The sequence below is a fragment of the Oryctolagus cuniculus genome, chromosome 5, assembly GCF_051225735.1.
Source record: "Oryctolagus cuniculus isolate XC-2025 breed Fujian yellow rabbit chromosome 5, ASM5122573v1, whole genome shotgun sequence".
Taxonomy (NCBI): Eukaryota; Metazoa; Chordata; class Mammalia; order Lagomorpha; family Leporidae; genus Oryctolagus; species Oryctolagus cuniculus.
This window is the reverse complement of record NC_142871.1, coordinates 136,451,557-136,580,108: the sequence shown is the minus strand read 5'-3', so window position 1 is coordinate 136,580,108 and position 128,552 is coordinate 136,451,557. Positions and strand designations below refer to the sequence as shown.

General features: G+C 38.4%; 1 protein-coding gene, 1 long non-coding RNA gene and 1 pseudogene across 3 annotated transcripts; all 3 read right to left on the bottom strand.

Moving 5' to 3' along the window:
• Positions 1 to 32,880: 32,880 nt before the first annotated feature.
• On the bottom strand, positions 32,881 to 50,230 carry LOC127488065 (butyrophilin subfamily 1 member A1-like). The gene is made up of 7 exons (XM_089333547.1): positions 50,164 to 50,230; positions 49,859 to 49,879; positions 46,074 to 46,094; positions 45,001 to 45,027; positions 35,055 to 35,081; positions 34,115 to 34,141; positions 32,881 to 33,935 (listed from the first exon to the last, which is right to left on the bottom strand). Exons 1-7 carry the CDS (start codon positions 50,228 to 50,230, stop codon positions 33,421 to 33,423), a joined length of 705 nt encoding a protein of 234 aa, XP_089189673.1. The 3' UTR covers positions 32,881 to 33,420.
• A 1,434-nt stretch (positions 50,231 to 51,664) lies between these two features.
• On the bottom strand, positions 51,665 to 96,769 carry LOC149126694 (uncharacterized). Of its 2 annotated transcripts, XR_016233460.1 has the most exons (4): positions 96,513 to 96,769; positions 83,694 to 83,801; positions 65,244 to 65,273; positions 51,665 to 51,774 (listed from the first exon to the last, which is right to left on the bottom strand). It is a non-coding gene; the product is annotated as an uncharacterized LOC149126694 (long non-coding RNA). The 2 variants fall into 2 exon arrangements; XR_016233461.1 differs by lacking the exons at positions 51,665 to 51,774; positions 65,244 to 65,273 and adding an exon at positions 72,953 to 73,277.
• On the bottom strand, positions 86,517 to 90,693 carry LOC103345331 (cyclin-G1 pseudogene; annotated as a pseudogene).
• Positions 96,770 to 128,552: the final 31,783 nt, after the last annotated feature.

Sequence of the window (128,552 nt, the reverse complement as noted above, 5' to 3'; positions counted from 1 at the left end):
TGCTTCCTTGGATTTGATTCTGTACTTGAAAATCTTGGCTGGAATTTGTTTCCCTACATTGCACCTCTTTGTTTGACATGTGAATGTTCTGCACAGTCAACTCCTCTCAAGTCAGAAGTCTGGGTAACTTAGTGAAGTATATTCGTTTTGTTTTGTTTTGTTTTGTTTTGTTTTGTTTGTTTTGTTTTGTTTTGTTTTTGGACAGGCAGAGTAGACAGTGAGAGAGAGAGACAGAGAGAAAGGTCTTCCTTTGCCATTGGTTCACCCTCCAATGACCGCTATGGCCGGCGCGCTGCGGCCAGCGCACCACGCTGATCCGAAGGCAGGAGCCAGGTACTTATCCTGGTCTCCCATGGGGTGCAGGGCCCAAGTACATGGGCCATCCTCTACAGCACTCCCTGGCCACAACAGAGAGCTGGCCTGGAAGAGGGGCAACTGGGACAGAATCCGGCGCCCCAATCGGGACTAGAACCTGGGGTGCCGGTGCCGCTGGCGGAGGATTAGCCTATTGAACCGCAGCACCAGCCGAAGTATATTCTTAAGCATATGAATTATTCTCATAATACAGACTTTAGAGAATTTGAATATTTGAGTACAGAACACTTTTGAGATGAGAAATGCAGAATTGTATTAATTGGAAACTACTCTTTTAGATTAATGGGTAAGATTAGGAACAGAATTTAAAGGCTGTGCATGCACAAGAGACATCAGGAAGGGAATTTCTTCCAAAAACTCCCCAGCTTTGCAGGATTTCAGGAAACTGAAGGGGACTGTGGCCATGCTTCTGTGACTGCATAGATAAAAGGACATCCCAGCACTGCTTTTCATAACCATTGTATCCTATAAGCCTAAGAATTTCTAATAGCTCTCATCCTACTGGTCAAATTGCTATTTCTGTAGTTGAGGTAAAAAAAATGCCAAATAGGGAAAGTTAAGCTAAAAAATAATACCCATCTCCTTTGCCAAAATTCCATTGAAAGAAGTAGGAATCTCTATCAAGTAAACCTGATATAATCCTAGGCTGTTAAGATGACAGTTAAGACTGGCTACTGCTGACGAGAGCTGTAGATGATAGTTAATGATATTTGATCAGTGATGGAGGTCACAAAAAAGTCAGTATTGATTAAGGCATTTCCAGGATCCACTCAGAGATCTTTCGTTTTAAATCCTTTCCTCTTGGGGCTGGCGCCATGGCTTACTGGGTTAATCCTCCACCTGCAGCGCCAGCATCCCATATGGGCACCAGATTTAGTCCCAGTTGCTCGTCTTCCAGTCCAGCTCTCTGCTGTGACTTGGAAAGGCAGTGGAGGACGTCCCAAGTGCTTGGGCCTTTCTCCTGCATGGGAGACCTGGAAGAAACTCCTGGCTCCTGGCTTTGGATCTGCGCAGCTCTGGCCTTGCGGCCATTTGGGGAGTGAACCAGCAGATAGAAGACCTCTCTCTCTTTCTGTCTCTCTCTTTCTCTCTCTTTCTCTCTCTCTCTCTCTCTCTCTCTCTCTCTCTCTCTGCCTCTCCTTCTCTCTCCTTGTAACTCTGACTTACAAATAAATAAATAAATCTTAAAAAAGAATTATTGCAGCAATAATTCTGTCATGAATGAAGACTTAGCAAAGACCTGGGCTATAAATGGATTAATCTTTGTTATTTAGTCCACAGAGTTCCTTCAGGTAGAGATATTAGCCTTATTACTGGAAAAGCAATTTCATCAAGCACTTTTTTTGTTTCAATATTTAAAACTGCAAGAACTTTTTAGATTTCATAGAAATGAAAATGAAATATTAGGGAGTGGGCATTTGGCACAGTAATCAAGATGATACTTGGGATGCCTGCATCCCATATCACAGAGCCTGAGTTCGAGTCTTGGCTCTGTTTGCAAATCCAGTTTCCTGAGAATGAGCATCCTGGGAAGCATTAGGTGATGGCTCAAGTAAGTGAATCCTTGCCACACATGTGGGAGACTTGGATTGAGGTCTGGGCTCCTGGCTTTGACCTGGCCAGCCTTGACTGTTGTGGGTATTTAAGGAGTGAATCAGCCAATAGAAGATCTCTCTATATCTCCGTTTCTCCATTGTTCAAATACAATAAAAATAATAAGTACATAAACAAATAATTTTAAATAAATTTTTAAATAAAATATGGGTACATTTGAGAGGCAAAAATCACAACACAGATAGTACACATGAATGATAAGAAAAAAGGGCATTTGAAATTAATCACAATCAAAAATACAAGGAATCTTCAAAAGGTTTATGAAAATGCATATTATGAAAAAACCATGCAAGTGTTTCAAAATCATTTTGTTCCCAAATGCATATATCTTTCTATCCCATTTTCCATAAGCATTTTAAAGTACCAACAAACAGATAAGAGAGAATTTCAGACCACCAAGAAAACATTTGGGATAGCCAATGCAATGTTGGAAGAATATTTGTGTACAGATTATATAAAGAGGTTGTTAGTAACTGGATCTATACTCAGATCAGTGAGGATTTGTGATAATTAGACACAAACCTTTTAGGACATGGCAGTGTCCATGCCCTCTCTAAAAGACAAAATGGTGGCAAGTTTAAAGTATAAGTGGTGAAAAATAATGCAGTTATAATGATTTCTACAATTTACTTGCATACACTTTCATCAATGCAAGAACTCAGAAATGTCCCTTTTACCAGAGCCTGCTCTTACCTCTCTTGCATGATGTTTCTCCCAATAGGGCAGGGCCTTAACTTTAGGGGCACTCATTGTCCTTTGAATGCATTCTTCTTTTTTCTTCATTATTTTTTAAGATTTATTTTATTTATTTGAAAGAGTTACAGAGAGGTAAATCCAGAGAGAGAGAGAGAGAGAGAGAGAGAGGTCTTCCATCTGCTGGTTCATTCCCAAAATGACCACAACAGCCAGAGTTGAGCTGATCTGAAGCCAGGAGCCAGGAGCTTCTTCCAGGTCTCCCACAAGCATGCAGGAGCCCAAAGAGTTGGGCCATCTTCTATTACTTTCCCAGGCCATAACAGAAAGAAGGATTGGAAGTGGAGCAGCCAGGACTCAAACCAGTGCCCATATGGGATGCAGGCACTGCAGGCCTCAGCTTTAACCTGCTGCATCAGAGCGCTGGCCCGTGAATCCATTCTTAATGCATATTAGTTTAGTCAACTCAAAACTCCAGTGCAGGTGAGTATTCATATTTTGTGGTGCTATTTTCTCTTTACATTTTTTTAGCATTTATTTAATTTTTTTTACCCAGAGACCTTTTATTTAAGGCATACAAACTTAAGGCATTTCATAAATAAAACTAAGATCTTTTCCTGCCTTTTCTGCCATGTGATATTTCATGCACTCTTTTCTATTTCTTATTTTTTTTCTTCCTTTATATGTAAACATGTCACTTGGTATGCCCCATAAAAAAAAAACAAAAGAAAATTAAGCAAAATTTAATTTCTTCCTTCTAATCTGCGTTGTCTTACAGATTTCACCATATCATTCTTACATTTGCAACCATAGTTAAATTGAAATGTCTTAATTGAAAAAATTATATATTAATGTTGTAGCACATAATATATTGATGTATATTTGTATATTCCTGTGTACATTGTGGAGTGGTTAAATCAGGCTAATCAACATACTCATAACCTCACATACTTAATCACTATTTTGTGTTAAGAACAACTAAAACCTACCCGCTTAGCAATTTTCAAGAATCTATTACATTGTTATAAACTGTAACCACCATGTTGTATAATGGATCTGGTACAATCATTCTCTTTGTATAGCTAAAATTTAGTATCTGTGAGTCCACATCACCTCAAACCGTAACCTGCAGCTTTTGGTAGGCACCATTCTACTCTCTGCTTCTATGAGTTCATCATCTTTAGATTCCACATACAAATCACATAACAAGTGTTATCATGCAATGTTTATGTTTCTGTGCCTGCCTTATGTCACTTATCGTAATGTCCTCCAGGTTCATCCATGTTGTATAAATGATAGGATTTCCTTCTTCATAAAGCTTTAATAGCATTAACAGGTTTTGCAACTATTCAGCTTTTCCAGCCTCATGCTTCATTTCTTTTTCTTTAAAAAAAAAGACAATCAATACTTCTTAAAATTTAAAAATTTTTGTGTGTAGAATTTATACGTAAGATACATTTAAGGCATTGTTCTCATACTTTAGATAATGGATTCAGTCTTAGAAGGAGGCCTGATGTTAGATATGATATCCTATAGTTCATATACACACTTCATTGTGTATGGTAGATCTGTATCATATTCTAGGATGGAGTCAAAACGGCAGGAGTATTTCTGAAGGCAATTTATCATTCTCTTACAGAGTTTAGCATATATTAAATGACCCAACAATTTCACTCCTAGATGGTAACGCAAGAGAAATAAAAATAAGTGCACATTAAAAGATTTACACATGAATGTTTAATGAGTTTTATTTATAACACTTGCAAACTGCAGCATCATTAAGGAAACCCATAATCAAATGCTCATATGTCCAAGCAATGAAATGTGATATTTAATACTACAGTTTCTTTTTTCCATCTGACATCCAAATCCATTGTTCTTTGTCATGCTTTTTGATACTGAAGCTGACTGTAATATTTCTTCTTTTCCAGCAGGCAACAATGTTAAGCTTTGTAAATGGAAAATTCCTTTAGGAACACTAATGCACAACAGACGAAAAACCTTCTCTTTTGTTTCTGACAGGCTTTCCTCCACTTCCTGCTCTGGCACACAGGACTCCTAGCTGACTACAGGGGGACTTCCCGTGAAGTCTGCCAGCTCCCCAGTTATCTCCACAGAGTACTTAAAGCAAGTCACACATGATTTCCTAGGAGTTTCAGCAGCATCAAGTTTCTTGTTCTTCCTTAGCCACACAGTGAGCTTCTGTCTCCAGTCAGCCTCCATCACACCGTCTCTGCATAAGTATGGAGACAATTTCTCTCAGCCTTGGCGCAACACTGCTAATTCCTTCCTTCCTTAGAGACCTCTGCCTGAGTCCTAGAGGCAGTGGCTGCTATCTGTATTTTTTATGGAGTCCTCTTAATACTTGGTAGGTAAGTACTTGTTACCACAGTGTGATATTTCATTTACATACAGTGTACTGATCACAAGGGGCAAAATATTTCCTCTTTCTTGACATACTTTAAGATTGGAGGTTTTGGGCATCTGTTGTTTGTTCTACAGTGTAGGTAGATTGTGAATTATAGTCTTCAGATTGCACCAGGAACTTATTCCTTCACTTTAACTCTGATTGAATACTCATTATCCAAACCCCTCCACCCCCCCCACACACCTCTCACAATATCTGGTAATCTTAATTCTGTGTTCAGATTTAGTTTTTGCAAAGCTTCCCCATATAAGGGAGAACATGCAGTATTTGTCTTTCTTTATCTTATTTAACTTAATATGAAGTCCTCCAGTCCCTTCTATTTGCCACAAATCACAGGATTCCAAGCTTTTTATGAATGAATGATATTCCATTGTGTATATGTACCACATTTTTCTTTATCCATTAAAATGATGATAGACACCTTGGTTAACTCTATATCTTGGTTACTGTGAACAGTACTGCAATAAACATTACTGTAACAGGTATCTTTTTACTATGATTTCATGCCATTAGGATATATTTCCATTAGTGGGACTGATGAATCATATGGCAGTTCAATTCCTAGTTTTAAAGATATCTCCACATTGTTTTTCATAGTGGTTATACAAATTTGCATTCATGAAAACAACATATGAGAGTTCTGTTTTCTCCTCATTCTTGAAAGAATTTATTAGTTTTGGTTTTTTGATAATAGTCCTTCTAATTGGTGAAGTGATATTGTGGTTTTGTTTTGTATTACCCTGCTGACTAATGATACTGCATTTTTTTAATTTTTTATTTAATGAACATAAATTTACAAAGTATTTTTTCACATAGTGTTGGTCACTTGTAGTTCTTCTTTTTTTTAAAGATATTTATTTATTTATTTATTTGAGAGACAGAGTTTTGGAGAGAGAGAGAAAAGTCTTACATCTATTCATCACTCCCCAAATGTCTGCAACAAAATGGGGCCTATCCAAAGCCAGATACCTGCAGATTTTTCCGAGTCTCTCACATGGATACAGGGGCCCAAAGATTTGGGCCATCTTCCACTGCTTTCCCAGGCCATAGCAAAGAGCTGAATAAGAAGAAGAACAGCCGGGACGTGAAGCAGAGCACATATGAGATACCAGCACTGCAGGCAGAAACTTAGCCTGATATGACACAGCACCAGTTGCTGTATTTCTTCGTTTGAGGACATTTTACCCATTTATTATCTGGATGGGGTGTTTTTTTGTAGGTGAGATTTTCAAATCCCTTACATATACTGATAGTAATCTTCTGTAAGAAAGTTTCAAATATTTTCCCATTCTGTCAGATATAGCTTCACTCTATTGTTTCCTTTGCAATGTAGAAGCTTCTGAGTTTGCTGTAATCTCACTTGCCTAGTTGTGTCATTTGTTGCTTGATCTTTTGTGCATTTTACACACAAACTTCTAAATGTAATCACATAAATTAGTCTGCCTTAAATGTGTTCAGAACACTTATATAAAGCTACAGTTTGGCAAAATCATCCAGCACAAAGCCTATTTTACAATAAAATATGAAATATGTCATATGATATATTGACTATGGTGTTGAAAGTGAAAGAACTATTATATGGTATTTTGTAGGCATGAAAAATATTGAAAACACAAAACACGACATCTAAAAAATGCAATAACCCAGAATACTGTAGATTCTTATTTGCTCTCATGTTTTTGTGGTGGACTGGGAACTGTGGTTCACTTCAAATCCCAATATAGCAAAAGTGTGCTGTACCACACATTTCTACCCCAGAAAAAGATAGAAATTAAAATACATTTTCTACTGGATTTCTATTTTTTTTCACCATTATACAGTAGAAATATGTGAGATCAATCACTGTAAGTTGGGGAACATCTGTGTTTTGATTTTGTGTCTTGACACTGTGATATTTTTAATTAATTCTAACAGTTTTTTTTTTAATGGAGCTTTACTGTGTTCTGCTATAAGGTAGAAAAAAAGACCAAAACATAGGAAGTAAAACCATAACAAATTTAGGAGAAATGATAAATAAATAGTTCCTTGACATTAGACTTTGCGAAACTTTTAGGGCATGACATTAAAAGCTAAGGCAATAAAAACAGAAATACATAAAAAGGGCTACAGGAAACTACAAAGCTTATTCAAGGCAAAGGAAACAATCAACTAAATGAAAAGATAGCCTATGGAATGGAAGACAATCTTTGTAATCTACTTATCTAATAAAGGGTTAATAAAAATTTCAGGTAAAAACAATTAAAAAGTTTTGAACTGACATATTTTTAAAGAACACACACAAATGAAAAACAAAAACATCAGAAAATGCTTGACATCAGTGGTCATTAGGAAGATGAAAATCAAAGCCACAATGAAATATCACCTCACACTTGTTACAATAGCTATTATCAAAAAGACAGGAGCTAACAAGTGTTGGTGAGGGTGTGGAGAAAGACAAATCCTACACATGGTTGGTAGGAACATAATTGAAGAAACCATGTGGAAAATAGTAGGTAAGTTCTCAAAAAATTAAAAATAGAACAACCATATGACCTAGCAATCTCTCTTTGGAGTAAACAGCCAAAGAAAATTAAATCAGCTTCTTACAGAGATTTGTGCTTGCACATTCATTGAGCATTATTCACAGCAGATTTGTCACACACAAATATTTATGTCTATATATGCATTTACATGTTTGTACATATATATAATACACATGCATATTAGGTACTTCAAAAATGTACAGAAATGTGCAATATGCATTATTTTGCACCTAATTAAACTCTTTTAATTCCTTTTCCACAAGTTTTGAAGTACGCATATTCTATGTGCATATATATTTTATATATAATGTTGTACACTTTAAATATATAAATAATAAGTTTTTAAAAGAGTGATTCCATATGCATAAAATTATAAAATAGATCAAATTATCATTGTTTATCATAACTATAGCTGACTAGCTTCAGAAATGGGTATATTGATTCAAAGGGAGGGACGGTATGGTGGGGGAAGCCATTGTAACCCATGAGTCGTACTTTGGAAATTTATATTCATTAAATAAAAGATAAAAAAAAGGGACATGAGAGAACTCTGAGAGGATGAAGGTATGTATCTTGGCTAGGAAAGTATTTATTCAGGATGAATCGTAGCCAAAATTACTTGGGCTGTACACTTAAAATAGAAGCATTCTTTAGAGCTGAAGTTGTACTCCATAAAATTGATATTAAAAAAAAAAAAAAACAGAATAAAAGATGTTGGTTCCAGGTTGACCTTGGTGGTCAAGCTTGGCCTAAAAGCAGTGTCTAGGCCAAATACTACGTTGGATGTCATTAAAGACCAATATCTGCTAATAATAATTGATAGAATTAAAAAGGAGAGAACGATCCAACATGGGAAGCGGCATATACAGCAGACTCATAGACTGGAAAATGCCCTACACAGCACTCTGGCCTCAAAATCAGCTCTTAAGGCATTTGCATCTGAACAAAAGCCGAGGAGAGTATTTTAGCTATAGAAAGCCAAGACACTGGCAAAATGACCTAAATGAAAGATCTCTGTGAGTGAGATCCCAGTGGAAAGAACGGGCCATCAATGAAGGAAGTACCTTTATCTGAGTGGAGGAGAGAACTTCCACTTTGATTATGGCCTTGTCAAAATAAGGTGGGAGTTTGTGAACTCAACAGGCTTCCATAGCCTTGGCATTTCATGACAAGAGCCTTGGGTGATTACTGACGTCGTAAGAGTGTCAACTGTTACATCAACAATGGGAGTCACTGTGTACTTGCTCCCATGTAGAACCTCTGTCCTTAATGTGTTGTACTATGAAGATTAATGGTAAAACTAGTCTTAAAACAGCACTTTATACTTTGTATGTTGGTGTGGGTGCAAGCTATTGAAATCTTTACTTAGCATATAGTTGATCTTCTGTATATAAAGATAATTTTAAATGAATCTTAATGAAGAATGGGACGGGAGAGGGAGTAGGAGATGGGATGATTTATAGATGGGAGGGTAGTTATGGAGAGAAAAACTACTATAATCCAAAACTTGTACTTTCAAATGTTATATTTATTAAATAAAAGTTTTCTAAAAAAATAAACAAAAAATAAAGTGCAAAATCCAAACTTACAAAAATATGAAAGAAAAATTAATCATTCTTTATTCCTACCTTTGACAAATAGTCAAGAAATTTCACTCTTAATAGACCATATACAGTTTCTTGTATAATCTTATAGTGATAATCTGATTATGCTACATGAGTCTGTATGTCTATATTTTATAAATATGTAATTTTTTCATATGCTACAAGCAACACACACTTCTTTACACTGCACCAGGCTTTAGGGGAGAGCATTTATGAGAGAAATTAAATGATGGGAAGAACCATAAAAAGTATAAAAGTTGATTTGCTCTGGTGCAAGCCTCAGTCCTCAGTGACTTGCAGGGTACATGATGTCTGTAGTATTGGGATAGCATCAGGGTGAGAGTTACTTGCAAGCTGTGCTGATTCAGGCAGTGGACACATGGACAAATATCCTGAGTCTGTGGAACAAAGCCTAAAAAATGTCTCAGGGACCTATCAAATGAGTCTCAGGAAAAGTGTAAACATGAGATTTATCTGTCATGTTATAGAATAGGACATGCCCATCCTTAGATTCTAAAAAAATACACACCCTGGCAGTGTGCTCTTTTAGGGTTAGCAGTGTTTCTGGAGAGGTGAGTGCCCAGTATTCACCCTTATAAAACCTGATGGCCCAGAATCCATCCTCAGGTTTTGTGCAAATCTTCCCCTTCCTCATTACATTATACCTGCAAATTCCTAGGACCCAGGCAGTCTTGTCCCTAACCTCCACCTCCCAGTAGGTAGAGAGTTATTGGCCCTGCAGGGAAGGGCATAGAATCTCTGTGGGTTGTTAGCTAGATCCTGAAGTTCCTCTCCCCATGTTACACATCTGTTCTCTTCAGACAGACGAGGGCAGGATGCACTGTGTCTAGATACAGGACCACATTCACTGCAAAGAAAATCATTCTTTGAACTTCTAAATGGTTTGAGTAATGCAGAAAGCAAGGTGTCTATATTAGCCTGAGCTATCTAGAGGACTGTGGGAGGAGCATATACTCACACTCTCACATGGGGTGCATCATCTGTCCTTCTCATCATCTCCTCCTGAAACTGAACCTGAGCGGAAGGATTAGAGACTCAGACCATCAGGGAATGAATCACAGCCTGGAAAAATTCTTCCCTCTGGTCTGAAAAGAACATTAATATTTGTTGCCAGTCCTTTGGTTTGAATTTCCTAGCACAAGAGATAATTTCTTTTTCTCTACTATTTTGTTGTGGTTTTTTTTTAACTTTTATTTAATGCATATAAATTTCCAAAGTACGACTTATGGATTACAATGGCTTCCCCCCCATACCGTCCCTCCCACCCACAACCCTCCCCTTTCCCACTCCCTCTCCCCTTCCATTCACATCAAGATTCATTTTTGATTATCTTAATATACAGAAGATCAGCTTAGTATACATCAAGTATGGATTTCAACAGTTTGCTCCCACACAGAAACATAAAGTGAAAAATAATAGATGATTTTTTTTAAATGATGATGAAATCAGATCAGACCTATTGTCATGTTTAATCCCAGTGAGAGTCAAGTTGGGAATTGATAATTTCTTTTTTTTTTTAACAGAGGATCAGTTTAGTATGCATTAAGTAAGGATTTCAACAGTTTGCACCCCCATAGAAACACAAAGTGAAATATATTGTTTGAGTACTCGTTATAGCATTAAATCTCAATGTACAGCACATTAAGGATAGAGATCCTACATGAGGAGTAAGTGCACAGTGACTCCTGTTTTTGACTTTACAAATTGACACTCCTGTCTATGGCATCAGTAATCTCCCTATGCTCCAGTCATGAGTTTCCAAGGCTATGGAAGCCCTCTGAGTTCTCCGACTCTTATCTTGTTTAGACAAGGTCATAGTCAAAGTGGAGGTTCTCTCCTCCCTTCAGAGAAAGGTACCTCCTTCTTTGATGACCTGTTCTTTCCACTGGGATCTCACTCGCAGAGATCTTTTTCCAGAGTGTCTTGGCTTTCCCTGCCTGAAATACTCTCATGAGCTTTTCAGCCAGATCCAAATGCCTTTAGGGCTGATTCTGAGGCCAGAGTGCTATTTAGGACATCTGCCATTCTATGAGTCTGCTGAGTATCTCACTTCCCATGTTGGATCACTCTCCCCTTTATTTACTCCATCGGTTAGCGTTAGCAGGTACTAGACTTGTCTATGTGCTCCCTTTGACTCCCAGTCCCTCCACCATGACCAACTGTGAACTGAAACTGATCACCTGGAACAGTGAGATGGCATTGGTACATGCCACCTCGATGGGATTGAATTGGAATCCCCTGGTATGCTTCCAACTCCACCACTTGGGGCAAGTCAGCCTGAGCATGTCCCAAATTATACATCTCTTCCCTCTCTCATTCCCACCACCATGTTCAACAGGGATCACATTTCAGTTAATTTTCAACACTTAAGAATAACTGTGCATCAATTACAGATCTAAACCAGTCATATTAAGTAGAACAGATAAAAAAACTACTAAGAGGGATAATGTATTAAGTTGTTCATTAACAGTCAGGGCTATGCTGATCAAGCCACCGTTTCCCATAGTGTCCACCTCACTCCAACAGGTTTCCCTCTTGGTGTTCAGTCAGTCATCACCGATCAGGGAGAACATATGGTATTTGTCCCTTTGGGACTGGCTTACTTCACTCAGCATGATGTGTTCCAGATTCCTCCATTTTGTTGCAAATGACTGGATTTCGTTGTTTCTTACTGCGGTATAGTATTCTAAAGAGTACATATCCCATAATTTCTTTATCCAGTCTATCGTTGATGGGCATTTAGGTTGGTTCCAGGTCTTAGCTATTGTGAATTGAGCTGCAATAAACATTAGGGTGCAGACCGCTTTTTTGTTTGCCAATTTAAATTCCTTTGGGTAAATTCCAAGGAGTGGGATGGCTGGGTCGAACGGTAGGGTTATCTTCAGGTTTCTGAGGAATCTCCAGACTGACTTCCATAGTGGCTTGACCAGTTTGCATTCCCACCAACAGTGGGTTAGTGTCCCTTTTTCCCCACATCCTCGCCAGCATCTGTTGTTGGTAGATTTCTGAATGTGAGCCATTCTAACCGGGGTGAGGTGAAACCTCATTGTGGTTTGATTTGCATTTCCATGATTGCTAGTGACCTTGAACATTTTTTCATGTGCCTGTTGGCCATTTGGATTTCCTCTTTTGAAAAATGTCTATTGAGGTCCTTGGCCCATCTCTTAAGTGGGTTGTTGGTTTTGTTTTTGTGGAGTTTCTTGATCTCTTTGTAGATTCTGGTTATTAACCCTTTATCTGTTGCATAGTTTGCAAATATTTTTTCCCATTCTGTCGGTTGTCTTTTCACTCTCCTGACTGTTTCTTTTGCAGTACAGAAACTTCTCAATTTGAGGCAATCCCAATAGTTGATTTTGGCTTTGACTGCCTGTGCCTCCCGGGTCTTTTCCAGAAATTCTTTGCCTGTGCCAATTACTTGCAGGGTTTCTCCAATGTTCTCTAATTATTTGATGGTGCCGGGTCGTAGATTTAGGTCTTTAATCCATGTTGAGTGGATTTTTGTGTAAGGTGTAAGGTAGGGGTCTTGCTTCATGATTCTGCACGTGGAAATCCAATTTTCCCAGCACCATTTATTGAATAGACTGTCCTTGCTCCAGGAATTAGTTTTAGATCCTTGATCAAATATAAGTTGGCTGTAGATGTTTGGGTTGATTTCTGGTGTTTCAATTCTGTTCCATTGGTCTATCCATCTGTTTCTGTACCAGTACCATGCTTTTTTAATTACAACTGCCCTGTAGTATGTCCTGAAATCTGGTATTGTGATGCCTCCGGCTTTGTTTTTGTTGTACAAGATTGCTTTAGCTATTCGAGGTCTCTTGTGCCTCCATATAAATTTCAGCACCATTTTTTCCAGATCTGAGAAGAAGGTCTTTGGTATCTTGATTGGTATTGCATTGAATCTGTAAATTGCTTTTGGGAGAATGGACATTTTGATGATATTGATTCTTCCAATTCATGAGCATGGAAGATTTTTCCATTTCTTGGTATCCTCTTCTATTTCTTTCTTGAAGGTTTTGTAATTTTCATCGTAGAGATCTTTAACGTCTTTGGTTAAGTTTATTCCAAGGTATTTGATTGTTTTTGTAGCTATTGTGAATGGGATTGATCCTAGACGTTCTTCCTCAGCCATGGCATTGTCTGTGTATACAAAGGCTGTTGATTTTTGTGCATTGATTTTATACCCTGCTACTTTGCCAAACTCTTCTATGAGTTCCAATAGTCTCTTAGTAGAGTTCTTTGGGTCCCCTAAATACAGAATCATGTCATCTGCAAAGAGGGATAGTTTGAGTTCTTCCTTCCCAATTTGTATCCCTTTAATTTCTTTTTGTTGCCTAATAGCTCTGGCTAGAACCTCCAGAACTATATTGAATAGCAGTGGTGAGAGTGGGCATCCCTGTCTGGTTCCAGATCTCAGTGGAAATGCTTCCAACTTTTGCCCATTCAATAGGATGTTGGCTGTGGGTTTTTCATAGATTGCTTTGATTGTATTGAGGAATGTTCCTTCCAAACCCAGTTTGCTTAGAGTTTTCATCATGAACGGGTGTTGTATTTTATCAAATGCTTTCTCGGCGTCAATTGAGATAATCATATGGTTTTTCTTCTGCAGTCTGTTAATGTGGTGTATCACATTGATTGTCTTGCGCACATTAAACCATCCCTGCATACCAGGGATAAATCCCACTTGGTCTTGGTGGATGATCTTTCTGATGTGTTGTTGCATTCTATTGGCGAGAATTTTATTGAGGATTTTTGCATCTATGTTCATCAGGGATATTGGTCTGTAATTCTCTTTCAGTGCTGCATCTTTCTCTGGCTTAGGAATTAAGGTGATGCTGGCTTCATAGAAAGAATTTGGGAGGACTCCCTCTTCTTCGATTGTTCTGAATAGTTTGAGAAGAATTGGAGTTAGTTCTTCTTTAAACGTCTGGTAGAATTCAGCAGTGAATCCATCTGGTTCTGGGCTTTTCTTTGTTGGGAGGGCCTTTATTACTGTTTCAATTTCTGTCTCAGTTATGGGTCTGTTTAGGTTTTCGATGTCTTCCTGGTTCAATTTAGGTAGGTTGCATGTGTCCAGGAATCTATCCATTTCTGATAGGTTTCCCTGTTTGCTGGCATACAAGTCCTTGTAGTAATTTCTGATGATTCTTTTTATTTCTGTGGTGTCTGTTGTTACATTTCCTTTTTCATGTCTGATTTTATTGATTTGGGTCTTTTCTCTTCTTTTTTTAGTTAGTTGGGCCAATGGGGTGTCAATTTTGTTTATTTTTTCAAAAAACCAGCTCTTCGCTTGGCTGATTTTTTGTAATGTTTTTCTTGATTCAATCCTGAAATCAACATGATTGAATCAAGAAAAACATTACAAAAAAATCAGCCAAACGAAGAGCTGTTTTTTTTTTTTTTTTTTTGTCTTGCTAAAACTCCAGATGTACTCTGTATGCACCTTTCACTTGGTCTAAATGTTCCGCTGCTTTTTCTATTGCCCATTCCCATAGAAAAAAAATCTTTAGGGCTAGCGTTGTGACACAGAAAGTTAAGCTCCAGATTGCCACACTGCCATCCCGTATATGAATGCTGGTTCTAGACCCAGGTGCTCTGCTTTTGCTCTACTCACTGCTAATGCACCTGTGAGGATAGTAGAAGATGGCTAAAGGACTGGGGCCCCTGACACCTATGTGGGAGACCAGACGGGAGTTCCTGGATCCTGGTATCCATCTGGCCCAGCTCTAGCTCTTATGGGCAGATGGAAGATTCTGTTTCCCTCTCCATTTCAAATAAATAAAATGAGTATGTATTTTAAAAAAGAATTAATTCCTCTAGCTTAGACTTCCTGTAGACTGCAGATAGATATTCACAAAAATACAGTTATTCTCCTCATGTCCCACAACACCTCTCTCATTACATTTAGGTCACCAAAAATATGCATATCAATGATCTGTAAAAATTCTGATAAAATATTCCTTGGGAGTTATTTCCCTCATGCTTTTTATCATTGTAATACTTTAACAATATGCCCCAGAACCTCAAGGCTAAAAGTAAAGGCCCATAAAGTAGAAGCAAAATATAAAAAAAAAACCCTCTCTGGTTCTCAGAGTTATCATTTTGATGAGTTGCCCAGGAGAAATACTCACCAGTATATTAGTATTATAATTTGTAGGAGTACAGAATAACAAATTAAGGTAAACTACTGAGATGTGGGAGTTGAATTTAAAAAACAGAATTAATTACTATTTTATGCAGAAAATGTGACAGTAAAATGAAATGCTGCAACACATACTTAAAATATGTGGTCTTATTTAGACAAGGTCATAGTCAAAGTGGAAGTTCTCTCCTCCCTTCAGAGAAAGGTACCTCCTTCTTTGAAGACCTGTTCTTTCTACTGGGATCTCCCTCGCAAAGATCTTTCATTTGACTATGACCTTGTCTAAATAAGATCAAAATCAGCGAACTCAAAAGGCTTCCATAGCCTTGGCAACTCAGGACTAGAGCCTAGGGAGATTACTGACGCCATAAACAAGAGTGTCAAATTGTTCAGTCAACAACAGGAGTCACTAGTACTTACTCCTCATGTAGGATTTCTGTCCTTAATGTGTTGTTCAATGTGAATCAATCCTAGAACTAATACTGAAACAGTATTTTACACTTTATGTTCTGTGTGGGTGCAAACTGATGAAATCTTTACTTAATATATACTAAATCGATCTTCTGTATATAAAGAGATTTGAAAATGAATCTTGATGTGAATGGAATGGGAGATGGAACGGGAGATGGGAGGGGTACGAGTGGGAGGGAAGTTATGGGGGGGGAGCCATTGTAATCCATAAACTGTACTTTGGAAATTTATATTTACTAAATAAAAGTTTTAAAAAATTGCATTTAAAAAATATGTGGTCTTGGATCACTGAATTTGTAGACTTCCATAATGAGCAGAGATAGAATTCTAGCTAAAACTGTTGCCTATGTTGGTCACTGGCAAGCATACCATGTATTCTAGGCAGACTAGTGATGTAAGGAAAACATTTGAAAATAGAGTAGTCACTAAATCTTTTGGTAACATCTTATTTCAAAAACTTTATTATTATATTCCTCACTTTGTCAAGCATAAATGAAAATAGATTAAATACTTTTCAACGTAGAGGCCTCAAATGAACTGCACCTCTCCCAGTGTTCTTTATCTGGCTCTCTCTGAGTCAGGTTTCAGGTTTTAGGATTTGTCAATACACATGAACAATTAGGACAAGCACTGACATGTGAGTGGGAAGCTGGTTAAAAATCTGAGAGTGGCATTTGAGTTAGAATTTGTTTGAGGCCGGCGCTGCAGCTCAATAGGCTAATCCTCCGCCTAGCGGCGCCGGCACACAAGGTTCTAGTCCCAGTCGGGGCGCCGGATTCTGTCCCGTTTGCCCCTCTTCCAGGCCAGCTCTCTGCTATGGCCCGGGAGTGCAGTGGAGGATGGCCCAAGTGCCTGGGCCCTGCACCCTTGGGAGACCAGGATAAGCACCTGGCTCCTGCCTTAGGATCAGTGCAGTGCGCCGGCTGCCGCGCGCTGGCCGTGACAGCCATTGGAGGGTGAACCAACGGCAAAGGAAAACCTTTCTCTCTGTCTCTCTCACTGTCCACTCTTCCTGTCAAAAAAAAAAAAAAAAAGAATTTGTTTGAACCTGGAATTGATTGGGAGGCCAAAGATTTAAAGAAACAGAAGATTCTCTTAAGACAAAAGAAAAAGTTGTATGATAAATGATGTGTGTAATATGTGGATGAATGGAGGTTTGTAAATGTTGAAATCCTGTCTCTGACAATAATTGTCAGCAAAAAATTAAGCTGCAAATATTTCTGTTTTAAAATGCAAGTTATAAAACTAGTTAAATCTAAAAACAGGTTATAATGCTCATGGGCACATTTTACCTAGGTTACATTTTACTTCTAAGAAATATATTTTAAGCACAAATTGGAGTTTGAATGCCAGTTTGGAGGAGAGGGTTTTGTGAATTCTTTCATACTGCAGGTGAAAAATTTGCCTTCTGGAGAACCAAACTAATTTCTAATCTAGTCTCTAAAACTAAAATACTAAAACTAAAAATAGGAAGAAAATCTCATATTAAATCTTTAAAAACATTTTTCCTGGGAATTGATTGGGATCTGAGGCCTTTCTTCCAGAAAACAAGGACTTCTCAGGCTTATATTAGGTTCTGAACCTTAATACCATGTATTTGCACTTATCACGAAAGATTTTTTTAGCAAGTGAGTTAGTAACATTGAAATTTGTTGGTCCAGTTGGAGTTCTCCCACCTTGAAAAATGAAATATTTTCATGGAACTGTTTTCTGGTAATCTTCCCCATAGCCTGTAACCCTCTCCCCTCCTTAGAATTGAAGCTAGAATTTTCCCTTTTGATTAATGAACCAAACAAGAACATATTTGTAAATTGATGGTTACTCACCAGCATAAACTTGATATACTTGAAAACATTATAAACCTAATTATAGTCATATTATAATATATCTCTTTTAATTATCTTTTGAACCTATCTTCACTTTTTTTTAAAGATTTATTTATTTATTTGAAAGTCAGAGTTACGCAGAGAGAGGAGAGGCAGAGAGAGAGAGAGAGAGAGAGAGAGGTCTTCCATCCGATGGTTCACTCCCCAAATGGCCGCAATGGCCGGAGCTGCGCCGATCCAAAGCCAGAAGCTAGGAGTTTCTTCCGGGTCTCCCACGTGGGTTCAGGTGCCTAAGGACTCGGGCCATCTTCCACTGCTTTCCTGGGCCATAGCAGAGAGCTGGACAGGAAGTGGAGCATCCGGGTCTGAAACCAGTGCCTATTTGGGGTGGATGCCAGTGCTTCAGGCCAGGGTGTTAACCCACTGCGCCACAGTGCCGGCCCCTTCCCATGGTTTTTGAACCATGTTTTATTACAAGTTATATATTTTCTCCTCTTTCTTTCAGAGCTGCTTATGTTGGAGCTACTTTATTTGATGTAATTCACAGGATCTGTATTGTGTTGTTTTGGTAAGGCTTATTTTAATTGTGGCTCTGTGTTTTGTTATAGTGAACCAAGAACTGCTATTTATTGTTTTGAGTCAGTTCTGAAGTCCTATGGTCACTAACTTTGGGCACTATTTTCTATGAGTGATGATACAAATTGAAACTCAAGGAGACCTCATCACATCCCACGTGGTGAATGCGATGATGGAGGGAATGCCTTGCCTGTAGGTACCATCACCACTGACTGAAAAGCTAGGAAGAAACAGAATGTTCTTCTTTTGCATGAATGAGAAAAGCTTAGTGTGCTGTGTTTCCTTGTTAGCCTCGGCTGATGAAGTGAGTAGACAGTATTAATTCAGATTTAAGAAATTATCTAAAGCTGGGTTTATGCGGACTCACAGTCTAAGTGCAATATTACCTACATTGCAGAGCTCTTCCAGTTCCACATGGGTATGTAGGCTCCTGCCTGATTCCTTCCTCATTAGTTATGAAAAATTATAAACAGTGTTTTATTGCACTGATTTTGTAAACATTTACAGTGTAATGCAGTTGATTTTCTGAGGCAAACCAAAAGTAAATTTCTCAAGGTTTTTGCTGCCTTGATGTGTAATATTTGATGGAAGATCTTTTATGTATATGTAGTAGATAAAAATAAACAAGGCTCAAATTCTGTTTTTAAAGCTTTTATTTATTGAATACAATTTTCATAAGTACAACTTTAGGAATATAGTGGTTTCTCCCCCATACCCATCCTCCCTCCCCACTCCCGTCCCACCTCCTGTCCCCTCTCCCATCCCATTCTTCTTTCAGATTCACTTTTAATTAACTTTATGTACAGAAGACGAACTCTGTACTAAGTAAAGATTTCAATGGTTTGAACACTTATGCACACACAATGTAAAAAGTACTGTTTGAGAACAAGTTTTGCAGTTAGTTCTCATAGTACAACTAAGGACAGAGGTCCTATATGTGGATTAAGTGTACAGTAACTTCTGCTGTTCATTTAACAATTGACACTCATATTTATGAACTCAGTGATCACTCAAGCCTCTTGCCATGAACTGCCAAGGCTATGAAAGCCTTTTGTGACCAAAAACTCCATCAATATTTAGACAAGGCCATAAGCAAAGTGTAAGTTCTCTCCTCCATTCAGAAAAAAGTACATCCCTCTTTGAAGGCCCCTTCTTTCCACTGGGGTCTCATTCACAGAGATCCTTCATGTAGAATATTTTTGCCCAGTGTCTTGGCTTTGCATGCTTGCATTGCTCTCATGGGCTTTTCAGGTACATCTGAATGCCTTAAGGGCTGATTCTGAGGTCAGAGTGTTACTTAAAGCGATTGCCAATCTATGAGTCTGCTGTGTGGACTGCTTCCCATATTGGACATTCCCTCCTTTTTAATTCTGTCTATTGTTATTACCAGGCACTTGATGTTATTTATATGGTATCTTCAATACTTTAACAATGAAGATGGCATATTGCAGCTTTATTTTTTTTTATCTTTTATTTAATGAATATAAATTTCCAAAGTACGACTCATGGGTTACAATGGCTTCCCCCCCCCATACTGTCCCTCCCACCCACAACCCTCCCCTTTCCCACTCCCTCTCCCCTTCCATTCACATCAAGATTCATTTTCGATTATCTTAATATACAGAAGATCAGCTTAGTATACATTAAGTAAGGATTTCAACAGTTTGCTCCCACACAGAAACATAAAGTGAAAAATAATAGATGATTTTTTTTAAATGATGATGAAATCAGATCAGACCTATTGTCATGTTTAATCCCAGTGAGAGTCAAGTTGGGAATTGATAATTTCTTTCTTTTTTTTTTTTTTACAGAAGATCAGTTTAGTGTACATTAAGTAAAGATTTCAATCGTTTGCACCCCCATAGAAACACAAAGTGAAATATACTGTTTGAGTACTCATTATAGCATTAAGCCTCAATGTACAGCACATTAAGGACAGAGATCCTACATGAGGAGTAAGTGCACAGTGACTCCTGTTTTTGACTTTACAAATTGACACTCCTGTCTATGGCATCAGTAATCTCCCTATGCTCCAGTCATGAGTTTCCAAGGCTATGGAAGCCCTCTGAGTTCTCCGACTCTTATCTTGTTTAGACAAGGTCATAGTCAAAGTGGAGGTTCTCTCCTCCCTTCAGAGAAAGGCACCTCCCTCTTTGAAGACCTGTTCTTTCCACTGGGATCTCACTCACAGAGATCTTTTGCCAGAGTGTCTTGGCTTTTCATGCCTGAAATACTCTCATGGGCTTTTCAGCCAGATCCGAGTGCCTTTAGGGCTGATTCTGAGGCCAGAGTGCTATTTAGGACATCCGCCATTCTATGAGTCTGCTGAGTATCTCACTTCCCATGTTGGATCACTCTCCCCTTTATTTATTCTATTGGTTAGTGTTAGCAGATACTAGACTTGTTTATGTGCTCCCTTTGACTCTTAGTCCTTTCATTATGATCAATTTTGAACTGAAATTGATCACTTGGAATAGTGAGATGGCATTGGCACATGCCACCTTGATGGGATTGAATTGGAATCCCCTGGTATGTTTCCAACTCCACCAATTGGGGCAAGTCAGCCCGAGCATGCCCCAAATTATACATCTCTTCCCTCTCTTATTCCCACTCTTATGTTTAACAGGGATCACATTTCAGTTATATTGCAGCTTTAAAGCTAGAAATTTCCTCCTCCTTCTTTTATTCCCCCACTTATGCTTTACTGCAATCTATTTTCTATTGACTATATATACAAATAAATATATATATACATATATATATGATTAACTCTACCTTAAGTAAAGAGTTCCACATATAGTGTGAAGGAGAGAAAAGAAAAAATAGATAAAAATAAAAATATAAAATTGTTCCTCGACAGTCAAGACAAGTGCTGTTCAAGTCATTGTTTCTCAAAGTGTCAATTTCACTTCTACAGATTTCATTTTAGGTGTGCTATTAGTTCTCACAGATCAGGGAGAACATATAGTATTTGTCCCTTTGAGATTGGCTTATTTCACTAAGTATCAAGTTTCCCAGTTTGCTCCATTTTGTTGCAAAAGACTTGATTTTATTTTTATTGCAGTGTAGTATTCCATAGTGTACATATCCCATAATTTCTTTATCCAGTCTTCTGTTGATGGGCATTTAGGTTGAGTCCATGTCTTAGCTGTTATGAACTGAGCTTCAATAAACATGGAGGTGCAGATAGCTCTTTGTTTACTGATTTCATTTCGCTTGGGTAAATGTTGAAGTGTGGGATGGCTGGTTTGTATGGTAGGTCTATATTCAGATTTTTGAGGTATCTCCAAACTGTCTTCCATAGTGGCTTTACTAGCTTACATTCCCACCTACAGTGGATTAGGATACCTTTTTCACCAGATCCTCCCCAGCATTTTTTATTTGCTGATTTCTGTCTGAGAGACATTTTAATTATAGTCAGGTGAAACTTCATTGTAGGATCCAGTGCTGTGTGTAGTGGGCAAAGCCTCCTCCTGCAGTGTCGGCATCCCATATAGGCGCCAGTTCAAGTCCCGGCTGCTCCACTTCTGATCCAGATTTCTGCTATGGCCTGGTAAAGCAATACAAAATGGACCAAGTACTTGGGCCCCAGCACCCGCATGGCAGACCTGGAAGAAGCTCCTGGCACCTGGCTTCGGATCAGCACAACTCTGGCTGTTGCGACCAATTGAGGGGTGAACCAGTGGATGGAAGACCTCTCTCTCTGTCTACCTTTCCTTCTCTCTGTATGTAATTCTTTCAAATAAATAAATATTTTAAAAAAAAACCTCATTGTGGTTTTGATTTGCATTTCCCTGAGAGCTAGTGATCCTGAATATTTTTTCATGTGTCTCTTGGCCATTTGGATATCCTCTTTTGAAAAATGTCTGTTTAAGACTTTTGTCCTTCTCTTAACTGAGCTTTTTATTTTATTGTTGTGGAGAATCTTAATCTCTTTGAAGATTATGTTTATTAATCCTTTATCAGTTGTGTAGTTTGCAAATAATTTTTCCTATTCTGTCAGTTGTCTCTTCACTATCCTCACTGTTTCTTTTGCTGTAAAGAAGTTTCTCAACTTGCCGTAATCCCATTTGTTAATTTTGGCCTTGACTGCCTATGCCTGTGGGGTCTTTTCTAGGAATTCATTACCTGTGCCAATGTCTTGCAGAGTTTTTCCAATGTTCTCAATTAATTTGATGGTGTCAGGTCATAGATTTAAATCTTTAATCCATGTTGAGTGGATTTTTGTGTAAGGTGTAAGGTAAGGTCCTGCTTCATATTTCTGCATGTGGAAATCCATGTTTCCCAGCACTATTTGTTGAAGAGACTGTCCTTGCTCCAAGTATTCATTTTTAGCTCCTTGGTTGTAGATGTTTGGATTGATCTCTGGTGTTTCTATTCTGTTCCATTGGTCTATCTATCTGTTTCTGTACCAGTACCATGCTGTTGTGATTATAACTGCCCTGTAGTATGTCTTAAAATATGATATTGTGATGCCTCCAGCTTTGCTTTTGTTATACAAGATTGCCTTAGTTATTTGAGGTCTCCTGTGGCGCCATATGAATTTCAGCATCATTTTTCTAAATCTGAGAAGAATATCTTTGATATTTTGATTGGTATCACATTGAATTTGTAAATTTCTTTTGGATGAATGGACATTTTGATGATACTGATTCTTCCAAAACATGAACTAGGAAGATTTTTCCTTTTTTGTGTATTCTCCTATTTCTTTCTTTAAAGTTTTGTAATTATAATCGTAGAGATCTTTGGCATCCTTGGTTAAATTCATTCCAAGATATTTGATTTTTCATAGCTATTGTGAATGGGATTGATCTCAGAAGATCGTTCTCAGCCATGGCATTGTCTGTGTACACAAAGGCTATTGGATTTTGTGTATTGACTTTATACCCTGCTACTTTACCAAGATCTTCTATGAGTTCCAATCGTCTCTTAGTAGAGTCTTTGGATCCTATATATATATATATATAACATCATGTTGTCTGCAAATGGGGATAATTTGACTTCCTCTTCAATTTTTATCCCTTTTATTTTTTTCTTGACTATTGTATTTAAAACTTCCAGGACTATATTGAATAGCAATGGTGAGAGTGGGCATCCCTGTCTGGTAAAGAATCTTAGTGGGAATGCTTCTTACATTTCCCCATTTAGTATGATGCTGGACATTGGTTTGTCATAAATTGCCTTGATTGTGTTGAGGAATGTTATTTCTATATTCAGTGTAATTAGACTTTTCATTATGAAGGGTGCTGTATTTTGTCACATGCTTTCTCTGCATATATTGAAATCATCATATGGTTTTTGTTCTTCTATTTATTAATTTGATGTATCACATTGACTGATTTGTGAATGTTGAAACATCCCTGCATACCAGGGATAAATCCCACTTGATTTGAGTGAATGATCTTTCTGATGTGTTATTGGATTCGATTAGCCAATTTTTTGCATCTATGTTGATCAAGGAAATTGGTCTGTAGTTCTCATTCACTGTTGCATCTTTTCTGGGTTTAGGAATGAAGGTAATTCTGGCTTCATAGAAAGAATTTGGGAGGATTCCCTCCCTTTCCATTGTTTTAAATAATTTGACATGCATTGGAGTTAGATCTTATTTAAAAGTCTGGTAAAATTCAGCAGTGAATCCTTCCAGTCCTGGGCTTTTCTTTGTTGGGAGCATCTTTATTACTGATTCAATTTTTGTCTTGGTTATGGGTATGTTTAGGTTTTCTATGACTTCATGGGTCAATTTAGGTAGGTTGTATGTGAACAGGAATCTATTCATTTCTTCTAGATTTCCCAGTTTGTTTGGCATACAGCTCTTTGTAGTGGTTTTTTGATTCTTTTTATCTATGATGTCTGTTGCTAAATTTCCATTTTCATCTCTAATTTTAGTGATTTATATCTTCTGTTTCCCTTTTTTAGTCAGTTGGGTCAATTTCATTTCAATTTTGTTTATTTATTCAAAAAAACCAGCTCTTCATTTTGCTGACCTTTTGTATTTTTTGTTTTAATTTTGCTAATTTCTTCTCTTATTTTAATTATTTCTTTTCTTCTGCTAGTTTTGGGTTTGATTTGACGTTGTTTTTCTAGATCTTTGAATTGCAGAGATAGTTCATTTATTTGGTGCATTTCCAGTTGATGTAGGCACCAATTGCTATAAATTTTTATTTTAAGCCTGCTTTTTCTGTATCCTACAAATTTTGATATGTTGTACTGTCATCGTCATTTGTTTCCAGTAAGTTTTTCATTTCTCATTTGATTTATTCTATGACCCATTGTTCATTCAGAAACATGTTGTCCATTTTCCAAGTGTTTGAATATGATGTAGAGATTCTTGAGTTGTTAATTTCTAGTTTCATTGCATTGTGGTATTAGAAGATGCATGGTATGATTTTTTTTTTAATTTGCTGAGACTCACTTTATGGCATATTGTCAATCCTAGAGAAAGATGTGTACACTGGAGAAAAAAAAAACTGTGTACTCTGTTGCTATAGGGTGGAAGGCTGTGTAGATATCTGCTAGGTCTATTTTGTCTGTAGTGTCAATTAGTTTTGTGTATTCCTTGTTGATTTTCTATCTGGTTCACGTGACCATTGCTGAAAATAAGTATTGAAGTCCCCCATTACTATTGTATTTGGGTCTATATCTCCTTTAAATCCCTTAACAATTCTTTTAAATATCCAGGTGCCCTGTAATCAGGCATGTATACATTTATAATAGTGACATCTTCCTATTGAATTGATCCCTTAGTGTCCCTGTTTGTCTCTTTTATTGGGTTTTGTGTTAAAGTCTGTTTTGTCTGATATTAGGATGGCACACCAGCTCTTTTTTTGGTTTCTGTTAGCATGGATTATCTTTTTCCATCCTTTCACTTTCAGTCTGTGTGTGTCTTTGTTGGTAAGGTGTGTTTCTTGTAGGCAGCAAATACATGGATTTACTTTTTAAATCCATTCAGCTAGTCTGTATCTTTTAACTGGGGAGTTGAGACCATTTATATTTAGGGTAACTATTGTTAAATGCCATCTTTTCCCTGTCATGCTTCCATAAATAGTCCTGTTTATGTATTTTGGATTTCACTTGTACTTTTGCTGGGTCATTTACTGCATTCATCTTCTTTTGTAGTGATGTTTCTATTTCTGTATGTAACTCATCCTTAAGCATCTTATGTATGGCTGGGCAACTGGTTACAAATTCTTTCAATTTCTGCTTATGGTGGAAGATCCTTATTTCTCCTCATTCATAAATGAGAGTTTTGCAGGGTACAGTATTCTGGGTTGACAGTTTTTTCCCTTAGGACTTGGAATATATCTCGCCATTGTGTCCTTGCCTGTAGGGTTTGCGATGAGAAGTCCATGGTGAGTCAAGTTGGGTTTCCTCTGAATGTGATTTGTCATTTCTCTCATGCATATTTTAAAATCCGTTCTGTTTTTTATCACTGAGCTGAGTTTTGCTACAATGTGTCATGGTACAGTTCTGTTCTGGTCCTGTCTATTGGGAGTTCTGTGTATTTCTTGTATTTGGATGTCTCTTCTTTCTCAAATTGTGGAAATTCTCCTTTATTATTTCATTAGGAAGGTCTTTTAATCCCTTCTCTCTTTCCACACCTTCTGTAATTCCTAGGATCAATAAGTTTGGTAATTTGATATACTCTTGTAACTCTCCAACCATGATTTTTAATTTTCTAATCTATTCTTGTATTTAGTCTGACTGTATTATTTCCAGAAGTTTGTCTTCTAGTCCTGATATTCTTTCTTCAGTTTCTTCTATTCTATTGCTAAGAGATACCACTGCATTTTTTATTTTGTCTATCAAATTGTTCATTTACAGTATTTCATCTGGCTTCTCTTTAAAATCTCAATTCAATTAAATATGCAGACCCACCTCCTGGAGCTCTGTTTACTTATGGATCATGATGGAGGCAGCTACCAGGGCTTTGGTGCACTAAGCCCTGCCTACTGGGGCCAGGTGCACTTCTTATTGGTGAATGAGTTGAGCTCAGTTTTTCACTGTTTAGGACTAATCCTTGTTGTACAGGTTGCGTTGTGGGGAGGAAATTACTCTGAAATGTTGTGACCCTTGTGCTCAGGAGGGGCATGTTATGAGGTGGCCCCCTGCAATAGATGGGTGTGTGCATAGAAGGCAGACAGGCGGTCCCCTGCTTACACTTGAAAATATAAATGATCAATATGGCTTCTCCCTGCTGGCTATAAGTCCAGGCCGGGGGGAGGGAAAGAGACACAGAAGGACCATGGCATGCCCAACCTCTCTGCCAATTCCCCTACAATTTCTCCTTCTTACTTCTTGGAGTTTCAAACACAGTGCAGTTCACCAGTTTCCCCTCTTGCCACTGTTCAAAGCTCCATGGACTTGTTCCCTCTCATCTGGTTTGCTGGGGGAGGGACCCATCTCCTTGCTGGGTCCCTGCTATACTGACATCTTCCCGAACAATGGCAAATTCTTTCTAAAAAAATTTAAAGCATGTAAAAGTTTTTGGATAAATTGTATATTTCTGTAAGCATAGTTATGTAAGGTTTTAAAAATCAATCAATCAATCAAACAAGGCACAAACCTCGAATAGCTAAAGCAATCTTGTACAACAAAAACAAAGCCGGAGGCATCACAATACCAGATTTCAGGACATACTACAGGGCAGTTGTAATCAAAACAGCATTGTACTGGTACAGAAACAGATGGATAGACCAATGGAACAGAATTGAAACACCAGAAATCAACCCAAACATCTACAGCCAACTTATATTTGATCAAGGATCTAAAACCAATTCCTGGAGCAAGGATAGTCTATTCAATAAATGGTGCTGGGAAAATTGGATTTCCACATGCAGAAGCATGAAGCAAGACCCCTACCTTACACCTTACACAAAAATCCACTCAACATGGATTAAAGACCTAAATCTACGACCTGACACCATCAAGTTACTAGAGAACATTGGAGAAACCCTTCAAGATATTGGCACAGGCAAAGAGTTTCTGGAAAAGACCCGTGAGGCACAGGCAGTCAAAGCCAAAATCAACTATTGGGATTGCATCAAATTGAGAAGTTTCTGTACTGCAAAAGAAACAGTCAGGAGAGTGAAGAGACAACCGACAGAATGGGAAAAATATTTGCAAACTATGCAACAGATAAAGGGTTAATAACCAGAATCTACAAAGAGATCAAGAAACTCCACAAAAACAAAACCAACAACCCACTTAAGAGATGGGCCAAGGACCTCAATAGACATTTTTCAAAAGAGGAAATCCAAATGGCCAACAGGCACATGAAAAAATGTTCAAGGTCACTAGCAATCAGGGAAATGCAAATCAAAACCACAATGAGGTTTCACCTCACCCCGGTTAGAATGTCTCACATTCAGAAATCTACCAACAACAGATGCTGGCGAGGATGTGGGGAAAAAGGGACACTAACCCACTGTTGGTGGGAATGCAAACTGGTCAAGCCACTATGGAAGTCAGTCTGGAGATTCCTCAGAAACCTGAAGATAACCCTACCGTTCGACCCAGCCATCCCACTCCTTGGAATTTACCCAAAGGAATTTACATTGGCAAACAAAAAAGCGGTCTGCACCCTAATGTTTATTGCAGCACAATTCACAATAGCTAAGACCTGGAACCAACCTAAATGCCCATCAACGGTAGACTGGATAAAGAAATTATGGGATATGTACTCTTTAGAATACTATACCGCAGTAAGAAACAACGAAATCCAGTCATTCTCAACAAAATGGAGGAATCTGGAACACATCATGCTGAGTGAAGTAAGCCAGTCCCAAAGGGACAAATACCATATGTTTTCCCTGATCGGTGACAACTGGCTGAACACCAAAAAGGAAACTTGTTGAAGTGAAATGGACACTATGGGAAATGGTGACTTGATCAGCATAGCCCTGACTGTTAATGAACAACTTAATACATTATCCCTCTTAGTAGTTTTTTTGTCTGTTCTACTTAATATGACTGGTTTAATTCTGTAATTAAAACACTGTTTTTCTTAAGTGTTGAAAATTAACTGAAATGTGATCCCTGTTAAACATAAGAGTGGGAGCCGGCAAAGTGGCTCACTAGGCTAATCCTCCACCATGCGGCGCCGGCACACTGGGTTCTAGTCCCGGTCGGGGCGCCGGATTCTGTCCCGGTTGCCCCTCTTCCAGGCCAGCTCTCTGCTATGGCCAGGGAGTGCAGTGGAGGATGGCCCAGGTGCTTGGGCCCTGCACCCCATGGGAGACCAGGAAAAGCACCTGGATCCTGGCTCCTGCCATCGGATCAGCGCGGTGCGCCGGCTGCAGCGGCGGCCATTGGAGGGTGAACCAACGGCAAAGGAAGACCTTTCTCTCTGTTTCTCTCTCTCACTGTCCACTCTGCCTGTCAAAAAAAAAAAAAAACATAAGAGTGGGAATAAGAGAGGGAAGAGATGTATAATTTGGGACATGCTCAAGCTGACTTGCCCCAAATGGTAGAGTTAGAAACATACCAGGGGATTCCAATTCAATCCCATCAAGGTGGCATGTGCCAATGCCATCTCACTATTCCAAGTGATCAATTTCAGTTCACAGTTGGTCATGGTGGAGGGACTGGGAGTTAAAGGGAGCACATAGACAAGTCTAGTACCTGCTAATGCTAACCGATGGAGTAAATAAAGGGGAGAGTGATCCAACATGGGAAGTGAGATACTCAGCAGACTCATAGAATGGCAGATGTCCTAAACAGCACTCTGGCCTCAGAATCAGCCCTAAAGGCATTCGGATCTGGCTGAAAAGCCCATGAGAGTATTTCAGGCATGGAAAGCCAAGACACTCTGGCAAAAGATCTCTGTGAGTGAGATCCCAGTGGAAAGAACAGGTCCTCAAAGAAGGAGGTACCTTTCTCTGAAGGGAGGAGAGAACCTCCACTTTGACTATGACCTTGTCTAAACAAGATAAGAGTCGGAGAACTCAGAGGGCTTCCATAGCCTTGGAAGCTCATGACTGGAGCATAGGGAGATTACTGATGCCATAGACAGGAGTGTCAATTGGTAAAGTCAACAACAGGAGTCACTGTGCACTTACTCCTCATGTAGGATCTCTGTCCTTAATGTGCTGTGCATTGAGATTTAATGCTATAACGAGTACTCAAACAATATATTTCACTTTGTGTTTCTATGGGGGTGCAAACTGTTGAAATCTTTACTTAATGCATACTAAACTGATCTTCTGTAAAAAAAAAAAAAAAGAAAGAAATTATCAATTCCCAACTTGACTCTCACTGGGATTAAACATGACAATAGGTCTGATCTGATTTCATCATCATTTAAAAAAAATCATCTATTATTTTTCACTTTATGTTTCTGTGTGGGAGCAAACTGTTGAAATCCTTACTTAATGTATACTAAGCTGATCTTCTGTATATTAAGATAATCGAAAATGAATCTTGATGTGAATGGAAGGGGAGAGGGAGTGGGAAAGGGGAGGGTTGTGGGTGGGAGGGACGTTATGGGGGGAAAGCCATTGTAATCCATAAATCGTACTTTGGAAATTTATATTCATTAAATAAAAGTTAAAAAAAAAGAAGAGAACAATCCAACATGGGAAGTGGGATACACAGCAGACTGCTAGAATGGCAGATGTCCTAAACAGCACTCTGGCCTCAGAATCAGCCCTTAAGGCATTCAGATCCAGCTAAAAAGCCCATGAGAATATTTTAGGCATAGAAAGCCAAGACACTCTGAAAAAAAAAAAAACTAAATGAAATATCTCTCTTAGTGGGATCCCAGTTGAAAGAACAGGCCATCAAAGAAGGAGGTACCTTTCTCTGAAGGGAAGACAGAACTTCCACTTTGACTATGACCTTGTCTACATAAGATCGGAGTTGGTGAACTCAAGAGGCTTCCATAGCCTTGGCAGCTCATGACAAGAGCCTAGGGTAATTACCCTATACCATAAATAAGAGTGTCAATTATTAAATCAACAACAGGTGTCACTGTGCACCTACTCCCAATGTAGGATCTCTGTCCTTAATGCATTATACTATGTGAATTAACGGTATAACTAGTACTCAAACAGTATTTTTCACATTGTGTTTCTGTGTGGGTGAAAACTGTTGAAATCTTTACTTAGTATATACTAAATTGATCTTCTGTATATAAAGAAAATTGAAAATGAAAAAAAAGAAAAAGAATTATGGACATGTACACCATTTATTTGCTTTTTTGTATGAAAAATCAATTAGAAAAAACAATTATTTTTAAAAATTTCATTCTAATAATTGTTTATGTTATTATCTCTCTATGTAGATTTCAAATACAAAGTGTGCAGGCATACCATTTTTTTACCCCACAAATTGACAATCCAATGAAATTTCTACACACATTTAGGGTTAATTGTTTTAATGTTATTATTACTGTGAACTCAGTTTTTGTGTCTTCTACTTTCTCTTGGAAAAGCACAATGTATACTTCATCAGAGGAAAATAAATGGACAACTGATTCACAAAAAAACAAAAAAAAAGGCTTCTTTAAGAAATGAAATCAACAATCTATGGCATAAGAGCCAAACAATCTTACCATTTGTTTTTTTAAAAACAATTTTGTTGGAACAGAGCCATACAAAATCATTCACATATTTCGTATTACTACTCATGCTTCAAAGGTAAACAGAGACCATACAGTCAACCAACTCTGAAACCTCTTTTTGTAGTTCATTTCCTGTCTTCTTTCTAACCATCAACAGATGTGTTTTTTTTTTTCGCAGAAATGTTTTCTTAGATACCTGAAGCCCTTTGTTTATACCCAAGGTAGGCTAAAAGTGTTACTGAATGAGTGTTTCTAGTCAGGCCTTAGCCAACAACTTTTTGTGGGGGGTGGGATATCTGAATTGCCTGTTCTATATTTCCAACATTTCTCAGTCACATGATGTGCTAGTCCCCCACAGTGGTAGCTGTGATATCTTTCTTTCATATTTCATTCCTTATGTCCCAGCCACTCTTTCCTGGATTGTGTCCCAAATAAACTACTTCACACTCAAAAACCATAATAATAATTAAAATCACATGGTCACAAAAGTTGTGATCTGGCTCTTTGGAAGAAAAAGTATGCCAACTACTTTTCTAGACCACTCTGACATAAGAGATGAAATTTTAAAATGCCCTTTTAGGTCAAAAGAATAGAACAATTTCTTTACTGAATAAAGTGACTTAGGGAAAGATCACCTTAAGATGATAAACTTTACACTATCAAGAGAGCAACCTTCAGAAAACATTCAGGAGAGCAACCATTAAAAGAAATATATTTTGAGGCCGCACTGGCATAGTGGGTAAAGCCACCACTTGCAGTGCCAGCATCCCATATGGCCACTGGTTTGAGTCTCAGCTGCTCTACTTCCATTGCAGCTCTCTTCTATGGCCTGAGGAAGCAGTAAAAGATGGCCCAAATCCTTGGGTCCCTGCACCCATGTGGGAGACCTGGAAGAAGCTCCTGGCTCCTGGCTTCAGCCATTGTAGACAACTGGAGAGTGAACCAGAGGATGGAAGAACTCTCTCTCTCTCTCTCTGCCGCTCCTTCTCTCTATGTGCAACTCTGACTTTCAAATAAAAAAATAAATCTTTTTTTTAAAAAATAGATATTTTAAAATATGTCTTTGTATTATATTTGCTTCAGATTTAGTTATGGATACATGAAAGTAACTGGAAGGAAATATATGAGAAAAATAATGAATTTAGAGAAAAATTACTTCAAAAATATGGTACAGCAGAAAAAGAACCTGAAATACTAATTCCACTTCCAATCTGACTCCCTGCTAATGCACCTGGCAAAACTGCAGAGGATGGTCAAAATGCCTAGGCCACTGCATCTATGTGGGAGACCTGAATTAAGCTCCTAGCTCCTGGTCCTGTTTTTAGCCTGGCCCAGCCCCAGCAGTTAGGACCATTTGGAGAGAGAACCAATGACTGGTAGATAACTCTCTCTCTCTCTTTCTCTTTCTCCCTTTGTACTCTACAGAATACTATATCCTTGGGCCACTGCACCTGCATGGGAGACCTGTAGGAAGCCCCTGGCTCCTGGCTTCAGATTGGCAAAGCTCTGACCATTGCATCTACCTGTGAGGTGAACCAGTGAGTGGAAGACTTTTCTCTCTCTTTCTGCATCCTCTTCTCTGTAACTTTGCCTTAAAATAAAATAAATAAATCTTTTTTTAAAAAAAGGTACAGTAAATATATAAGGTACCACTGTGCTCATTTGTATGAATTTTTATACCATGCTAAGCTGCTAGTACGAGCAATAGATAGAATCATCCATTTTGGGGGTCTTGCTAAGAAGATGTCAGGGAAGGACAATGAGGGCAGGGTTTTCATCTATTAGTAAGGGAATATTGAAGTTATTAATAATTCCTATTTAAGTAAGAAAGAATGGGAACTGAAGTCAGAAGAAACTGATAGACCAGGAAAAAAATGAGAGTCCAGTGGGACTGAAGCACTAGATGAGTAGAAAGAGCTAAATATGCAAGTCAGGATGTTAAACCTTCTTTTTCACGTGAATATTCAACTGTGGATGTCTGCTGGCATCCTGAAAAGAAGTGCACATCAGTTAGAATTAGATCTCATAATAAGACACACAAAAACATACAAGTGGCTTAATGATATAAAGGTTTATTTTCCAAAGGAAAGAATTCTGGAGTTAAAAAAGAGTAGTTAAAATAATTCATCAAAAATTTCAACTCATAATGTCTTCCGTGCTATCCATGTCTTATTACATATTCAAAATGTTCTTCAAGTTACATCAATAATGTCATATCTATCCAACAGAAAAATTGAACAACAAAGAATGAAGGACATATAATTTATATTTAAAGACAAATCTCAGAAGTTACACTGCACAATTCAACATATATTATACTGGCCAGCATCTAGTCACATGCAGAAGGTGCTAAGGACTCTAATCTTTAAACCAGGCTGTCATAGGTCAGGAGGTCTATTAATAATGAAGAAAAGTGAGCATAAAGCATGATAATAAATCTGTACCCCACAACTTCATTTTGACAATGAATCCATAAGAAGCTGCAAAACAATTTCTGGATAGTTAGGTAGAATTGAAATCAACATTAGGACTTAACGACATCATTTTGCGATAAGGGTACACTTCTGAATTACAACATCACATTGTTCTCCTTCAGTGGACAATGGTCAAGGTACCTGAGTCAGACTTCCAAAGCCTGAAGAAAGGTCTTAACACACCTTGGAATTTCTCCTGGGTAAAGCTGATAATATGAAATTCGTCTGTCATGTTATAGAATGACACATCTCCATCTTCATAATCCAGGAATATCCCCACCCTACGGGGGTTCTGTCTCAGAGTAAGATGAGTTTCTGGGGAAGTGAGAGCCCAGTACTCCCCCTCATAAAGCCTGATGGCCCAGAAACCATTTTGTGGGGATATTGTGACTTGCCCCTTCCTAGTTACATTGTCCTTACAAATTCCCAGATCATAAGAAACTGTGTCCCCAATATCTACCTCCCAGTAGTATCTCCCCGAGGTGATACTCAGCTGACCCAGCACACAGGGAAGGGAATCGAATCTCTGTGAGGAGTCAGGGAGATCTTGCCACACTTCTTGCCAGGTTACACGTCTCTGTTCAGACAGGAAGAGGGCAGGATGGGCAGTGTCTGCATCCAGGGTCACGTTTACTGCAATGACAAGAGAATCATCATGATCTAACTAGGGAAAATCTCATTATTCCTGGACCAGAGAAACTGTAGTCTGTGAGAGCTTCTCTGGCCCTAGGTGGATTCTGCTAACCTCTACCCATCTTTGTGCGGGACTACGCACAAAGAACAGGATCCCTGCTACATCATCATAGACTCACCAGCCTGGAACTCTTCTTTCCTCCAATCTGCAAAAAATATATCAACATCAGAACCCACCATCTGAGAAAGAAACCTACCTGACCGTTCAGAGTATAAATTCCTGAGGTTTTTCTTTAAAATAATAGCAGCTAAAGAAAATTTTCTTACATATCCTTGCCCTTCATTGTATAGCCTCCGAAATCAAGTCAGACTTCAAGACGTGACCTATGCCAATGCTCTCATTAGAAAATTCTGTAACAATCGTTGACCTATTTAGATGTTGGAGAGGTATTAGGGCATATGGTGAATTTGGCTTAACAACTTATGTTTTGCTTTGTTTCTTCAAATTATAGTACACAATTACCAATCTATCTTCCCTCAACACCTAAGGCAATACACAAATTAAAAAGATTAAAAGTTAATGTTTTAATCACATTATGTGTTAAGATTTTAAGTGTATTTTTAAAGGTAAAATGAAGGGGGTTGAGGAGAGAGATGGAGAAAGAGAAAGAGGGAGAGAGAGAGAAATAGGGAATGAGAGAAAGAGAGAGAAAGAGAGAGAGAGAGATGATCTTCTATCTACTGTAGTGAGTGAGGCTGGGCTAGACTAAAACCAGGAGCCCAGAACTCCATCCAAGTCTCCCACGTGGATGGAGGGGAACCAAGTACAAGTACTTGGCCCATCACCTGCTCACTTGTCAGATGTATCAATAGGAAGCTGGATTGTAAGCAGAGTAACTTGAAATCATATTGAAATCATATTGTCACTCTAATATGTGATGCAGATATCCCAAACAGTAGCTTATCTTCTGTGCCAAAATACCCACCCCAATGCATAGGATGTTATTTTTATGAAAGGTATGCTTTGGATTTCTTTTTCTTTGTAATGTTTTGTACATTGAAGATGTTCATTTATAATATTTTCAATAATAGGTTGTTTTTAGAAACCAGGTCACTCACCAGGGTATAATGCTGCTTTCTTCCAGTCTGCAAGAAAAGAAAACAGGAAACATTTTTTTTCCTTCTGCGTCTTCTCTTATTGCCTTTCTCATATCTCCCTGTATTTTTCTCTCATTTCCTCCTCTACATCATTTGTCCTTTCTTTTTCTAGCCTATATCCTTATATTTCAAAGACACGATGATGAAAATGATCAAGTGAAGATAATGTAGAAAAATAAAAACAATAAAAAGGTAGAGTGTGAAGGTGAGAGCATGAAATGAATGAAAGAAGAAAGAGCAATGGTGTAAAGAGGGGCATGAAGAATACTGTGTTTTTTGGATATACACCCAGCAGTTTCATTGCTGTGTCAAATGGCAGCTCTAAAGCCATGCACTCTACTCTTGCTGGTAAAATCACTGGCATGCTGTTGGAGAGTAATAATTCAGAACCTCTTTCATATGCTAGAGTCTCCAGAGTCTCTCTGTAGCAAAGTTGATGTAGCTGTAGCTATACCACAAGCCCTCCTACTAATACAGTGCCACTGGTGTTCCAACTGCTTAGAACTGATCAGGGACCATAAAAGCAACCCATGCACCACCAGAGAAAAAAATCTAAACACCAAAACCTAAATATTTTTGAAAAAACATTGCAAAATATAAAATACAGTTTAAAAAAGAGAAGAAATTTTAAACTCCATGTACCAAGCAATCGCCAGGTCTAACAAGCATAATGCCAGTCCTAGACTAAAGCTACAATAACAACAAAACAATAAAAATAGTAAAATATAAAAACAAATTAATGTTTTATAAACTGGAAAAAAGACTTTTCAGCAAAATGCAAAAATTTAAAGCATTCCTTTCTTTAATTTTCTAATTCTTTTACTGTAGAATAGCATAGAATGTCAGCTCTCTTTTGAGGAACAGAAATGATGATTGAGCAAGGAAATATAATTTGGATTATAAGATTCTTATTTTAATAAAAATTCCTTAATGGTGGAAGAAAAGAATTCTTTGTACTGTTTTCCACAATGGTTTTACTAATTTATATGCCCATCAACTATGTAAGAATCTCTCTTTCCCATAACCTCACTATTATTTTAACTCTCTTTTTGATATTAGCTATTTTAATTGGAGTGAAGTGACATCTCATTATCATTTTGAAGCCTAGTGAAACTGAGCATTGTTCATATATTGTTGACCATTTGTATTTAGTCTTTTGAGAACTGTCTATTCTGATCTTCTGCCAATTTTTCCACTGGATTGGTTTTTGTTGTTGAATTTTTTGAGTTCCTGATATATTTTGGATATTAATCTTATTTCAGAAAGGAGAAACTTGCTTCACTTTTTTATTGTGGCACTATTAATAATAACTGGTAAAAGGAATCTACCAAGGCATACATGAATAAAGAATATTTAAGTATGTATGTATACATGCGTATATGTTTATATATACAAACAATGCAATATTATTCAACTACCAAAACGAATGAAGTTCTATCAGTTGGAGCAAGATAGATGAAAGGGAGATCATCACGTTAAGCAAAATAAGCCAAATACAGAAGGACAAATACTGCATGTTCTACACTGTATGTAGTGGCTAAAAGAAGAAAACAACAGCAATAACAACAAAAGCTCAGTATGGGAATAGAATAGAATAGAATAGAATAGAATAGAATAGAATAGAATAGAATAGAAACAAGAGGCTGGAAGTAAAGGGGTGGGAAGGACAGAGGAAATTTGGTCAAAACATTAGGGTCAGTGGAGTATGGTTCATTAACTGTCACAATACTAAAGTAACAGCGAATTTGGGTGTGGTTTCTTAACTATGACAAATATACAAATATAAGATGGTAATAAGGGGAAAACGCATGTGGGGTATATTTGAACTCTGTACTACACATTTTTGTATTGTAAATATAAAACTATCTGGGAGCCAGCACTGTGCCATAGTGGGCTAAGCTTACACCTGCAGTGCTAGCATCCCATATAGGCACCTGTTCCAGTCCAGGCTGCTCCTCTTATGACCCAGGTCTCTGCTAATGCCCAGGGAAAGCAGTGAAAGATGGCCCCACTGCTTGGGCCCCTGCACACTTGTAGGAGACCTGGAAGAAGCTCCTGGCTCCTGGCTTCAAATCAGCTCAGCTCTGGCCATTTCAGCCATTCATGGAGTGAACCAGCAGATGGAAGACCTTTCTCTCTGTCTCTACCACACTCTGTCTGTAACTCTACCTCTCAAATAAACAAATAAATCTTTAAAAAAAATTTTTAAATTTAAAAAGTGTTTAATGTTTTTTTAACTTTTATTTAATGAATATAAATTTCCAAAGAAGGCTTATGGATTACAATGGGTTCCCCCCATAACATCTCTCCCACCCCCATCCCTCCCCTTTCCCACTCCCTCTCCCCTTCCATTCACATGAGGATTCATTTTTGATTCTCTTTATATACAGAAGATCAGTTTAGCATACATTAAGAAAAGATTTCAACAGTTAGCTCCCACACAAACATAAAGTGAAAAATAATAGATGATTTTTTAAATGATGATGAAATCAGATCAGACCTATTGTCATGCTTAATCCCAGCGAGAGTCAAGTTGGGAATTGATAATTTCTTCTTTTTTTTTTTTTGCAGAAGATCAGTTTTGTATACATTAAGTAAAGATTTCAACGGTTTGCACCCCCATAGAAACACAAAGCGAAATATACTGTTTGAGTACTCATTATAGCATTAAGTCTCAATGTACAGCAGATTAAGGACAGAGATCCTACATGAGGAGTAAGTGCACAGTGACTCCTGTTGTTTACTTTACAAATTCACACTCCTGTTTATGGCATCAGTAATCTCCCTATGCACCAGTCATGAGTTTCCAAGGCTATGGAAGCCTTTTGAGTTCACCGACTCTTATCTTGTTTAGACAAGGTCATAGTCAAAGTGGAGGTTCTCTCCTCCCTTCAGAGAAAGGTACCTCCTTCTTTGAAGACCTGTTCTTTCCACTGGGATCTCACTCACAGAGATCTTTTGCCAGAGTGTCTTGGCTTTCCATGCCTTGAAATACTCTCATGGGCTTTTCAGCCAGATCCGAATGCCTTTAGGGCTGATTCTGAGGCCAGAGTGCTGTTTAGGACATCCGCCATTCTATGAGTCTGCTGAGTATCTCGCTTCCCATGTTGGATCACTCTCCCCTTTATTTATTCTATCGGTTAGTATTAGCAGGTACTGGACTTGTCTATGTGCTCCCTTTGACTCTTAGTCCTTTCATTATGATCAGTTGTGAACTGAAATTGATCACTTGGACTGGTGAAATGGCATTGGTACATGCCTCCTTGATGGGATTAAATTGGAGTCCCCTGGTATGTTTCTAACTCTACCATTTGGGGCAAGTCAGCTTGAGCATGTCCCAAATTGTACATCTCTTCCCTCTCTTATTCCTACTCTTCTGTTTAACAGGGATCACATTTCAGTTAAATTTCAACACTTAAGAATAACTGTGTATTAATTACAGAATTAAACCAGTCATAATAAGTAGAACAGACAAAAAAACTACTAAGAGGGATAATGTATTAAGTTGTTCATTAACAGTCAGGGCTATGCTGATCAAGTCACCGTTTCCCATAGTGTCCATTTCACTTCAGGAGGTTTCCTTTTTGGTGTTCAGTCAGTTGTCACCGATCAGGGAGAACATATGGTATTTGTCCCTTTGGGATAGGCTTATTTCACTCAGCATGATGTGTTCCAGATTCCTCCATTTTGTTGCAAATGACTGGATTTCATTGATTCTTACTGCGGTATAGTATTCTAAAAAGTACATATCCCATAATTTCTTTATCCAGTCTACCGTTGATGGGCATTTAGGTTGGTTCCAGGTCTTAGCTATTGTGAATTGAGCTGCAATAAACATTAGGGTGCAGACCGCTTTTTTGTTTGCCAATGTAAATTCCTTTGGGTAAATTCCAAGGAGTGGGATGGCTGGGTCGAACGGTAGGGTTATCTTCAGGTTTCTGAGGAATCTCCAGACTGACTTCCATAGTGGCTTGACCAGTTTGCATTCCCACCAACAGTGGGTTAGTGTCCCTTTTTCCCCACATCCTCGCCAGCATCTGTTGTTGGTAGATTTCTGCATGTGAGACATTCTAACCGGGGTGAGGTGAAACCTCATTGTGGTTTTGATTTGCATTTCCCTGATTGCTAGTGACCTTGAACATTTTTTCATGTGCCTGTTGGCCATTTGGATTTCCTCTTTTGAAAAATGTCTATTGAGGTCATTGGCCCATCTCTTAAGTGGGTTGTTGGTTTTGTTTTTGTTAGTTTCTTGATCTCTTTGTAGATTCTGGTTATTAACCCTTTATCTGTTGCATAGTTTGCAAATATTTTTCCCATTCTGTCGGTTGTCTCTTCACTCTCCTGACTGTTCCTTTTGCAGTACAGAAACTTCTCAATTTGATGCAATCCCAATAGTTGATTTTGGCTTTGACTGCCTGTGCCTCACGGGTCTTTTCCAGAAACTCTTTGCCTGTGCCAATATCTTGAAGGGTTTCTCCAATGTTCTCTAGTAACTTGATGGTGTCAGGTCGTAGATTTAGGTCTTTAATCCATGTTGAGTGGATTTTTGTGTAAGGTGTAAGGTAGGGGTCTTGCTTCATGCTTCTGCATGTGGAAATCCAATTTTCCCAGCACCATTTATTGAATAGACTATCCTTGCTCCAGGAATTGGTTTTAGATCCTTGATCAAATATAAGTTGGCTGTAGATGTTTGGGTTGATTTCTGGTGTTTCAATTCTGTTCCATTGGTCTATCCATCTGTTTCTGTACCAGTACAATGCTGTTTTGATTACAACTGCCCTGTAGTATGTCCTGAAATCTGGTATTGTGATGCCTCCGGCTTTGTTTTTGTTGTACAAGATTGCTTTAGCTATTCGAGGTCTCTTGTGCCTCCATATGAATTTCAGCACCATTTTTTCCAGATCTGTATCTTCCAGATCGGTATCTTGATTGGTATTGCATTGAATCTATAAATTGCTTTTGGAAGAATGGACATTTTGATGATATTGATTCTTCCAATCCATGAGCATGGAAGATTTTTCCATTTCTTGGTATCCTCTTCTATTTCTTTCTTGAAGGTTTTGTAATTTTCATCGTAGAGATATTTAACGTCTTTGGTTAAGTTTATTCCAAGGTATTTGATTGTTTTTCTCGCTATTGTGAATGGGATTGATCTTAGAAGTTCTTCCTCAGCCATGGCATTGTCTGTGTATACAAAGGCTGTTGATTTTTGTGCATTGATTTTATACCCTGCTACTTTGCCAAACTCTTCTATGAGTTCCAATAGTCTCTTAGTAGGGTTCTTTGGGTCCCCTAAATAAAGAATCATGTCATCTGCAAAGAGGGATAGTTTGAGTTCTTCCGTCCCAATTTGTATCCCTTTAATTTCTTTTTCTTGCCTAATAGCTCTGGCTAGAACCTCCAGAACTATATTGAATAGCAGTGGTGAGAGTGGGCATCCCTGTCTGGCACCAGATCTCAGTGGAAATGCTTCCAACTTTTCCCCATTCAATAGGATGTTGGTTGTGGGTTTTTCATAGATTGCTTTGATTGTATTGAGGAATGTTCCTTCCAAACCCAGTTTGCTTAGAGTTTTCATCATGAACGGGTGTTGTATTTTATCAAATGCTTTCTCGGCATCTATTGAGATAATCATATGGTTTTTCTTCTGCAGTCTGTTAATGTGGTGTATCACATTGATTGTCTTGCGCACATTAAACCATCCCTGCATACCAGGGATAAATCCCACTTGGTCTGGGTGGATGATCTTTCTGATGTGTTGTTGCATTCTATTGGCGAGAATTTTCTTGAGGATTTTTGCATCTATGTTCATCAGAGATATTGGTCTGTAGTTCTCTTTCAATGCTGCATCTTTTTCCAGATTAGGAATTAAGGTGATGCTGGCTTCATAGAAAGAATTTGGGAGGATTCCCTCTTCTTCGATTGTTCTGAATAGTTTGAGAAGAATTGGAGTTAGTTCTTCTTTAAATGTCTGGTAGAATTCAGCAGTGAATCCATCTGGTCCTGGGCTTTTCTTTGTTTGAAGGGCCTTTATTACTGTTTCAATTTCTGTCTCAGTTATGGGTCTGTTTAGGTTTTCTATGTCTTCCTGGTTCAATTCAGGTAGGTAGCATGTGTCCAGGAATCTATCCATTTCTGATAGGTTTCCCTGTTTGCTGGCATACAAGTCCTTGTAGTAATTTCTGATGATTCTTTTTATTTCTGTGGTGTCTGTTGTTACATTTCCTTTTTCATCTTTGATTTTATTAATTTGGGTCTTTTCTCTTTTTTTTTTAGTTAGTTGGGCCAATGGGGTGTCAATTTTGTTTATTTTTTCAAAAAACCAGCTCCTCGTTTGGCTGATTTTCTGTAATGTTTTTTTTTTTGGATTCAATCCTGTTGATTTCTTCTCTGATTTTAATTATTTCTCTTCTCCTACTAGATTTGGGTCTGGTTTGCTATAGGTTTTCTAGATCCTTGAGGTGAATTGAAAGCTCATCTATTTGGTGCCTTTCCAATTTCTTGATGTAGGCACCTATTGCTATAAACTTTCCTCTTAACACTGCTTTTGCTGCGTCCCATAAGTTTTGGTATGTTGTGCTGTTATCCTCATTTACTTCCAGAAAGTTTTTGATTTCTCTTTTGATTTCTTGGATGACCCAGTGTTCATTCAGGAGCATGTTGTTCAATCTCCATGTGTTTGCGTATGCTCTAGGGATTCCTGAGTTGCTAATTTCCAACTTCATTCTTTATGGTCTGAGAAGCTGCATGGTATGATTCTAATTCTTTTGAATTTGCTGAGACTTGCTTTATGTCCTAGTATGTGGTCAATCCTAGAGAAGGTTCCATGTACTGCTGAGAAGAATGTAAAATATTTAGCTGTGGGATTGAAAGTTCTGTAGATATCTGTTAGATCCATTTGGGCTATAGTGTCGTTTAAATCTACTGTATCCTTGTTGATCTTCTGTCCTATTGATCTGTCTATTTCTGAGAGTGGAGTATTGAAGTCCCCCAGTACTATCGTATTGGGGTCTAAGTCTCCCTTTAAGTCCGTTAACAAATCTTTTAGATAAACCGGTGCCCTGTAGTTAGGTGCATATACATTGATAATTGTTATATCTTCCTGTTGAATTGATCCCTTAATCATTATGTAGTGCCCCTCTTTGTCTCTCTTAACAGTTTTTGTGGTAAAGTTTATGTTGTCCGATATTAAGATGGCTACGCCCACTCGTTTTTCATTTCTGTTGGCATGGTATATCTTTTTCCAGCCTTTCACTTTCAGTCTGTATGGATCTTTGTTGGAAAGATGTGTTTCTTGTAAGCAGCAAATAGATGGGTTTTGTTCCTTAACCCAATCAGCCAATCGGTGTCTTTTAACTGGACAGTTCAGGCCATTCACGTTCAATGTGACTGATGATAAGTGGTAACTTTGCCCTGCCATTTGCCAAAGATAAGTTCTAATATATGCTTTGAATTCCCTGTGATCTTTTGCTGTGAGGTTTCCTTCCTTGGTTTCCTTCCTTCACCTTCTTCCATATTGATGACCGTGTTTCTTTGTTTCTGTGTAACACATCTTTAAGCATCTTTTGCAGGGCTGGACGAGTGGCAACAAATTCTTTCAATTTCTGTTTGCTATGAAAAGTCTTTATTTCACCTTCATTCACAAATGATAGCTTTGCAGGATATAATATTCTGGGCTGGCAGTTGTTCTCTCTTAGTACCTGGGCTATATCCCGCCATTCCCTCCTAGCTTGTAGAGTTTCTGATGAGAAGTCAGCTGTGAGTCTGATTGGAGATCCTCTGAGAGTAATCTGACGTTTCTCTCTTGCACATATTAGGATCTTTTCTTTATGTTTCACTGTGGAGAGTTTAATTACAACGTGTCGTGGTGAGGATCTCTTTTGTTCATGTTTATTAGGGGTTCTGTGAGCTTCCTGTACTAGAATGTCTCTGTCCTTCTCCAAACCTGGGAAATTTTCTGCTAATATCTCACTAAAAAGGCCTTCTAATCCTTTCTCCCTCTCCATGCCTTCAGGAACTCCTAGAACCCGAATGTTGGGTTTTTTAATAGTATCCTGAAGATTCCCGACAATATGTTTTAGATTTCTAATTTCCTCTTCGTTTCTTTGGTCTGACTGTATCCTTTCCTGTTCTCTGTCTTCTAAGTCCGATATTCTCTCTTCTGCTTCACCCATTCTGTTTGTAAGGCTCTCTATTGTGTTTTTCATTTGATCTATTGAATTCTTCACTTCAGTCACTATCCCAGTTTCCTGTTGTACTAGTTGTTTCGTTTCATTTTGATTCCTCCTTAATATTTCATTTTCACGCGAGATTTTCTATCTTGTCCATTAAGGATTTCTGTAGTTCAAGAATTTGTTTTTGAGAACTTCTTAATGTTCTTATCAATTTTTTGAGATCTGCTTCTTGCATTTCTTCTATGTCATCATCTTCATAATCTTGAATTGGGGTGTCTTTTTCATTTGAGGGCGTCATGGTGACTTCCTTGTTTTTATTACCTTGGTTTTTGCGTTTGTTATTTGGCATATTGGAGATATTTGGTTTCTTCACTGTGGTGCTTTTTCTTGTTATACTATGGCTCTAGATTAAGTGGACTATCTGTTTTTGATGGAGCCTTAGGGCTTGAGATGGGTTGGCCTGAGAGCTCTGTTTGGTGTGCCAAAGGTGACACTCTCAGGTTAGGCGTGGTAAACCTCTATCTCTCTCTCTCTTTCTTTTTTTGATTTAAAAGGGAAGTAATTCCGCACAGCTGAACGAAGTTGGAGGTAGTTAGCAGGCAAATGATACACCCGCAGGAGCCAGAGATAGGAAGCTCTTTCCCAAGGACCACACAGGGAATCTGTTCTGCCCTCAGAGTGGGCTCAGATTCTCCTTCAGTCTCCCACTGGGTTGCCAAAGTTATGGAATTGAGGCGTCTCTGGAGAGTGCTCATGTGAATTCCGTGAGTTCTCTCCCCCACCGTCTCTTTTTTCACAGTCTCAGTTCAGTAGCACCACAAATTTACTAGGTCCTAATCTCCTGTTAATTCGCCCCGCCCAGAGTCAGGTTTTTCTGCTAGGCTCAGGGCCGGTGCAGACCTGAGGTCGCTCTGCTTATGACGTATGTCCAAGATGGCGCCTGCTCTTTGTCTTGCTCGCCCTTGAGAGGTGAGCGGAGAGAGAGAAACCCGTGTCCGTACCAGTCACCTTTTTTTTTTTTCTCTCTCTCTCTCTCTTCCAGTTAGGCTGGTGAACTTCCCCCACCGGGGGTTGTTCCCTCTAGTCTCCTTTCTCCGCTTGCCTGCTGGTGTCTCGGGCTATTGAGGTTCGGCTCACCTCTCGTTCCAGCGCTGGTGTGTTGAGTCTGCTGCTGGTGTCCTGAACTGTGGGCTCCCACGCTCTCCACGCAGGTCCGCTGTGAATCACGCGTTCTGGAAGAGTTTCTTCTGCGGTTTCCTCCCCTACTCTTCCTTGAACCTGCAGTATCTCCACTTTTATTAATCTATCTCTCCCCGGACTATCAGTGTGCTCCCTTCCTATTCCGCCATCTTGCCTCCTCCCCAAGTTTTTAATTTTTTAAAAAATAATATCTTAAAAAATATAAAACTTATACTATTAAAAAAATAACCTTCACCCCATTGTTGAAACACTTTTAGGTTGTACTTCAGAAAAATAATGGCCCAAACCCTTCTTTGAAAAATAGGGAATTTTTGTTGCATTTCTGTATACTAACCAATTGCTATAGGGGTTAAATGCAAAAAGACAGAAAAATAGAATTTTTTGAGAGAATGATTATTCACTGAACTTGAATTGAGCCTACTTCTGAGAAAAGCTATGTCAACATGCATCCTATAATTGCTAAAGGACTCAGATATGAACTGAACCATAGAAGATATAAGAATGAAGGTTTCCAAGAGATAAAAATTACTTACCAATCTTATATTGAGTCTTCCTCCTACCTGAGAGAAAAATATATAAAAACATATCTTTATGAGATGGGTTTTGTTAATATTATAAAGATTACACAGTTCAAACCATATATCTGCCAATGTTCATACCTGCAACACTGGACACATCAAATTCATTTCATTAACAGTAAAAGAAAACTCTAACGTTCATTCCAACCAAACACTTCACACCAATTGGAAGAAAACTATCTAAGGTATAAATAGTTAAATACAAGGGGCTTCAGAAATATTTTATGAAGTGGAATTAAAAGATAAGTTTTATTTTGGTGTGAAATCTTTGACATTTATCTATAGATTTTTTCATAATTCACATTTTCTGAAAACTTTTTGAGACCCTTTGTAATTCTTATAATGTGGCACTAAAATTTGTAGAAATTTCTTAGAACAAGTCCTTAGGTTTTAAAGATATATTTTCAATGGAATTTGTGTGACTAACAATGCATACTAAATTCATGAATGAAGAACAATTCAGAATTGAGTAGACTAAAAAGAAGAAAAAGCACTAGTAACTAGGATTGGAAAGAGAAAATTATGATAAAAAAACATGGAAAAATATTTAACGCCTTGCATTATTTGAAAATATGGCCAAATAATACAGATTAGCAAATCTCAACACCACACTTGATAATAGTATACTCAAGTTGTTTAAATGGCCAATAAAAGGAGGAACTTATGTCTCTCAACAAATTTGGAGTCTGATACCCAGAGTTATGAATTAAGATATTATCATATGAAAAAGAATGAACACTCTACTACAGAAGATGTGTTGTACAACACAATTAAAGGAAATTTTCAGTGGAAAAACTACATTCCTCTTGGCATAATCCCTTTCATCTCATGACCTTTTAAAGAAGATATAACAACTATCTTCAAGACAGAAGAAGCCGATGAAAATATAACATAGGAAACAAATGGGATGAAGGGAAGGAGAAGGAGAGGATCAGAAGGAAATTCATGATGACAAAAGTTCAGGAAGCCAAATAGAAGACAAATAGTTCAATTTGAAATCAACAATAAGGAAAAGCAGAAAAAATTACCAAGTTCTCTCTGAAGTTCTTCTGAAAAATAAAATGGAAAACTCATATAAATGTCAGGGGGCAACATGGGTGTAGTTAGAGTACTTTAACACATGAAATCTTAAAAAAACAGTATCACAGAAACAGTGTACAAGGTTTATTATTAGAAACTGAAGGGGCCTGAAACCTTAGGTATGAAATACATGAAATTTGTATACCTTAAATAAAATTTGAAAAAAAAAAGAAGCTGGAGGGAGGGAGGAGGGACAGGGAAAGAAAAGAGGTTGATCAAAATGTACAAAGTTTCAGTTAAAATGGAGGTCAACAATTTAGACTATAATGTAAACACAGTTCCTAACAATATGAATTTCAAAGTTCTTCTAAAAGGTACATTTTTAATACTCTTACCACAAAAATTATAAATTGATGACAAATATATTAATTAACCTGATTGAGTTTTTCTGAAATGTATACATGAATCAAAACATCACATTATACTCCATAAAATGCAAAATTAATAATTATCAAATAAAATTCAAGAATTTAAGGGAAATCAACAATGAAGATGAAAATGGGTTAAATTTCTACTGTAAAGGATATATGCATAGAATTAATATGATTTGTAGGATAAATATAACCATGAACAAATCAATAAAGTGACAAGGAAGCTTATTTCTAGCTTAGGAAATTGAAAAGGGGAATATAGAAAAGCTAAAACTTGATAAAAGAATTTAAATGATGGGAAAGAAAGATTAAAATTTATACTAATTTATACTAATTTTATAGATTAAAACATTAAAGTAATTCAACTAATCCAACACACATACACATGAGTGGAAGGGCTTTAAAAAGTGGAAAAATGGAATTAAAAGATGATACCTCTCTGTTTTTCTCCCTGTGCCCCTACCTTTCAAATACATGAATAAATACATAAACTTTTTTAAAAAATGGATTGTGCATTTGGAGCAGTTGTTAACCCACTGCATGGGATGTCAGCAAGGGTTCAAGTCCTGTCTCCACTTCTGAGCCCAGCTTCCTGCTAATGCACACCCCAGGAAGCAGTCATGATTACTCAATGGTTAGGTCCTGGCTACACACATGGAAGACCCAGATGACTTCCTGTCTCCTGGCTGTGTCCTGGCCCAGCCTGACTTTTGTATGCTTTAGGGAATAAAGCAGAGAATTGGAAATCTCCCTCTGTCTCTGTCTAACTCTCTGTCTTTCAAAGCAAATGAATAAATAAAATTTAAAAATAAGTAATGAGAATTTTCCATGAACTTCTTGAAGCCTCTTGTATGGGATGGTGCATTGCCTTCCTCTATAGGTAATGTATATTTTATAACACATGCCATCTTGGTATTAGTGTATTGGCTTTTATATTTTAATTTTCCAAGATTTCTCTTAATATGTCAGAAGAAACAAGATAGCTTTAAATAAAATATAATTTTCATAATTAGTATTCATCATTAGAGTGTGATCAAGACTTTTAAAAATGTTAATAGACATATAAAATATACATATTTGTGAGGCACATAGTGACGTTTTGGTACATGTATAACTTCTAATCAGGGTAAACGTGTTCAAATCCTCAAACATTTAGCATTTCTGTTTAAGGAAAACACCCAAAGTCCTATCTGCTGGGTGTTTTGAATTAGAGAAATGTACAGTACATTAATACTATCTGTTATCACCCTACTGTGCAGTAGCATCCCAGCACTGTGCACTCCTATCTGACTATAACTTTGTACACATTAATCAACCTTTTTCCATCTCTCCTTCCCCCTTTGTCTCCTCAGCCTCTGATAACCTCCAAGTGCTTCTTAGAAAATATTAGAGCCATTAAGAAAGCAAATTACTGTAACATCTGGGAATAATATTTTTGCAAAGATTATAGTCTATAGTTCTTCATATTTATTGAAATTCATTAGAGTTTAATTGAGTTGTCAATTGACAGAACTTTTAAATTTATCTTTGATAAACAGTTCTTCTGTGGTGTTTATCATTTACCTCAGGAGCCCTTCAAACAATCTGGTGACATTGCTTTATTAAGATCTTTACTATTCCTAATACTTATATATAAGAACGCAATTTCTCAGCCTACAAATCTTAATTTAAAAATAAGAAAATAAATGGAATAAAGTTGATATTGGTCACTGACTCAGGTGATTGAGAGAAATAAAATTAAATGAGGAAGAATAAGAAAGGAGGAAAGACAGAGGGATGGGAGGGAAGCATCATTATGCTCCTACATCTGTATATGTGAAATACATGAAATATGTTCACTTAAATAAATATAACAACTATAAAAAATTAAACATGAGTGAATCAAGGTTAAAAATACTATGAAAATTTTAATTACAATATAAATGTATATCATGCATATTATGTGAATAAAAATCGATAGTGGGGCCAGTGCTGTGGCATAGTGGGTAAAGCCTCCACCTACAGTGCCAGAATCCCATATGGGTGCCCGTTCTAGTCCCAGCTGCTCCACTTCCGATCCAGCTCTCTCTATGGCCTGGGAAGGCAGTAGAAGATGGCCCAAGACCTTGGGCCCCTTCACCCACGTGGGAGACCCAGAAGAACTCCTGGCTCCTGGCATGGCTTTGGCTGTTGCAGACAACTGGGGAGTGAACCAGCGGATGGCCTCTCTCTCTCTCTCTCTGCCTCTCCTTCGCTCTCTCTGTAAATCTGACTTTCAAGTAAAATAAATAAGTCTTTTTAAAAAACCTGATAGTTTTATTTAAAGAATAACTTGAATAATTCACTGAGAAATTCATGAAGAAGAATTTGAGAGAATATTTAAATTGTTTGAGATAGACTTAGTTTTTCACAATTATTTTTAGGATTATATGATCAAAATGTTTGAAGACTGTGCTTTAAACTTTCTTATCCCATCTATTTCCCTATACATGACATTAAGCTTCAGTGATATTTCTTAAAAAGTTCACATGTACTTTAGAAAGACGAGCTCATAATCTAGAACACATAGGTATTGTTTTGATTGCTCCTTGGCGATTTTTGTACTTTATAATACTTCAAGTTTTTATATGATACTTAATTCTTTATTTGCTTCACATTCTTTAAAGAAACCCATTTTGTTGTGGTATTTCATCCTGGTTCTTTTGCCATTTCTCCTGAATGATCCATAAACTTCAGTGAAGGGAGGTTATAGACTTCCAGAAATAAAATGACTCTTGGTTCAGTCTTATTCATGGAAAAAATAGGATGCCGTTACCTCATATCCATTCTAGGAAGGAAAATAATGTTATTCCTTAACTAAATTGCATGAAATGAAAACATGTATGAAGTATAAATTCATCACACGCTGTTTGGAATATTTTGTCATTTCTTAAGGTTGAAGCCGTATAATGTGCAAGTAATTTACACTAACAGTTGGAATATCTGATGCAGGTCCTAAATCAAGAGACATTTCCCAGTTATACATATTGAATGGACTTATGTGCCTATTTGCTTAACCCCCGTCATCTCACCAAAATCATCATGAAACTTCAGAAGCATTTGAATATGAAAGAAGCAACAGTTATAGCAAAGGAATGACATGGAATGAAAAAAAGGAGTGAGAAAGGTTGGAAAAGATGAGGAAAAAGAAACAGAGAGAACATAATATTGGAGTGGCCCATAACCAAAAAAAAAATAATAAAGAGGGAAGAATAGAGCAGATATTTGGAAAAGGGAGACCTAAGGAATGGCATCTAGGAAAAGAGAGATGGAAAGCTATCAAAATCAAGAAAGCAATCATTTTAAGGTTATATGGGGATAAAGGACTGTCAGACAATATTTACCATTATTTCTCTGAAGTTCATCTGAAAATAAGATGGAAAAAATCAATATAAATAGTCTTATTATAAAAATCAGGGTTAAGAAAATTCCAACTTATGAAAAACACAATGCAAAGTTTAAACTCAAGATACAGGGACACACACACACATCAAGCACTGGAAAAATAATTTTGCCCAAGCAACATGCTGCACAGAATGAAATAAGAAAAGGAAGAAATTTGCTTCATTGAGGAAGAAAAGAAATATTAGTTCTATGGTTATCAATAAAATATTCTATTTTCTGTCTATGTTATTTAGGCTTTTATTACTAGGGTTCTTATCTTCAATACTGCCTTTGATTCCCAGTAAATCTATGATATTAATTCTCATTATCATGGTAGCAATTTGTATTAAGTCACCATCAACCCTGAGTTAGAGAGTCCTGGGCCACTGCTTCTGGAAAAAAAAAAAAAAACAAGTTCAGAAGCCTCTAAGTCTCTGGCCACCACAGTACCAAAATATCATTTTGTTTTATATGCTTATATGTCAAGTATCTGACACAGATAAATCAATGTTTACAGGGAACGGAAGGCATTGCTGAACAAGAGAGAAAGGGAAATGATGGAAAGTGGAGGGAAAAAGAAATAGAGAAAACGTACTATGGGAGAAGTCCATTAGTCAACATACGGGGTAGAGAGTAGATGTTCAGGAGAAGGGTGAATCATGGAGCGCAATTACGGGAGCAGGGAACAAACGTTAAAGATACCAAGAGAGCATTCATTTTAATGTGGCATAAGAGTTAAGGCTGTCAGGGGATATTTACCAAGTTCTCTCTGAAGTTCTTCTGAAAAATAAAATGGAAAACTCATATAAATGTCAGGGGGCAACATGGATGTAGTTAAAGTACTTTAACATGTGAAATCTTTAAAAAACAGTATCATAGAGACAGTGTAGAAAGAGAACATGTTATGAGTCCAGCAAGGAGCCGTTTGGGGAACAGAGTACTTGCTGACCCAGTTAAAAAATTGGCACATTTCTCTCTCTCCCTATCTCCCCCCACACAAAGGCTCCAGGCAATATTTTGGGATTCACAACAACTGTAGAAATGCTTGTACACATGCCCAGCAACTATACATCTCGTCAGCAGTAAATGCAACAGCAGCTCAGGTGTGTGCACCCTGCAATCATCAGGGAGATAGCAATATTTGGACAGAAACTTGCCCATGCATGGCATCCACGTTCCTCACTGACTTTGACTCTGGCTGGAAGAATTGACGAGGGACTGGGCACAAATGCAGGACTGTGAGCTGCTCCCAGTCTCTCAATATATCACAGGCTCCAGGACACAAATCACATAGGCAGAGCACCCATGGACAGCTAGCTCAGGGAACATCTCTGCCTCTCTATAGATGGGACAGACTAGTAGTGTGCAATGAATCCTCTACACTCTGTGACTGTAGGAGAGTTATGTGCTGAGACTGTAGGAAATTTGTGACTACATGAGAGGGTGTAGCTGGGTCTCTGTGCAATCAGTATGAGTGGCTCCGCAAGCTCAGAGCTCCCTGATTGCCTGGGATGGGTCACTGCAAGGTGATCCATGCTCATGCTGAGGGCTGTACAGATCCTTCAGTTCCTATGGCAGCATGGGATAGCACTCAGACATTGATCACCTTGGAAGAGAAGAGGGGAGAGTGTAATTACATGAACAGAGGTGATCATAGTCACCTTTCTGCTAAACAAGAAGAGATCTACCACACCCAACTTCAATGTCACCCTGGAAATATACCCCACCCTGGAGCACTGACCAGAGCTCCCTGACCACACCCAGCACATACCTCTGAGTATTCAATGAAAGAGCAGAAACCCCAATAAGCCACAGAGGTATAGTTCAAAGATAAAAGCCATCAGAGGAAAAAGCCAACAAGTCTTTCCACAGATGTCTAAAAATAAACACAGAAATACAAAAAAAAATAAGGAAGACAACATTACCCTTAACAAAGGGACAAAACAACAATTCAATATTAGTACATAAATATGAAGAGATTCATGATATGTCTGAAATAGAATTAAAAAGACTGATCATAGGAACAATGAGAAAAAATTCACAAATTGAACAAATCCATATATGACATGAATGAAGAATTGTTCCATGAAATTGAGATTTTGAAGAGAAATCACAATGAAATATTACAAATGAAGAATTCAACATATCAAATAAAAAAATAGAGTGTAAGTCCTTAACAAAAGACTTAGTGAAGCAGAACAAAGAATATCCAATCTAGAAGAAAAATCTTTACAAATTTTTCAGTTAGGCCAAAAAAATAGAAACATTAAAAACAATGATTAGGATCAAGGGATATTATCAAATGACCCAACATATGGGTCTGAGGATTTCCTGAAGGTGTGGAAAGAGAGAAAGGATTAGAAGGCATTTTTAGTGAAATACTAGCAGAACACTTTCCAGGTTTAGAGAAAGAAAAATATGTCCAATTACAGGAAGCACACAGAACTCCCAGTAAACATGACCAGAAAAGATCCTCACCATGACACACTGTAATAAAACCCACCACAGTGAAACATAAAGAAAAGATTCTAAAATGTGCAAGAGAGAAACACCAGATTACTCTCAGAGGATCTCCAATTAGATTCATGGCAGAATTCTCATCAGAAACCCTGCAGGCTAAGAGAGAATGGCAAGATACAGCCCAAGTCCTAAGAGAAAAGACTGCCATGCCAGAATACTATACCCTGCAAAACACTCATTTGTGAATGAAGGTGAAATAAAGATCTTTCATAACAAACAGAAATTGAAAGACCAGCCATCCAGCACTGCAAAAGATGCTTAAGAACACACAGAAACACAAAAACATGGTCATCAATACAAAAAAAGGTAAAGGAAGAAAATTTCTCAATAAAAGATCAAAGGAAGTTCAAAGTATAAATGAGGAATATCTTTGGGAAAATGGCAGGGCAAAGTCACTGCTTATCAATAGTCACCTTGAAGGTAAATGACCTCAACTTGCCAGTTAAAAGGCACAGACTGGCTGCAGGGATTAAAAAACAAAATCAATCTATTTGCTGCTTATAAGAAACACATGTTACCAATAAAGTTGCATGCAGATTGAAAGTGAAAAGTTAGAAAAAGGTATTCCATGCCAACAGAAACCAAAATAGAGCTGGTGTGGCTATCTTAATGTCAGGAAAAATATACTTTAACACAAAAACTGTTAAAAGAGAAAAAGAATATACTGATTAAAGTATCAATTCAACAGGAAGATGTAACTATTATAAACTTATATGCACCTAATTACAGGGCACCTGTCTACTTAAAAGAAAGGTTAAGGGATTTAAAGGGAGACTTAGACTCTAATACAATAGTATAGGGGATCTTAAATAATCCACTTTCAGCAATAGACAGATCAACAAGACAGAAAATCAACAAGGAAATAGCAGATTTAATCAACACTATAGACCAAAAGGACCTAACAAATAACTATAAACCGTTTCATCCTACAGTTATAGAATACACATTCTTCTCAGCAGTGCAGAGAACTTTCTCTAGGATTGACCACATATTAGGCCATAAAGCAAATCTCAGTAAATTCAAAAAAATCAAAATCATACCATGCATCTTCTTTGACCACATGGAATAAAGCTTGAAATCAGAAACTCAGGGAGCCAAGATGGCGGAATAGTGAGGACACGCACTGATAGTCCCAGAAAAGATAGGTTGATAAAAGAGGAACTACAGTAATCACAGGGAAAGGCTCGACAGAAAAAAAATGCAGAGGAAACCCTTCTGGATCTAGTGGATGTGACACAGACGACCAGCGGGGAGAGCAGGGACACCCACGGTTCGGAGTCCACACATTGGCACTGGAAGGGGAGGTGAGCTCAGTAACCCAAGACATTGTAGGGGAAACAGCGGACAGAGTCTAGAGGGAAGCAGGCTTGAGGCAGGAAAGTTCACCAGACTGACTACAGGAGAGAAGGAAGAAAAAAAATGGTGGAGGGGTACTGGTACTTGCGAGTTTCTCTCTCAGACGACCTTGCAAAGGCAAGCAAAAGACAAAGAGCAGGCGCTATTCTGGATATACATAACAAAAGGGTAGAGCTAATGAACTGAGGCCAGGGGGAAAAAAGAGACAGCAGGTGAGAGGTCACGTGAGTACTCTCCAGAGACGCTACAATTCAGTAACCTAGGCAATCCGCTGGGAGACCCCCAGGCCAGAGCTCTCTGGCCACACCAATCTCAAGCCTCCAAGGCTCCTCCAACAGCAGGCAGTCCACTTAACACAGACATAGTAAAAAAAAAAAAAAACTCACAGTGAGGGAAGAAGAATTAACTATGCCAAGCAACAAACACAAAAATCCAGGGAACAAGATCAATGAAGACACTATGACGCCTCCAAATAAACAAAACACCCCAAGCCAAGATTATGAAGATGATGAGATAGAAGAAATGCAAAAAACAGATTTCAAAAAAATTATGACAAGAACATTTAGAAGTTTTCAAAAGCAAATTCTTGAACTACAGAAATCCTCACTGGACAGGATAGAAAATCTCTCTCGTGAAAATGAAATTTTAAGGAAGAATCAAAATGAAATGCAGAAACTAGTAGAACAGGAAAGTGTGATAGGGAAGAGAAATCAAAATGAAATGAAGAACTCAATAGGTCAAATGACAAACACATTAGAGAGTCTAAAAAACAGAGTCAGTGAAACAGAAGAGAGAATATCGGACTTAGAAGACAGAGCACAGGAAAACATACAGTCAAACCAAAGAAAAGAAGAGGAAATTAGAAATCTAAAAATATTGTTGGCAATCTACAGGATACTATAAAAAAAACCAACATTCGAGTTCTAGGAGTTCCTGAAGGCATGGAGAGAGAGAAAGCATTAGAAGGCCTCTTTAGTGAGATACTAGCAGAGAACTTTCTGGGTTTGGAGAAGGACAGAGACATCCTAGTACAGGAAGCTCATAGAACCCCCAATAAACATGACCAAAAGAGATCCTCACCACAACACATTGTAATTAAACTCACCACAGTGAAACATAAGGAAAATATCCTAAAATGTGCAAGAGAGAAACCTCAAATTACTCTCAGAGGATCTCCAATTAGACTCACAACAGACTTCTCATCAGAAACACTACAGGCTAGGAGGGAACGGCGAGACATAGCCCAGGTGCTAAGAGAGAAAAATTGCCAGCCCAGAATATTATATCCTGCTAAGCTCTCATTTGTGAATGTAGGTGAAATAAATACCTTTCACAGCAAACATAAATTGAAAGAATTGATCAAAACTCGTCCAACCCTGCAAAAGATGCTTAAAGATGTGCTACACTCAGAAACACAGAAACACAGCAATCAATATGAAAGAAGGTAAAGGAAGAAAACCTACCAGTAAAAGAGCATAGGAAGCTCAAAGCATATACTAGAAAATATCTCAGGGAAAATGGCAGGGCAAAGTCACTTTGTATCAATAGTCACATTAAACATTAACGGACTTAACTCTCCAGTTAAAAGGTACATACTGGCTGAATGGATTAAGGAACAAAACCCAACTATTTGCTGCCTACAAGAAACACATCCTTCCAACAAAGATGCATGCAGACTGAAAGTGAAAGGTTGGAAAAAGATATTCCATGCAAACAGAAACCAAAAAAAGCAGGTGTAGCCATATTAATATCAGACAAAATAAACGTTAATACAAAAACTGTTAAGAAAGACAAAGAGGGGCACTATATAATGATTAAGGGTTCAATACAACAGGAAGATCTAACTATTATAAATGTATATGCACCTAATTACAGGGCACCGGTCTATTTAAAAGATATGTTAAGGGACTTAAAGGGAGACTTAGACTCCACTACAATAGTACTGGGGGACTTCAATACTCCACTCTCAGTAATAGACAGATCATCCAGACAGAAGATCAGCAAGCAAACAGCAGATTTAATTGACACTATTGCCCAAATGGATCTAACAGATATCTACAGAACTTTCAATCCTACATCTAAAGAATTTACATTCTTCTCAGCAGTGCATGGAACCTTCTCTAGGATTGATCACATACTAGGCCATAAAGCAAGTCTCAGCAAATTTAAAATAATTAGAATCATACCATGCAGCTTCTCAGACCACAGCGGAATGAAGCTGGAAATTAACAACTCAGGAAACCCTAGAAAATATGCAAACACATGGAGACTGAACAACATGCTCCTGAATGAACACTGGGTCATAGAAGAAATCAAAAGAGAAATCAAAAACTTTCTGGAAGTAAATGAGGATAACAACACAACATATCAAAACTTATGGGATACGGCAAAAGCAGTATTGAGAGGCAAGTTTATAGCAATAGGTGCCTATATCAAGAAATTGGAAAGGTACCAAATAAATGAGCTTTCAGTGCATCACAAGCACCTAGAAAAACTGCAGCAAACCAGACCTGAATCTAGTAGGAAAGAAAAATAATTAAAATCAGAGAAGAAATTAACAGGATTGAATAAAAAAAAATTGCAAAAAATCAGCCAAATGAAGAGCCGGTTTTTTGAAAAAATAAACAAAATTGACACCCCATTGGCCCAACTAACTAAAAAAAGAAAAGACCCAAATCAATAAAATCAGAGATGAAAAAGGAAATGTAACAACAGACACCACAGAAATAAAAAGAATCATCAGAAACTACTACAAAGGGTTGTATGCCAGCAAACAGGAAAATCTATTCAGAAATGGATAGATTCCTGGACACATGCAATCTACCTAAATTGAATCATGAGGACATAGAAAACCTAAATAGACCCATAACTGAGACAGAAATTGAAACAGTAATAAAGGCCCTTCAAACAAAGAAAAGCCCAGGACCAGATGGATTCACTGCTGAATTCTACCAGACATTTAAAGAAGAACTAACTCCAATTCTTCTCAAACTATTCAGAACAATCGAAAAGGAGGGAATCCTCCCAAATTCTTTCTATGAAGCCAGCATCACCTTAATACCTAAGCCAGAGAAAGATGCAGCACTGAAAGAAAATTACAGACCAAAACCCCTGATGAACATAGACGCAAAAATCCTCAATAAAATTCTGGCCAATAGAATACAACAACACATCAGAAAGATCAACCACCCAGACCAAGTGGGATTTATCTCTGGTATGCAAGAATGGTTCAACATTCGCAAATCAATCAATGTGATACACCACATTAACAGACTACAGAAGAAAAACCATATGATTATCTCAATATATGCAGAGAAGGCATTCGATAAAATTCAACACCCTTTCATGATGAAACTCTAAACAAACTGGGTTTGGAAGGAACATTCCTCAATACAATCAAAGCAATCTATGAAAAACCCACAACCAACATCCTATTGAATGGGAAAAAGTTTGAATCATTTCCACTGAGATCTGGTACCAGACAGGGATGCCCACTATCACCACTGCTATTTAACATAGTTCTGGAAGTTTTAGCCAGAGCCATCAGGCAAGAAAAAGAAATTAAAGGATACAAATTGAGAAGGAAAAAGTCAAACTATCCCTCTTTGCAGATGATATGATTCTTTACTTAGGGGACCCAAAGAACTCTACTAAGAGACTATTGGAACTCATAGAGGAGTTTGTCAAAGTAGCAGGATATAAAATCAATGCACAAAAATCAACAGCCTTTATATACACAAGGAATGTCACAGCTGAGAAAGAACTGCTAAGATCAATCCCATTCACAATAGCTACAAAAACAATCAAATACCTTGTAATAAACTTAACCAAGGATGTTAAAGATCTCTACGATGAGAATTACAAAATCTTAAAGAAAGAAATAGAAGAGGATACCAAAAAATGGAAAAATCTTCCATGTTCATGGATTGGAAGAATCAACATCATCAAAATGTCCATTCTCCCAAAAGCAATTTATAGATTCAATGCAATACCAATCAAGATACCGAAGACATTCTTCACAGATCTGGAAAAATGGTGCTGAAATTCATATGGAGGCACAAGAGACCTCAAATAGCTAAAGCAATCTTGTACAACAAAAACAAAGCCGGAGGCATCACAATACTATATTTCAGGACATACTACAGGGCAGTTGCATTCAAAACAGCGTGGTACTGGTACAGAAACAGATGGATAGACCAATGGAACAGAATTGAAACACCAGAAATCAACCCAAACATCTACAGCCAACTTATATTTGATCAAGGATCTAAAACCATTTCCTGGAGCAAGGACAGTCTATTCAATAAATGGTGCTGGGAAAACTGGATTTCCACGTGCAGAAGCATGAAGCAAGACCCCTACCTTTCACCTTACACAAAAATCCTCTCAACATGGATTAAAGACCTAAATCTACGACCTGACACCATCAAATTATTAGAGAACATTGGAGAAACCCTGCAAGTAATTGGCACAGGCAAAGGCTTCTTGGAAAATACCCGGGAGGCACAGGCAGTCAAAGCCAAAATCAACTATTGGGATTGCATCAAATTGAGAAGTTTCTGTACTGCAAAAGAAACAGGATAGTGAAGACACAACCGAAAGAATGGGAAAAAATATTTGCAAACTATGCAACAGATAAAGGGTTAATAACCAGAATCTACAAAGAGATCAAGAAACTCCACAAAAACAAAACAAACAACTCACTTAAGAGATGGGCCAAGGACCTCAATAGACATTTTTCAAAAGAGGAAATCCAAATGGCCAACAGGCACATGAAAATATGTTCAAGGTCGCCAGCAATCAGGGAAATGCAAATCAAAACCACAATGAGGTTTCACCTCACCCCGGTTAGAATGGCTCACATTCAGAAATCTACCAACAACAGATGCTGGCGAGGATGTGGGGAAAAAGGGACACTAACCCACTGTTGGTGGGAATGCAAACTGGTCAAGCCACTATGGAAGTCAGTCTGGAGATTCCTCAGAAACCTGAATATAACCTAACCATACAACCCAGCCATTCCACTCCTTGGAATTTACCCAAAGGAAATTAAACTGGCAAACAAACAAGTGGTCTGCACATTAATGTTTATTGCAGCTCAATTCACAATAGCTAAGACCTGGAACCAACCCAAATGCCCATCAACAGTAGACTGGATAAATAAATTATGGGATATGTACTCTTTAGAATAGTATACAGCAGTAAAAAAAAAACGAATGAAATCCGGTCATTTGCAACAAAATGGAGGAATCTGGAACACATCATGCTGAGTGAAATAAGCCAGTCCCAAAGGGACAAATATCATATGTTCGCCCTGATCGGTGACAACTGACTGAACACCAAAAAGGAAACCTGTTGAAGTGAAATGGACACTATGAGAAACGGTGACTTGATCAGCATAGCCCTGACTGTCGATGAACAACTTAATACGTTATCCCTCTTAGTATTTTTTCTTTGTCTGTTCTACTTAATACTATTGGTTTAATTCTGTAATTAATACACAGTTATTCTTAAGTGTTGAAATTTAACTGAAAAGTGATCCCTGTTAAATGTAAGAGTGGGAATAAGAGAGGGAAGAGATGTACAATTTGGGACATGCTCAAGCTGACTTGCCCCAAATGGTAGAGTTAGAAACATACCAGGGGATTCTAATTGATCCCATCAAGGTGGCATGGACCAATGCCATCTCACCAGTCCAAGTGATCAATTTCAGTTCACAATTGATCATAATGAAAGGACTAAGAGTGTGTTTCTGTGTGGGTGTAAACTGTTGAAATCTTTACTTAATATATGCTAAACTGATCTTCTGTATATAAAGAGAATTGAAAATGAATCTTGATATGAATGGAAGGGGAGAGAGAGCGGGAAAGGGGAGGGTTGCGGGTGGGAGGGAAGTCATTGGGGGGGGGCATTGTAATCCATAAGCTGTACTTGGAAATTTATATTCATTAAATAAAAGTTAAAAAAAAGAAAAAAAAGAAATCAGAAACTCAGGAATCTCTAGAGTATATGCAAACACATGGAGACTGAATAACATGCTCCTGAATGAACACTGGGTCATAGAAGAAACCAAAAGAAAAATCAAAAAATTTCTGGAAGCAAATGAAGATAACAATACAACATATCAAAACGTATGGGATACACCAAATGCAGTGTTAAGAGGAAAGTTTATAGCAATAGGTGCCTACATCAAGAAATTTGAAAGGCACCAAACAAATGAGCTTTCAATGCATCTCAAGGATCTCGAGAGAAAAACAGCAAACCAAACCCAAAACTAGAAGAGAAATCATTAAAATTAGAGAAGAAATTAACAGAACTGAATCCAAAAAAACCATTACAAAACATAAGCAAAAGTAAGTTGTTTTTTAAAAAAATAAACAAAATTGCCATACCATTAGCCCAAGTAACCAAAAAAAATAAAAGACCCAAAAAAATAAAATCAGAGATGAAAAAGGGAATGTAACAACAGAAACCACAGAAATAAAAAGAGAACCAACAGCAAAGGAAGAGCTTTCTCTCTGTCTCTCTTTCTCTAACTGTCCACTCTGCCTGTCAAAAAAAAAAAAAAGAAAGAAAGAAAGAAAGAAAGAGAATTACAGACCAATTTCCCTGATGAACATAGATGTAAAAATCCTCAATAAAATTCTGGCCAGTAGAATGCAAGAACACATCTACCCAGTCCAAGTGGGATTTAGCCCTGGTATGCAGGAATGGTTCAACATTCACAAATCAATCAATGTGATACATCATATTAACAAACTGCAGAAGAAAACCATATGATTAGCCCAATAGATGCAGAGAAAGCATTTGATGAAATACATGTTGAAAATGCTAAGAAACTTGTGTTTAGAAGGAACATTTCTCAACACAATCAAGGCAATTTATGAAAAACCCACTGCCAGGATCATACTGAATGGGGAAATGTTGGAAGCATTCCCACTGAGATCTGGTACGAGACAAGGACGCCACTCTCAATATTGCTATTCAAAATAGTACTGGAGGTTTTAGCAAGAGCAATTAGGAAAAAAAAAGAAACAAAAGGATACAAATTGGGAAGAAAGAAGTCAAATTATCTCTCTTTGTAGATGATATGATTTTTTATTTAGGGGATCCAAAGAACTCCACTAAGACTATTGGAACACATAGAAGAGTTTGGAAAAGTAGCAGGATACAAAATCAATACACAAAAACCAATAACCTTTGTATACACAGACAATTCTATGGCTGTGAAAGAACTTCTAAGATCAATCCCATTGAAATATCTACAAAAAAGTCAAATACCTTGGAATAAACTTAACCAAAGATGTAAAAGATCTCTACGATGAGAATCACAAAATCTTAAAGAAAGAAATAGAAGAGGATACCAAAATATGGGAAGTGAGATACACAGCAGACCCATAGAATGGCAAATTTCCTAACAGTACTCTGGCCTCAGAATCAGCCCTTAAGGCATGCGGATCCGGCTGAAAAGCCCATGAGACTATTTCAGGCATGGAAAGCCAAGACACTCTGGGGGGAAAAAAACCTAAATGAAAGATCTCCACGAGTGAGATCCAAGTGGAAAGAATGGGTCATCAAATAAGGAGGTACCTTTCTCTGAAGGGAGGAGAGAATTTCCACTTTAACCATGGTCTTGTCTAAAAATGATCAGAGTCAGTGAACTCAGGGGGCTTCCATAGCCTTGGCAGCTCATGACAAGAGGCTAGAGTGATTACTGATGCCATAGACAAGTTGTCAATTTGTTAAGTCAACAACAGGAGTCACTGTGCACTTACTCCTCATGTAGGATCTCTGTCCTTAGTGTGCTGTACATTGAGATTTAATGCTATAACTAGTACTCAAACAGTATTTTTCACTTTATGTTTCTGTGTGGGAGCAAACTGTTGAAATCTTTACCTAATGTATGCTAAACTGATCTTCTGTATATAAAGAGAATTGAAAATGAATCTTGATGTGAATGGAAGGGGAGAGGGAGTGAATAAGGGGAGGGTTGTGGGTTGGAGGGACGTTATGGGGGGAAGCCATTGTAATCAATATTCTGTACTTTGGAAATTTATATTCATTAAATAAAAGTTAAAAAAATGGAAAAATCTTCCATGCTCGTGGATTGGAAGAATCAATATCATCAAAATGTTCATTTTTCTGCTAAAAACAATTTACAGATTCAATGTGATACCAACCAAAATACCAAAGATATTCTTCTCAGTTCTAGAAAAAATGATGCTGAAATTCATATGGAGGCACAAGAGACCTCGAATAGCTAAAGCAATCTTGTACAACAAAAACAAAGCCAGAGTCATCACAATACCATATTTCAGGACATACTACAGGGCAGTTATAATCAAAACAGCATGGTACTGGTACAGAAGCATAATTAGACCTACTGCATTTGGATCTAACTAAAAAGCCCATGAGAGTTTGTCAGGAATGGAAAGCCAAGCCATCTTGGCAAAAAATGACCTAAATGAAAGATCTCTGTGAGTGAGATCCCAATGGAAAGAAGGGGCCATCAAAGAAGAAAATACCTTTCTCTGAAGTGAGGAGAGACCTTCCACTTTGGTTATGTCCTTGTCTAAATAAGGTCGGAGTTTGTGAACTCAACAGGCATGACAAGAGCCTCGGGTGATTACTAAATTGTAAGTAAGAGTGTCAATTGATAAATCAACAACAGGAGTCACTGTGCACTTGCTCCCCATGTAGGATCTCTGTCCCTAATGTGTTGTACTATGAGGATTAACAGTAAAACTATCTTCAAACAGTACTTTATATTTTGTGTGCTTGTGTGGGTGTAAATTGTTGAAATCTTTACTCAGTAAAGAGTTGATCTTCTGTATATAAAAATAATTAAAAATGAATCTTAATGAAGAATGTGATGTGAGAGGGAGTAGGATATGGGATGGTTTGCAGGTGGGAAATTCTTACTTTAATAAAAATTTCTTAAACAATGGAAAAAAGACATCTCTGTACTGTTTTCCACAATGGTTTTAGTAACTTATATTCCCATCAACTATGTAAGAGTTGCTTTTTCCAATATTCTCACCAGTTATTTATTACTCTCTGTCTTTTTGATATTAGCTATTCTAACTGAAATGAAGTGATAGCTCATTGTGATTTTGATGGCTAGTGAAACTGAGCATTTGTTCATATATGTTGGCCATTTGTATTCTGTCTTTTGAGAACTGGTATTTGTTCTGCCAATTTTTCAACTGAATTGTTTTGTTGTTGTTGAGTATTTTGAGTGCCTGATATATTTTGGATATTAACCTTATGTCAGAAAGAAGATATTTGCTCCACTTTTGATTGTGGAACTATTAATAATAACTGGAATAAGGAATCTACAAGGTATCCATCATCAGATGTATGAATAAAGAATATTTATGTATTTATATATACATATATGTATAGTTCATATATACATATACGTGTATAGTTCATACATATGTATATATACACATATATAGTTCATTGTATATATAGATACAAAGCTGTATTTTGGAAATTTATATTTATTAAATAAAAGTTAAAAAAAAGAGAAAAAATTCTTAGGGGTAAATTATTAAACATAGAAGAGTAAACCGTGATTGGAGCAGGGATATATGCCTAGTTGTTTTCTACAGTTATTTACCATAGAGTTGGAATTTTATCCAAAGTAATTTTGACATCAACATTGATGGTTTGGGGGCTGTCACTGTGCATAGTGTGTAATGCCTGCCTGCAACGCCAGCATCCCATATGGGTGCAGTTTTGAGTCCCAGCAGCTCCACTTCTGACCCAGCTCTGCTATGGCCTGGGAAAGCAGTAAAAGGTGGCCCAAGTGCTTGGGTACCTGCAACCACATGAGAGACCTGGAAGAAGTTCCTGGCTCCTGACTTCAAATCGGCCCAGCTCTGGCCATTTCAGCCATTTGCAAAGTGAACCAACAAATGCAAGACCTCTCTCTCCCTCTCTCTCTCTCTCTCTCTCTCTCTCTCTACCTCTGCCTCTATGTAATTCTGCCTTCAAAATGAATAAACAAATATCAAAAAGAAGTCAAGAAAGTGAATTGCAATTGATAATACAGGAGAAAGCATTTGAAAATTTAAAAGGCTGTAGTATCAATAATAAGTAATCAACTCAATAAAAGAAAAAACCATTTTTTTAAAAAAGGACAGAGATATTGAATAGACATTTATTCAAAAAAGATATATAAATAACAACAAGTGTATGAAAAGGTGATAAACTTCTTTAGTGATTAGGTAAATTAGTGATGAGATACAACTTCACAGAAAATAGTTATACAACGATGTTCATCCAGTGCTATTTAAAGTAGTCAATAGTTGGGGAAACCAAAATTTCCATCAACAGGTAACACAAAAACAAAATATTCATACAATCGAGCATTATATACAAGAGTGAACCTCAAAAACTTTAGGAAGTGAAATAAAGTGGATACAAATGCCACGTGTCATATAAATCCCATGGCTATGAGAAAACCATAAGTACATTGATGGAGACATAAATCAGACAAGTGGTTGTCAAAGGCTTTGGGATGAGGAAGTGATTTCTCAATGGGCACTGAGTTTAGTTTTAGGGTGATTACCTTCTTTTGGAAATATATGCAGGTGATAGTCACACAATATTGTGAGTGTCCTAAATGTCATTCAGTTATGTATTTCAACATGGTTAATTTAATATATAAATTTTACCTTGATAAAAATAAAAACATCAATAGACATGGTATACAAGTGGAATGACAGAGGATAAAATCAATCCATGAGCTAAATTCTTGAGTACCTTCAGATAATACCAAGATATATGAATATTGCTTCTTGCCTACAGTCAATGGTTGCCATTGCTCAGTTACTTAATTTGTATTTATAGGAAGATATAAGACATCTCATCTTACTCTCATTTTTACGAAAAGTAATTTATTCAAGAGTTTGAACAGTTCAGAAAATCAAGCCAGAAAATGTTTAGTACCAGTTAAATGGGAGCAAATTGCAAATGGAATAATAGCATTTCAAATAGATTCGTATATTAAATGGAAAATTTTATCTTACATATTATCATAACCTGATGCTTTTATTATTGTCTAAAACTCAATTTGCTGCAACAATATACTTTGTAAACAGATCAAGATTTGAAACTTACCATATTCTTTTATAATTTTCTCAGCAAAAAATAAGGGAATATTATTAAATAAAATAAGTGAAATTTCTCAGAGGATTAAATATTAGCTCTATTTTTACAAAATGACAAGGTACCAAGAGCATTGCTTTTACATAATCCAGGGTGTGATTTCCTTCAATTATAAATTTAGGGTAGAGATGAAAAATTTAATTTTTTTCCTTCATTTTCTCTGAAAGATACTCTGGACACATTCATTTATTTCCAATAAACGAATACAGTTTACAAATGAATTTCAAAAGGTTCAAAATGATTAGCTTGCAAATTATCTTTTTTGTGTGGAGGAAAAGATAACACACTTACCTTGCCATTTCTTCTGTAACTTCATTTTTACTAAAAAAAAAATAGATATTGGAATAATTGTGATATTCTTAGAATTGACAGATGTGTCCTCATTTCTATATATTATGCTCTTTCTTCATTTTACTCCCTTGCTGTCATCGACTTTGGCTTACAAAACTTTCTTTAGTATTTCTTATTAAGCAAATTTTCTTATGGCTTTTCCCTAGCTTTTGTTTCTTTCATGCATGATCCTCTTTATTTCATCCTTATTCCTGAATATATAGATTATTGGAGAGGTCCAAGATGACTGAATAGGGAAAAGACATGCTGATTTTGACCACAGTAAGCTATTAGAATAGAAGAGGAACTGCTTTCCCAGGGGACACTTGGAGAGCAGTTTGCCGTGGAGGGTGCACAGAAAGAAGAGATACTGTGGAGCAACAGGGATCACACAATCATGCAGCAATTAGCGGGATACCACCAGCAAGTCATGCAGCCAGTGGCTGGTGAAAATGAAATCTTCTCAGGGTGAGGTGAAAGGAAACTGCAGCAGCCTGTATGACACTGGTGATATCATCTGGGCTAGAATATTGCAGTCCCAACCACATGAAGGGAGAGCACATTGCTTTCCTCCCCTCCCACCAACATCAAGCCCAGTAAACAGCAGGGGGTAGGTACCATCTTAATAAGACAATTGAAGGCTACTGTGGCCTGAGGGCCCTGGTGGATTTTGTTGGAGGGATAAATCAGTGCAAACCTCTGCCTTTATTTCTGGCCTGGAGAGTTGGCAAGGTACGGGGTGCCCACTTAGGTCAATTAGAGAGGGCATATTGCTCTCATCCCTGTTCTCCAGCAATGTGTAGGACTCAGTTGTCAATGCAGAGCACTGACGGATCTCTGCCAGGATGCTGACTTTCTCTGGGAGCAGGATGGCTCTCTCGATGGGTAGGAAGGTTTATGGGGCAGAGAGTGGATCCCCTGCTCCCTGGGACTGTAGGATACCTGCAACTTCTGACTGCATGATAGGTACCAGGGTGTAACTTGGTCTTTGGGCAATCACTGGGTATGGCTATAGAGGCTCAGAATTCCTTGAGTGCTGAGGAGGATCTTAATAGAGGACTATGCTCAAACTGAGGAGTTCATAGATCCTTTATGAGGTTCATGCACCTGAGGGGGTAGAGCACACAGGCACTTTGGGGTCACCCTAAGCCATTGGTCTACTATGGAGGAAAGTAGCTGGGGTTGTGAACACACTAGCTGGTGCAATTATACTCTACCCCCTGTGACAATAGAGGGGATCTACTATGCCTAACTTGGGGGTCACTTTGGATCCTTGCCCACCATCAAGCACTGGCCTGAGCTCCCTGGTCCCCATCAAGCACATACTTTTATTTATTTATTTATTTTGACAAGTAGAGTGGATAGTGAGAGAGAGAGACAGAGAGAAAGACTTCCTTTTGCCGTTGGTTCACCCTCCAATGGCCACCACGGCTGGCGCGCTGCAGCTGGCACACCGCGCTGATCCAAAGCCAGGAGCCAGGTGCTTCTCCTGATCTCCCATGGGGTGCAGGGCCCAAGCACTTGGGCCATCCTCCACTGCCTTCCCGGGCCACAGCAGAGAGCTGGTCTGGAAGAGGGGCAACTGAGAAAGAATCCGGTGCCCCGACCGGGACTAGAACCTTGTGTGCTGGCACCACTAGGTGGAGGATTAACCTATTGAGCTGCGGCGCTGGCCAAAGCACATACTTTTAGATATCTGCTGAAGGACTAGATATTCCCCTAAGCTATAAGGCACATTTTGAGGACAAAGTCCTCATAGTCAGAAGAAAAACATAAAAGTGATTCCACTCATGCCTAAATATAAAGTACAAGAAAATGAACAAGGAAGACAATATGACTCCTCAAAAGGAAAACATCACACTTTGATATTAGAACATGAAGATGAAGAGATGGTTGAAATACCTGAAAAAAAAAAAGAATCATAACATCACTCAAAACACAGAGAAGCAAATCCATAAGTCAAAGTAATCCATGATGTGGATGATAAATACTGCCAGAGGCAAGAGATACCAAAAAACAATCAAACTAAAATATTAGAAATAAAAATTGCAAAATATCAAATAAAAAACACAGTAGAAAGCCTTAACAAGAGATTTGGCGATGCAGGTGAAAGAATATCTGAGCTAGGTGACAAATCTTTAGAAATATCTCAGTCAAATGAAAAAGAAGAAAAAAATAGAAAAACAAAAATAGTGCATGACATTTATGGAACAGAAACAAATATTATATGTGTCTTAGAAGTTCTTGAAGGTATGGAATGACAGAATGGGTTATAAGACCTATTCAGTGATATAATAGCAAAATCCTTCCCTAATTTGGAGAAAGTTAAAGATATCTAAGTATAGAACGCACTGCAGAGACACAGGCAGTCAAAGCCAAAATTAACAATTGGGATTACATCAAATTGAGAAGTTTCTGTACTGCAAAAGAAACAGACAGGAAAGTAAAGAGGCAACCAACAGAATGGGAAAAAACATTTGCAAATTATGCAAACCAAAAAAGGATTAATAAACAGAATCTACAAAGAGATCAAGAAACTCCACAAAAACAAAACAAACAACTCACTTAAGAGATGGGCCAAGGACCTCAACAGACATTTTTCCAAAGAGGAAATCCAAATGGCCAACAGGCACATGACAAAATGTTCAGGATCACTAGCAATCAGGGAAATGCAAATCAAAACTACAATGAGGTTTCACCTTACCCCGGTTAGAATGGCTCACATACAGAAATCCAACAACAGATGCTGGCAAGGGTGTGGGGAAAAAGGGACACTAACCCACTGTTGGTGGGAATGTAAGCTGGTCAAGCCACTATGGAAGTCAGTGTGAAGATTCCTCAGAAACCTGAAGATAACCGTACCGTTCGACCCAGCCATCCCACTCCTTGAAATTTACCCAAAGGAAATGAAATTGGCAAATAAAAGAGCTGTCTGTAACTTAATGTTTATTGAAGCTCAATTCACAATAGCTAAGACATAGAATCAACCTAATGTCCATCAACAGAAGACTGGATAAAGAAATTATAAGACATGTACTCTATAGAATACTATACAGCAGTCAAAAACAATGAAATCTGGTCATTTGCAACAAAATGGAGGAATCTGGAAAACATCATGCTGAGTGAAATAAGCCAGTCCCAAAGGGACAAATATCATATGTTCTCCCTGATCACTGACAACTAACTGAGCACCTAAATGGAAACTTGTTGAAGTGAAATGGATACTATGAGAAACAGTGACTTGATCAGCCCTTGTCCTGATTGTCCAGGATCAACTTACTATTTTATTCCTTTTAGTATTTTTTGTTCTACTTAAGGTTGAACTCTGTAATTAACACACAATTATTCTTAGGTGTTTAAATTTAACTGAAAAGTGATCTCTGTTAAATATAATAGTGGGAATAAGAGAGGGAGGAGATGTACAGTTTGGCACATGCTCACTGGGACTTACCCCTAATGGCAGAGCTGGAACGTGCCAGGGGATTGCATTCAATCCCATCAAGGTGGCATGTACCAATGCCATCTTACTTGTTAAAGTGATCAGTTTAAGATCATAATTGATCAAAAATGTAGGATTAAATGTCAAAGGGATTACATAAATAATATCAGTGTCTGCAAATAATTAATATGATTAAAAAGGAGAGAATGATCCTACATGGGAAGCAGGATACACAGCAGACTCATAGAATGGCAAAAGTCCTAAACAGCACTCTGGCCTCAGAATCAGTCCTTAAGATATTTGGGTCTGGGTAAAAAGCCCATGAGAGTTTCACAGGCATGGAAAGCCAAAACATTGTGGCAAAAAAAGAATGACCTAAATTAAAGACCTCTGTGACTGTGATCCCAGTGGAAAGAATGGGCCATCAAAGAAGGAGGTACCTTTCTCTGAAGGGAGGAGACAACTTCCACTTTGATTATGTCCTTGTCTAAATAAGATCGGAGTTGGTGAACTCAAGAGGCTTTCATAGCCTTGGCAGCTCATGACAAGAGCCTCAGGTGATTACTGACGTCATAAATAAGAGTGTCAATTGTTAAATCAACAACTGGAGTCACTGTGCATTTACTCCCCACGTAGGACCTCTGCCTTTAATGTGTTGTACTAAGAGAATGAATGGTAAAACTACTACTCAAATAGTACTCTATACTTTGTGTGTTTTTGTGGGTGCAAACTGTTGAAATCTTTACTTAGTATGTAATAAATAGATCTTTTATATATAAAGATAATTGAAAATGAATCTTAATGAAGATTGGGGTGGGAGAGGAAGTGGGAAATGGGGTGGTTGCAGGTGGGAGGGAGGTTATTGGGGGAAAATCTGCTATAATTCAAAGGTTGTACTTTGGAAATTTATATTTATTAAATAAAAGTGGAAAAGAAAAAAAAAGAAATCCTAACAAACATGATCAGAGAAGAGCTTCACAAGACACATTATAGTCAAACTTTCAAAGGTATGATATAAAGAAAACATCCTAAAATATACAATAGATAAATTCTAGATTGCCTTCTGAGTGTCTCCAATTAGGTTCACAGATGATTTCTCATCAGAAACCCTAGAGGCAGGAGAAAATGGGGAGATAAAGACCAAGTCAAAAAAAAAAAAAAAAACCTGATTCCAGAACAGTGTACCCAGTAAAGCTTTTATTTTTATATGAATGTGAAATAAAGACCTTCTACCTCAAAAAAGAAATTGAATTTGTCACCACAAATTCAATTCAAAAAGCTCAGGACCAAATAATTTTATGCTGAATTCTACCAGTTTTTAAATAAGAAGTATTCTCAATTCTTTTTTAGCTATTCGAAATAATTTCAATGGATGGAATTCTCAGAAATTTCTTTTATGAAGCCAGCATCAACTTAGTTCCAAAACTACAAAAAGATACAATAATATATATATATCAATATCCCTGATGAACATAGATGCAAAAATCTTCAACAAAATACTAGCTAACCAAAACCAACAACACATCAAAAAGATCATTCGCCTGGACCAAGTGGGATTTATCCTTGGTATGCATGAATGGTTCAACATTCACAAATCAATAAATATGATACATCACATTAACAAACTGAAGAATAAAAAACATATGATTCTTTCAATAGATTCAAAGCATTTGATAAAATACAACACCTTTTCATGATGACAACATTAAGCAAATGGGGTTTAGAAAGAAAATCTTCAACACAATTGAGGCAATTTATGACAAAACCACAGCCAGCATCTTATGGGATGGGTAAAAGCTGAAGCATTTCCACTGAGATCTGTAACCAGAAAGGATTCCCACTTTCACCACTGCTATTCAGTATAGTCCTGGGAGTTAGGCACAGCCATTAGGCAAGAAAAAAAAGAAATCAAAGGGATTCAAATTGGAATTGAGGAAGTCAAATTATCCCTGTGTGCAGATGATAATTCTATATACAGGGGATCCAAAAGACTCCACTAAGAGACTATAGTAACTCTTAAAAGAGTTGGTGCAGTGATAGAATATAAAATCAACACTCAAAAATCAATAGCTTTTGTATTCACAGATAATGATATGGCTGAGAAAGAACTTCTAAGATCAGCCTAAGATCAATCCCATTCACAATAGCTACAAGAAAATTAGATATCTTAGAATAGACCTAAACGAGGAAGTCAAAGATCTCTAAAATGAAAATGACAAAACATTAAAGGAAGAATTAGAAAAATACTCAAAAAATTGAAAAATCTTTCATGTTCATATATTGGAAGAATTAATGTCATCAAGATGTCCATATTACCCAAAGGAATTTACAGATTCAATACAATCAAATTGAAAGCACCAATTACATTCTTCTCAGATCTGCAAATAAAGTAAGAGACCTCAAATAGCTAAAGCAATCTTATAAAACAAAAACAAAGCCAGAGGCATCACAATACCAGATTTCAAGACATACTACAGGGCAGTTATAACCAAAACAATCTGGTACTGGAAAAAAATAGACTTACAAACCAACAGAATAGACTAGAAACTCCAGAAATCAACCCATACCTCTATAATCATCTTATCTTTGACAGAGGAGCTAAACTCAATCTTTGGAGCAAGGACAGTCTCTTCAACAAATCATGTTAGGAAAACTGGATCTCCACATGAAGAAGTAGGAAACAAGATTCCTACATTAAAATTTATAAATGTGATACATCACATTAACAAACTGAAGAATAAAAAACATAAGATTCTTTCAATAGATTCAAAGCATTTGATAAAATATTACATCCTTTCATGATGGAAACATTAAGCAAATTGGATATAGAAGGAAAATCTTCAACACAATTGAGGCAATTTATGACAAATCCACAGTCAACATCTTATGGAATGGAGAAAAGCTGAGGCATTTCCAATAAGCTCTGGAACCAGACAAGGATGCTCACTTTCACCATTGCTATTCAGTATAGTACTGGAAGTTTAGCCAGAGCCATTAGGCAAAAAAAAAAAAAAAGAAAGAAATCAAAGGTATTCACTCAAAATGATAAAGGACCTAATTATACAATCTGATGGCATTAGGAACATTCTGCAAGACATTCAAACAGGCAAAGACTTCTTGGGAAAGACCCCAGAAACACAAGCAATCACAGCCAAAATTGACAAATGGGATTACATAAAGCTGAGAAGCTTCAACACTGCAATAGAAACACACAGCAAAGTGAAGAAACAAACAAAGGAATAGGAGAAAATATGTGCACAGTATGAAACTGATAAATTATTAATATTCAGAATCTATAAAGAGCTCCAGAAACTCAACAACAACCAAACAATCCAGTTAAGAAGTGGACAAGGGACTTAAACAGGCACTTTTCAAAAGAGGAAATCCAAATGGCCAACACACACATGAAAAAATTCTCATGATCACTATCCATCAGGGAAATGCATTTCTAAACCACAATGAGATTTCACCTCACACTAGTTCGAATGGCTCTCATACAGAAATCAACAACCCATAAATTCTGTTGAATACATGGGGTAAAAGGTACCCTAATCCACTGTTTGTGGGCATATCAAATAATACAGCCACTCTTAAAGTCCATATGGAGGCTGGCGCCAGAGCTCACTAGGCTAATCCTCCGCCTGCAGCACCGGCACTTCAGGTTCTAGTCCCAGTTGGGGTGCCGGTTCTTTTCCGGTTGCTCCTTTTCCAGTCCAGCTCTCTGCTGTGGCCCGGGAAGGCAGTGGAGGATGGCCCATGTGCTTGGGCCCTGCACCGGCATGGGAGACTAAGAGGAAGTACCTGGCTCCTGGCTTCAGATCAGTGTAGCACACTGGCTGTAATGGCCATTTGGGAAGTGAACCAACAGAAGGAAGACCTCTCTCTCTCTCTCTCTCTCTCTCTCTGAAAAAAAAGCTTCCTCCAAGATGGCAGAAAGAGGGAAAAAACTGCAGAGGAAACTCTTCTGGAATGAGTGGGACACCGTAGACCCACAAGGAGGGCACGGGCACCCACAGCTTGGGACCCCAGCCTCCGAGTCTATGCATGAGCACTGGAGTGAGAGGTGAGGCGAAACCTCAGTAGCCCGAGACACTGGCGGGGAAACAGCAGGAAGAGCCTAGAGGGAATGAGGCTTAAAACCCCGTGAGGGAAAGTTCACCAGGCTAACTAGAGCAGATAAAAAAAGGGACCAGTACGGACATGATTTTCTCTTTCAACTCACCTTACAAAGGCAAGCAAGACAGGCCAGTGCAGTGGCTCAATAGGCTAATCCTCTGCCAGAAGCACCAGCACCCTGGGTTCTAGTTCCAGTCGGGGCAACAGATTCTGTCCTGGTTGCTCCTCTTCCAGTCCAGCCCTCTGCTGTGGCCCAGAAGTGCAGTGGAGGATGGCCCAAGTCCTTGGGCCCTCTACCTGCATGGGAGACCAGGAGAAAGCACCTGGCTCCTGGCTTCAGATCAGCACAGCGCACCAGCCATGGCGGCCATTTGGGGGGTGAACCAATGGAAAAGGAAGACCCTTCTCTCTGTCTCTCTCTCTCTCACTGTCCACTCTGCCTGTCAAAAGAAAAAAAGGTGAGCAAGACAAAGAGCAGGCACCATTTTGGACATACATAAAAGTTGCATCACCTCTGGGCTGTGCCCACCTTCAGCTAAGCAGAAAATCCTGACTCTGGTGGGGAGAAATAACAGCAGGTTAAGACCTAGTGAATGTGTGGAGCTAATGAACTGAAACTATGAGAAAAAACTGAGGGTGTGATAGAACTCACGGAGTGCATGAGATGCCACAAACTCCGCAATCTTGGCAACCCAGTGGGAGATTACATGGGAATTTGAGCTTACACTGAGCACTGCACAGATTCTTTGTGTGGTCCTTGGGACAGAGCAGACAAATATTATACACACAGGGGCCAGAGCTCAGACACTGCATGCCTTCAATTCCACTCAGCTATGCAGAATTACTTCCCTTCTGAATAAAAAAAGAGAGAGAGAGAGAGAGAGAATGAGAGAGAGAAGATTTACCACGCCTAACATGGGTGTGTTTCCTTTTGCACATCCTTAACCCTGAAGAACCAAACAGAGCTCTCTGGCCACACCCATCACAAGCCTCTAAGTAACAATCAAAAGCAGAAAGTTCACTTAATCTAGAGTCATAAAATAACGAGAAAAATCACCACAGCGAGGAAAAAAAAAGGAAGAGACCAAAGAATATCTCCACAATGCCAAGCAACAAACGCAGAAACTGAGGAAACAAGAACAAGGAAGACACTATGACACCCACAAATGAACAAGACATCCCAATTCAAGATTATGAAGATGATGAGATATAAGAAATGCAAGAAACAGATTTCAAAAAATTTATGATATGAACATTTAGAAGTTCTTAAAAACTAATTCTTGAACTACCGAAATCCTTACTGGACAAGATAGAAAATCTCTCTCATGAAAATGTAATCTTAAGGAGGAATCAAAATTGAATGAAGAAACTAGTGGAACATGAAATTGTGGTAGTGAAGAGAAATCAAAATGAACTGAAGAATTCAATAGATCAAATGACAAACACATTAGAGAGCCTTAAAAACAGAATCAGTGAAGCAGAAAAGAGAATATCAGACTTAGAAGACAGAGCACAGGAAAGTATACAGTCAAACAAAAGAAAAGAAGAGGAAATAAACTGGTGCCCTGTAATTAGGTGTATATACATTTATAATCATTACATCTTCCTGTTGAATTAATCCCTTAATCATTATATAGTGCCCCTCTTTGTCTCTCTTAACAGTTTTTCTGTTAAAGTTTATTTTGTCTGATATTAAGATAGCTACACCTGCTCTTTTTTCATTTCTGTTGGCATGGAATATCTTTTTCCAGCCATTCACTTTCAGTCTGCATGCATCTTTGTTGGAAACATGTGTTTCTTGTAAGCAGCAAATAGATGGGTTTTGTTCCTTAACCCAATTAGCCAATCTGTGTCTTTTAACTGGACAGTTGAGGACATTAACATTCAATGTGACTATTGATAAGTAGTAACATTGCCCTGCCATTTTCCCAAAGATATTTTCTAACATATGCTTTGAACTTCCTGTGATCTTTTGCTGTGAGGTTTCCTTCCTTTACCTTCTTTCATATTGATGACCGTGTTTTTGTGTTTATGTGTGTAAAACATCGTTAAGCATCTTTTGCAGGGCTGGATGAGTGATGACAAATTCTTTCATTTTCTGTTTGCTATGAAAGGTCTTTATTTCAGCTTCATTCAGAAATGAGAGCTTTGCAGGATATTCTGGGCTGGCCGTTAATAAACAGAATCTACAAAGTGATCAAGAAACTCCACAACAACAAAACAAACAACTCACTTAAGAGATGGGCCAAGGACCTCAATAGACATTTTTCAAAAGAGGAAATCCAAATGGCCAACAGACATATGAAAAAATGTTCCAGATCACTAGCCATCAGGGAAATGCAAATCAAAACCAAAATGAGGTTTCACCTCACCCCGGTTAGAATGGCTCACATACAGAAATCTACCAACAACAGATGCTGGTGAGGATGTGGGGAAAAAGGGACACTAACCCACTGTTGGAGGGAATACAAACTGGTAAAGCCACTATGGAAGTCAGTTTGGAGATACCTCAGAAACCAGAATATAACACTACCATACAACGCAGCCATCCCACTCCTTGGAATTTATCCGAAGGAAAATAAACTGGCAACCAAAAGAGCAGTCTGCACCTTAATGTTTATTACAGCTCAATTCACAATAGCTAACACCTTGAATCAACATAACTGCCCATCAACAGTAGACTGGATAAAGAAATCATGGGAGATGTGCTCTACAGAACATTATACAGCAGTGAAAAACAATGAAATCCGGTCATTTGCAACAAAATGGAGGAATCTGGAAAACATCATGCTGAGTGAATTAAACCAGTCCCAAAGGGACAAATATCATATGTTCTCCCTCATTGGTGACAACTAACCAAGCAACAAAAAGGAAACCTGTTGAAGTGAAATGGACACTATGAGAAACAGTGACTTGATCAGCCCTTGTCCTAAATGTTGATGTACAATTTAATACTTTATCCCTTTTAGTATTTTTTGTTCTAGTTAATACTATTGGTTGAAAATTTTAATTAACACACAATTATTCTTAGGTGTTTAAATTTGAAAAGTGATCCCTGTTAAATATAAGAGTGGGAATAAGAGATGGTAGAGATGTAAAATTTGGGACTTATTCAATCGGACTTACCTCAAATGGTGGATTTACAAATGTCCCAGGGGATTCCAACACAATCCAATCAAAGTGGCATGTACCAATGCCATTTCACTAGTCAAAGTGATCAATTTCAGTTTACAGTTGATCACACTGATAGGATTAAGTTTCAAAGGCATCACACAAACAAGATTAGTGTCTGCTAACACTAACTGATAGAATAAAAAAGGGAGAGAACGATCCAACATGGGAAGCGAGATGCACGGCAGACTCATAGAATGGCAGATATCCTAAATAGCACTCTGGACTCATAATCAGTCTAAAGGCATTTGGATCTGGCTGAAGAGCCGATGAGAGTATTTCAGGCATGGAAAGCCAGGACACTCTGGCAAAAAAAAAGTGGGGGGGCCTAAATGAAAGATCTCTGCGAGTGAGATCCCAGTAGAAAGAATGGGGCCATCAAAGAAGGAGGTACCTTTCTCTGAAGGGAGGAGAGATCTTCCACTTTTACTATGACCTTGACTGAATAAGATCGAAGTCGGCAAACTCAAAAGGCTTCCATAGCCTTGGCAACTCGTGACTAGAGCCTAGGGAAATTACTGACACCATAAACAAGAGTGTCAAATTGTTAATCAACAACAGGAAACACTGTGCACTTACTCCTCATGTGGGATCTCTGTCTTTAATGTGTTGTACAAATGTGAATTAATGCTATAACTGGTACTGAAACAGTATTTTACACTTTATGTTCTGTGTGGGTGCAAACTGATGAAATCTTTACTTAATATATACTAAATTGATCTTCTCTATATAAAGATAATTGAAAATGAATCTTGATGTGAATGGAATGGGAGAGTTATTGGGAGATGGGAGGGGTGTGAGTGGGAGGGAAGTTATGGGGGGGCACCCATTGTAATCCATAAACTGTACTTTGGAAATTTATATTTATTAAATAAAAGTTAAAAAAGAAATAAAGAAAAGATGAGGAAATTAGATCTAAAAAATATTGTTGGAAATCTACAGGATACTATTTTTAAAAAACGCAATATTCAGGTTCTTGGAGTTCCTGAAACTATGGTGAGAGAGAAAGTATTAGAAGGCCTTTTTAGTGAGATGCTAGCAGAAACTTCCCGGGTTTGGAGAAGGACAGAGACATCCAAGTACAGGAAGCTCATAGAAACTCTAATAAACATAAACAAAAGATATCTTCAACACAACACCTTGTAATCAAACTCACCACAGTGAAACATAAAGAAAAGATTCTAAATTGTGCAAGAGAGAAACATCAGATTACTATCAGAGGATCTCCAATTAGACAAACAGCAGACTTCTCATCAGAAACACTACAGGCTATGAGGGAATGGCGAGATATAGCAGAGGTACTAAGAACGAAAAATTGCCAGCCCAGAATATTATATTCTGCAAAGCTCTCATTTCTGAATGAAGCTGAAATAAATACCTTTCATAGCAAACAGAAATTGGAAGAATTTGTCACCACTTGTCCAGCGCTGCAAAAGATGCTTTAAAGATGTGTTACACACAGAAACACGGCCATCAATATGAAAGAAAGTAAAGGAAGAACACCTCCCAGTAAAAGATTACACGAAGCTCAAAGCACATATTAGAAATATCTTGGGGAAAATGGCAGGGCAACGTTACTACTTATCAATAGTCACATTGAACGTTAATGGCCTCAACATTCCAGTTAAAAGACACAGATTGGATGAATGTGTAAAGGAACAAAACCCATCTATTTGCTGCTTACAAGAAACACATATTTCCAACAAAGATGTATGCAGACTGAAAGTGAAAGGTTGGAAAAGGATATTCCATGCTAACAGAAATGAAAAAAAGAATGGTCATAGCCATATTAATATCAGACAAAATAAACTTTTACACAGAAATTGTTAAGAGAGACACAGAGAGGCACTATATAATGATTAAGGGTTCAATACAACAGGAAGATCTAACTATTATAAATGTATATGCACCTAATTACAGGGCACTGGTTTGTTTAGAAGATATGTTAAGGGATTTAAAGGGAGACTTAGACTCCAATACAATAGTATTGGGGGACTTCAATACTCCACTCTCAGAAATAGACAGATCAACCTTACAGAAAATCAACAAGAAAATAGCAGATTTAATCGACACTATAGCCCAAATGGATCTAACAGATATCTACAGAACTTTCAATCCTACATTTAAAGAATTTACATTCTTCTCAGTAGTGTGTGGAACCTACTCTAGGTTTGACCACATACTAGGCCATAAGCAAGTCTCAGCAAATTCAAAAGAATTAGAATCATACCATGCAGCTTCTCAGACCACAGTGGAATGAAGTTGGAAATTAGCAACTCAGGAATCCCCAGAGCAATGCAAACACATGGAGACTGAACAACATGCTCCTTAATGAACACTGGGTCATAGAAGAAATCAAAAGAGGAATAAAAAACTTTCTGGAAGTAAATGAGGATAACAACACAACATATCAAAACTTATGGGAGGCTGGTGCCGTGGCTCAATAGGCTAATCTTCCACCAGTGGCACCGGCACACCAGGTTCTACTCCCGGTCAGGGCACCAGATTCTGTCCTGGTTGCTCCTCTTCCAGTCCAGCTCTCTGCTGTGACCAAGGAGTGGAGTGGAGGATGGCCCAAGTCCTTGGGCCCTGAACACGCATGGCAGACCAGGAGAAGCACCTGGCTCCTGGCTTCGGATCAGTACGATGCACCAACTGAAGCGTGCCATTGGAGGGTGAACCAACGTTAAAGGAAGACCTTTCTCTCTGTCTTTCTCTCTCACTGTCCACTTTGCCTGTCAAAAAAACCTCATGGGATACAGAAAAAGCAGTGTTGAGAGGAAAGTTTGTAGCAGTAGCTGCCTACATAAAGAAATTATAAAGGCACCAAATGGATGAGCTTTCAAGGCATCTCAAGGACCTAGAAAAACTGCAGCAAACCAAACCCAAATCTAGTAAGAGAAGAGAAATAATTAAAACCAGAGAAGAAATTAACAGGATAGAATCCAAAAAAAAATTACAAAAAATCAGCCAAATGAAGAGCTGGTTTTTTGAAAATATAAACAAAATTGACACCCCATTGGCCCAACTAACTAAAAAAAAAGAAGAGAAAAGACCCAAATCAATAAAATCAGAGATAAAAAAGGAAATGTAACAACAGACACCACAGAAATAAAAAAAAAAAAACATCAAAAAATACAACAAAGAGTTGTATGCCAGCAAACAGGAATATCTATCAGAAATGGATAGATTCCTGCACACATACAACCTCCCTAAAATGAACCATGAAGACATACAAAACCTAAACAAACCCATAACTGAGACAGAAATTGAATCATTAATAAAGGCCCTTGCAACAAAAAATCCCAGGACAGGATGGATTCACTGCTGAATTCTACCAGACATTTAAAGAAGAACTAAAACCAATTCTTCTCAAACTATTCAGAACAATTGAGAAAGAGGGAATCCTCCCAAATTCTTTCTGTAAAGCCAGCATCACCTTAATCCCTAAGCTGGAAAAAGCTTGCCAGAGCCATTAGGCAAGAAAAAGAAATTAAAGGGGTACAAATTGAGAAGGAAGAAGTCGTACTTTGGAAATTTATATTCATTAAATAAAAGTTAAAAATGCATATATAAAAAAAGAAGTGAAACTATCCCTCTTTGCAGATGATATGATTCTTTACTTAGGGGATCCAAAGAACTCTACTAAGAGACTATTGGAACTCATAGAAGAGTTTGGCAAAGTAGCAGGATATAAAATCAATGCACAAAAATCAACAGCCTTTGTATCCACAGGCAATGCCATGGCCGTGAAAGAACTTCTAAGATCAATCCCATTCACAACAGCCACAAAAACAATCAAATACCTTGGAATAAACTTAACCAAGGATGTTAAAGATCTCTGCAATGAGAATTACAAAATCTTAAAAAAGAAATATAAGAGGATACCAAAAAATGGAAAAATCTTTCATGCTCATGGGTTGGAAGAATCAATATAATCAAATGTGCATTTTTCTGCTAAAAACAATTTAAAGATTCAATGCGATACCAATCAAGATACCAAAGACATTCTTCACAGATCTGGAAAAAATGATGCTGAAATTCATATGGAGACACAGGAGACCTTGAATAGCTAAAACAATCTTGTACAACAAAAAAAAAGCTGGAGGCATCACAATACAAGATTTCAGGGCATACTACAGGGCAGTTGTAATCAAAACAGCATGGTACTGGTACAGAAACAGATGGATAGACCAATGGAACAGAATAGAAACACCAGAAATCAATCCAAACATCTACAGCCAACTTATATTTGATCAAGGATCTAAAAACAATTCCTGGAGCAAGGAAATTCTATTTAACAAATTGTGCTGGGAAAACTGGATTTCCACATGCAAAGCATGAGCAAGACCCCTGCCTTACACCTTACACACAAATCAACTCAACATGTATTAAAGATCTAAATCTATGACCCTAGAGCATCAAATTATTAGAGAACATCAGAGAAACCCTACAAGATTTAGGCACAGGCAAAGGCTTCTTGGAAAAGACCCTGGAGGCACAGGCAGTCAAAACCAAAATTAACAATTGGGATTACATCAAATTGAGAAGTTTCTGTATTGCAAAAGAAACAGTCAGGAAAGTGAAGAGGCAATGGACAGAATGGGAAAAATATTTTCAAATTATGCAAACTATAGAGGATTAATAGCCAGAATCTACAAAGAGATCAAAAATCTCTACCACAATAAAACAAACAACCCACTTAAGAGATGGACCAAGGACCTCAATAGACATTTTTCAAAAGAGGAAATCCAAATGGCCAACAGACACATGAAAAATGTTCAAGATCACTAGCAATCAGGGAAATACAAATCAAAACCAAAATGAGGTTTCACCTCACCCCGGTTAGAATGGCTCACATACAGAAATCTACCAACAACAGATGCTGGTGAGGATGTGGAGAAAAAGGGACACTAACCCACTGTTGGTGGGAATGCAAACTGGTCAAGCCACTATGGAAGTCAGTCTGGAGATTCCTCAGGAACCTGAATATAACCCTACCATACACCCCAGCCATCCCACTCCTTGGAATTTACCCAAAGGAAATTAAATTGGCAAATAAAAGAGCTGTCTGCACCTCAATGTTTATTGCAGCTCAATTCACAATAGCTAAGACCTGGAATCAACCTAAATACCCATCAACAGTAGACTGGATAAAGAAATTATGGGATAAGTACTCTACAGAATACTATACAGCAGCCCTACCCAGCAGTAAAATAAATGAAATCCAGTCATGTACAACAAAATAGAGAAATCTGGAAAACATCATGCTGAATGAGATAAACCAGTCCCAATGGGACAGATATCATGTGTTCTCCCTGATCGGTGTCAACTAACTGAGCACCTTAAAGGAAACCTGTTGAAGTGAAATGCACACTATCAGGAACAATGATGTGATCAGCCCTTGTCCTGACTGTCGAGGATAAACTTATTATTTTTATTCCTTTGAGTGTTTTTTTGTTCTACTTAATACCATTGGTTGAAAACTTTAATTAACACACAATTATTCTTAGGTGTTTAAATTTAACTGAAAAGTGAACCTTGTTACATATAAGAGTGGGAATAAGAGAAGGAGGAGATGTACAGTTTGGCACATGCTCACTGGGACTTACCCCTAATGATAGAGTTAGAAAAGTTTAGTGGATTCCAAATCAATTCCATTAAGGTGGCCATGACCAATGCCATCTTACTAGTCAAAGTGATCAGTTTAAGTTCATAATTATTCATAAAGATAGGATTAATTGTCAAAGGATCACATAAACAAGACTAGTGTCTGCTAATACTAACTGATAGAATTAAAAGGGAGAGAATGATTCAACATGGGAAGCGGGACACACAGCAGACTCATAGAATGGCAGATGCCCTAAACAGCACTCTGGCCTCAGAATCAGCCCTTTAAGGCATTTGGATCTGGCCCATGAGAGTTTCTCAGGCATAGAAAGCCAAGACACTGTGGCAAAAAAAATGACCTAAATGAAAGATCTCTGTGAGTGAGATTCCAACAGAAAGAATAGCCCATCAAAGAAAGAGGTACCTTTCTCTGAAGGGAGGAGAGAACTTTCACTTTGACTAAGACCTTGTCTAAATAAGGTCAGAGTTTGTGAACTCAAGAGGCTTCCATAGCCTTGGCAACCCATGACAAGAGCCTTACATCTGACATCATAAATAAGAGTGTCAATTGTTAAATCAACAATGGATGTCACTGTGCACTTACTCCCCATGTAGGATCTCTGTCCTTAATGTGTTGTATTATGTGAAATAATGGTAAAACTTGTAATCAAACAGTACTTTATATTTTGTGTCTCTGTGTAGTTGCAAACTGTTGAAATCTTTATTTAGTATACACTAAGTTGATCTTTTGGTATATAAAGATAATTGAAAATGAATCTTGATGTAGAATGGGATGGGAGAGGGAGTGGGAGTTGGGATAGTTTCAGGTGGGAGGGAGGTTATAGGTGGAAAAGCCGCTATAATCCAAAAGTTGTACTTTCAATATTTAGATTTATTATAAAAGTTTAAAAAAAAAAAAAAGAATTGGCCTGACCAAGCCAGAAGCCAGAAGGTTTATCCAGAACTCCCACATAGGGGTCAAGCACTTGGGCCAACTTTCACTGCTTTTCCCAGACCAATAGAAGGGAGCTGAATTGGGAGTGCAGCAGCTACGAAGAACTGGCACCTATATGGGATGTCAGCATCACAGTTGATGGCTTTACCTGCTACACCACAATGCCGGCCCCAAAATTGTGTTTTACTTATTATTTTTGTTAGATAAGTGAGTATGTGTTGCTCTTTACACAAAAAAGTCGACTACATGAGATAATACACATATGTTAATTTGCTTCACCCCAGCAATATTCTATTATCTGTATGTATCCATAATGTCATATTATAAACTTCCAATATACACAACAAAACTTATTAATAACTTAGCAATATACTCTGCAGTGTTACAAAAAACAATTCCTCTATCTGGCCATTAAGATTTTGATTAAATGTTTCAATGAGAGTGAACTCATGAGCTTATTTTCCTCAAAATATTCAATATTGAGACAGGTATCATCATTAAGATAATTTCCTGTATTGAGAACCAATTATTTATAACCATAATAGCAGAAATTTTTCAGAAGATAATAGGTAGAAAACAAATAGTTTATAGATAAATAATAGGCAATCTTCTCTCAAAGAGTAATTATATATAGAGTTAAAAGGTTTCAAAAGTACCTCAAATATTGTGCTTTTACCTGTTAAACACATTATTTATTTATACTATGATTTCTAAGGTAGTGTTTTTCAGGACATTGACAATTCAAAATTAATGGATCACAGTTTCTCAGTCTCTCAAACTATATCCCTATAACTAAATGAATGAGGATTGGAGCATGGGTGGCAGGAAGAGGGGGCAGGAGGAAGTGCTACTAAGTTCCTAAATCTATATATATTAAATATTTGAAACTTGCATAACAAGTACAATTTAAAAAGGAACTAAACGAATGAGTTCCTAACAGAAGTGAACAGTAAACACTAGTGTGAGGCTGTCACATCTTTCTTCCAGTTTTGTTTCTATTATGGAAAGGTCAAATCTTGCTCATCACTGTTTGCATCACCATTCAGCAACCATGTCAAAATCTGTCAGAGTAGTGGACAGTTCCTTAACATATCATTACTTAACATACTTGGTAACTTACCATACTCATATGGTTTTCTCAACACTTCAATAATAAGTAATATCATGCACAATTGGAGAAGGTTAGCTGCAGTGTCGGTGTCTACATTGTATACTTCAGGTAGGAGTTCTGAAAAGTAAATGCCAAATAATTTCCTTAATAACATCCAGATCATCCTTAAGACAGTCTCTACACTATGAGTTTATTCAATAATTCAAGCAAATTTAAATATATGACCAAGTTTTACTCTTTGTAGATAGAGTTGAGGAACACCATTGTCCCAGTAGTAAATTGCACCAGTCACTCAGAGGACAGTACGGAATGGAATATTTGTCAAAGAGTCAAGGATAAGACAGATACTTCTTGCATGAATTGTGAGGAATTCCTGGGTGTAGACACTCCAGTGTAAATGAAGGAATCCTTGCAAAGTTCCAGATCTGCCCACATCACTCTCCTGTCCCCTTTGAAGCCAAAGATAATAGAAGGCAGGGATTTGCAAAATATATAGCTCTTGGCCCAAACCAAGTCTGATGTATATTTTTGGGAGACCTGTGATTTCACAATGGATTTTAAATTTTTCAATCATTGAAACAAGAATAATATTTCATAACACAAAAGTTATATGAAATTTCATTTCAGTGTCTTAGAACTGAATCATGCTCATTCATGAAAATATGATCTATATCTGCTTTTGCACAATAGTAGAGTAGTTGCAGCCCAGAGACCATAGAACAGTGTGTCGTTACAACTCAACAGCATTTTGAGTGGCATGCCCATTTGGTCACCACAACATTTTGCTTTATATCTCTGTTTAATTACTAAGGAATTCCAATCACTGCAAAATGAGAAGTTAAAGCAGAACTTTCAGGGGACTGGAATTGTGGCACAATGGGTTAAGTTGCTGTCTGCAATCCCAGCATCCCATATGGGTGCTAGTTTAAACCTGAATGCTCCACTTCCAATATCGTTACCTACTAATGTGACTGGGAAGGCATCAGAAAATGGTCCAAGTGCTTGGACCCCTGCTGGCCACATGGGAGACCCAGATGGAGTTCCTGATTCCTGGCTTTGACCTGGCTCAGCCCTAGCTGTTTCCGACATTTGGGAATTGAAGCAATTAATAGAAGATCTCTTTTTTGTTTGTCTCTCCCTAAAATATCTTAAGGTATATTGGAGAGTGGATTAATTTATTATTGAATTAAATGTATATATTATACAATGACATTACAGCTAAAAGAGTGAAATACATATTAACATTTCCAGACTAGCACTCTAAACAGTATTTTCAAATTATGGTAAAGGAAGTACAAGAAAAATTATAAAAATTTAAATTGAAATATCTCCATAGAATTTCTTCATGTAAATATAAAATAAACATGAGGCTGCAATTAAAGTAAATTTTCAAATGGCTCATTTCTTAAGCAGAAGAAGCCATTGATCCATGGAGCGTTAAATGAAATCATGTTTGGAATAGCCAAAGAAATATGTACTGAGAAAATCAATTTAAGACTTTTAATGTTTTGGTGAGAACATTTATTCGAATAATTGAAAATATTGAGAGAAATATCAGTATTCAATTAAGAAATCAAGGCATTACCTAGTTAGTCTTAGACAAGACTGAGTAGACAAACTTGTCTCTGTTCCTCATAATAATAATAACCTAAAACTCTGAACATTTTGCAGAAAAAAAAAACCTGAGAAGTTGTTGGAAGAAGTTAGATATGGTGAGGACTTTGGTATGCAAGGAATGACACGTGATGAGTTCTAAAGTTTTCCTTTTGCCTAATACATCCCCACTGGGTTGTGGAGAAGCCAGCAACCCAGAAATGCCAATGGACAAACATAAAATAATCATCAATGAAAATCCACATTTTCTAATAGCCTAGTAAAATAGAAACACATCTTAAATAAAATCTCTTCTACTCAAACAGCACCACAGAAAAAACTGTAGCTGTATTCTCACTCTTCAGCAACGAGTAAGGGAGGAACCTAGATATTCACCTGTGCATCATTAATAATACACTTCTTTACCTCCTGGGATGGTGACAGTGAGGACAAAATGTAGAGCTGGAACTTCCACTTTAACTTAGCAATAGTGAGGCCAATCTCTCATCATTACTACAGTTGACCGGAGACCACATGGAAAACACTAATAAGGTGGCTTGCGCTCTATTAGTGTGGTGGGATTAGTGAAGAAGTGACGGAGGTGGGGATGGGTGGAGGGAATCTGAACCATCAGCCCTACCCAGCAGTAGAAAGTGTCTCCAGTAGAGAACCTGTAGTTTTATACCCAGTTTAGCATTAGCAAGGTGATGTCTTCCTACTCCTATGAAGATTTAAATAAAATCCAGAATCTCATAATAAATACTCAGCGTGTGCCGGATTGAAAATCACACTTCATACTTGGGAGAACCAGGAATACATCAACTTGAATGAAGATAATCAAGAAGCACAGGTGCCAAAATGACTAAGATGTTTGAGTTATCTGACAAAGACCTTAAAGTGGCCATAATTGCAGGCGTACACCTTCCGGATAGGTTAACGCCGGCGAGACCTCGGAGACACCAGACGCGTTTATCGGCTTTTCAGCTTCACTTTATTTTTCAGCAGACTCGCGTTACATGTCGCGAATGCCCGCCCTGTTACCGGCATTCATTCACAACTCCTTCATTCACCACTCCCGCTTACTACTCACATTCATTCACAGCTCCCACCTGTTACCGGCGTTCATTCATAACTCCCGCCTGTTTCCGGCGTTCATTCACAACTCCGCCTGTTACCGGCGTTCATTCTTTACTCCGTCTTTTACCAGCGTTCATTCATTCCCCCGTCTTTTACCAACGTTCATTCACTACCCCCGCCCACCGTCCACCTATTTATATATATCATTCACGGAAAACATGTTACCAACTAAGTGTGGGAAACATGCAATAACAGGATGCTTAAAGTCAAAACAGGATCTTGCAATTAGCAACGGGCAGGGTGGAAAAAGCCCAGCACTAAACTTCTTGTGCTTGTACATGTCGGGAGGGGCACAGCTGGCCAGGCTGTCCCGTTCCCCGACACATAATAAAGTTAAGCAATTGGGAGCACACTTGTAAAAGATGAAAAAAATAATAGTCTTAACAAGGAAATAGTAGTTATAAAAGAGAACCAAATAGAAATTTAATAACTGAAAAAAATGCAGTAACCATAATAGGGATAGACATTTGGCTCAGCAGTTAAGCTGCAGCTTAGGATGCCTGCATCTCATATTGGAGTGCCTGATTCAAGTCTATTTCTTTACTTTCAATCAGATTCCTGACAAAACACACCCTATGAGAGAGCAGATGATGGTTCAAGTACTTGGGTCCCTGCCACCCACATAGAAGATCAAATGCATTCAGGCATTTGGGGAGTGAACCAGTAGATGGAGGATCCCTCTCTCTCTCCCCTCTCTCCCTCTCTCTCTCCCCTCTCTCCCTCTCTCTCTCTGGATGCATGTGTGTGTGTGTGTGTGTGTGTGTGTGTGTGTGTGTTACATTTCAAATGAAGTAAATATAGATGAACAAAATTTAAAATAAAATATCTGCTGCATAGGCTTAACAGAGACCAGAATTGATAGAAGACTCAATCAGTGAATTTATGATAGAACAATACTAATTATCCAATTTGGACAACAGAGAGAAAATAGGCTGAACTGAATGGAAACTCAGGGTTCTATGGGCTAAAACAAAGAGCTAATGCTAATGGCATGGAAATTACAGAAGGAGACAAGCAAGAATGTGCAGATAAAGTATTTGAAAAAGGCAATGACTGAAAATTTCCAAATTTGGAAAAATATGTAACCTACAGATTCAAGAAGCTGAGTAATCCACAACTAGGATAAAGCCAAATAAATTCAAGACATATCCTAATCCAATTTCTGAAAACTAAAAAAAAAAGAAAAAAATCATAAAAGCTGATAAATAGCATTTCTTTTGAATTTTAATAACTGTATTGAAAGGTATGTTACTTAATACCAAATATAATGATGTTTGGTTGGGTTACCTCTGCAATTCAGAATTGACATTGGTGTATCCAAATGTTAAAATACAGCAGTCTGCTGGCGCCGCTGCTCAATGGGCTAATCCTCCGCCTGCGGCTCTGGCACCCCGGGTTCTAGTCCCAGTTGGGGTGCCTGTTCTGTCCCGGTTGCTCTTCTTCCAGTCCAGCTCTCTGCTGTGGCCTGGGAAGGCAGTGGAGGATGGCCTAGGTTTTGGGTCCTGCACCCGCATGGGAGACCAGGATGAAGCACCTTGCTCCTGGCTTCAGATCAGCGCAGTGTGCCAGCCGCAGCAGCTATTGGAGGGTGAACCAACGGTAAAGGAAGACCTTTCTCTCTGTCTCTCTCTCTCTCTCTCTCACACTAACTCTGTCAAAAATTAAAAATAAATAAATAAATAAAAATAAATACAGCAGCATTTTAGGAAAACTGAAGTTATCTGTAAAACATAGCTTGCAAAATTTAAGGATAATATATGCTGTGATTCTTTGATTTTTACTTTTGCATTATGTATTTATTCACAGCATGATCTCAAAATTGATTACAGCCACTCCGAATGAGCTCAGGCTATGCACTGCTGTTAACCATAAGTGACACTATCACACTGTAGATCTCAATACATTCACTGGCTTACTGCAGGGGGTTTATTGCATACTGACTGAGTGATCTCCTATTTAGGAACTGTCCACTTACTTTCCTTAAGATGCAGGATTGGGGCCAGCGCTGTGGTGTAGCGGGTAAAGCCGCTGCCTGCAGTGCCAGCATCCCATATGGGCACTGGTTCGGGTCCCAGCTGATCCACTTCCAATCCAGTTCTCTGCTATGGCCTGGGAAAGCAGTAGAAGATGGCCCACGTCGGGGACCCGGAGGAAGCTCCTGGCTCCTGGCTTTGGATCGGCGCAGCTCCGGTCATTATTGCCAATTGGGGAGTGAACCAGTAGGTGGAAGACCTCACTCTCTCTCTCTCTCTCTCTCCACTTCTCCTTCTCTCTGTGTAACTCTGACTTTCAAATAAATAAATAAATCTTTAAAAAAATATATGCAGGATGGGCATTAGTGAAAGTATACTCTTTTTAAATAAAATTCTCATCTAGATTAGAAGCAGCAGCAGTTTTATAAAAACGCTTACTTAGTAAAGACTTCTGGAGTGTTAAATCTAGTTGTTTTTTGCAAAGATTTATTTATTTTATTTGAAAGTCAGAGTTAGAGAGAGGGAGAGAGAGAGAGAATCTTCCATCTGCTGGACCTATCCTGAACCAGGAGCTTCTGGGTCTCCCACATGGTTGCAAGGACTCAAGCACTTGGACCATCCTCCACTGCTTTTCCAGGCCATGAGCAGAGAGTTGGATTGGAACTGAAGCAGCTGGGACTCAAATCTATGCCCATATGGGATGCCGGCACTGCAGGCTAAGACTTATCCTACTATGCCATAGCTCTGGCCCCAAGTTAATCTTATGAGTATAAAGTAAACTGAAAGTAGATCACTGTAAAAATTAAGAGAGGGAAAAGAGAGGAAGGAGAAAAGGGTGGGATCATGGGTTGGATGGAGGGTAGAGTGGCAATAATCACTATATTCCTAAATCTGTATATAAGTTACACATGAAATTTGTATACCTTATATAAAATTTTTAAAAAATTAGAAATACTATATAAATACAAATACTAGCTGATAGAATAAAAAAGGGAGAGAACAATCCAACATGGGAAGTGAGATACACAGCAGACCCATAGAATGGCAGATGTCCTAAACAGCACTCTGGCCTCAGAATCATCCCTTAAGGCATGCAGATCCAGCTGAAAAACCCATGAGAGTATTTCAGGCATGGAAAGCCAAGACACTCTGGGAAAAAAAAAACTAAATGAAAGATCTTCACGAGTGAGATCCCAGTGGAAAGAATGGGTCATCAAAGAAGGAGGTACCTTTCTCTGAAGGGAGGAGAGAACTTCCACTTTGACTACAACCTTGTCTAAATATGATCAGAGTCGGGGAACTCAGGAGGCTTCCATAGCCTTGGCAGCTCATGACAAGAGCCTGGAGTGATTACTGATGCCATAAACAAGAGTGTCAATTTGTTAAGTCAACAACAGGAGTCATTGTGCACTTACTCCTCATGTAGGATCTCTGTCCTTAGTGTGCTGTACATTGAGATTTAATGCTATAACTAGTACTCAAACAGTATTTTTCACTTTATGTTTCTGTGTGGGAGCAAACTGTTGAAATCTTTACTTAATGTATGCTAAACTGATCTTCCGTATATAAAGAGAATCGAAAATGAATCTTGATGTGAATGGAAGGGGAGAGGGAGTGGGAAAGGGGAGGGTTGCGGGTGGGAGGGATGTTATGGGGGAGAAGCCATTGTAATCCATAAGCTGTACTTTGGAAATTTATATTCATTGAATAAAAGTTAAAAAAATAAAAAAAAATTTAAAAAGAGAAATATGGCCTTGCCTTTCATGAGTTTCTAGTCTTTCAAAATAAAGGCTATTTCTCTTTGTAAATTCTCTTGAATGGAGAATAATAAAGTTGCAGAAACTAGAAGGCCACGGTAGCTTTGACTTTCCAACACACCTTCTCCAGTACATAGTTTTCCATTCTCATCAAGTCTGATACCATGAAGCTAACACTGACTTGTTCCAATCAAGTCAGTTGCCATGGGCTACTCCTTCCCTCATCTATTGATTTTACAGTGGAATAAAAACAGCTCAGACTGACAAGTCCAAGGTGCTTGGGCTGTACCTTCACATTAGGCAGGAATCTGGCCAGTAAATTCACAGCTAGGGAAAATGTTTCCATGTCGAAGTAAAAAAAAGCTGAGTATACTGAAGAGCTTTTACTTCCAATTCCCTCAACCATGCAGGAATTCTGAGGAAATTAGGGTGTGCAGACTCAAGTAGTTTCAAGTTGCAGACCTTTGGCTGACATCTAGACTCTTGTTCCAACAGAGTATTGAGCTGGTGTCGCAGTTTCTCAGAGTCAGTTGTTGTCCACACCCCCATCGTCTTGATAGTGTCTACAGCTCCTCAGCAGTAACCTCCTTCCCCTCTCACCTCATCCCAAGATATCAGCTCTCACTTCATCACAGGATATAAGGTGAGGTGATGCAGTGAGCAGGGAGAGGTCTGGGGAGGGCGTGCCTTCCTGGGTGGAGGTCTCAGCAGAGCCACTGAGAAGACACTGTCTTCCTAAGTGTCAGCACATAGCCTGATGAATTATACTTTTAAAATCTGAACCACAGAATATTTAAAAATAAGAACTGCTTTCCACCGATTCACTCCCTAAATGCCTCTGCAGCAGCTAACACTTGGCTAACCTGAAACTGGAACCCAATCCAGACCCTCACGCGATGGCAGTGATCCAAACACTTGAACCACCACTTGCTGCCTCCCAAGCTGCACATTAGCAGGCAGCTAGAATCAGGATTGGAGATAGGACTTGGACATAGGCACTCTGGTATGAAATACAGGTGTCTAGAGCAGTGTCTTAGATGCTATGGCAAATATATTCTCCCAGAATACTTCTAATCAGAATTCATGAAAACCAGAAGGAGATGGTAATACTTTTAAACTTGTGGAACAAAAGTGTTACCTATCAGAATTTTAACTCTCTGAAAATATATTTCAGGAATGAATGGGAAAAAGACATTTTAGATCAATATTAACTGAGAGAATTTCTTACTGCAGATCTGTACTAAAAGAATGGCTAATTTTCTTAAAATTGAAACATGATAAAATAAGGAATCTTGGAATATCATAAAGAAGACATAACAGAAAAAATATAACTATAGGCAAATGTGATAGATTTTTCTTTTTGAATTTTATTAAATACATTGAATGATTGAACTCTGTAATGTTACATGATGTAAGTATGTATATTTAATACAATTATAAATAAGGTTGAATAAAAATACCTAAAGAAAGGTAATATCCTCACAGTTTATTGAAACTAGTGAAATGTCAACATGAGTAGGCTGTGATGAGGGATTTATATGTAATGTAGTAGTTAGAGCAACTACTAATAAATATTTTCAAAGAGATACAAAAGGGGCTGGTGTTTCACATAAGATATCACTTGAGATGCCCAAATCTCATATCACAGCGCCTAGGTTTCAGTCCTGATTCTGTTTCCCATTCCAGTTTCTTTTGGCTTCATCTACATTATATTTCTCATACTTTTTAAAATTTTTAAAACTGTGGGGAGCAACTCGGACTGGACTAAGTTACTGGAATTAAGACTTATTCTATGCATCTGCTCTCCCACGATATGGCGCTGAGAAGGGAGAAACAGCTTCTACACAGCTGCCTCCAGTTCAACCAATAAATTGTAGGACTTGCTCCTGATTGGAGGAGAGCAGCGTACTCGGCGTGTGGGTAGCAGAGTTGGGATTGGTGGAAGAGGACTATAAAGGAGGAGAGAGACAACATGCACCAGGAACATCTATCTGAAGGAACACCTGTGCAGCCCCCGAGAGAGCCGGCCGGCGGTGTGCCGCTCCCCCGCGGAAGTGGGGAAGGTGGCTAGGGGGAACCGCCCTTCCACGGAGGTGGAAGGGACGGTAGCCAACCCGGGAAGAACCAGCAGCAAACCCGGGGAGGGCCGAGCAGACAAAAGAACAGCCCAGGGTCCTGTGTCGTTCCTCCACGAAGAGGGGGAGCGACAAAAACTTATTTGAAAGGTAGAGAAAGAGGGAGGGAGGGAGGGAGAGAGGGAGGGAGGGGGTTAGAGAGAGAACTCTTGTATATGCTAGATCACTCTGCCATCAGGCTGAGTGGCACAGGTTAAAATGCCACTTGTGATGCTGGCATTTCATATCAGAGTGCTGTTTCTAGTCCTGGATGCTCTGCTTCCAACCCATCCCCCTGGGAAAGCAACAGAAGATAGCCCAAGTACTTGGGAGCCTGACACCCGCTTGGGAGACCTGGTAGAAGTACCTGGTTCCTGGCTTCAGCCTGGCCCAAACCTGTTGGTTCAAACATTTGGGGAATGAACCAATGGATAGAATTAATCTCTCTCTCTCTCTCTCTCTCTCTCTCTGCTCCCTTTCATTCTCTTTCTCCCTCCCTCTCTTTGTATCACTCTGCCTTTCCAATAAATAAAATAAATCTTTAGAAAGATTACCAAACTATATGCTATCTGCAAGAAAGTCACTTCCAAATATGATTAGGGTATATTGAAAATGAAATTATGGAAAACTACAATATGATACAAACATTAAAGAAAAGAAAGGGGAACACTTTTTTTTAATTTGCAGGAAGAATTTATAGTGTGTGCCACAATGGCAGAAAGTAGACTGTAGGACTGAGACAAGCAAAGAAAAGGAGACAGGGAATCCGAGACTAAACAGAAAAATGTAGAGAGCAGTACCAAAAGGTGTGGGATGGATGCAGGAGTTATAAAGTTTGCGGGGCTCAGCAGGAACTTTCAGAATGAGGCCAAGTGTAGCAGTGCAGACCTTTTGCCTAGAAAACTGGCTTTGGTGGGTGCACAACAGATGCAAAGGACATAGAACAGATGGAGCAACAAGAGCAACAACAACAAAACTCGGAGCATGGAAAAGACAGGAGATTCGGGGGAGAGCACAGTGGAAAGATGTTTCATGCAACAGATCAACAGATGTGTGCTAATATAGCCCTTCTTGTTTTAAACAGCGAAATTTTACTCATAGAAATACTATAGGAATAAAGACAAAATATTTTTACTGTGGTTTTCCCCAGAAGATTTTTAAAGTAAAGAATGAATTAATTTTGTTGTTGCAAATATTTTTCTCACAAAAGTGCAATGGTTAGTAAAAATCTTATTAAACTCAGAATTTTGATTTTAAATGAAGAATGATCAACCTTAATATATTAATGCAGATAAACTTGCATATCCTAGTCTAGGCTCAATATCATCATCTTCATTAACATTTCCTTCACAAAACTTCTCATTATCTTGTGTTAAGACACAAGGCTGGGTACTTCAAATACTTGGCCTCATTTAATACAGATAAGGTCTTTGGAGCCAGGAGTCATTTCACAGATATTGAATCTAGGAACAGAGAGTTGAAGGGCATTGTACAGTCCTACAGTAAGAGAACACCAATCATTTTCTAATGGCTGAATCATGTGCACTTTAATGCACATGATTAATTAATTAATTAATGTCTGTGTTCTCTCTGGAGGATTTGCCATAGAAGTATTATGCACCACTTCCTCCACCTCTGTTGTCCTCCTGCAGTTAGGTCATTTTTGTTGGAAATCATCATTTGGTCAACAGTTAAAATTGTTATAGAAGAATTACCCAAAAATTTATTTCAAAATAAATGAGATGCAAAATATGTGAAATTTGGCAATGCAATAAAACGTTTTAAAAGAGTATCAAATTTTGCTGACAAATAACAGAAACATTAGAAATTACCAATCAACAACAGCAAAAAAAACATTTTTTACCTGTAAATCTTATCTTTACTTTCAAAGTCTACATAAAAATTTGTATATCCTTAATAAATGCTACGCATTTTTAATGATTTTTATCTCTGAAAGCAATAATGTGGTCTTGCATGACATTCAAATTATTTAGTTACTGTTTGTGAAAGAACATTAATTTAAATAGTTGAGATAAATTCCAAGACTTTAAGCAACTGACAAGTATCTTTCCTTAATCCGGCTGTAATTTTACTCAATTTCTACTTCTTTTGTTCAGTTTCATCCTTTTTCTTACTACAGATCAACTGTTTTATATTTATTTTCTAGTCAAATGTCAGATGAGGAAAATTGGACATTTTTCAAGATTTATTTATTTATTTGAAAGGCAGAGTTACAGAGAGGGGTGAGAGACAGAAAGATCTTCTATCCATTGGTTCACTCATCAAATGGCCGCAACATCCAGGGCTGGGCCAGGCCAAAGCCAGGAGCCAGGAAATTCTTCCAGGTCTCCCACATGGATGCAGAGGTCCAAGCACTTGGGCCATCCTCCACTGCTTTCCCAGGTGCCCTAGCAGGGAACTAGATCAGAACTGGAGCAGCGGGTATTCGCTCAAACCAGCACCCACATTGGATGCCAGCCCTACAGGTCATGGCTTTAACCCACTGAACCACAGCACCAGCCCTGAAAATTGCAAGTATTTACATTATTCACTGTCGGTACTATGGAAAGGAAAGCTTGGTTTAGTTGTCCTCCTAAGTGAATGGACATCTCACAGATTGGTTCCTTTGTTTGAAGGTTCCATTTATGCTCTGAAAGTTCTAATCACATTCCTCCAAAAATCTCCAGACACTATCCTGGTCTTATTTTTCCTTTATGTTGTATTTTTTTCTTTTTTTAAAAACTTTTTAAGTTTTAATTAATTTTGAACAGATTCAATGTGACTTGTAGATACAATTCTAAGAACATAATGATATTCCTTTCTTTCCTCCTTTCCTCCTCCTTTTTCCCTCGCACCCTATTTCCTTCTCTCTCTATTTTTTTAGTTTTTTTAGGTGAAATATTTTAAAATGACATAACATTAAAAAGGTTTAACACTTAACCAAATAAGAACTTTAACGTTTTGCTTTCTGTTCTAACCTTATTGATGAACTGCAATGTTACACTGAAAATGATCTGGCAAAGTCCTGCTAAACCAGAAGCTCATTTTTCAATGTTCTTAAATTTTCTAGAGCAAATATTGTATTTACCACTCTATTCTTCTTTGACTATAACGTGATTTGTTTTCCTATTACAAAATTGTTTCTGAATTTTCTTCTTACCCATCTGATTCTTATTCTGTTACCTTTTTGTCCTTATATTTTGCTACTACTGAATATAAACATAATTTTGACATTAAATATTATGAGATAACTTTTATTAAAAATAATATGCATTATCATTGAAGAAGATAACATGAAAATTATATTTAGCTTCCTATTACATTCGCATAAATTTATATTTCAAATATACTCAGTAAAATAGCTTTTGGCCGGCGCCGCGGCTCACTAGGCTAATCCTCTGCCTTGCGGTGCTGGAACACCGGGTTCTAGTCCCGGTCGGGGCACTGGATTCTGTCCCGGTTGCCCCTCTTCCAGGCCAGCTCTCTGCTGTGGCCAGGGAGTGCAGTGGAGGATGGCCCAAGAGCTTAGGCCCTGCACCCCATGGGAGACCAGGAGAAGCACCTGGCTCCTGCCATCGGATCAGCACGGTGCTCTGGCGGCAGCACACCAGCGGCGGCGGCCATTGGAGGGTGAACCAACAGCAAAGGAAGACCTTTCTCTGTCTCTCTCTCTCACTGTTCACTCTGCCTGTCAAAAAAAAAAAAAAGCTTTTATATGGTCTTCTGTACAAAAGAATAAATTTACCTCTACATTCCAATGATTCTGAGACAAATGAAAAAGAAAATTAATCAGCTTAGAAGGACTTAATTATTACAGCTTAATTTAAACTTCTATCATTTTTTTACAGACCTACTAAGTAGCCACGTGGTTTCCTGCTTGTGCATCCAGAGTCAGGCAACTTGTGCTGCATTATAGAAGTCTCTATTCTATTTTCAGACAGCTGTGATAGTTTAAAAAATCATTCATTATTTCATCTAAAAATAAATAAGTACACTGGGAGTGATGAGGAAGAAGGAGAAGGAAGAGAAAACAATGTATATTGGAAATGAGGTTAATGAGTTGAGAACTCCTTAAGGGAGCTTTAGGAAAAGAAAGAAATGAGAAGTCAATTGATCATATCTTAGACCAACTTAGACCTGCACTTTGTAACTGTAACTAAAATATTTCCCTTAGAAGCACTAGCCACACAGACTGTGTGTGTGTGTGTGTGTGTGTAACGTCAACAGTAACAGCAGTAACAAAGCAAAACTCACCTTCATGTCTCCCATGCTCCACTGACCGAATTGCCATCTAGGCATGGAATCCGTTTCACGTGTGACACTTCTGATCCACGAGAAATTACTAGGTCTCCTCAAATCTGCTTTTGTAGGAGCCCAGAAATTCTTTGCACTAGCTAGACTGGGAAAGAATCTACCACCCCGGTAATATCACCAAGTCAGAGGGAAACTTCAGTACTATGAACCAGGTTTCTTGATCCTGAGGTCTGCAGCCAGGTGCAGCTTAGAATTAATTCAGAAGCAGGTAAGGAGACTCTGGACCATGAACCCATAGGATCGTAAAACAGCATTTCAGTTACAAGTTTGCATTTGAACACTTGCACAGATAATCACAGGTACACACAAAGACCAATTCATATTTGGCAAACATTTGAGAACTGGGTATTGAGATCCTTTTCCCATTTCTTAACTAGATTGGTTGCCTTTTGTTACTGTTGAGTTTTGTTTTGTTATTGTTGAGTTTCTCATATATTGTAGATACAAGTAAATATTAGCTCATGATCTACTGAGAATGATTTAGGCTTACTCATGAAGTCTTGCAGCCATGATTGACCTAGGATGGCCTCAGCTAGAACATCTAGATCAACTTACCTTTGCTACATATTTCTCATCCTCCAGTGGTCCAGTCTGGGTGTGTTTTTTTAATGTCAAAGAAGAGTGAGAGACAAGAGAAACATGCAAGTTCGTTTAATGCACAAGTTGTAACTACTGACGTGCCTTAATAAATAAACTTACATTATCAAATTTGAAATTAAGAGGAAGGGATTATATACTTCTTAATGGGAAAAGTCACATACAGAGAGAGGACGAATTTGGACTACTAGTGAAATTAATAAACTTCTCAGGTATAGAGCATTGACGAATAATAAATCAAATAGCATTTTTAGTGTGCCTTATAGTTTTATTTTTAAGCATTTGCGCCTAACAGAAGAGCCGGAGATCTTTGACTTTGTGAGCTCAAATTATTTCAAAATGTTTAATGCACATTAGACAACCAAGTATAATTTGCCCTTGTTCTTTTTTTAAACTTTTTTTTTTGACAGGCAGAGTGGACAGTGAGAGAGAGACAGACAGAGAGAAAGGTCTTCCTTTGCCATTGGTTCACCCTCCAATGGCCGCTGCAGCCGACGCACTGCGGCCGGCGCACTGCACTGATCCGATGGCAGGAGCCAGGTGCTTCTCCTGGTCTCCCATGGGGTGCAGAGCCCAAACACTTGGGCCATCCTCCACTGCACTCCCTGGCCACAGCAGAGAGCTGGCCTGGAAGAGGGGCAACCGGGACAGAATGCGGCGCCCCGACCGGGACTAGAACCCGGTGTGCCGGCGCCGCAAGGTGGAGGATTAGCCGCGGCACCAGCCATTTTTTTAACTTTTATTTAATAAATATAAATTTCCAAAGTACAGCTTTTGGATTACAGTGGCTTTTTCACCCCACAACCATCTCCTGCTCCCTCTCCCACCCATTCACATCAAGAGTCATTTTCAATTATCTATATATACAGATAAATTTAGTATATACTAAGTAAAGAATTAAACAGTTTGCACCCACACAGAAACACAAAGTGTAAAATACTGTTTGAGTACTAGTTATACCATTAATTCACATAGTACAACACATTAGGGACAGAGATCCTACATGGGGAGTAAGTGCACAGTGACTCCTGTTGTTGACTTAACAAATTTACATTCTTGTTTATGGCGACAGTAATCACCCGAGGCTCTTGTCATGAGTTGCTAAGGCTATGGAAGCCCTTTCAGTTCGCCAACTCATTTCTTATTTAGACTAGGTCATAATCAAAGTGGACGTTCTCTTCTCCCTTCAGAGAAAGGTACCACCTTCTTTGATGGCCTGTTCTTTCCACTGGGATCTCACTCATAGAGATTTTTCATTTAGGTCTTTTTTTTGCCACAGTGTCTTGGCTTTCCATGCCTGAAATACTCTCATGGGCTTTTTAGCATGGTCTGAATGTTTAAGGGCTGATTCTGAGGCCAGAGTGCTGTTTAAGACATCTGCCATTCTATGAGTCTGCTGTGTATCCCGCTTCCCATGTTGGATCATTCTCTCCTTTTTAAGTCTATCAGTTAGTATTAGCAGTCACTATCTTGTTTATGTGATACCTTTGACTCTTAATCCTAACATAATGATCAATTATGAACTGAAACTGATCAATAGGGATAGTGAGATGGCATAGATACATGCCACTTTGATGGGATTGAATTGGAATTCCCAGAAACGTTTCTAACTCTACCGTTTGGGGCAAGTCAGATTGAACATGTCCCAAATTGTACATCTCCTCCCTGTCTTATTCCCACTCTTATATTTTTTTTTGACAGGCAGAGTTATACAGTGAGAGAGAGAGAGACAGAGAGAAAGGTCTTCCTTCCATTTGTTCACCCCCCTAATGGCTGCAACGACCAGTGCTGCGTCGATCCAAAGCCAGGAGCCAGGTGCTTCCTCCTGGTCTCCCATGTGGGTGCAGGGCCCAAGCTCTTGGGCCATCCTCCACTGCACTCCCGGGCCACAGCAGAGAGCAGGACTGGAAGAGGAGCAACCAGGACAGAATCTGGTGCCCCAACTGCAACGAGAACCCGGTGTGCCTGCGCCGCAGGCGGAGGATTAGCCTAGTGAGCCACAGCACCAGCCTCCCTACTCTTATATTTAACAGAGATCACTTTTCAGTTAAATTTAAACACCTAAGAATAATTGTGTGTTAATTACAGAGTTCAACCAATAGTATTAAGTAGGACAAAAAAAATACTAAAAGGGATAAAGTATTAAGTTGTTCATCAACAGTCAGGACAAGAGCTGATCAAGCCACTGTTTCTCATAGTATCCATTTCACTTCAACAGGTTTCCTTTTTGGTGCTAGGTCAGTTGTCGCCAATCAGAGAGAACATATGATATTTGTCCCCTTGGAACTGGCTTATTTCACTCAGCATGATGCGTTCCAGATTCCTCCATTTTGTTGGAAATGACTGGATTTCATTGTTTTTGACTGCTGTATAGTATTCTATACAGTACATGTCCCATAATTTCTTTATCAAGTCTACTGTTTTTGGGCATTTGGGTTGATTCCAGGTCCTAGCTATTGTGAATTGAGCTGCAATAAATATTAAGGTGCAAACAGCTTTTTTGTTTGGCAAATTAATTTCATTTGGGTAAATTCCAAGGAGTAGGATGGCTGGATTGTAAGGGTTATATTCAGGTTTCTGAGGACTCTCCAGACTGACTTCCATACTGGCTTTACCAGTTTGCTTTCCCACCAACAGTGGGTTAGTGTCCCTTTTTCGCCACATCCTTGCCAGCATCTGCTGTTGGTAGATTTCTGTATGTGAGCCATTCTAACCGGGTGAAATGAAACCTCATTGTGAGGTTTTGATTTGCATTTCCCTGATCACTAGTGATCTTGAACATTTTTTCATGTGTCTGTTGGCCATTTGCATTTACCCTACACCATCAGATTATTAGAGAACACTGGAGAAATCCTGCAAGATTTTTGAACAGGCAAAGACTTCTTGGACTAGACCCCAGAGGCACATGCAGTCAAAGCCAAAATTAACAACTGGGATTGCATCAAATTGATAAGTTTATTTACAGTCAGGAAAATCAAGAGGCAACCGACAGAATGGGAAAAAATATCTGCAAACTATGCAATAGATAAAGGATTAACAACCAGAATCTACAAAGAGATCAAGAAACTCCACAAGAAAACAAACAACCCGCTTAAGAGATGGTCCAAGGACCTCTTCTATTTCTTTCTTTAAGATTTTGTAATTCTCATCATAGAGATCTTTAACGTCCTTGGTTAAGTTTATGCCAAGGTATTTGATTGTTTTTGTAGCTATTGTGAACGGGATTGATCTTAGCAGTTCTTTCTCAGCCGTGGCATTGCCTGTGTATACAAAGGCTGCTGATTTTTGTGCATTGATTTTATATCCTGCTACTTTGCCAAACTCTTCTATGAGTTCCAATAGTCTCTTACTGGAGCGCTTTGGATCTCCTAAATAAAGTATCATATCATCTGCAAAGAAGGATAATTTGACTTCTTCCTTCCCAATTTGTATCACTTTAATTTCTTTTTCTTGTCTAGTGGCTCTGGCTAAAACTTCCAGAACTATATTGAATAGCAGTGGTGAGAGTGGGCATCCCTGTCTGGCACCAGATCTCAGTGGAAATGCTTCCAACTTTTCCCCATTCAATAGGATGCTGGCCGTGGGTTTTTCATAAATTGCCTTGATTGTGTTGAGAAACGTTCCTTCTATACCCAATTTGCTTAGAGTTTTCATCATGAACGGGTGTTGTATTTTATCAAATGCTTTCTCGGCGTCTATTGAGATAATCATATGGTTTTCCTTCACAGTTTGTTAATGTGGTGCATCCCATTGTTTGATTTGCAAACATTGAATCATCCCTGCATACCAGGGATAAATCCTACTTGGTCTGGGTGGATGATTTTTCTGATGTGTTGTTGCATTCTATTGGCCAAAATTTTATTCAGTATTTTTGCATCTATGTTCATCAGGGATATTGGTCTGTGATTTTCTTTCAATGCTGCTGAATTTGGTGCTATTGCCCACCCTACTCTCCCACCTGCCCATGCTCTCACCCTACCTCCTCCTTCATTTCTTATCCTTTCTTTTAATTTTTACAATGACATACTTTCTGTTTGTTTCATAATCATAAGATTGACCCTCCACTAAGTAAATAATTCAATAAATAGTAAGAAGAAAATAGGTTAGATGGTTATACCTCTGAGAGAAACTAATACTTGAGCCAAGAGTAGGGGAGGCAAGGGAGTTATCTAAATGGATTTATGGGTGAAGAGTTTGCCATGCAGAGGAAAGAATTTCAGCAGAGGCCGTGAGGTAGGAATATGCCTGCTGTTTCCAATGATTGTTAAGGGATCAACATGGCTGATATGAAATGAGCCCCAGAAAACAATAGAAGAAGTTATGAAGGCAGCATATCATGTAATATCTAGTAAGTCATGACATGTGATAGGCCTTTGATTTTAACTTTAGTAAAATAAGGAAACACTGTGGATCTATTATAGAAATTGCATACTCCCCTTACGTCTGAATTAAGACATAAAACAATCAATATTGCTGCTCTGTTAAAAAGAGAGAGTAATGGAAGGGAAAAATAAAACGTGTAAAATATAATTACAATGGCCTAGGCAATAACCAATTTTAACTTTGTCTAGTTTATGAACTGCTAAAGTAGTAAGATACGGTTGAAATTTTCATTTTTCCCTTTCTTCAGCTAAGGGGATGACTCCAGGATACTACTAATGCCTGGGCCTCAAAGAAAGGATAGTATAGGGATTGGAATATCAAATATATAAGGGTTGAAAGGATTAAGTATGTATCTAAGAAAATGTCTGGGGGCTGGTGCTATGGCTCAGTGGAGTAAAGCCCCAGCCTACAGTGACAGCATCCCATATGTGTGCGGGTTTGAATACCAGCTGCTCAACTTCTGATCCAGCTCTCTGCTATAGCCTGTGAGAGCAGTAGAAGATGGCCCAAGTCCTTGGGCCCCTGCACCCATGCAGGAGACCTGGAAGAAGTTCCTGGCTCCTAGCTTCAGATCAACTCAGCTCTGGCCATTTCAGTCATCTGGAGAGTGAACCAGCTGATGGAAGACCTGTCTGTGTGTGTGTGTGTGTGTCTCTGTCTCCCCCCCTCCCCCGGCTCTACCTTTCTCTGTAACTCTGTCTTTCAAATAAATAAAATAAACCTTTTAAAAAGAAAATGTCTGAAAACCAGAGATGAGAAGAAATGTGAACTGGAATAGAGTATGTAGGAGGAATTGTTAGAAAAGAAATCACGGCCGGCGCCGCGGCTCAACAGGCTAATCCTCCGCCTTGTGGCGCCGGCACACTGGGTTCTAGTCCTTGTCGGGGCGTTGGATTCTGTCCTGGTTGCCCCTCTTCCAGGCCAGCTCTCTGCTGTGGCCAGGGAGTGCAGTGGAGGATGGCCCAAGTGCTTGGGCCCTGCACCCCATGGGAGACCAGGAGAAGCACCTGGCTCCTGGCTTCGGATCAGCGCAGTGCGCCAGCCATAGCACGCTGGCTGCGGCGGCCATTGGAGGGTGAACCAACGGCAAAGGAAGACCTTTCTCTCTGTCTCTCTCTCTCACTATCCACTCTGCCTGTAAAAAAAAAATCACAATCAAAGTGTATTTTGTTTATATTTTATGCTATAATTAAACATATTTAGATTCTCAAAGCTTTAGGAAATATAGAAAGAGTTACATATTCAAAACCACAGATTGTAGCACCATGAATAATACAAGGGCTATGTAGAGTCTAAGGTTGGCACCCGTATTAGGTAGGCATTATTTTTTTCTAAAGATTTATTTTAGCCTAAACAAGAGTGTCAATTTGTTAAGTCAACAACAGGAGTCACTGTGCACTTACTCCTCATGTAGAATCTCTGTCCTTAGTGTGCTGTACATTGAGATTTAATGCTATAACTAGTACTCAAACAGTATTTTTCACTTTATGTTTCTGTGTGGGAGCAAACTGTTGAAATCTTTACTCAATGTATGCTAAACTGATCTGTATATAAAGAGAATCGAAAATGAATCTTGATGTGAATGGAAGGGGAGAGGGAGTGGGAAAGGGGAGGGTTGTGGGTGGGAGGGACGTTATGGGGGAGAAGCCATTGTAATCCATAAGCTGTACTTTGGAAATTTATATTCATTAAATAAAAGTTAAAAAAAATGAAATAAAAAAACCTTAAATTAAAAAAAGATTTATTTTATTTATTTGAAAGACAGAGTTACAGAGAGAGGTAGAGACAGAGAGAGAGGTCTTCCATCCCCTGGTTCACTCCCCAGATGGCTGCAACAGCCGGAGCTGCACTGATCTGAAACTAGGAGCCAGGAGCTTCTTCCAGGTCTCCCACATAGGTCCAGGGGCCCAAGGATTTGAGCCATCTTACACTGCTTTCTAAGGCCATAGCAGAGAGCTGGATCAGAAGTGGAGCAGCCAGGACTCGAACCGGTGCCCATATGGGATGTGGGCCTTGCACCACAGCACCAACCCCTAGGTAGGCATTATTATCCTCATTTTATAGTTGTTAAAACTGGAGCATAAAGAAGTTAAGTAATTTCTCACAATCATGCAAATAGTTATTGATGCAGCTAGCATCCCATTTCTGTTCTACTAGGTTACAAAGCACCAAGTTCATACCCATTCTGCTGCACTTTCTCCCTTGAGTTAAAAACTCACAAGAGTTCTAGACTTTTTAAAAAATTCTGTGATATTAATGATTTTAAATATCAGAAACTTCTTTTTTCATTTTGCTTTCAAATATACCTTCTATGAACTAATTACTATAACATTCTACAAACTAATTATATTCTAGCAAGATTTCCTCATTTGCAACAGCTCTTCCATGTGACTTGAGAAGGTTTGCTGCAGCCTGGTCCATCAGACACCCCCGATCATCAAGCCACTACTTCAGTTCTGATACCTATAACATCTTTGGTTGTGGTAGTCTAGTTTTCCTAATAGTTTATTAATGTTTTGTGAAACACTGAAATTTTCAGTATGCAATGTATATGATATTAAATTGTGAATTGGTGAGATGTATGTAACAGCAACATTTGAAGATAATGGTATTTGATATCCTCTTAAAGAAAAGTTGCCTACAAATTTGAAGCTAGAAAGTCACTGTATTAACTTTAAAAATTAAAGAATGACAATTCATGGCTTTTTAGATTTTTGAATCAGGCAGTAGTCAGTGTATCTGAGGAAAGCCAGCTCACCAAGTCCTCCCAGGCAGCAGTAGGAGAAAAATGTACCTAGAACAGCTCTGATAGATTTGGAAAGTCCATCCATACTCACTTTCAGTTTAACAGCAGAGGACAACAGAGGTGGTTCTGGAACAAAGTACTGTGAAAATAATAGCCATAAGCAGTGGCTCAGAGACCCCTGACACCTTGTTGAACATCCTTAAGAATGCTGATCTCAGCCTGGCATTTCAGACCTACACAGTACACAGACCAGGTTCAGAAGGTTCTTTTTATTTTTTTAAAGATTTATTTTTATTTATTCGAAATACAGAAGTACAGAGAGCGGTAGTGGGAAAGAAAGAGGTCTTCCATCCACTGGTTCACTCCCCAAATGACCACAACGGCCGAAGCTGGGAAGATCTATAGTCAGGAGTCAGGAGTTTATTCCAGGTCTCCCACACAGGTGCAGTGACCCAAGGACTTGGAACATCTTCTGCTTTCCCAGGTCATAGCAGAGAGCTGGATCAGAAGAGGAGCAAATGGCGCCCATATAAGATGCTGGCGCTTTAGGCTGGGACTTTAATGTGCTGTGCCACAGCAGCAGCCCCAGAAAGGTTCTTGAAACGCCCTCTTGTCTGAAGAAACAGAAACATCAGACAATGGTGATGGAGATCACAATTCTATCATTTTGGATCCTGAGATATTGGAGCCTAGGCAGGATGAGGAGGACATGGACTTTGAGGAGGATGGTGAGATTTTTTTTTTTTTTTGCCATGAAACTCTCGAGGTGGTGCCCCTTTGGAAATATGTGAATCAATTCAAGATGACGAATAATGAAGTTAAGCCGTTTAGTTGCGGTCCCATCACAGCCTGCAGGACAGTGGGCCAGGGGCAGTCAATGAAGGAATCAGGAGGATTAGGAGGGTGTGAGGGTGCAGGGGGTGTCACAGACCATGAGCATGCCAAGTCCGAGAGGTGTTTACTGTATTGAGATTTATTAACACAGGCTTCTTAGTGTCAGTTATGCAGATAGCAATTTATTAGAAGAGTGTAAGTCCATTAACTATAGTAGATTCCAACCTTAGACACTTCACCCTAGATATTTCTGTTCCCATTGACTTTTAAGATGGAATTTCTATTTATTTAATTATTTGATATTTATTTTAAAATTTTTTCTTAATATAAACAGAATAGATTTCATGTATTTCATAGATACAATTCTAATAAAATAACCGTACTACCCTCCCTCTATCTCCTCTCCTTCCTTTCTCTCTTTTTTGTTCTTGTAATTTTTGCAATAGCATACTTTCAATTTACTTTATAAGCACAGGATTAAAATCCACACTCCACACTTGCAAGTGTATTTTCTTTTACTTCAGGTCTCAGGATCTCTGTATTGAGCCTATATGGCATAGACATGTTCTAATAAGAAAAAGTGTCACTTGGCCAAAGATAGCTGGATCTAAGCAATTGGCAAATCTAGTTTTGATTTTATCTCCTAACTTGTAGAATAATAGGAATATGTTAATCTCAATATTTCAATCACAAACACTAGTAAAAAAAAAGATAAAAAAAGATACATATCACAGCTGAGGACTCACACCAAATACTGGAATAGAAGAAATAAAAATGTCACATACAGATGAATTTTTTGCGCACCTAGAAACTGAATAGTCCCATGGTTTGAAATCAGATTACAATCAAAATGATAGAAAGTGTTTGAAATCTTTTGATAACACTTGAGAGAGAATGGAAATCTTTTTCTCCTTTTTCTTGATGTCTTTGCTAAGGTGAGAAATTCTGGCTCTGCTTCATGCAACAAGTTGATAGCAAGAAACAATTTATCCCAAAAAGAATATCCTTACCAGTGTTGTTCCCCAAGGATGTTCACCCACAGCCTACAGCAGAACGTATCTATGCTACTTGTTTCAGTACTTCTTAGGCAATGGCAATAGGAACCTTACTCTCTTCAAATTTGCTATCTTTCTAACTTTAGGTAAGGCCAGCTCTACAATCTCTGTACTTTTCCAACCTTATCTTTAAAAAGGCAAAGGCTAATCCTAGCAGGATCAGTCCCTACTGATCTTGAATTGGGCCAATTCATTACATCTCTTACTCACTTTGGGTAAAATAAGTAGGCAGGCAGAGGAAGGGAGTCAGGGAAAGAACTGCAGATTTCCTCTATGACACAATCGTCAAAAAATATAAAATTAACCCCAAGTTCTAGGAGGGAGGGAATTAGCATCTTTGAAATTTTGACCGTTCAACCAGTCATGTACCAACCCTCATTGTTCTTTCTGAGAAATACATATTCAGAGTCATAAGGCACAACGAACTGTGGTGTGAAATTCCTCTTGGCTTAAAATATTAACCTACTTATTGTCCATTCTCATTGTCATCCAACTAATCACCAGAGTCACCTGATAAGCTTTGTAAGTGGAGCTGCCAAGTTTCTACCTGAGACTAACCACCTAGAGATAAGTGATTTCACAACTGTGCTCAATAGATTATACTGTGCACATAGGATCAAGAAGCACGGGCCTGTGCTGACAGCTCTGTGCCTCCGAACCTTATCTATCAGCTCAAGCAAAGTCTTCCAAGGTGGAGTGAATATCAGGAATTCATAGTTCAAAGACTGCCTTATCACAACGCCACAAAGGGAAACGACTAGTGTTCTTTGAACTCTGTTATCATTAAGAGTTTCACTCTAACTGCCTTTACCATACATTCATGCTCCATATCACTATCTTTTTAGGTATATTGATACTGTGGTGCCTCATCATAAAATGAATCATAAAACATAGTATATGATTCTAAAATTATTGAGGATAAGTATAATAGATCTTGGACTAAGCTAAGGAAATATCCTTTCATTCCATCTTGTTTTCCTCATTTTTGAATATTCTTTGAAGAATATATAAGACAAGAGTAGTCTGTGAAACGAGATTGCAAGGATAAGAGCTTTCTTGTGAAGAAATAGGTCTCTACTCTGTGATTACAGTTACTATATTTTCAGTCATCTTTCAAATAGAGAGAAACCAATATAAAGCTCCTTATATTATTAGAGTTGTTATCATTTTTCTGTGCTATTTTCATATAAAGATAGAGAATTGTGTCATTCTTGCTTGTAAGTTTATGAACCAATCCTAGAGGAATCTTTTAGGAGTAGCTTTTTCTCTTTCCTACTACTTCTATTGTTTCTAACTTGAAAACTCCATACATCTAATTTTTAATCTTGCAATCTTTATGAAAATCTTCACATGGTCTCAGATACATTGATAACAGTTAAGTTTACCTCTGTATCAAAATTGTGGGCTTTTAAAGATTCAACTACTTTTTTCTTGCTGTTAGACAAGTCTTAGCCAAGTGGAAGTATAAAATAAATCTTAAAAAGTTTGTGAGAAATGCATACCATGAAGCAAAATACTAAAATTAAATTTTTGCCAAAACAAGCTTATCTTTTAATTCCATTTTTCCATGAGCTTTATGAAATACACTTTTATAATCTGTAGATTGTTTTAATGTCTTTTTGTGTCTGCTGTAAGTTCATGGAGATTTTTTATTAAAAAAAAAAAGATATAATCCCATTTGTCCAAGTTTTGCTTCTGATGCCTATGTTTTAGAAGCCTTATCCAGGGAGCCATCATCCACATTAATGTCTTTAAGTAGTTCTCCTACATTTCCTTCTAACAACTTCATAGTCTCAGGTCTTAAATTTAGGTCTCTGATCCATTCTGAGTTGATTTGTGTATAGTGGGAGAGGTAGGAATCCAATTCTGTTCTTCTACATAAATGCATACAGTGTTGCCAGCACATTTATTGAAGAGATTTTTCTCTCTCCAATGTATTTTGGGGCACTTTTGTAAGAAATCAGTTGGCCAAATGTATGGATAAATTTCTGGGTTCTTTTCTGTTCCATTGATCTAGTGTCAATTTTTATGCCAGTACCAGACTGTTGAAATCACAGCTTTCTAGTGTACTTTGAAGTCAGGTATTGTGATTCTTCCAGTTTGATTTTTTTTCCTCTCAGGATCACTTTGCGTATTCTGGGTCTTTTGCGATTCCTTATGAATTTTAGGGTTTTTTTTTTCTAATTCGATAAAGAATGCCATTGGTGTTTTGACAGAGATTGCATTGAATCTGTAAATTACTCTGGGTGATATAAACATTTGAATGATTTTAATTCTTCCAACCCATGAGCAAAGGAGTATCTTCCCATTTTTTTGTGTCTTTGATTATTTCCTTCATCAGTGTTTTATAATTTTCTTTGTAGAGATCATTCATTTCTTTGCTTGAATTTACTCCTAAATATTTGATTTTTGTGGCTATTGTAAATGGGATTTATTGATTTCTCTTTCAGTTAGTTCATCCTTGGTGTATAAAAAATTACTGTTCTTTGTATATTGAAGTGAGAAACTCTCTTGCTTCTGATCAGGCTAGTAATGTCTTATATATGCAAAGCCTATAGTCTTGGCATATAAAATTTAAAAGGACTGTGGGGAAGACCATGCATACAGAATATGGAACATAGAACTGACTTCAGAGAGTTTAAGTCTATATGACATCTCTGGGAGAGATTTACCATAAGCAGCGGTACAGTCTGCCTCAAAAATTTAAGGCAGAAAGAAAATTCTTATAGTTAGCAAAGTCATTCTCCCAAATGCTAAGTATTCAACAACAGCAGTAATAAAAAATAACAATATGTGTGTTAGGAATTTTCTCCATAAAGGTGATAGATAATCAATTTTTTAAAAAATTGAATTTAATATTTTCCCTGAAAGAACAAAAAATATACACCATATGACTTAATGTGAGGGCCACAACTCCAACTGAAGGCCATGTTGTCTTTCACGTTGGCTTTGTATAGACGTACGGCGCCTCTGTATGGTGGTCCATAGTGGTAGCAGGCTCTGTCTTAAGTCCAACAAAAGGCGTTGAGCTTTCTCATATTAGTAGTTCTCTCATAAATGCAGATTCCCTCTGAATGGATCAGCTTGAGTAAGATTCTTACTCCTGAAATAATTACTTGTGACTAAGAATACTTGGTATATGAACTAGCTGGATCTTAGTCACCTATTTCACCAATAGTTCTTACTCAAATTTCATGCACAATGAGGCATGGTCCCTAAAAAGATCTAGAAAATGCTGGGTAGACAAATACAACACATTTTCATTTAAAGGTACAGGAGTGGGAAAATATCAGTTATGGAGTGTTGATGCATTCTTGCTCTACTCTTCTTGAGCATTGACCGTAGTGTATAATAGAGACCTTATTTCTTTGGCCACAACAGTACTTTCCAAGTTCTATTGCTTCTCCTTTCCTGTGTGCTCTCATGGAGACTTTACATTGCTGCCACAGAGGGATTCTAATGCCTCTTTCTTCTTATCCTTTTACTCAAATACTGAAGGATTCTCCAGCGCTTTTCTTTAAAATGCCTGATTTAAAAGTGGCCGTTAATAGCCCTACTGTTCCCAGATCTCCCATTATTTCAGGAATATACAGTAATTATTATTGTGGAGGTGTTACTCATAAGTAAGGAACTTACAACTTTATAAAGATCCAATTGACACGAATTCTTGCTTAGTTAAAAAGGTAAAATATATCAGAAGAGTAGCATAAAAGTCCACCAGATAATTAATATGTTACAGTTGGATTCTAACTTAATTCTTTAGCAAGCAATCTCTGTCATAAAACTTACTCTTTCCCAAAGTGTAGAATAAGATAATACAGTTCTGTAAAATGAAAATTGGAATATGAAAGTATATTCACTGTGTCATACTTACGGGAAATGTTAAAACATTACTTTTTGCAGTGGTTCAAACAAATTTCTTCTGCCTCATACCTCTCAAGAATTTATATCAGTTTATTGCATTTTAGTTCCATTTATGAGATTGGAGAGTTGGGCTTCAAGTTCCTTAATATTTTCTCTCTTAAGAACTTATTTTAGTCATGCTGAGATGATTTATCTGCCCCATGTTGTCAGGAGGAGTCATTTAGACCTGGCAAATCTAGAATCTTAGTATCCTGATATGTTGCAGATCACCAAAAACATTCATAGCCACATTTCTATTCCTTTTATCTATGTATTTTACTTTGGGTACAAACCATCATAGCATATACTCCACCATAGACAGGAGGAATAATGAGAAAACATTGTTTTTAGTCTTCTTTGAATAAAGCTTTTAGCTACATAGAAAAGAGAAAGAAGAGATGATACACAAAAGTGAATGAATGACAACAATGTAGGTTAGGTTTCCCTTATTATAAATAATTGATATTCATTTTAAAAGAGAAACCAGGAGATAATGCAGATGAGGTAAGAGTGGCTAATACAGAACAGACACTAGGAAAAAAAAATTTGAAGAAAGAAACTTATTTAGGCAAAATATAAAATGTTCACCCCTTAGGGTAGTTTGTACAGCTGCACAGAACACTAGAGATAGCCAGGCCTAGGGATGTCAATTTTAATGAATAGGGTTCAGCAAACTTTTTCTTATTTTTTTTAACTTTTATTTAATGAATATAAATTTCCAAAGTACAGAATATGGAATTACGATGGCTTCCCCCCCATAACGTCCCTCCCACTTGCAACCCTCCCCTTTCCTACTCCCTCTCCCCTTCCATTCACATCAAGATTCATTTTCGTTTCTCTTTATATACAGAAGATCAGTTTAGCATACATTAAGTAAAGATTTCAACAGTTTTCTCCCACACAGAAACATAAAGTGAAAAATACTGTTTGAGTACTAGTTATAGCATTAAATCTCAATGTACAGCACACTAAGGACAAAGAACCTACATGAGGAGTAAGTGCACAGTGACTCCTGTTGTTGACTTAACAAATTGACACTCGTGTTTATGGCATCAGTAATCACCCTAGGCTCTTGTCATGAGCTGCCAAGGCTATGGAAGCCCCCTGAATTCACTGACTCTGATAATTTTTAGACAAGGCCATGGTCAAAGTGGAAATTCTTTCCTCCCTTCAGAGAAAGGTACCTCCTTCTTTGATGACCCGTTCTTTCCACTGGGATCTCACTCGCGGAGATCTTTCATTTAGGTTTTTCTTTTCCAGAGTGTCTTGGCTTTCCATGCCTGAATAAAGGGCAAAATGGGAAGTATTTTAGGCCTTGTGGGACACATTTACTCTCTGCCGCAAGTTATTTTCCACTGCTTTTTTTTTTTTAATATTTATTTGAGAGGTAGAGTTACAGACAGAGAGAGGGAGAGACAGAGAGAAAGGTCTTCCATCTGCTGGTTCACTCCCCAAATGGCTGCAACAGCTAGAGCTAAGCCAATCTGAAGCCAGGAGCCAGGAGCTTCTTCTGGGTCTCCCAGTTGGATGCAGGGGCCCAAGCACTTTGGCCATTTTCCAGTGCTTTCCCAGGCCACAGCAGAGAGCTGGATTGGAAGAGGCAGAGCTGGGACACATTACAGTGCCCTTTGGGGTTGCCAGAGCCAGCTTACTCCAGTACATCATAGCGCTGGTCCCTCCACTGCTTTTTAAAAAGATTTTAAAAGGCTGGCACTGTGGCTTACTTGATTAATCCTTTGCCTGTGGCACCAGCATCACATGTGGGCACCGGTTCTAGTCCCAGTTGCTCATCTTCCAGTCCAGCTCTCTGCTGTGGCCCGGGAGGGCACTGGAGGATGGCCCAGGTTCTTGGGCCCCTGCACCCGCATGAGAGATCAGGAGGAAGCACCTGGCTCCTGGCTTTGGATCTTCACAGCTCTGGCCGTGGCGGCCATTTGAGGAGTGAACCAATGGAAGGAAGACTTCTCTCTCTCTCTCTCTCTCTCTCTCTCTCTCTCTCTCCAACTCTACCTGTCAAATAAATTTTTAAAAAATAATAAAAAATGTTTTTAAAAAGTACAGTTCATCATGCTACTTGCAAATTAAATACATACATTTCTTAGAATACTGAGTATATGTGCTTCTTAGCATAGTCAGAAGGATTTCTAACATAAAGGTATAATCAAATAGAATAGAAAGGATCTCAAGTAACCTGGAGCATCTTCACTTCCTCTCCTACCTACGTGATTTGGAGCCCTTAGATAATGCAGACATCAGGAAGCTTTTCAGTTCTCACCAGCTGCTCTGCGGTCCTTCCAGGTGCATAAGGCACAGCTGATAACATTGTAAATGAACACTCCTGAATATATCCAAGTTAAGAAGACAGATACGCAACTTCAAGAAGTTACAGGGGGTGAGAATTCAAGATGGCTAGATAGTGAGAAGCCACACTGACCTGACCATTAGAAATAGAAGAGAAAAGCAAAAGATGGATCACATTCCCAGGAGACTGACAGAAATGTTCAGGGGAGAAGTGACAGAACAGAACAGAAACTGCATGGGATACAGAGGAAAGAGCACAAGCTGTCAATGTGGCTGTCCATGCCACTAGCAAACTCTGCATCCATGCAGCTGACTACTGCCTGAGAAACACTGTCTTCCCCAGACAAGGGAGGAAAAAGTTGCCATGGCACCCCGAAACCAGCAACTTTAATGGAGGGAGAATTCCACAGTCAACTACAGACTTCAAGTCCAGCCTGGGGAGCTGGCTGGGGTCTGAGGGTTACAAAGTACCACATGAGCTTCTTCATATGTGAAGCCTTTACTCTTTCTTGAGGTAGGCTTTTGTTCTGGGCAGTGGAATGCATGCCTGAAGACCCCCCAAAGTATAGACTAGGAACTTCCCAGACTGTACATGAGATGGGGCTGGTTAGGATTCAAAAAAAAATCAGCATATTCTCCAGAGTGATGTGACCACAGCAGGGTCAGTTCTCTGTAACTGTTTTCAGAAATTGTTTTTATAGATTCAGCTTTATCTCTTAAGCTTATTTGCAGTACAGTCTAAAAAATATTGGAGAGCAGCATCCAATAGAAAACATACCAGGTTTTTTATTTTTAATTTTTATTTTGTTTTTAATTGACACATAATAATTGTGCAAATTTGTGGTAAGTGGTATGATGTTTTGATGAAAGTATACATTGTATAATAATCAGATCACTTTGGACATTTACCATTTATTTGTGATGAGGCCATTCACAACCATCTATTTTGAAATTTATAAGTTACTATTCTTAATGCGTACTTATTTATTTTCATTTATTTGAAAGGCAGACAGAGGGGAGAGAGGGAGAGAAAGAGAGATTTACTGGTTTATTCCCCAAATGCCTGCAACAGCTAGGGCTGAGCCATGACAAAACCGGGAGCCTGAAACTCAGTCACAGCTTCCTCAATGTTTAACTCTCTCTGTAAATCTCCTGATCTTTATTGCATGGACATTCTTTCCACTATTCATCTGGATCAAATCCATTTTCTTGGTGTGAGCTCTAATTTTTCTGGAGTATTATATTTAAGATTTTCCTAAAACAATGTGTAAGAGGGTACTTCAAAAAGTCTGTGGAAAGTAGAACTGTGACAGTTTCTCAGACTTTGCTTATCTTTGATGAGTTTGACAGATTTGAGGACCTCTGCTAAGGGGTTTAGTAAAATGTCCTTCAATTTGCCTTTGTCTCAGTTGCTTTTAGTGGCTAAACAAGAGTCACATGTTTTAGTCAAAAAGTTTGCTCCATACCCCCTTTCATATTGCACTCTTTGGGGAGAAATCATTAAGTATAACCAATATATAAGAGGTGAGGGAGGGGAGATGGTGCTTATCCTAGCAGTTAAAATGCCCCTGATCCTCATTTGAGTGCCTGGGTTGAATTCTCGGCTCCTGACTCCAGCTTCCTACTAATGCAGACCCCGGGAAGCAGCAGTGTCAGCTAAAGTAATTAGGGTTTAGGGTCCTTCCACCAATATGGGAGACCTGGATTGAGTTCCCAACTGCAGGCTTCCTTGCGGATATTTGGGAAGCGAACCAATGGAAGGGAGCCCTCCTTCTCTCTCAAATAAATTCTTTTTAAAATATAATAAATAAATAAATAGGTATAGTATCTACACAAACCACTTGTAATTCTTCTACATAGGAGATTTATTTAGCCTTCCAATTTGTTAATGATCATTGGTTTATATAAGTATGAATTCATGGCACTTATTTTATGTTTTGAGTTATCATCAAATACTGACATTTATTTCTTTGCTCAAATAGTTACAGTTTAGAACATAAAAGTTCTTCAGGGGTCCCTGTGTCTCCCTGCCATCTCAGCATGGTTCTGTGTTTTGTCCTTTTGATTGGTTTGCCCTTGTCGTTTGAGCACTTCCCTATATTCTGGCAATGACGTGATGCTCCAGGCCTGCCTTGTATATTTCTTTTCCAGGTATAGAATCAGTAATTTCTTCATGGAGTCCTGGTTCCTTTACTGGAGAATGGTGTGAGAAAATGAGATTTGGTTCTAAGAGTGCCTTCTACTATTTGGGTATTATTCCGCCTAGGATGTCAGGTGTCAGGGGAAGGTGGAGCATTGGAACCTGTTCCTTCTAACTGTGCCCCTAAGCCAGCCTTCTAACCCCTCCCCCACCTGCTGGCTTTCTCATCCTCCAGTAAGCATTTATTAAACATTCATATAAATGTTTTTAAAGCTACTATCTGTGGGAGAGAACATGTGATATTTGTCGTTTCATGCCTGACTTAATCACTTAAATTAAGGGCCTCCTGCCCCATCCATTTTCCTGCAAATGACAGGATTCCATTCTTTAGGGTTGAGGAACAGTTCATTAAGCAGACAAACCACATTTTTTAATCTATCCTTCTGTCAACAGGTACCTGGATTGCATTCATACATTGGCTATTGTGAACAACGCCAAAATAAGCAAGACAATACAGAAGTATCTCTGGATAAATATGAACAAGTGTGATAGCAAGCTCATGTGGTGGATCTACTTTTGGCTTTTTGAGGAACTGCCATACTGCTTTCCATAAGAGCTGCATTAGTTTACCTTTCCATCAACAGTGAATTATGCTGAATGAATGTTTTGAAATACCCACTATATCCCATAAATGGGCACAATTATTCCACATTAACAAAAATGTAGAGGGGCCAGCGCTGTGTTGTAGTAGATAAAGCCACTGCCTTCAGTGCCAGCATCCCATATGGCCACTGTTTCAAGTCCTGGCTGCTCCACTTCTGATCCAGCTCTCCACTATGGCCTGGAAAAACAGTAGAAGATGGTTCAAGTCCTTGGGCCCCTGCACCCATATGGGAGACCCAGGAGGGGCTCCTGGCTCCTGATCGGCCCAGCTCCAGCCATTGCATTCATCTGGGGAGCGAACCAGCATAGGGAAGACTCTCTCTCTTTCTCTCTCTCTCTCTCTCTCTCTCTGTTTCTGCACCCCTATAGCTCTGCCTTTCAAATATATAAATAAAAATCTTTATAAAAATAAAAATGTGGAAAACCTTTATGGAATGGAAAACAATTAGAATTAGTTAAATGTATTTGAGACTAACCTAGTTGATGAAAAGAAGCACTTTTTTATGTTCTAGAGATAGCTTTTTGATTATTGCTACTATTTATCTATCATGTGAACAACCTCAAAATTTAGAGACTTTAAATGACAATAAACATATATTAGCCCAGTCATAAATAAACACAAAAACCCAGAACTGCACACAAAAACAGAAAATTAGAAAGATAATGCAAGCTACTGCTGCCCTCAGGACTTTCTAACTCACAGACACTCTGCCCTGCCACTGAGCAATAGTATCTGTGCACATAAGCCCCCTTTCCCACCTGCTCCGTGAGTTCCCCTGTCTTCCTCCCTTTCTGGATGCTGGACACTCTGCACTGTCTCATGAAGTTAGGGATGACCTCCATATACAAATCTGCCAAAGTATTTCCCAACTAAAGCTCATGTGTGCACTTCAAGACAGATCTTTTCCTTGGTCAACTCCAAGATCCTTGAACTCATTCCCTGTAGGTCAGCACCATTTCCTCTTCAGCACAGTTGTTCTGTACATAATTTGAGATACTACTGCATTTGCAAAATACACATCTGACAAAACACTGCTACCCACAATATATACAAGTTCTCAAAACTCAGCTAATACTCTGCCTGCGGCACCAGCACTCCGGGTTCTAGTCCAAGTTGGGGCGCCAGATTCTGTCCCGGTTGCTCCTCTTCCAGTCCAGCTCTCTGCTGTGGCCTGGGAAGGCAGTGGAGGATGGCCCAAGTGCTTGGGCCCTGCACCCGCATGGGAGACCAGGAGGAAGCACCTGACCCCTGGCTTCGTATCGGCGCAGTGCGCTGGCTGTGGCAGCCACTTGAGGGGTGAACCAATGGAAGGAAGACCTTTCTCTCTCTCTCTCTCTCTCTCTCTCTCTCTCTCTCTCACTAACTCTGTAAAAAAATCTCAAAACTCAAAAACAAAAAATAAGCAAAAAAAGGTAAAATATTTAACAAACACTTTATCAAAGGAGATATACACAGATACTTTATTTTTCATCTTATGAAAACCTAAGTTTTATTATGTTACCCTTCAGTCATCCCCTTCACTTTTTCAATTTAATTTAAGGCACACAAATTTCATGCATTTCACATATACAGATTTAGGAACATAGCAATTCTTCCTATCCTACCTTCCCTCCCATCCACAGTCCCACCCTCTTCCTCCTCCTCCTTCTATTCTCACTCTTAATTTTTAAAAAGATCTATTTTCAGTTTCCTTTACACTCATAAGATTAACCCTACATTAAGTAAAGAGTTCAACAAATAGTAAAAGGGAAAATAAAACACTGTTCCTCAACAGTAGATACAAGGGCTGTAAACAATCATTGAATCTCAAAATGTCAATTTCCCTGATCTGTGGTAACTAATAGAGTATCTAAAATGTCATGTGTAGGAGTGAAATTGAAGTCCTGTACATTTGTGGTGCAGTTAGAGTCAATAAACACAGTCCTCATTCCATTTGAGGATCTCCCAGCTTCCTAAGTTATTTTTTAAATGTACATATATAAAGGGTCACTTTTTGGCTTCAATGTAAATTAAATCGCACTGGTTGCTAATGCTGCTCAGGTCATCATGTCCTCACTGATATGCTGCTGCTTGAGGAGTGAGGCAGACAGAATAGTGACTCCCCAGAGAAGTTCACATCCTACTCTCTGGAATCTGTAAGTACGTTACATGGAAAATGGTGATCAAGGTAGAGATAAAAGTAAGATGTTGATCAGTTGACTTCAAGATGGGAGATTCACTGGAATTTCCTGGGTGGCCCAGCACAATGACCAGGGTCCTTGAAAGTAGAACAGGAATGCAAGGGAAGAGTTGGAGGAACTCAGTGTAAGAAGGCTCAACCCGCCAGCTCTAGCTTAAAGATGGAGGAAGAGGACCATGAGCCAAAAAAGATGAGCAGCCTCCAAAAGTTGAAAAATCAACAGATTCTACCCAGGGACACATTCTTCCAACACCTTGATTTTAACCCACCAAGACTTCTGACATCCAGAACTCTAATAGAACACTTTGTAAGGTTTTAACCCACAAATTTATGGTGAATTTTAAGAGTGACAATATAAAACTAATACAAGGAGTGCTCAAAATTCCAACTAAAATGGTTTGCCTATTTATCCTTTTAATTTTATCAGTTTTTATTTCATTTTCTAACACCCTGTTTTTAAGTGCGAACAGATTTAGGACTGTGAGATCTTAGCGAATTAACTCCTTTACCATATAAGTTGCCCAATTTTATTATAGATTATCTTCTTATTCTGACTTCTGCTTGTCTTAAATTAGCATCATTACTTAAACTTTCATTTGATTAGTGTTAGTATGGCACATCTTTGTCCATTTTTTTCACTTTGAACTATCTGAGACCTTTAATTTAAAGTGAATTTCTTACTAATAATATACAGTTAGGTAGTGTCTTTTTTATCCATGCCAGAAACCTTTGTCTATTGATTGGATCATTTGCACCATTAACATTTAAAGTGACTTTTACATAACCAAGTTAATTTTTATAACAATTGTCTATTTGTTGCATGTCTTTTGTCCCTCCACCATAATTTTTCACCTTTTCTTATTTTAATATTATACTTTTTAGGATTCTAATTATCGTATTATTTTGCATATAATTTACATTTTTAAAAGCTTCATGATTTACTTGGAGTTTATCATAAACATTTTAAAATAATCTAAACTGATTTTCACGAGTCTGGAACTCAGTGAAGGTCTCCTATGTGGATGGTAGGGATCCAAGTACTGTAGCTCTCCCAAGGTGCATACTGTCAGGGAGATAGACTATGAAGTGAAAGTGGGACTTGAAGTCACACACTCAGACACAGGATGCAGGCATCCCGAGTTTTATCTTAACTACATGCAAAATGCTCACCCCTGATTGTAGCATTTCTTGTAACAAATCTTGTACTGCTAAATTCTTTTTGCTTTTCTACAAATGGAATGAAAATGCCTTTCCTCCAGTTTTTGCTCTTTTAATATTTATTTATTTGAAAGAATGACAGTTTAATATTTATTTATTTGAAAGAGTGACAGGAAAAGACACAGATACATGCAGAGAGAGAGAATCTCCCATCTATTGGCTTATGCCCCCAAATGCCCACAACCGGGGCAGGGCCAAGCGTAATCAGGAGCCATAAACTCCATCCAGATCTCCCACATGGGTGGCAGAAGCCCAAATACTTGGGCCATCATCTGGTGCCTTCCCAGATGCCTTAACAGGAAGCTAAATCAGAAGTGGAGGAGCCAGGACTCACACTGGCACTGCTGTATGGGATGCAGGTATCTCAGGTAGAAGCATAACCCACTACACACCAATACCTTCACCCATCATTTTTCTGAAGAGCACTTTCACCAGATATTAAATTCTATTTTAACAATATATTGTTTTCAGGGGGACGGAGCCAAGATGGCGGAATAGTGAGGGCGCGCACCGATAGTCCAGGAAAATTTAGTTTAATAAAAGTGGAGTTACAGTAGCCTCAGAAAAAGGATCAGGAAAAAATTGCAGAGGAAACTCTTCCGGAGCTATTAGCTGTGACTCGGAGGACCTACTGGGAGAGCAGGGTCGCCCACCACGCGGAAGCCAAACCGCGGGAGCCACAGAGTCTGAGAGCCAGTGCGGGAAGGGGAGTCGATGTGACACAGACACTAGCGGGGAGAGGAGGGACGCCCAGGGCTCCGAGTCCACACATCGGCGCTGGAAGTGGAGGTGAGCTCAGTAACCGGAGACATTGGCGGGGAAACGGCGGACAGAATTTTAGAGGGAAGCGGGCATTGAAGCGGGAAAGTTCAACAGACTACAGGAGAGAAGGAAAAATAAATAAATAAATAAATAGGTGGGGGCATACTGGTACAGACAAGTTCCACTCTCCGCCAACCTTGCAAACTCGAGCAAGAGACAAAGAGCTGGGATATACATAATAAAAGGGGAGAGTTAAGGCTACAATTCAGTAGCCTAGGCAACCCAGTGGGAGTCCGCAGGAGAAACCGAGCCTGCACAGACTCTTTGGGTAGAAGCCAGAGATCAGAAGAGAAATACCATCCATTCTGCTCAGCCTTGCAATATTACTTACCTCCTGAATAAAAAATAAAATAAAATAAAATAAATGAATAAATAAATAAATAAGAGAGATTTACCATGCATAACCTGAGGGTGTCACCTTTGCACACCTGTAACCCTGAAGAACCAAGCAGAGCTCACAGGCCACACCCATCTCAAGCCTCCAAGGCTCCTCCAACAGCAGGCAGTCCACTTAACACAGACATATTAAAAAAAAAAAAAAAAACTCACAGTGAGGGAAACAGAATTAACCATGCCAAGCAATAAACACACAAATCGAGGGAACAAGATCAACGATGACACTATGACGCCTCCAAATAAACAAAACACCCCAAGCCAAGATTATGAAGATGATGAGATAGAAGAAATGCAAGATATGGATTTCAAAAAATTTATGATAAGAACATTTAGAAGTTTTCAAAAGCAAATCCTTGAACTACAGAAATCCTTATTGGACAGGATTGAAAATCTCTCTCGTGAAAATGAAATTTTAAGGAAGAATCAAAATGAAACGCAGAAACCAGTAGAACAGGAAAGTGTGATAGTGAAGAGAAATCAAAATGAAATGAAGAGCTCAATAGATCAAATGACAAACACATTAGAGAGCCTTAAAAGCAGAATGGGTGAAGCATAAGAGAGAATATCGGACTTAGAAGATAGAACACAGGAAAACATACAGTCAAACCAAAGAAAAGAAGAGGAAATTAGAAATCTAAAACATATTGTTGGGAATCTACAGGATACTATTAAAAAAACCAACATTCGAGTTCTAGGAGTTCCTGAAGGCATGGAGAGAGAGAAAGGATTAGAAGGCCTTTTTAGTGAGATACTAGCAGAGAACTTTCCAGGTTTGGAGAAGGACAGAGACATCCTAATACAGGAAGCTCATAGAACCCCCAGTAAACATGACCAAAAGAGATCCTCACCACGACACGTTGTAATTAAACTCACCACAGTGAAACATAAAGAAAAGATCCTAAAATGTGCAAGAGAGAAATGTCAGATTACTCTCAGAGGATCTCCAATCAGACTCACAGCTGACTTCTCATCAGAAACACCACAGGCTAGGAGGGAATGGAGAGACATAGCACAGGTGCTAAGAGAGAAAAATTGCCAGCCCAGAATATTATATCCTGCTAAGCTCTCATTTTTGAATGAAGGTGAAATAAAGACCTTTCATAGCAAACAGAAATTGAAAGACTTTGTGGCCACTCGTCCGGCCCTGCAAAAGATACTTAAAGATGTGCTACACTCAGAAACACAGAAACACGGCCATCAATATGAAAGAAGGGAAAGGAAGAACACTTACCAGTAAAAGAGCATGGGAAGCTCAAAGCATATACTAGAAAATATCTCCGGGAAAATGGCAGGGCAAATTCACTATGTATCAATAGTCACATTAAACGTGAATGGCCTGAACTGTCCAGTTAAAAGACACAGACTGGCTGACTGGCTTAAGGAACAACACCCAACTATTTGTTGCCTAGAAGAAACACATCTCTCTAACAAAGATGCATGCAGACTGAAAGTGAAAGGTTGGAAAAAGATATTCCATGCCAACAGAAACCAAAAAAAAGCAGGTGTAGCCATATTAATATCAGACAAAATAAACTTTAATACAAAAACTCTTAAGAGAGACAAAGAGGGGCACTATATAATGATTAAGGGTTCAATTCAACAGGAAGATGTAACTATTATAAATGTATATGCACCTAATTACAGGGCACCGGTCTATTTAAAAGATATGTTAAGGGACTTAAAGGGAGACTTAGATTCCAATACAATAGTACTGGGGGACTTCAATACTCCACTCTCAGAAATAGACAGATCATCCGGACAGAAGATCAACAAGGAAACAGCAGATTTAATCGACACTATAGCCCAAATGGATCTAACAGATATCTACATAACTTTCAATCCTACATCTAAAGACTTTACATTCTCCTCAGCAGTGCATGGAACCTTCTCTAGGATTGATCACATACTAGGTCATAAAGCAAGTCTCAGCAAATTTAAAAGAATTAGAATCATACCATGCAGCTTCTCAGACCACAGCAGAATGAAGCTGGAAATTAGCATCTCAGGAAACCCCAGAAAGTATACAAACACATGGAGACTGAACAACATGCTCCTGAATGAACACTGGGTCATTCAAGAAATCAAAAGAGAAATCAGAAACTTACTGGAAGTTAATGAGGATAACAACACAACATATCAAAACTTACGGGATATGGCAAAAGCAGGATTGAGAGGCAAGTTTATAGCAATAGGGGCCAATATCAAGAAATTGGAAAGGCACCAAATAGATGAGCTTTCAGCGCATCTCAAGGACCTAAAAAATTTGCAGCAAACCAGACCCAAATCTAGTAGGAGAAGAGAAATAATTAAAACCAGAGAAGAAATTAACAGGATTGAATCAAAAAAAAAAAAACATTACAAAAAATCAGCCAAGCGAAGAGCTGGTTTTTTGAAAAAATAAACAAAATTGACACCCCATTGGCCCAACTAACTAAAAAAAGAAGAGAAAAGACCCAAATCAATAAAATAAAATCAGAGATGAAAAAGGAAACATAAAAACAGACACCACAGAAATAAAAAGAATCATCAGAAATTACTACAAGGACTTGTATGCCAGCAAACAGGGAAACCTATCAGAATTGGATAGATTCCTGGACACATGCAATCTACCAAAATTGAACCAGGAAGACATCGAAAACCTAAATAGACCCATAACTGAAACAGAAATTGAAACAGTAATAAAGGCCCTCCCAACAAAGAAAAGCCCAGGACCAGATGGATTCACTGCTGAATTCTACCAGACATTTAAAGAAGAACTGATTCCATTTCTTCTCAAACTATTCAGAACAATTGAAAAAGATGGAATCCTCCCAAATTCTTTCTATGAAGCCAGCATCACCTTAATCCCTAAGCCAGAGAAAGATGCAGCACTGAAAGAAAATTATACACCAATATCCCTGATGAACACAGACGCAAAAATCCTCAATAAACATTGATTGTCTTGCGCACATTAAACCATCCCTGCATACCAGGGATAAATCCCACTTGGTCTGGGTGGATGATCTTTCTGATGTGTTGTTGCATTCTATTGGCGAGAATTTTATTGAGGATTTTTGCATCTATGTTCATCAGGGATATTGGTCTGTAATTTTCTTTCAGTGCTGCATCTTTCTCTGGCTTAGGAATTAAGGTGATGCTGGCTTCATAGAAAGAATTTGGGAGGACTCCCTCTTCTTCAATTGTTCTGAATAGTTTGAGAAGAATTGGAGTTAGTTCTTCTTTAAACGTCTGGTAGAATTCAGCAGTGAATCCATCTGGTCCTGGGCTTTTCTTTGTTGGGAGGGCCTTTATTACTGTTTCAATTTCTGTCTCAGTTATGGGTCTGTTTAGGTTTTCGATGTCTTCCTGGTTCAATTTAGGCAGATTGCATGTGTCCAGGAATCTATCCATTTCTGATAGGTTTCCCTGTTTGCTGGCATACAAGTCCTTGTAGTAATTTCTGATGATTCTTTTTATTTCTGTGGTGTCTGTTGTTACATTTCCTTTTTCATCTCTGATTTTATTTTATTGATTTGGGTCTTTTCTCTTCTTTTTTTAGTTAGTTGGGCCAATGGGGTGTCAATTTTGTTTATTTTTTCAAAAAACCAGCTCTTCGTTTGGCTGATTTTTTGTAATGTTTTTCTTGATTCAATCCTGTTGATTTCTTCTCTGATTTTAATTATTTCTCTTCTCCTACTAGATTTGGGTCTGATTTGCTGCAGGTTTTCTAGATCCTTGAGGTGAATTGAAAGCTCATCTATTTGGTGTCTTTCCAATTTCTTGATGTAGGCACCTATTGATATAAACTTTCCTCTTAACACTGCTTTTGCTGTGTCCCATAAGTTTTGGTATGTTGTGCTGTTATCCTCATTTACTTCCAGAAAGTTTTTGATTTCTCTTTTGATTTCTTCTATGACCCATTGTTCATTCAGGAGCATGTTGTTCAATCTCCATGTGTTTGCGTATGCTCTAGGGATTCCTGAGTTACTAATTTCCAACTTCATTCCTTTATGGTCTGAGAAGCTGCATGGTATGATTCTAATTCTTTTGAATTTGCTCAGACTTGCTTTATGGCCTAGTATGTGGTCAATCCTAGAGAAGCTTCCATGTACTGCTGAGAAGAATGTAAAATCTTTAGCTGTAGGATTGAAAGTTCTGTATATATCTGTTAGATCCATTTGGGCTATGGTGTCGTTTAAATCTACTGTATCCTTGTTGATCTTCTGACCGGATGATCTGTCTATTTCTGAGAGTGGAGTATTGAAGTCCCCCAGTACTACTGTATTGGGGTCTAAGTCTCCCTTTAAGTCCGTTAATAAATCTTTTAGATAAACTGGTGCCCTGTAGTTAGGTGCATATACATTGATAATTGTTATATCTTCCTGTTGAATTGATCCCTTAATCATGATGTAGTGTCCCTCTTTGTCTCTCTTAACAGTTTTTGTGGTAAAGTTTATGTTGTCCGATATTAAGATGGCTACGCCCGCTCTTTTTTCATTTCTGTTGGCATGGTATATCTTTTTCCAGCCTTTCACTTTCAGTCTGTATGGATCTTTGTTGGAAAGATGTGTTTCTTGTAAGCAGCATATAGATGGGTTTTGTTCCTTAACCCAATCAGCCAATTGGTGTCTTTTAACTGGACAGTTCAGGCCATTCACGTTCAAAGTGACTAATGATAAGTGGTAACTTTGCCCTGCCATTTGCCAAAGATAAGTTCTAATATATGCTTTGAATTCCCTGTGATCTTTTGCTGTGAGGTTTCCTTCCTTGGTTTCCTTCCTTTACCTTCTTTCATATTGATGACCGTGTTTCTTTGTTTCTGTGTGTAACACATCTTTAAGCATCTTTTGCAGGGCTGGATGAGTGGCAACAAATTCTTTCAATTTCTGTTTGCAATGAAAAGTCTTTATTTCACCTTCATTCACAAATGATAGCTTTGCAGGATATAATATTCTGGGCTGGCAGTTGTTCTCTCTTAGTACCTGGGCTATATCTCGCCATTCCCTCCTAGCTTGTAGAGTTTCTGATGAGAAGTCAGCTGTGAGTCTGATTGGAGATCCTCTGAGAGTAATCTGACGTTTCTCTCTTGCACATTTTAGGATCTTTTCTTTATGTTTCACTGTGGAGAGTTTAATTACAACGTGTCGTGGTGAGGATCTCTTTTGGTCGTGTTTATTAGGGGTTCTGTGGGCTTCCTGTACTAGGATTTCTCTGTCCTTCCCCAAACCTGGGAAATTTTCTGCTAATATCTCACTAAAAAGGCCTTCTAATCCTTTCTCTCTCTCCATGCCTTCAGGAACTCCTAGAACCCGAATGTTGGGTTTTTTAATAGTATCCTGAAGATTCCCGACAATATGTTTCAGATTTCTAATTTCCTCTTCTTTTCTTTGGTCTGACTGTATCCTTTCCTGTTCTCTGTCTTCTAAGTCCGATATTCTCTCTTCTGCTTCACCCATTCTGTTTGTAAGGCTCAATTGAAACACCAGAAATCAACCCAAACATCTACAGCCAACTTATATTTGATCAAGGATCTAAAACCAATTCCTGGAGCAAGGACAGTCTATTCAATAAATGGTGCTGGGAAAACTGGATTTCCACGTGCAGAAGCATGAAGCAAGACCCCTACCTTACACCTTACACAAAAATCCACTCAACGTGGATTAAAGACCTAAATCTATGACCTGACACCATCAAGTTATTAGAGAACATTGGAGAAACCCTTCAAGATATTGGCACAGGCAAAGAATTTCTGGAAAAGACCCGGGAGGCACAGGCAGTCAAGGCCAAAATCAACTATTGGGATTGCATCAAATTGAGAAGTTTCTGTACTGTAAAAGAAACAGTCAGGAGAGTGAAGAGACAACCAACAGAATGGGAAAAAATATTTGCAAACTATGCAACAGATAAAGGGTTAATAACCAGAATCTACAAAGAGATCAAGAAACTCCACAAAAACAAAACCAACAACCCACTTAAGAGATGGGCCAAGGACCTCAATAGACATTTTTCAAAAGAGGAAATCCAAATGGCCAACAGGCACATGAAAAAATGTTTAAGGTCGCTAGCAATCAGGGAAATGCAAATCAAAACCACAATGAGGTTCCACCTCACCCCAGTTAGAATGGCTCACATACAGAAATCTACCAACAACAGATGCTGGCAAGGATGTGGGGAAAAAGGGACACTAACCCAATGTTGGTGGGAACGCAAACTGGTCAAGCCACTATGGAAGTCAGTCTGGAGATTCCTCAGAAACCTGAAGATAACCGTACCGTTCGACCCAGCCATCCCACTCCTTGGAATTTACCCAAAGAAATTTAAATTGGCAAACAAAAAAGCGGTCTGCACCCTAATGTTTATTACAGCACAATTCACAATAGCCAAGACCTGGAACCAACCTAAATGCCCATCAACGGTAGACTGGATAAAGAAATTATGGGATATGTACTCTTTAGAATACTATACCGCAGTAAGAAACAACGAAATCCAGTCATTTGCAACAAAATAGAGGAATCTGGAACACATCATGCTGAGTGAAATAAGCCAGTCCCAAAGGGACAAATACCATATGTTCTCCCTGATCGGTGACAACTGACTGAACACCAAAAAGGAAACCTGTTGAAGTGAAATCGACACTATGAGAAATGGTCACTTGATCAGCATAGCCCTGACTGTTAATGAACAACTTAATACATTATCCCTCTTAGTATTTTTTTTTTGTCTGTTCTACTTAATATGACTGGTTTAATTCTGTAATTATCACACAGTTATTCTTAAGTGTTGAAATTTAACTGAAATGTGATCCCTGTTAAACATAAAAGTGGGAATAAGAGAGGGAAGAGATGTATAATTTGGGGCATGCTCGGGCTGACTTGCCCCAAATGGTAGAGTTAGAAACATACCAGGGGATTCCAATTCAATCCCATCAAGGTGGCATGTACCAATGCCATCTCACTAGTCCAAGTGATCAATTTCAGTTCACAATTGATCATAATGAAAGGACTAAGAGTCAAAGGGAGCACATAAACAAGTCCAGTACCTGCTAATACTAACCGATAGAATAAATAAAGGGGAGAGTGATCCAACATGGGAAGCGAGATACTCAGCAGACTCATAGAATGGCGGATGTCCTAAACAGCACTCTGGCCTCAGAATCAGCCCTAAAGCCATTCGGATCTGGCTGAAAAGCCCATGAGAGTATTTCAGGCATGGAAAGCCAAGACACTCTGGCAAAAAGATCTCTGTGAGTGAGATCCCAGTGGAAAGAACAGGTCATCAAAGAAGGAGGTACCTTTCTCTGAAGGGAGGAGAGAACCTCCACTTTGACTATGAACTTGTCTAAACAAGCTAAGAATCGGAGAACTCAGAGGGCTTCCATAGCCTTGGAAACTCATGACTGGAGCATAGGGAGATTACTGATGCCATAGACAGGAGTGTCAATTGGTAAAGTCAACAACAGGAGTCACTGTGCACTTACTCCTCATGTAGGATCTCTGTCCTTAATGTGCTGTGTATTGAGATTTAATGCTATAATGAGTACTCAAACAATATATTTCACTTTGTGTTTCTATGGTGGTGCAAACTGTTGAAAGCTTTACTTAATGTATACTAAACTGATCTTCTGTATAAAAAAAATAAATAAATAAAAAATAAAAAGAAGAAATTATCAATTCCCAACTTGACTCTCACTGGAATTAAACATGACAATAGGTCTGAATTGGTTTCATCATCATTTTAAAAATCATCTATTATTTTTCACTTTATGTTTCTGTGTGGGAGCAAACTGTTGAAATCTTTACTTAATGTATGCTAAACTGATCTTCCGTATATAAAGAGAATCGAAAATGAATCTTGATGTGAATGGAAGGGGAGAGGGAGTGGGAGAGGGGAGGGTTGCGGGTGGGAGGGACATTATGGGGGGAAGCCATTGTAATCCATAAGCCGTACTTTGGAAATTTATATTCATTAAATAAAAATTAAAATATAGGATTTGGAGGGCGGAGCCAAGATGGCGGAATAGTGAGGGCGTGCACCGATAGTCCGGGAAAATTTAGTTTAATAAAAGGGGAGTTACGGTAGCCGCAGAAAATAGAACCAAACAAAAATTGCAGGGGAAACCCTTCTGAATGGAGCAGGCGTGAATCGGACGACCTACTGGGAGAACAAGGTCGCCCACCGCACGGAAGCAAAGTCGCGGGACCCAGCCGCAGAAGCCCCAGGGTCTGCGCGACAGTGCTCCAAGGAGAGTGCACGCCACACAGAAAACAGCGGGGAGACTTGAGACGCTCAGGGCTCCGAGTCCACACATCGGCGCTGGAAGGGGAGGTGAGCTCAATAACCCGAGACATTGGTGGGGAAACGGGGGTCAGAATCTAGAGGGGGGCCGGAAAGTGCAGCAAACTCACTACCGGAAAGAAGGAAAAAAAAAAGCTTCGGGGTTTCTCTTCCCCCTAACCTTGCAAAGGTTACAAGCCTGCAAGACTTGAAGAATTCCCAAGAGACAAAGAGCAGGCCTCCTCTTTGGATTTACATATCAGTGGGGGAGAGTTAAGGAACTGAGTCACTACAATTCAGTAGCCTAGGCAACCCAGTGGGAGTCCAGAGGAGCCAAAGACTGGAAGCTAAATACCATCAATTCTGCACAGCCCTGCCCTGCAGTGTTACTTACCCCCTGAATAAATAAAATAAATAAATAAATAAAAAGAGAGAGATTTACCACGCATAACCTGAGGGTGTCACCTTTGCACACCCTTAACCTGGAAG

What these genes read in the sequence shown, in the direction of transcription:
- LOC127488065 (XM_089333547.1), bottom strand. Translation starts at nt 50,230, where the DNA reads ATGATAATGAGAATTAATATCATAGATTTACTGGGAATCAAAGGCAGT. An exon ending in TATTGAAGATAAGAACCCTA is followed by an intron (nt 49,880 to 50,163) that starts GTAATAAAAGCC and finishes TCTTATTTTCAG; the next exon opens with ATGAACTTCAGAGAAATAAT. An exon ending in GAAAGAAGAGTTCCAGGCTG is followed by an intron (nt 33,936 to 34,114) that starts GTGAGTCTATGA and finishes TTGTCATTGCAG; the next exon opens with TAAACGTGACCCTGGATGCA.